General features: G+C 32.3%; 2 protein-coding genes across 4 annotated transcripts; both read right to left on the minus strand.

The window, feature by feature from the left end:
* Positions 1 to 10,606: 10,606 nt before the first annotated feature.
* On the minus strand, positions 10,607 to 27,478 carry LOC124353616 (putative 1-phosphatidylinositol 3-phosphate 5-kinase). 3 transcript variants are annotated; one of them, XM_046803537.1, is made up of 5 exons: positions 27,337 to 27,478; positions 26,949 to 27,130; positions 23,875 to 24,201; positions 17,618 to 17,779; positions 10,607 to 14,512 (listed from the first exon to the last, which is right to left on the minus strand). In XM_046803537.1, exons 2-5 carry the CDS (start codon positions 27,082 to 27,084, stop codon positions 14,316 to 14,318), a joined length of 822 nt encoding a protein of 273 aa, XP_046659493.1. In that variant the 5' UTR covers positions 27,085 to 27,130; positions 27,337 to 27,478; the 3' UTR covers positions 10,607 to 14,315. The 3 variants fall into 3 exon arrangements, 1 of the variants encoding a protein (XP_046659493.1); XR_006921612.1 differs by having other exon boundaries at positions 14,381 to 14,512; positions 17,374 to 17,779; XR_006921613.1 differs by having other exon boundaries at positions 14,448 to 14,512; positions 17,252 to 17,779.
* LOC124355549 (AP-5 complex subunit zeta-1-like) lies at positions 27,218 to 113,280 on the minus strand. Its single transcript, XM_046806713.1, has 12 exons — positions 112,916 to 113,280; positions 108,644 to 109,003; positions 105,482 to 105,702; positions 99,090 to 99,271; positions 88,051 to 88,210; positions 87,073 to 87,314; positions 85,812 to 86,017; positions 82,708 to 82,911; positions 80,720 to 80,875; positions 28,807 to 28,911; positions 27,337 to 27,487; positions 27,218 to 27,226 (listed from the first exon to the last, which is right to left on the minus strand). The coding sequence occupies exons 1-12, from the start codon at positions 112,945 to 112,947 to the stop codon at positions 27,218 to 27,220; spliced, it is 2,028 nt and encodes a 675-aa protein (XP_046662669.1). The 5' UTR covers positions 112,948 to 113,280.
* Between the last annotated feature and the right edge of the window lie 10,066 nt (positions 113,281 to 123,346).

Consider the following 123,346-nt stretch of genomic DNA (forward strand, 5'->3'; position numbering starts at 1 on the left):
GCATAAACATAAAGTTTTAACGTAGTATAAAACATAATTTTTAATATACAAAATAAAACCTTTTGTATATTTTTATTTTATTTCTAACATAATTTTTAGTTCTTAAAAATTAGAACTGAGTAGATAAAACAGTGTTTCCTGATACACTTAATCACTTTGGTTGGATTCTGAACATTTTAAAAAAATTAAGTTTATTAAATGATCTAACAAACGTTAATTATTTGCCATCATTATTATGTCTACAAAACATAAAGCACTTAGAGAAACAGAATACCCTCTTCTTCAGATACAAAACTACTTGATATGGAGGTTAAGGAAGCACAAATCAAAGTGCATAATATAGTGATGCAACTTACAAAAAATGCAGGAAAATTAAGAACAGAAAGTTTTCAGAATTCGGATAAGAAAAATGAAAATTTCTAAGATTGAAAACTCAGTCCAACAAAGAATTAATCTTCAATAACATAAGCATGCATGTTAAATGTACCAGTTAGATTTGAATTTTACAAGGTTATTTAACTCCCATAATTAAGGAGACCCATAGATGATCTTGAATATTGAGAAAGTTCTAAAATACATCCACACTCATTCTACAGAGTTTGTACCATTCCTTTACAGACAAAAGTATTAAAATTACATTAACACAAATTATTTTGCAAGATCCTTGCAAATTTCTTGGATATGGGACAGCATAACAAAATAGCAGTAGCCAAATAGGTGTTAGTCACTCAGTCAGAAGCTTATCTGTACATCAAAGACACTACGCCAAGATTTCCTAGTATTTTACGAACACTAGCAGTCAGGTGTAACTCAGGTGCAAGTACAGCTATTATTAGACTAGTAGATACTAATAAGATATTCTATAATTGATTTATATTTATGTCTGGGTTTATAAATCATTTTTAACAAATTAGCTTAGATTGAATTTGATTATTTCAGGGGGGATGAAGAGGTGCTAAATTGACATATGAAAACTTCTAGATGAATATCCTTTGTTCCTGCCTTCAGGAAGACTTGTATTGAAGAGTACAAATTGGCTCTGGGGGGGTGCAAAAGAGGCCGCCTTGGTGAAGGCAGCGACAGGAGAGGGGTGTAAGTCCATTATCATTGTTTACATCTTCCCTTTTTGAATATAATAATTTAATCATTTGGTACAATAACAAAAAGAATAATTCTCATTGCATCAATATAGTACCTATAATTCAGTAAATAAATGTTTATATCTATTTAAGTTACATTATAGGTTAGCTAGTGTTTAAAACGTATTCTGTAAGATGCCTTATGCATGTTACAAGCATTTATTTACACTTGCCTTTACAGATATGTTGATTTTCTAAAATACCTATCCTTATACACACATTAGGCAGCACGCGGCGCGCAAAGACACACACACACAAATCCTTTAATTTGGACTAAATTGTCTTTTGTCAAAAGGATATAAAATATATATTATAAAAAAAACAAAAAACAAACAAACACAATTTTTGTTTCAGCTGAATTATTCTAATTATTAATTTTAAATTAAAATTGTTTTCTGTAATGATATAACATAATCTACCTGTCTTGTAGCAAGGGATATTTTGTTCTCCCAAATCGTTCATTGTCAATAATACATTTTAAACAAATATATTTGTGTATATTACATTTTAATAGAATGTAATGTACATCTGTAATAGGCTTATTCTACAGGGAGAGTATGTGTTGAAAATCTTCTGAATTCAAATAAAAATGCCTTTGCTTTGTTTGCTCCTAAGGCATAGTCCTAGGTGACTACACCTAAACCATGCAATTACAGTGTTTAAACTGAAAAATACTTTTTAAAAATGAATGTGTGTGTGTGTGTGTGTGTGTGTGTTGCGTGCGATTAACTCTCAATATAGGATTATCTTTTTATTAGCAATTGAAATTGTAAAGGGTAAGGGCTTTGTGGTGTATTGGTAGCATGTCACCTGGCAAGTGAGAGATCCGAATTTATGTTTCGGCAGAGCAAGTTACTTTTTGTGATTCAATCATATTTATTAAAATTAAATTAGACTATTGCCTCTTATACAAAATTTATAAATTATTTATTATTAATAGAATAATGAATAGCCAAAACTTAATCAGAGTTGTTAGGCCATTAACATTTATTCATCAATGATTTTCTAAATGGAGTTGTTACAATTTATGAAATGACTTGTTTACAATTGTTAACATTCCCAGGTGGGCTTGAGGTTTGTGGATAAGTATCATGAGACGGTCTCCGACCCTGTGTGCTGTGGGAGAGTTCAGCCCCAGGTTTTGAGGACTCAAGTGTCATCTTGTTCACTACAACCGGAGTCAACTAAGGATCAGTCCATTCCAGCTGAGGAATTGTACCTGGACCCTCCAGTGGTACTCTTCCATAACATCATCTCTCAGAGTGAGGCCCAGATAATCAAGGATATGGCTAGGCCTAAGGTTAGTTGCTTAACACTTTGCCTGCAGCATACACCTTACGACAAAGAACAGTAGGGAAAGCAGTTGGTCTGGTAGTTGCATAGTGTACAACAACAGTTTATATAAACCAAATATTAATGTGGGCAGGTACAAGTTATAAAGAAACAAAACACTAAGATTTGATTTAATTATTTTTTGTTGAAGAGATTATTTTTATAAGATTTAAAGACACAATTTATTCACCAACTTCCTTTTAACTTCCTGTGATAGTATGAGACTAACTTTAAAAAAAATAACATAATTTAGATTATCAAAAATTTGGCAGTCCTTAATAAAGAAACCATACTGATTGGTTGAGCTTGTGCCAATCACAACACAGTTCTACCCTACGTAGGCGGATTGCATTACTGGTTTGTCAGCTAGGTTTTAACATCTGTTGACTAAAGATGGGCCTGAAGGGATGGATGGATGGAGGGAGGGGAGGGATGGTGAACCTTGAATGGTAATCATAATGCCGGCCATGTAAGTCTAAGAATTAAAATCTCAGCCTCAATTGGACCTGTTACCGACCAAAAATTTTGTTTTTCTTACTGTAAAAGCATTGGTTGATATACCTTTAGTAAAAGTTGTGACCATTATCTTTGACACTCATACTGACTTTCTTACTCAATTTTGTTTTCAAAATTGGTCATTGTATTATGTTCAGCCCCAGAGAGGACTCAAGTGTCATCCAAAAATACATGTACTATTTTACTGTTTAGTACCGTCGGAGCAAGACAACTAATCGCATGGGGAATGGAGTGACCAGTGAGAGACAAAGTGAAACTGCCTGGCTAGATGATTCTCCTCTGATACGTAGGCTGGAGCAGAGGTTGGAGCAGCCGTGGGTGTCGATTTGTCTTTTACGGAGAGGATACAAGCCGCAGCGTACGGGCCAGGGGGGGGTTTGTGGCTCACTATGACCACTTCTTGAAGGTGAGATAATATCATTGAAGTGAGGGAGAGATCACTCATTTCATTTACAGGGTGTTCAGTAAAAAGTCTTCCAATACTTTTAATGTTCTACCACATAAAAATGAGCAAAAAAAGTTCATATAGAAGGTACGCCCTAAAAACCTCTAGTTTTCCATCTATCTGTCGGTATGTGATTTTTATAAAAAAGAATTATATCTTTTGAATCAGTTAAGATCAATTTATGAGACTTGAGAATTGTATTAACCTTTGGTGGATCTTTTTAAAAATAAAATATTAACTAGATCCTTTTATCCGTTTTAAAATGGCGGAAGTTAAATTATTCTATCAAAATAACTCAAAAACACATACAGACAGATAGACGAAAAACTAAAGGTTTTTACAACAAACCTTCATATGATTTTTTTTTGCTCATTTTTATGTATAGAACAAAATCCCAATGTACTGGAACACTTTTACTGAACACCCTGCATATGGAATCAGAATCAAGAATTTATTCAACAAATTACAAAATGTACATTTTTGTATAGTTGAACATCAATATTACTTTTTAAGACCAAGGCGTCGATCTTTCATAAGCATATTTTCAATAGCCATATAATTTAACAAAAACAATGATTTAGCCTAGCCTATAGTTATTCAATAAAATTTAACAATAGATAATGATAAGAAATGTAATTTAACAATTAATATAGTATAACAATAAATAACAAGTACAAAACAAGGAATGTAACAAAAATATTCTCAGTCAAAATCTAAAAACTAATATCAATATCAGTCGTAAAGAATTCATTCATACTGTAAAATGGATTATTTAGTAACCAGCAAACAATTTTTGTTTTAAATAATTTTAACTCAACACGGTGGGCTTCAGCTAGTAAATGGTTAAACATTTTTAAACATTGAAAATGACTCTTGGGACCTAGTTAGCCTAACAAGAGGTAAATCTAAATTATTTCTATGTCTGGTAAAATGAGCATGTGAGTGTGACCTTAGAGGTATGGCACCAATACCTAATTTAACATTTGTTACTAAACATGAATAAATAAACAGATTGAAAACAGTGAGTATCCTTTCCTGAATGAACAAGGGTCTACAATGGGCTCTATAATATTAGAGAATGTGATAATTCTGAGTGCCTTTTTTTGCAGGAGCAAAATTCTATTTACTTCATGACCACAGCCCCACAATAAAATATAACTTATAATACTATTGAAGAATGCAAAATAGGCCACTCGTAAATATTGTCTAGGGATACATCTTTTGAGCTTACGGAGTAAGTAAATTACTCTAGAGAGCCTAATGCAAACATGGCTAATGTGCACACCCCAGCTTAGTTTGGGATCAAGGTATATGCCTACTAATTTTACATGATCACTCAATTGTGGAAAGCTTAACTCATGACTACTTAAACCAAAAATAATGGATTGAGTTTTACTGTTATTTAAGAGTAAACCATTATTTTTAAACCAATCGTTACATTCAGAAAGGCAGTTAGACATGTGAACATTTAGATAATCCAAACAACGATTACTACAGAAAAGAGTTGAGTCATCGGCAAAGATTACAGAATTACAAGTTAAATTAGACAGCAAGTCGTTAATCACTACTAAAAATAAGAAAGGGCCTGCTTATGGTTGGCTTAACAATGTTAAAAGTGCTACACTATTGTGTAAATTATAATAAATTATTGTTGAATAACTTACAGTGGTTTACTTATTCGAAAAGATGTGTACCGTACATTTACGGTACATATCCTCTGAGATACGGTTATTTGTATGTACGAACTTGAGGTTAAGAAGTAACTTTGTTTAAGTTTTGTAATCATTTTCCCCACACTGGCCTAGTAAAGACAATTTTGATAACTATACAGGGTGTTTCGTTTAAGGTATCTCAAATTGATTGCGATATATTATTGTGGATTAGCCCACAAAATCAACCTCTGAGAACAGTTTAAAAATATATTCATACATTTTTAATTACAGGGTATACCTAAATCTGAAGGTCTGGGTACAAAAACCTCAACATGATTGTATCCCTTAGCCATAGACTCTGTTATATTGTATTTTATGTTTACTGCCTGAACTATTAATTTTAATATTTAAGCATTTTTAGAATACAAATGAAGCTCCCAGTATGGTAGAGACAATATTCTACGATAACACAAGATAAACACTTAGATCCTAACACGTTCGTTTTAGGACATTTCTTGATGGAAACCAATATTAAATTGATTGACTTTGATGAGGCCTACTTAAATCATAGTAGCAACAATATTGTTGAGTTATTAGGTAGATTTAACACAATCTGCGCGTATATTAACATGCATCGTACAACCTGTGTTGTAGAAATTAACCACCTTAACCTGTAATATTTAAATTAAAGACTCTTGGAAATAATTTAAAAACTAGTAGTCAGCAATAACAACTTTACCCAATTTTTTTTTGTATGAAGTCACCTGACGAAGAAACCTTTGATTTCGAAAGACCTCGCCCAACAAAAAATAAATAATATTGGGAAAAAGTTGTTATTCTCGACTTCTCATGCTTTATGCTTCAAAAGTTTCATCGAACACTACAAACTTTTATAAAAAAACAGTGATTTTGACAGTGTATAATTTGCTACAAGACACACTAAACATCCTGACAGATGATTACAAATTTTAAAATTTTACAGGATTTCGAACCGGTTGTTGGCGTCTACACCAACAGGATGGCTACATTCATGTTTTACGTGAGTATTGTTTCAGGTTTTCTATAGAAAATCTCAAATTGAAGCTTGAAGAACTTTTAAAGGAATCAGGAGAAAAATGGTCTAGAGAAAACAAAAAGAGTTCTATTATTTTTAGAAAATCGGAGTAGCTTTTCACTAATGATAAGCAACTATAACAGCTTAGAAAAAAAGCATTTAGTTTATTCAAATGTTAATCTCTATGTCGGATTGAGAATATACATTGAAGATAAAGATGATGCAATTGGTTATATTATGTTAATTAAATTAAATTAATAATTTCATAACAATCCTCATTTAAGATATATTTTTTCAAGACAAGCAAAACATAACAACTTTTTTATTATTTCATAATGAATTGTAGACATTTGAAGGAGTCAATATTGTGTGATTTTTAAATCTGGCTTAATACAATTGGCTGAAGCTAGAGATACAAATTTATTTTTTCATCAAAGGTAAAGTATTAACAGAAAGTTTTATGATTTCATTTTTTGTAAAAGAAAGCCATGTCAATCTAGGATTATGTATAAAAATTTTCATTTTCAACTCGCTAAATATTTATTGAGAGATTATTGTGTTGATTTTTAAAACAACATACCACACCTTCAAATTTTCAGTCGGCTTCTCACTAGAGTGCACACACAAGCTCGCTCTTTCCTTGTAATGACAAAAGCCAAGTTCTCTTGCCTGGCCAGCCCTATAAAATATTCTAAGCATTGAATAATTCTGAAACAAGCTGATCTCACTTAGGCTGAAAACCTTATTAAATGTAAATAGCACACTTTTGAAATTTAGTTTCATTTTATGGTTAACTAAAAATATATGATTACCCCAGCTAATAAAATAATTGTTTATTAATCTTTCACTTTTTCCTATAAATGGAAATATAGATGATGTTGTGACACCTCTTTTCAAAGTTCTTGATAAAAAAGAATTATGAAAATATTGGGTCTTAAGTCAATAACATCGAACCATCCAATTGAATTAAGAATTTTGTCTTTGTTTAATCGGTATGCATTTTTGGGCAGATTGGTAAAAAATTGTCATTTGAAGATTTGAAAATTCCCAAATGTTCAAAAAGTAAGATGTGGAATGGGACTTTTGGAAAACCTGGTTTACACAAACACGTTTGTGCATGTGTAATTGTGTGGGCTCCTAAATTTGATTTGGTGTCCTTTATCATTCCTTCTAAATTATTTTAAATTACAACAAATTCAAGTGGTCTTGAGAGTACTCTATCTGATTCTGTGCTGTAAGGTGTCTGCCATAGTCAAAATGTTACTAAGATTTGTTAAGCTCTTCAAATATTTTAGGTTATGTATTCATCAAGAAAAGTAAATAACATTTTTAACTGGTTGAAAATAGTTGTAACCTTCTTGCTATATGACGTGCTGATAAACCAAAAACAGCTGTTATAGAAAATTTGGATTTTGAACAGCTACTTCTATTCTAGGCTGACTGCTTCAGTATAATGTACAGAATTTTGTCATGACACCAACACCCGCCACACAATACTGCTGGACAGCGTGCCAGAATATGTAGGCAGTTGACGGACTTCTTGAACTCAAAGGGCAGTTTCCTTTCTCCTGAGATTACTTGGATTGATAAATGTGCACTGAAGTGCTTTCGTATAGAGCTTCAGTAGCTCAGGAGACAACTCATATAGAAGTCTTTCACATGACCCTTTTGGGAATACACACTACTCCCAACACAATCCAATCGTGTTGCATAGTCAGGTTTTGAGTGTGAACAACTGCCTCCATTTTTTGTTCTTCTCATCTTAAGGCCCTCATCGTGCTCTGTAATTGCCTCCAGCTCAACCCTTCCCCACGCACATCGACACCTGTATGAATATCTTCAAAGGACCTGTTGGAAAGTACGTAGATCCGTATGAGATAACGTTTGGAAATTTACTCCAATCACATCAGCACTTCTGAGTTGCTATAATAAATATAAGTTTTCCTAAGTGCTGCAGTGAAATAATTAATCAGTGGTTCTTTGTATTTTAGCTGGACGATGTGGAGAAGGGAGGACACACAGGGTTCCCCTACTTGCACATCACTGTGCCTCCGACCAAGGGAGCTGCCTTGTTCTGGTTCAACAGTTACAGTGATGGAGAGTTAGACTGGAACTCTCTCCACAACGCTTGTCCAGTTGGGCTAGGCAGCAAGACAGGTGAAGTAGCTTTGGAGATTTTCTTCTTGGCCCAAATTTTCTAAATAGCAGTTTGTAATTAATTAAATAGGATTTTTACTGCTTCATTCCATAAAGCAAAGATCGTTTAAGGGCCTCTCCTTAAAAAAGGTGAAATTGGCAGAACTTCTTGCAATAGTATTGACATCAAGACTGCTAATTTTATAACTACAAGTGTCATTCAATAATTAAAGAGACAAACAGGTCTAGAGAGCAAACAATTTAATTTTACAAAACAACACTGTTACTGCTTTTAAACATAATCGCCTAGAACATTTATGTATGTGTTCCAAAAGACCACAAACTTTTTTATACCAGCTGCAAAAAAACTCTTTATCTTGGTGTTTGAGCCAATTTCCCACAAACTTCTTGACGTCCTTGTTATCCTGGAACGAATAACAGAATGTTGTTCAACTAAAGTGGAATTTTCAAGTGGACTTGCCATAATTAAATGTATTTTTGAGGATATAAAACAACAATGTTTAATAAATCAGCTGATCAGGGCTTATCCCAGTGATGCCAAATTAAAGCTATAAAAGAATCCAAATTACCCTACCAACAGTTTCTCCCCAGACCTGTTTGTCTCTTTAATTATTGAATTACCTCCTCGTACATAAGAGATAATTACTAAAATATGGATATTAAGAAATGATTAATAATGCCCATATTGCACAACACTCAAGGTGTCCAATTGTATTTTGGAAATTCCAGACAATGAGATTTGTCTAGGATATTCCTACATTGGCCAGATGCACATTACTTGTAATTTTTAAAAGTTCTTGGTCGAGAAAAAATGTCAACATATGATACGTTGAATCTCCAGGAAAATGTTTTAAAATTTAGATCACACCAAATTGTTATTTTTTATTTTTCATAACTTTGACAGCAACATTCAATTTTACAGTGTTAACCAAATGGATCACCAAAGCCGGAAATGAGTTTTTATGGCCTTGTGCGTTGACCCAAGAAACTTCCTTCAAGCACTTCTACCTCAAGAACAGTGAGTGATTGTGATAAAGTTTGTTATAAATACACGAGTTCAGCTTTATATAAATAAACGTTTGAATACTCCCCAGCCTCCAGCCACAAAATCAATACAAGCCTGAGCTTCCATACCAGTCTAACTGACTGAGCAGAATTTAGCAGACCATCACTTGCGATATTTAACAATGTTTTTACAAGAAAACTACAATTTCATTTTCTCCACATATGAAATGTATAATATACCATAGTTAATTTGGGTTTTGAATGCATAGAATGATCAATATTTTGAGATTTATAGGCATCTTAGAAAGACTTGGCCTCTCAAGCTGCAGCAATACAAAAGTCAAAGAGCCCTTGATCTGAAGCAAAGTACCTTTCCTGTTTTACTTAGGGAAACAATTCCGAAGTACAAAGTCCTGAAGCAATTTGTAAATGCATGGCTTTAATCATTGAGAGATAGTGACTGATAGTTACATTGAAAAACCTGTCTTATTGGCTGAGCGTTAGCGAAGCCTATCGCTCGAGGGGCTGGAAAAATTGTAATTATGTCTGTCTGTCCGCACGATATCTTGGAAACAAACTGACATATAGACTTGAAATTGTGCATGTCACCCATGGAATTTAGCTGAGCATTAGCCAACTTATAATAACAATACTTTTGTATTGTTATTATAAGTAACCCTGATGGCAACGAAAAAATAAATGTGTAAACAAACTCGGTACTCTTGTGAGATTTTAATATGCGACATTACAATGCATGTAGCCACACATATATCACTTCATGGTGATTTAGTGCGTAAACTTTTAAAATTTGAACGTATTTTGAGACCCAACTCAATTAACAAAAATGTGAATGTATCTTGTGGCAAAAAATCCTGAGAAAAATTTCATCTGTTGACTTGAAATTTTGAATGAAACAATTTCTACACGAACAAAAGTAAGTTCTATGATGGTGCACCTCCAACCATGGAATTTGGTTGAGCGCCGTTGAAATCTATTACTCAATAGGCTGACACAAATTCTCTTTTATTTGCGGGGAATGTTTTGTTTTCAGTATTCTGTTGTTGTGCTGTATCTGTGAACCCATGGAAGTCTGTTACACAACATGTAGTAACTTCCACATTTATTTTTTGGATTACACCAAAATGTTCTTTAGGGCAAATGTCATAATAGTGGTTTTGCTTTTCATCCTTATCTAATGCTGGTGTGAGAGCAATTACATTTGTTACAGTTATGTGTAATACATTAGGGAAATATTTTCTCTGAACCAGGAAGAATATCATGGTAAACAAAATAATACAAAATTTAATTATGTAGCTATAAAAGTATTTTAATTTGTAGACACTCCCTTATTTACATTAGCCAATACAACACAATCTTGTATGTAGGTCACATTTACAACTTTACATTCACAAAATTATTTCTATCATTATAAATAATAATACAATTTGGTGTATAATAAATTAAAACATGGCAATGATGTATTTCGGAATGGTCATTTCAACGCTATCTAACAATAACTATTTCATACTATATAAGCACCATGACAAAATAAATATACCTTCAAAAACTCTGTTAACAAAGTGTACTTATAAATTTCTTGTCTCACATTTTATTTACATGTTGATTAATATCAATTTAATAGTTGAGCTTTTGTCTGGCCACCAATGAAAATCAGTTGTCATCTTGACCAAAACTGGCATCTATATATTTTTGTAGAGGCAACGCTACTTCTGCCAATTGAATTATTTCCCAAAAATTCTTTAAAAAGAAAGTTTTTTATTCTTACTCTATAATGTTGTATACTGTTCTCTTTGCCACAAGTTTCATACCAACTACTTGAAAACAATTTTTTGTATGACTTTTTGGGAGGCTTGTTATGTGGGCGGGCAGCTCTTCGTAAGGAATGATAAATGTCAGATAGAAAACTATTCAGAGCTAGAGTAAAATATAAAATAACTGTAGATGAAAACACCACAAAATATTATTATGGTAATAAATTGTATGTATTTAATTTTTAACACAATGATATGCTCTAAAAGACTAAATAGGTTTGCTTCTATAAGTTATATAATATTTGTTTTAAAAAGTAAATCCACAAATAGTAAACAAAAAGAATAATAACAGGAAATAGGTTATAGTATTGTTAAATATCTGTGGCATTTAAATCGAGCTTTACAAACTTAAACATTTATCTTTACATAAACATTAAAAATCATGTACGTTATGAAATTTTCACAAATTATATTGCAAGCAATACAGATTTTTTTTAAAGTTTATTATTTCCTACCAGTAATTTTAATAATTGATATCACTGAATTGGTATATAATAAAGTGAATTAAAATTAAAATATTAGCATTAAATGTTTGTATAGAAAAAAGCAAAAAAATCTTGTTTAAAACCATTTGTTGCAGGTGTCTTGCCAGTTCTAGTGTTATCATGTCATATTAGATGTTCAAATCTGATTCAAAATGGTTACAGACAAAATGACAATAATATACAAAACCCGTGGTCTTCTAAGTTAACTAATTGGCACTTACAGTTTAACAAGTTAATAGTAACAAAAATGTAAATAAACTGTGAGAGAAACAAGTATTATGAACTAATCAAATTAAAACAATCTAAATATAAAGAATAACATAAAAACAATATATTTAAATGGTAACAAGAGAATAAACTACTTAAACATTAACAAAAAATATGCCATAACAATAAATTAGGTGCAAAACACTAGCCATTTCTGTCTTTAGGACTGCCATAATATTTTAGTGCTGTTAGCCGATCTATTCTCTTTGGTTTGCCTGTGCTAAGTAATATTCAATCTTTGACCGTGAATAGGTTGCCTCCTTGACATGTTTCACCACAGTAGCAGCATAATCATAATGATCATATAGGCATGTTCACTGTATTACTGAAGTAAACATGCCAGATGCAGCATGGCACAAAGATTTGTGTTGGACATAAGGATCATGAGGTGGTACTTGTGCAACATAGTGTGTTGGCATTGCTGGAATTTGAAGGTCAGTGGTCAGAAGGTGACCTATACTTTTTATCTGTTTAAGTTTTCCTCAGTGTTGTCAATGTTTTTTGCAATGTAACCCAGTTGTCGATTAAAAAAATTTTTTGATTGCTTTGGCTATTTTAAATTGTTTTAAACTTCTAAATGGGCTTTGTTTCAAAGGTTGTCGTATCCATGATTTTGCATAAGATTATATATTTCAAAAACCTTTTGTGCAGCTTTACTTGATGTTTTTATGCATTATTTTTAGATGTTTAGCTATGATTTATTCTGGATTTGGATAATGTTTTAAAAAGTTTTTAAAAATACTATACTTTCATTTCCAGAAAGAATTTTGAGGTGGACGCAAATCATATATTGCACAAAAATTATTAAAATGTTTGAATTTTAAGTTATAACTTTATTAGTCCATCGATCTAGTGGAATAAGAGGAATTGGGGTTTCTGGATGGGAGGGGACAACAAACTAAGGAGGGGTAGGTGAAGGGAAGAGGATATCAAGGTTTTCAACATTCACGTGAGATTTTGAGCTGGAAGAATAGGTCTACATTAAGAGTAATGTAAGAATTTTATACTACTTTTATGTCGTTTTTCGTCATTTTGGTCACAGTTTTTACCTCCATGGTGAAGATTATTAAATAGTTTTTCCTTCGTTATATCATTTCTATTGACTGTGCACAAATTTTTTGGGCATCTCGATGTTGCTTTTCCTGATTGGTTATATTTAGTTGTGTAGTCAGTAAAAACTCATCCCATAAAATAAAATTTCCAGATTCTCTTACAGCAATAAAAATATTAAATAATAAACAAAAAGCCAAAGCGTATTAAAGAAAACATTGAAACAAAACAAGTAATGTGCAAAACCATTGATACAACAGCCTTTTGAACTAAAAAGATTTTAGAAATACAAGCCTGTTTAATGTAGCCACAATGTTCAAAGATTTAAAAAATAAATAATCCGGCAACCGCAAATTTGACAACACTGGAGAAAACCCAAGACAGACACAGACACGCCACCCTATTTCCCTTAACCTTCACCCAGGAGTGCAGCGTCAACACCCTTGCATCATAAGACATGAGTACTGCCTCACTACTCCTTTGCCCGACCATCTTAGTATTGTGCTTAAAACATGTGACAGTGAAAATTACTATACGAGGTTATAGTTAATTATGCTGCCACCACATTCAAACATGTTATGGAGACAACCAAACAAACAAATACTTCAAAGGCAATAAAATATTAACATTTTAACAAGTCCGGACACCAGTAGCCTAATAGAACAATTTTACCTTTTTCCCATATTGAAGTGGGCTAAATTAAATTAAGTGAGTCAAATAACAATAAACAATGTGACATAACAATTTTTCCATTAAATTTTACTCTGTATACTGTTTATTTGTATGCGCCTTCAAAATATAAGATAATAATACAGTAAATAATATCAATGTGTATATAAGACTATAGTACGTTGTTTGTTTTATTTCATGATAGTATACATCCTTCGTTTAAAAAGGTCCTATTTATAACTATTTAAGGTCAAACTTGTTTCTATTATGGAGTTTATTGTTTTGTAAACTCTACAGTAGAAAATAAAATCACCCCCATTACTTTACTACTTGTCAATGAAATGGTGAAAAACAATACTTGCTTTGAAGATCTTTAAATATTCAAGTAGATCTTAACACTAATTACAAGACACTGTGTGATCAAAAAATATTTTAAACTGGTTTAAATCACAAAATACCCGTCCACATTGTCTTTACATAATTTTTTTTCAAAATTAAATAAAAATACATTCAATTTTCTGATAACATTCCGGTACATATCGTCAGAGTTTAAGTTTACATGTTAACTACTGGTTTTCAGTAACTAAACTCTTTATAAATATTCCACAACAAAAATAAAATAATAAAATAAAAATCAATCAAAATAAAGTAACTGGCCATTACTTTGAACATGACAATACTGATAAAACCAAATATGTAGGATTCATTGTACTCAGAAATCGAGCCCTTTGCCCAAACCGGTCCAGCGGTCTGGAACCGGAAGGAAGTATCGGTGCATGGCCGCGATAAACCGATCCCGGTACTCGTCAGGAGACACGATTGTGGGCAGTTTTCCCTGACCACCCAGCAGTCCACTCTTTTTCACCATGGTTTCCAGCCTCTTGTCCCATGTAAACGTTCTTATGTAGTCTGTAACATTTGTTACACAATTACGTGCTTATGTAGTCTGTATCATTTGTTACACAATTACGTTCTTATGTAGTCTGTAACATTTGTTACACAATTACGTTCTTATGTAGTCTGTAACATTTGTTACACAATTACGTTCTTATGTAGTCTGTAACATTTGTTACACAATTACGTTCTTATGTAGTCTGTAACATTTGTTACACAATTACGTTCTTATGTAGTCTGTAACATTTGTTAACACAATTACGTTCTTATGTAGTCTGTAACATTTGTTACACAATTACGTTCTTATGTAGTTTGTAATATTTGTTTCACAATTAATTATTACATCTGAATCACTTTATTAGATAGACCTAAAATTACATAAACAGAAAATATACATTGTGATTGTTAACCCCTTAACGGTTTTATTTTAGTACCTTAAAACTATGTTGTTTTGCTAAATTGTTTACTCTTTTTTACAGAAACAGGATTCTAGAGTGCAAAAAAGTTAATTTTTGGCGTTTTTAAAAAGATTTGTTATTTTTTATATATTGTCCACTGTCATTTTCACTATCTGTGTTTGTGTCATCATTACATAAACGAAGCCACTCGTCTATTTATGCGTTGGATATGTCCATGGTACAATAAGCACTAGAAATAAAACCATAAAATACTCCAGGTGGCATGCAACAACACGTGGTAGTTGTCTGCACTGTGCGACTACAGAGAACTAATCAAGATGCAAACACTCATGACAGAGGACCAAGGATGTGCTGACATCTAGTTTAAAATGCCAGAACTATTTGTGCGACACACGGTTGTCTTAGAAATGCATCTTTTGCAACATTACGGCAGATAAAAGAATAAAACAGGAACAATAATATAACGATGTGTAATATTACATCAGTGCCAAGCTTATAAGCAATCACCATAAACAGAATATTACGTCAAGAACCGTTAAGGGGTTAATTCTGTCTCTCCTAACTAAACAATTAACAGAAAAGGAATTTTGAGAATTGTGTCTAGATGAATGGGATCTACAAATTAAAAATTTTGAGCGATGTTCTCCATAGGGAAGGCTCTTAATTTAAAATTTTGAAAAAACAAACTTTCCTTTGTGATATATATATCCTGAAAGTAGATTACGTTTTGCTCTGTAGCCGCTAGAGGCGGCCATTTTAATGTCAAGGGGTTTCTCTGTTCAGTGGCTATCCAGCCGTGCTAGTGAGAGGTTACTGTCACTCCTTGTTGTTTTACAATAGCAGTTTAAAATATGTAACGCAATTTAAAAATCCTGCGAGTTGTGAAGTGCGGTCGGTAATACGGTTTTTGTTGGCTAAGCACAATAAACCAATTGAGATTTATTGACAACTCTGTGAATTTTATGGGAACGATGTGATTACTGAAGGTGGAGTGTGTCAGTGGTACATTAGGTTTAAAAATGGTCACATGACTAATGTCCATGATGACAAACAAAGTCCAGCTTTGTGACCGATGAAATTTTCTCTAAAGTCGAGGAGATTAAAGAAGACCGCCGATTCACAATAACAGAACTCTCACTTAATTTTCCTCAAATTTAAAAGGTTACACAAAACTGTTACGCAGAAGTTAGGTTACCATAAATTTTATGCAAGATGGGTACCGAAAATATGAACATAAACCATTAAAAAAATCGGACTCCAGAAGTCCAGATGCTTTTAATGGGTGGTGTTTCCACATCTGCCTTACAATCCAGACATTGGGCCCAGCAACTACCACCTGTTTCCAGCAATGAAGACCTGGCTTGTGATGCAGTGCTTTGATGACAATGTGGAACTGAAGGAGGATGTGACTACCTGGTTGAAGTCTCAGGTTCACCGCTATGATAAGTGCCTAAATTTGTACGTGACCATGTTTAAAAATAATATGTAAGTGCTTTAACATGTACTTCCTTAAATTTTTTGTACTTTGTCTTTTGTTTATATCAAAACGTAATGTACAACCAAGGATCACGTTGAGCCTAGAGCAAAGTGGTCTTTTAGTATATGTTTTGTAGGCTTGATTCTGAAAGGCCTCACAAAATTAAATTAATATTGGAATATGTGTTACAATTCACTAGTGGTATTAAATTATTATTGTCGTAGTGGTGCGAACCTTCCATACACTTCTTCTAATGAAAAAAGAAATGCTAGTCTCTGTGTGCTAAATTGGGGCTATTTTAGTGATTTTCAAATTGTTCATAAGAAAATTCCTGTAATGAGGTCTTAAATTTGTTTTGCCACATGATGTGACAGGCATTTCTATACACCAAAATATGTTTCACGATAAAAATGTTATACACTTCTTGAAATTTTAAGTTCTTACGAACTTATTATGAATATTCTGCTAAGAGTTGGTGATCACTGAGGGGCAACTAATCCTTTTCTCATCAAGAAGATTCTTTTGGCCACGATTTAAACGCCATTCCATCACTAATAATGTTTTGCCCTTACACAAAACAAAGCTGACAGTGAATTTCAAGTGTTTTCATGCCTTAAGTCCGAAGTAACAAATAACAGCATGTTCTTCACAGTTAGCGGAATTCCCAATCAACAGGGTCATTTGAAATATGCTTTTACACATGTAAAAACGATCGATGCTTGCCATAATTGCATCTGTGGCTTGATAACAGATGAAGCTAGACAGTGTATAACCGTGGAATGCCAAATTCAACGCTACAACGGCGGAGTTTCAAAACAGTAATTAATTAAAAAAAAAAACACCTTGTATAACAGTTACCTATAATACCGACCACCAGTTCCTTGTTGGTCTCGTCAAGCCCCACCAGCAGAGAGTAGTCCATGACAGCCTGAGTGGCCAGGAACATACAGTTGTAGTGTATAGTGTTATACAATAGTTACCTATAATGCCGACCACCAGTTCCTTGTTGGTCTCGTCAAGCCCCACCAGCAGAGAGTAGTCCATGACAGCCTGAGTGGCCAGGAACATACAGTTGTAGTGTATAGTGTTATACAATAGTTACCTATAATGCCGACCACCAGTTCCTTGTTGGTCTCGTCAAGCCCCACCAGCAGAGAGTAGTCCATGACAGCCTGAGTGGCCAGGAACATACAGTTGTAGTGTATAGTGTTATACAATAGTTACCTATAATGCCGACCACCAGTTCCTTGTTGGTCTCGTCAAGCCCCACCAGCAGAGAGTAGTCCATGACAGCCTGAGTGGCCAGGAACTGGGTGTCAGACTGAATTGCTTGCATCAGCACAGTCTTGGAGTGTGGGAGGATGTACAGAGGGTTGTCACAGGTCACTGGAAAATTATCCCATCATTCTTGTGTGTATTCAGTTATGGTAAAGTGTGTGCATGTATAGAGCCATACAAATTGTTTTCTCTATATCTTTTTTTGAAAAATTCTAATTTGTAATGGTTAAATATCTTTTTCTGTTATGTGTTGCAGTGTTTATTGAACATTAGGGAAATTTTTCTTTCCTGTAAAATATGGGTTTTATTGTCTCATTCATATACAAAACATAATTTGTAATTATACCTAATTACAGCAAAAATATATTGACCGTATCTGTCTTTTATAGGTTCAATGCAGCTCAAATTTCTGCAATTATAATGATCATTATTTCAATAACAGAGCTCTTTCCCCCTTTTTAACTTTTTTTTCTTACACTCTATAAAAAAAAGAGTCCCGTACTTGGATTCCCACAGCACAAAACAGCTTAGCACAACCATCTTTGTCTTACACAGAATACTGTATCCTTTTCCCCTGTGTCAACCTAGAGTTTTGACTATATCTGACACTTAAGTTTAAGTTATAAGTGATGTAATCAGTCACAAATATTATCGTATTAGCTAAGTTGATACATGATTTAAAGAATAAATAAAGGACAAAACCCCTTATAGATACAAACAATGGGCATTATTGCACATATACAATATAATATTCAGTGCCGGAGACCACTAGCCAAAAAGTCATGGATGCTTTAAAACACTTTTCAATAAAGTGCTTTTTTATTTATTTTTCGTAGTGTTTGTGATATAACTCCAATTTGAAAGACCAGGAAGTGTGCTAAAAAGAATTATGCCATTGCAAAAACAATTATTTTTCAAAAAAGTTGTAAAATTGGCAGGAATATTTACGATGCCCATATTTCTAAGACTGCACAAAAAATATTAATTTGTTCCAAATTAATAGAATATGTGGAATGTTTTATACAATATTTTACAAAGCACATTTTACTCACCCAATTAGTAGACTTTCTATTCTTAAGTTTAAACATCATTTGCCACAGATATACAGTTTTGTAATTACACTCTATAAAAACAAATAATAATATTCATATGTTATACTCATAATAAAAGATAACAAACATAAAACACAATATTAATCTGATTACAAACACAGCAGGTCTATGCAACAAAGACAACAGCTAACTGACTCATTGGCGGACACATGTATCCGCATGTAAGAAGACATGTAATAAGACATCATGTCTTATTCCAACCTTTTCAAAAATAATATAAAAAATAGTTTTAACACGACTTTTTTATCACCTCAACACATTTCAAATTTTAACACCCAATCAACATGGCTTTCTCACAGGAAAATCCACAACTACAGCCCTCATTAATCTGGTTGAGTTCCTACTTGACCAAACTGAAGAAGGAAACACCGCTACAGCAATACTACTGGACTACAGCAGAGCCGTTGACTGCCTGGATCATGAACATCTTCTTACAAAGCTTACTACCCTTGGAATTCAAGGCTCTTCCAAGACATGGTTCACAAGCTACCTGACTGAAAGGATACAAAAAGTTGCAATAAAATATGTACAAAAATGGAAGAACAAATATAGTAAATTCTGATGCAAAACCAATAACCCGAGGAGTCTCCCAAGGCTCTGTTTTAGGCCCAGTACTCTTCATTCTCTTCACCAACGACTTCCCACAATTCATTCAACAATACAGTGATACACTCATGTATGCTGATGACACTGTACTGCTACTTGGAAGACCCAGACCAGAACATTTGGATATAGACAGCTTTGTGGCCTTAAACATGGCAATACAGTACTGTCACAATAACGACCTGGTTGTTAACGAAACTAAGACACAGCAACTAATACTGGGACGACAAAAACAGGATGTGTCAGGACTACCCGACCTTGGAGAAATTTCTTCTTGTCGATACCTAGGAATTACTCTGGACGACAAGCTATCCTGGAGACCTCATGTGGATACTCTCTGCCATAGATTAAGCACAGGACTCTACGTAATACGAAGAATTAAGAACACCAGTGACATCGATACTGCAAAAATAGCTTAACACATTCACTGCGGGTGCCTCCGATCGGAGGCCTGGAGGCCTCTCGTCGGGGTGCGTCCGCCTCCGATCGGAGGCATTCGGCAATAGCATGTTTCAATAGTCATTGTTCCCTCAGAGGTTGTGTGAGCCAGTTGTTTCGTTGTTAGCTTGTAGGTTGACATGCGTATTGTTCTTTGTTTAGGCTGGTTGAGATAACTGATGATGCACAGTGTATATATTTAGTGTATTAGTTTCTGTTATTTGTGATCATGGAACGAGTAGAACGAAGTAGTGAAATAGACCGAATGCTATTAGACAGTGGTGACGATATTGACTATTCTAGTGAGTCAGAAGCTTCGGATAACTTGGACACCCCGATCCGCCATGACAGTGACCTCGACGAAGCCCAACAATATGCCGCGTCTGACCAGGAGGACGACACCATCAATGACATTGATCCCGGTGGATGTAGTATACGATCCACCAGTGGCAACCCCGAACTGCAGGTTTGAAAGATATACCTTTTACAAAGGAAAATAAAATACTAGTTCCATTTCCTGAAGATAATACACCTTTTGGTTGGTGGGATTATTTATTAGATGATGATTTTTTTACAAACAATAGTTGACAAAACAAATGCGTATGCTTGGGAAGTATTTTTTTCAGACAGTTTACAACTTAATTCCAGAATAAACAAGTGGTCAGACCTCACTATGGCTGAGTTAAAAATATTTATAGGTTTGGTTTTTCAACATGGGAACTGTCCGACTCAATAGGATAAATGACTATTGGAAAACTGATAAAATGTTCAATTTCCAATACGTAAGAGAACAAATGTCCAGAGATAGATTTTTTATTAATTTTTAGATGTCTCCATTTCTCAGACAATAAACAACAAACTGATGACAGACTATCAAAAATCCGGGTTCTAATAGATTATTTCAATAATAAAATGAAACAAGTTTATTACCCTGGCTGTGAACTTTCCCTAGACGAAGGTACTGTGCTATGGAGAGGCTGTCTACTTTTCAGACAGTATATTTCTGAAAAGCGTCATAAGTACGGCATCAAAGTGTACTCTTTATGTGAGCCTGATGGCCTTTGTTTAGCATTTACGGTCTATTCTGGGGAAAGGGGGAGAGCTTAGTGGCAAAGGGCATGCCGGAAAAGTTGTGATGCACCTTATGGAGGGAAAATTAGGGGTTGGCCACATTTTATATATGGACAACTATTATAACAGTTTTCCACTGGCTTCTGAGCTTCTTTTTCATAATACCTACTGCACAGGAACAATTATTGACAAATAGAAGACATCTCCCTGCAGAAGTAGTAGGAGCTAAACTGAAAAAAGGAGAAAAAATAGAGCGTTACGCAGACGGCGTAATGGTAGGAAAATGCGTGATAAACGCAACGTATTGTATATTTTCTACCAGATTCGAAAATGATTGGGCAATGTCTAATAATAAGGTATGGTGAACCACGACAAAAGCCATTGCCCATTGTGTATTACAATGCTCACATGAAAGGTGTTGATAGACATGACCAGCTAATGAGCTATTACCCTTGTGAGCACAAAAGCCTACGATGGTACAAGAAAATGTTTATTCATTTTCTACAAATGGTCATGATAAACAGTTTCAAATTGTATCTTGTAGCAAATCCCAGAAAAAAAAAACAAATTTGTATTCCTTCAGAATTGCAGTCATTGAAAGATTGCTGACAACAAATGTTGCTACACCACCACTTCGCCCCCGACAAGCTCTTACTGTCAGACATGTGCTATCAAAAAACTGAAAGAAGAGACACACAAGGAAACTAGGTTCTTGAGAAAGAGGTGCAGGCAGTGTGCAAAAGGACAAGAAAAAAAACAATGACTGTAATATATCTGTGCCTTAGTGTCCTGGAGAGCCAGGATTATGTGCCTTGGCTTCCTTCGATAAGTGGCATACCCGTGAAGAACTAAACCAGTTCATGAACATGTAGATATGTAAATAGTAATTTTGTATTTAGGTTAGTGACATTTTATTCTAAGATTACTTAAACAATAGTGAATATATATCGTGTTTCACGTGTCATTGGGGGTAAGCATCCTATAGGAGGCCTATGGATTTATGTACCATGTGCGGAACGCCTCCGATCGGAGGCACATGAAGAATAGTGCGATGTGCGGACGCCTCCGATAGGAGGCAAAAACTTAACGTCACCGGCGCCGCCATTTTGTTGCCGAGAATTATTTCCATGCTGTTTCTGGATTCTAATGACAACAAGGTATGATAATTTGTAACAAAATATTTTTAGCATAGTGCATGAGTTTTATATTATTTTTCAGCAGTGAATGTGTTAACATGCACTGTTTGAGTCTCATCTTTGCTATGGGATTGCAGTGTGGGGAGGAACCACAATGGGAAATTTGCAGCGAGTACTTGTGCAACAAAAACGAGCAGTTAGAAGCCTTAAAGGTTTGGAACCGAGAGCATCCTGCAGAGAAGCCTTCCGGGAACTCAAAATTATGACAGTAATCAACCTCTATATCCTAGAAGTAGTCTCCTACGCTTCACATCAAAATGCCAACAACAGTGAGAAGCGGAGTACAAATTCACCAGTACAATACAAGACATGCTACTAACTACTGCCTTCCAGTACACACCCACGCCTCAACGGAAAAGAAACCAAGCCACATCGGTGCAAAGATCTGGAATTCACTACCAGAAGCCCTCATGAGGATAGACCGACAGCGGTTTAGAAAAGATCTGCGAGCCTGGCTGCAAGACAACCCATTCTACTCCGTCACTTACTTCTTTGAATGGAGACCACAGACCAACCCTTAGTGTACAACATTTGATTCTTGTTGTCTTTGTATACGAAATGTATTATTATGTAAATTGACGCAACTACTGATCTTGAAGATCATGTAAATAAAGAGTTTTGACTTTGACATGATTGGTTTAAGTAGATTATTGTTTGTTTTTAACATAAAAAAATATATTGTGCAATACAAAAATTCAAAGTCAACTCCTTCAAGAAATAAATATAGATGTAGTACTTAGAAACAATGTCAGAGGGAACTGGAAAAGAACTACAAGATTAATAACATACGTCGGACTGAGTCCACCTGCCGAATGGAACAGCAATTAGTGATGAAGGAAATAGGATTTAGAAAGAACGTCCCTGTGTAGACTTCCAGAACCCACTGGTGTGTGTAAACGGCAAAATACAATTGGTATGTGTACAAAGGGAGAAAGTTTCTACTATTGAAGGATACAGGATTTTTCCGGACATTGGCCATCGTTCAGTGATATAAAAAACCAGTAACGCTATGTTTCGAGACCTGCAATCTGATCTCTTCTTCAGGTAAATAACTAACCAAACACCTAATTACAAACTAGATTAAAATAAACAAATCATACCAGAGTGTTGTGATACGCGTAAGTCAGGAATCACAACCACCATGTTGTGTGTTAACTTCTCTAACTCTTAAACATGCACTTAATAAAAAGCTTAACACATCACTAATTTTAATACAAAAGACATGTTTTTATTCTTTCATATTTAATTTTAAAATTTCTTTGGATTAAAACCTGATGACTTCCATCAAGAATACAAAGCATAAAATAAACAACACTAATTATTAAAACTGAACTACAGAATACAGGTCAGAATATGTCGTATGTAGTTAATTGGCGAATGCAGACCTATTGATGTGTTTAGTTTTTTATTAAGTGCATGTTTAAGATTTAGTGAAGTTGACACACAACATGGTGGTTGTGATTCCTGACTTATACATGTCACAACGCTCTGGTATGATTTGTTTATTTTAACCTAGTTTGTAATTACTTGTTATGTTAGTTATTTACCTGAAGAAGAGATCACATGGCAGATCTCGAAACATAGTGTTACTGATTTTTTTTTTTTGTATCACTGAACAATGACAATGTCAAATGTCCGGAAAAATCCTGTTTCATTCACAATCCTTCCATTGTCAAAAACAAATTTCAAACAAAGGATTTAGTGACGTTGAATATACTTCACCTAAAGAGCACAAAATGTTACTTAATATTTTGAGTGAAATGTAACGTTTTACAACACTTACTATTGATTAGGTTCTCATCAAGCAGCACGATCTCTCCACCTTGCTCCAGGGGATTGACCAGCCTGTTGCGAACAGAGCCCTTCAGGTCAAACTTGTGTCGGACTGACCGGTTGTAAAACAGGTTCTCCATGACCAGCAGATTGGAGCGGAACGTGGCGTTGGAGGTGGTGCTGCGGTAGATAACACGGTACACACCCACTATCTTGCCCAGCAGTGTCGGTGACCCGGCCGCCGCGCATCTGTCCATGTAGTCGAAGTATTGCGGCGCAGAGTCCATGAACGGGTGGGTCTCTGTGCGCGACATCTCCTTAAGTATAAATCTGTCATCTGCAATAATGATAACTTATTTAATTTCAATGATGATTTACCAATACAATATTTAACAGATAAAATCTCTAGTGAAAGTAATGAGAGAGATTTTAATAAAGTTATTTAACCCTAGAAGTGGCAATGCTAAACTTCCACAGTGGCAAGCTCTTTTTGCCCACTTTGCAGAGTATTTTTTAGAAATTCACCAAAAATATATTTTTTACTCTAACCTAGTCATGTTCCATACTGAATTCTTCAGAAAGAGTTGAATTTTCATATTATGACAAAATAAAATGATTTTCTTGAAACCTGAATTGGACTTATCATGTGAAAAACCAAAAAATGTTGATTAACCGAACTAAAATTGTAACTTTGACACTTTGTAAAAAATAATAAATACATAGTTACAGAAAATCCATTATATACCAAAGGTAGAGAAACAATAATTACCTACAAATACCAAAGGAAAAAAGTTTGAAAATTATAAAAAATAAATAAAATAAATGAAAAATAAAAAAATAATTTTTTTTGCAAAATAGCAAAAAAAGTTGTTTTGTTGAAACTGGTAAAAAAACAACCTAAATGCTGCAGAATCTTTGCATACTATATTTTATTTTGAAGAGAAAGAGTTTTTCTACAGATCTACCAGATCAGTTTATTACAGTAAATTATTAATTTTAGTTTTTTGTTTGTGATCAAACTTGAAAATTAAATTTGGTACCAGGAAACAGTGAATAAACAAACTAACACAAGATCGTAAAAACAATGCCAAATTTATTACAAACCAAAAAGATAGACAATTTTATAATAATAAAGAAAATATATAGCTATATGTACAAGCCAAGAGAAACTAAACAGTCACGTAGGCCTACTCAGCTAGTTTTGCCACAGACCGCGGGAGAAAACTTAGGATTATTTCAGTTAGTACCATTGATTATTTCATCGTGATGTTGATGATACTATATGAAATGTATTTGAAATCTAGTGGTGAACGCAACTGTGAAAAACTAGGCGTAAAAAATAATTATCGGTTGCCTAGCTATAAGCGGCAATGTGAAGCGACTTCTAAGACGTCGCTTGCCACGTCACGGCGGCGTAAATAGAACGTCTCAGACGTCGCTTGCCACTTAAGGATAGTTTTACAGAGTATTTATTTAAGTGGGCATCATGCACTAGAAAGCAACAATACTTTTCAAAGAAACATTATTCAATCATTACACTGATATGGAGAAATCCAAGCACCAACCAATCGCAAAGTTCGAGTTATCCCAGGAGGAGTGGCTGGTTTATACCTTCCAGTTGAACCTACACTGGGTACAGCAAAACTCGGTGTGTCACTTAAATCTAGACAACCTAATGAATGCCAATGAGCGGCACATCACTAAGCAAATGTCAACATTCTAAGGTGCACGGATAGATCAATACCCTAGGTCTAGTCTCTGCGGAAGACGACTTTTGGAGTTGGTGGGTTTCCCCAAGTGTTAAGGGCTGTTGCTAACCTAGACATGAGGGCACAAGGGCGTGCCGCCCCCTGCCTACTTTGAGTAGAGAGGCTGGTTTCCTCTTCTTCCAAGAAGACATGCCTGAGATTAATCCCCTAAATTCTCTCATGGATCTTGACAGGAAGCGGCCCTTAACCCCAACCTCACCCATCCAGAATATCCTGTCACCATGGAAGCAGTCCAAAGGTCCTTTTAGGACTAAGTGAAATTTTATAAGCTATTTGTCCTAAGAGAACAAAAAAAGAAAACCCACGTGCAAAACTCCAGTAGTTGTCCCCATTCATAAATACAGATTATACTTCTATATTTTTACAAATAGGGGAATTCCTCTTCTTGAAAAAGCTTTGCGACAAATAAACAAGCATATTACTATAGGAAAAACCAAAGAAATTTGTATGTATGAAGAAATTGCAAGTTTCACATAATACTGACACAATTTAAACTAAAATGCTATATATTTTATAAACGCATTTTGTGTGGGGCTATTTTCATGACCAACACTAAAATCATTAGCATACAATATAGCAAGTGGACAAAACTAATATATTGACTTTGGCCAGATTGAAAAAATCAAATTTGAAACATCTTAAATGAATGAGAGATAATGGAAAAAGTTTTGAACAGAAAACATTGCAAAATAGTTGTGATGTCAAGATGTATTTATTGACTTCTTTGTCCTGGACAGTTTTTCTTCCCTGTATTTTTTAGTATTTTTACTCTCAATACAGTTTATTTTCAGTAGTATCGGTCGTTAACTTGTCTTTTGATACCTCACATTTTTTTATTCAAATGTATTTTGGTCCGACAGGCTAGTCTAATTGTATATAGGTTATAATCAATTCACTCCCTGCTCATATTTATATAAATAATAAAATTACATTCTTTTGAAATTCTAAAAGAATCTAATTTTGACTTGAAAAAACTAGAAAAGAAGGTATAATAGAGAAAATGATAAAAACAACATATATAAAAACAACAACTGAAGGTGGAACATAAAAAAATATTTTAATTGTAAGCAAAAATATACAAACATTAAGTTTAGAGAGAAATTTTAAATGAAACATTATACTTTACTGTGTCTGTAAACTTGTAATGTATAATACTAATGTACAAAATAAAAACAAATTAAACAAAAAAGTTAAATTCTTAGCAAACTATTTAATTAAGCCAATAAACTGAGAGAAAAGTCATTAGAACTATACATATATTTTAAATATGCTAGTGCATCAGGGTTTGTATAAAATGGAACAGTGAGAAACTTACCTTTTGTTTTGGCAAAATTGGAAGCCAGATTTGCCACCTCGTGCAGCCCACTGCACACAGCGGCTGAGCGAGCGCACAAACGCGTCTTCACCTGCCGGGAATATGGTGGCACGGAGACGAGCAAACTCCTCCGCATAGTAGATCTTCACTATGAAGTTGGCCGTGGAGTCGGAGAATTGCACCTGAGATTGAACAATGGATATAACACTACATACACGAAGTGAAGAAAATTATGAAATCAGAAACCAGACAATGTAATGTAAATTTGTCTAAATATTCTGATGAAATATTACAACACTTGAACACTGTGATATTTTGGATTTCGTATATGAAAAGTAAAATGATACCTAAGGGAAAATATAATTTTCTCATCAAGCATCTCACTAACCTCCAAGTGGGGGGAAGGCTTGTCTTTGCTCGTCTTCGGTTTTGCGGGTTCTGAGTCTGTTTTGGTAACTTCCTCTGAGTCTGAGGGTGTACCAGCTGTCTCCCCCGGAGCTCCGCCCCCTTGACTCAGACTGCCACTGCTGCTGGTTGTTCTATAGCCATTAGTCTCGGTGTTAGTAACAAAATAAATAAATATGTTACTAGGCATACTCCGTTTATAACTGCAAAATTTAATGTGAATGTTGAATTTAGCTCCAGTTCACCTTCATCTTACGTAAAGCATACGAAATCTGATGCTGTTACAAACTAGACTCCTGAAATCTGGAGTCATGTTCGTCTGAAGGGTTCCAAAAATAGTCAGTGACGAAGAACGAAGATGCTGAAAAAGAACCCCCCACATCGTTTTCAGCATCAGAGACACCCAGACCACAAAAAGTAGTGCAATCATTGTAGTGATGATCAAAGTAGTGGTGAGTTATTCTCATTGTCTCATCAGGTGCACAATTTATTGTCAGATTTAAGATGATTCACGTAGAGAGAAAGGTGAACTGGAGCTAAATTCAACATTCACATCGAATCAGCAGCCCTTCCCGCCATAGCTGCTTTATGTGTGCAAAATTTAATTGTACAGCTATGATGTCGGTCACTTTGATGATGTTATCATGAGTAGCAGTTTGAATTTATCAGAATCATTTTCAGGTGACTTTTACCTGTGAAATAATCTGTCCTCTGTCTGATTACAGAGGGTAAATTTTACTAACCCTTTGACTGGTGGGCTTTTTTCTCAGCAAGAGTGCCCTAAAAGATGAGTTATTTTAGATTTTGTTTTTTTTTAGTCGATTTGGATTTACTGTAGAAGAGGTATTATGAACAATTATTCTTAAATTGACATGTTTGAAGTTTTTATTTTATGTATTGGTACAGAAATTATTGTTATTATACACAAAAGTTATTATATTTACAAAATATGAGTATAAAATGAAATAATGTCACATAATAAATATATAACTAATTGGTAACATAAAAGTGAAGTTACAACATGTATCCCAGAATTGCACACAAACATAAATAGAATCAGGTGATTACTTGCAACAATAACTAAGGTAGTTTTTGAAAATAACTAAATACAGCCAGAATTTATTCAGCCATGCATTTTACAATAAGCGCTACAGATTTTAAGAATAAATATATTAAACATGTGTCCTTGACCATAAATTAATACCTCAATAATACTAATCGAGTATCATACTTAAATTTTAATATTTATCATATTAGCGTTGAACTATTAACAAAAGTAATTCGCAGATTGTAATTTTAAGAATACCTGAGAAATGACAGGACGCCAGCTTTTCGAGAGTCAACACCAGGAGATGGTTCTAACGTTGCATCCTTTGACTCTATACTTCCGGACTTTTATCATGCGTTGAACTAATTAACAAAAGTGATTCGCAGACTGTAATTTTAAGAATACCTGAGAAATGACAGGACGCCAGCTTTTCGAGAGTCAACACCAGGAGACGGTTCTAACGTTGCATCCTTTGACTCCATACTTCCGGACTTTCTTTTTATCAGGGGACTGAAAAACAGGAATCAATTTTATACTTAACATAAAATGAGTACAAGTTATAATATTATAATACAATTGTATAAGTGGTGCTAATATTTTTAAATATGACTACAATAACGGGAGTTATATTGAAATTTAGCTTGTTTTACTTCTGCGTTTAGACATGTAAAGCAAATAATTTATAAATAAATAACTTACTTTTTATATCCTTACAATGAAAACAAGGTACCGGTTTATGGCACTTTTAAAAAAAATTGCAACTTTGAATTCATTCCTAAAATTTCTGGTCTGTTAAACATTTTTTTTTTTAAGTAACACTCATGTTCCATTTTTACTAAATTTGTGCTTGTATATGTCTATTAAATTCAATTTACTCATTGAAACACAAAGTGGAATGTCTTTATCATAATTAAGTAATTTTACAAAAAGTGTTTCTTTTGTAATTTTCCATTTTTGGAACTAGAATCACTTCACTGTTTTGTTCAAATTAAACATCTATTTGATATAACCACAAGTTAAAAATTGTATATCTAAAATTATGAAAAAAAGGTAAAACCTGGGCAGAGGCTGGTCACTGACAGAGATCCGCTTGGCTCGCAAGTCCTCCAGTCCTGTCCGGTAATCGTGGCAGCCTGAGAGCGTAGGAAATGATGGAACTGGGCTCTCTCTCATAGACCACTACGGGCACAGCGGCTCCGAGTGGTAAGGTGTGGTGTTTCCTGAGGGCTCATGGGGCACTGGACATATCACATTACGCATTAACGGACAGAGCAATACTACATAGCTGACACATTCTAACAGTTAAAATTTGTTAGTAAAATATCACTACATAATTAATCAAGCAGCTTACAGGCAGTTTTTCTCAATCAACTGCAACTCTAAACACATTACATTTTAAGGTAGTAAAATAGTTCCTGAAATATTTGAATACCACATATCTGGAGACCACATAATTCTGAAACCACCTGGAGACCAGGTGGCGATATTAAGATTAAATAAAAATGTGTACGCACACTAGGTATTTTTAACCTTTCGAATACATGACTAAACACTTAGGGAAAACTTCAAGTTTTATGTTCAGTAATATATGAGAGTTTACTTGCATCTCATTATTCACATAAAACTATAAGTAGAAAACATCACATAACAAACATTTCAAATCTAAAAATAATAAATGACTTAGCCTAGAAACTAACAGCTTTACACAAAACCAGTTGGGATTAAATCTCACTTATCAGAACTGATATATACGAGATTAGTTTACTAAGTATATGCAAAAATTAGACATATATTCACATTTTTTATATTTATTTGTGAACACTGTCTCCTTTTATACACTTATACACTTTGTCAGGTGCTGCTTCCAGTTTGTTGATTCTATCCAAGTGTAGAATTTATCAATATTCCACGAAATAGGCACTGATTTCAGTAGTTATATCCTGATTTGAATAAAATCTCTTCTTATCTGGCACTCATTTTAATATCAGGAAACATATGGTAATTTAAGTAATCAACTCTGGAGAATAGCAAGAAGTAGGATTTAGTTTGAAACCACATTTCAATCACTGATACGGCCACTACTGGGCCACACCTAAAAATACAAGCTCATTATATTCGGTAAATAATTCGAATAGGACTGATGGTGAAACTAACATTAGTGAGGTTATTGATGATGACTTTGATTTGACTCCAGTGGTTAACTCTGACAACTCTTCATGCATAAGCAGACGAAATTCTGTACCGTCAAACAGCTTTTTGAGGGAAATAACTATTCCAAAGAGGAAGGAAAAAGTTTCTAAGCCTGCAGAAGATCCAATTGAGTCGTGTTAATGGGCAAACAACTGTAAGGCTTCATGACAAAATACTCAGTCTCCCAACTCTAAGCAAGGCAGTTCTGTTTCCAGTCGCCAATTCCTATTCCACTGTTGTTTGGGGTAAACGTTCACTATCAGAACCAGGGACAGTTACGAAGATGAGTAAAGTTGAATCCGATCGTACAGATTTCAAAGTAGTTCAAGCCAAAAGAAAGCGTGGTGTAAATATTGGTTTCAATAAACTGCAAAACCGAAATCGCGCTGATTTTAATTACGGGACGTGCAACAAGTAATGACCAACTCAAAGTTGTCGAGAAGAGTAGGTTTCTGTTTGGTATCCAGGTTTGATGAGGATGTTGACTGTATGGCCGTGAAAAGATATATTAATGAAGGTGCTAACGGTAACTATGGAGTTACGAAACTTAAGAACAGGTACCCTGGTTATAGTTCTTTTAAAGGTTAGTGTTCCCGTTACCCTCTGGGAAAAAAGTGTATGATGCAGATTTCTGGCCAGTTGGGACTTATGTGGCTCGTTTTCGATATAATCAGAAGAATAATTCTCATAATGTTCCTAGTGTGTCTTTTTTGGAATCAAACCATGGTGTGAGTTTTGGTAACTTAGGCCTACCAAAGTTTGCAGTTAGGGTGAGTGATCCAATTCCTTCTCAATCTATATCTGGGTTCGAAATTGGATGTAAATTTTGTGCACATAAACACTCAGTCAATTAAAAATAAAGTTAACGAGTTGGATGTTTTCCTTGAGGATGTCAATTGTGACATACTTTGCATTAACGAACACTGGTGTGTGGACGATGAAATATTGCTTTAATCAACCAGCAAGGTTTTTCTACTAGCTGCTCGTTATTGTAGGCCTACTTCATTTGGCGGAGTGGCAATCTTTGTGAAAAACACTTTTTTACATTGCGTTTGAAGTTGTTGACATCCATTGCCTGTGTGAAATTAAGCAATTTGAAGTCCGCTGGTGATAGTTTTTCCTACTTTTAGACGATCTACAATTACCGCCGGTATCGAGTTTATTGATTCAATAATCAATTCAGTGGATAAGGGAGAACACGTGATTGGAGTATTTCTGGACTTGACCAGAGCATTTGACAGTGTGTCACATTGTAAATTAATAAGTACTCTTAAAATGTTGGGTGTTATGGGAAAGGAACTTGCATGGTTTAGTTCTTACCTTCAAAATAGGATGCAATACGTTGAAATAGAGCATGTTTCAAACAGTACTCGATATTGTTTTTTAAAAACAAATTTAATTCAAAACTAAGAACAGTAAAGCATCATGGAGTCCCACAAGGATCAATATTAGGTCCACTTCTTTTCTTTGTTATATAAATCAGTTGCCTTTATTGGTTGGAGAAAGCTCCTGCTGTCTGTTTTAATATGCTGATGACACAAATGTGGTTATCTCAGGAAAAAGTGTTGAAAGTGTTGAGATGTCCGCTTTTATAGGTCTATCAATGATAAAAGACTTCTTGATAAGTAAAACCCTTTTAATATTTAAACTCAAAACAAATCAAATTTTATCTCTTTTTCCACAAAACAAGCTCTAAAACAGGGTTCAACCCAACATTTTCATTGAGGAAGAACAATTTGCTAAATGCCTATAGCACAAAATTTTTAGGATTGAATTATAGATAAAAACTTAAGTTGGAATGAACATGTGGACTATGTTTTTAAATAAAATTTCCAGTGGTCTATATGCACTGAGACGATTGGCTAAGGTTTTGCAGTGTAGAATCTCTAAAATCAATTTATTATGCCTCTCATTAATTCCCACATTGCTTACGGTATAGCTATCTATGGAGCTACCACATCACATAATTTATACAAAATTCTAGTTAAACAAAAGCACGCTATTAGAAATTTAATAAAGAGATTAAAGAGGAGAGATTCAGTTAAGCATAATTTTTAGGGAACTTCCAAATATTTACTGTCTACAATCTATACATATTTGAAACTTATAAATTACGTTGTGCGTTTCTGCAATCTTGCTTTAACAGAGAGAAAACATCAATATAATACCAACGTTCAATATATCTAATGATTCTCATCACTTGGAATTTTATAAAAAGAAAAACCTCGTACATGGGGAAAAAGTTTTCCTAAATCATTTACCAATTGAGTTGAAAACTAACTACAACACAAATAATTTCAAAACTAAACTTAAAGAATATCTACTAAATAAGACCTATATATTCATTCCAAGGAATTTTTTGAAAGGGCTAATTGACTGGTTTAGCTCAACATGTTCTATATGTTATTTACGTGTATATGTGTCTGTGTATATGTATTTATGTATGTATGTGTCTGTTTATATGTATAAGATAACTATTTATACCATAACTTATAATGAATGAATGTTTTATTCTAGCAACTGTGGCATGAAATACACCTTAAAAATTATAATAGTAATCCTAGTACTAATGCTTATGTTGGTTAATATTTTATAAGTTGATGTTAGATTAATTTTTTTATTAACTAATGATTGACGCTATTCATTTGTACAATCTGTGCATTTGTTTTATGAATAAAGAATTTCTGAATCTGAATCTGAATCTGAATACTTTGCGCTTACTGACTGTGTCTGTATATCGTACAACACCTGATTCGTCAGTCGACATCTTTACAGAGAAGCTGGCTAATCTTATTGACTTTTGTAAATAAATTACAGAAATTTCAAGATGATAATTGCGGGCGATATAAACAATGGATCCAAAAAGTGACGACCCTAAAGTGCAAAACTTTGGTAAATATTCTACGATCTCTTGATTTTGTCTGTTTAAATTTCCAAGCCCACACCCGCCTTGCCTCCTGTCTTGATAATTTTATCACTAACCTACACCCCTCAATGCCTTACCTGTGAAATTATCCAACCTCATCTTCTGACCATTGTGCATTACTTTTAAATTATAATATGCAACACCTAACCTCATCTTCCTGAAATCTTTTCAAAATAGTCACGGTACATTTGAAAACACATAGGCCGTTGAGCAAACCTTGTCTAGATAGACTTAAGCATAGGTTAAGATCTGTAACCTGGGATAGCATCTTTTTAACAGTAACTAATGTTGAGTTAGCTTTTTCAAACTTTTCTGCAAGTTTTATCTGATTGTTTGAATGAATCATGCCCTCTAAAAAAGAAAAGTCTTGTCAACCATAGTAGCCTAGATATAAGTCAAAAAGCTTAAAGTTGAACTGGTACACACTCCTCTGCTAAGGGAAATAAAGAGGCTATTGCTAGACTTAAGTCATGAAAAAAGGAAGGACTGATCCTCAGTGCATGGCAATTCATGGTAAGGCTTAAGAAAATGTATAGGCAGGAAAATTTAATTTTGGCTAAAAAAAGAGCAAATGAAAAGTTTTATTTTTGAGTCACACAATAAATGTAAGGCTGCATGGAAAGTTATAAACGCTGAAAACAGGTCGTGTGCCTAACAAAGCCAAAGAAAAAATCCCCAATAACAGCTGATGATTTTAATAGCTTTTTTATTAATGTTGTTAATGTGTTTAAAAAAATTAGCTGTGATATTTTAGATGTAGCAAGTTCTGTTGATATGTTGAAATCGTCAGGTATTAAACCCCCTGGCCTGTGTAGTTTTAAGTGGACAGTTGTAAAATAGTAGAGATGTATATAGTTCTGTGTATAGGTTAAGTAAATTCCAGATCAGAAGATGTCCTATGGACTTTCCAACTTTGTATTAAAGGAAATATTAGATGTTATAATCTATCCTTTAACACAGCTGATAAACTGGGTGCTTACTGATGGAATATATCCACAGTGCCTTAAAATAACAATAACGGTACCTTTGCATAAGAAGGGTGACAAAATGAATTTAAACAATTATCGGCCTATTGCCCTAGTACCCGTTATATCAAAGTTAATAGAGACTATTGTGAAAAAACCAATTGGAAATATTATTTTGAGTACAATAATTTGATTTCTTCATCTCAGTATGGGGTTTAGGAAAAATCTGTCAACTGTTAAAGCTGTAGATAATATTGTCTCTTATGTATTGAATAACTTTGAAAATAAGGAAGAAACAGCTGCTGTGTTATTGGACTTAAAGTAAGGCATTTGACGTTGTACCTCATGATGAACTCATTCAAAAATTGAAATATTATGGTCTGGAGAACAATGCTTTGTCTTTGATTATGTCTTATATTTTGAGGCAATAGACTTCACTTGTCAAAGTAAGGTGACCAGAGATCAGGACTTAAGGAGGGTAGCAAGCGGGGTTCCCCCAGGGCTCAGTCTTGGGCCCCTTCTTGTTTTACTGTCTTCATTAATGATCTCCCTAAATTTGTCCCTGGTAAGGTTTGTTTTGTATGCTGATGATACTACTCCTGCGTTATCATCAGACAGAGACTCAAAATTAAATGATGTCATTATGGGCTATATGAGGGAAAGGTCCTATCTCTGGTTCTCTGCTAATAAATTAACTGTTTAATAATAACAAGAACCGAGGAAATTGTCTTTAGTTTACGTAATGCTGAAAATAAGTCTGTAAAACTACTTGGTATCAATTTAGACTCAAAGCTTAACTTGGGAATCCATACAAACCATTTATGTATTAGATTAGCAAAGAGTGATATTTCTTACTAAAAAAAACTAAAATTGTATACAAGTCTTAATCTAGTCATTAGTGCATATTACGCTTTTTTTAATGTACACCTTCTGTATCGGGGTTTTACCTGTGGGTGTGGGAGCAACTCTAGTGGAGCCCAAGACTGTGTTTAAGTGGCAAAAGAAAGCCATACGCTGTATAGTAGGAATTAGCGACAATGAGTCCTGTAGGCCATTTTTTGAAGAACTGGGTATACTTACGCTTCCATGTATATATATATTACACAGTTTAGTTTTTGTTAAGGAAAAATCTTGACTCTTTCAATCTTAGAAGCTTTAACCATGAATACAACACTAGAATTAAAAATACAATTGATGTACAATATGCTAGGTTAAGTAAAACTCAACAGAACTATGCAATAACCGGAGCTAGGCTATTCAATAAGTTACCATTAAGTGCTAGATCAATTTCTGTTTGGTAGGTTTAAGAATGTTGTTGCAGAGGTGGCTCCAAGAGAAAAACGTTTTATTCTGTAGATGAGATTTTTTAATGATAATTTTAGTGACTTACAATTTTAAACTTTTAACGTAGATATAGATTGTAATTTATTTTAGTCTGCTCTGTAGGCCTACTTAGTGATATTTTTTAATATCACACTTGACTTTGTCCAATACAATTTTGTAATTGTTGGACGACAATAAAATGATTCTGATTCTGATTCTGATTCTGATATAACTGCAGAGGATTGAGCTGGTGCCTTGTAGTGATGAAAAAATCCTTTTTGTGGACCATTTGTGCATGTTTTTCTTGTAACTAAAATTTTTTAATCATTTCAATAATAATTAATAATATACACCTGCAACCACTGTACCCCTTTTGCAATTAATCAACAAAGATTATTCCTTGGCAATCCCACCAAATAGTTCCATAACCCTTACCAGCTGAAGAAACAGTCCTTCAACTTTTTTTATTCACCCTCTCCTCTGCCAACCCAAATGTTTGGACTTTTTTTTAGTTTCAGATGTGTAAGTAGTGGATCCACGCTTCATCCACAGTAACAAAATGACAACAAAGTCACCTATATTGAATAGCTGCAGATTGTCCTTGGATTGTCTATTTTAGGTTAAAATATTAGTACAAAATGTTTTGTACCCATTCACACTCTAGAATGCCCACACAAGCACTACCAATCTTAAGTACATTTACTCTTCATATTATCTATCACCAGATGATTTGATCCCTTTTTTGGGCCCACCCCCCCCCCCCCCCACCCCCCCCCCCCCCCACCCCCCCCCCCCCCCACCCCCCCCCCCCCCCACCCCCCCCCCCCCCCACCCCCCCCCCCCCCCAACCCTAGTAAAAAATTTTTTGTTTTTTGGGTGAAAAATTTTGGGGGTACAAATTTTTTGAAAAAAAATTACTTCCCTAAGGGGAAAAATCCCTCCTTGTTAACTTTTTTTTAAAATTGTTAATTGTTTTTTTCCCCAAAAATTTTTTAAACCAATTTTAAAACCTTTTTGAGGAAATATCCCCCCCAATAAAATTTTTGAACCAAATCCAAAACCCCTTTTTAAAAAAAGACCACTAAAAATTTAAGGAAAAATTTCCAAATAAAAACGGAATAATAAAGAAATTAAAATTTTAGGGCCGGGCATTTTAAAAAATGAAACCAAACCTTTTTTTTTCTAATTATTATTAACCCCTTTAAAAAAACCCCCCAAATCCATCCCAAAACCTTCAAAAAAAAATATATTTGCCCTTGGGTTTTGGTCATTTTTTTTCCCTTTAAAAAAAACCCGGGCCCCCTTTTTCAATTAAAACCCAAAAAAACCAAACCATTGGTTGCAGAAAGGGTAAAACAAAAAATGTGAACCCCCTGTTCTTTGAACGTTTTCCCCTAAACTTTTTGGTAAAATTCCCACGGAAAAACCCCTTTTTTTGGGGGAATAATTTTTCAAAAGGGTTTTTAAACAGTTGGTTGCGGTTTTAAAAATTTCCTTTTTAATTTTTTTTTAAAATGTTTAAAAAATTTGTTACAAAAAAAACCCAGGGACAAATGGCACCAAAAAAATTTTTATCTTTCATCCCCAACACCATTAAATTTTTCCTTTGGCGAAAGGGGGCCCCTTTGGTAAAATGATTAAATGTTTTTCCCAACTAAATCCTACTTTTTTTGCTATTCTCCAATTTTTATTTAAATTTACCATATTTTCCTTTTAAAAGGGGCCGATAAAAATTTTTTATTCAAACCCAGATTAACTACTGAAATCAGGGGCCCTTTTTGGGGAAATTTGTTTAAATTCGCCCCTTTATAAATCAACAAACGGAGCAAAACCAACAAAGGTAAAAGAAAAAAAAAGGAGACAGGGGTTCAAAAAAATAAAAAAAAATAAAAAAATTTTTCAATTTTTTCTATATTTTAGTAAACTAATCTCGTATATTTTCATTTCGGGAATAAGTAGTTTTAATCCCAACGGGGTTTTGGGAAACTGTTTTTTTTCTACTGTCTTTTTATTTTTTTTAGATTTAAATGTTTTAATGTATTTTTTCTACTTAAGTTTTTGTGAAAAAAAGAATGCAAGTAAACCTCATATATTCTAACAAAAACTTAATTTTCCCCCAATTTTTTTAACCCATTTTTCAAAGGGTTTAAAAAATACCCTTTTTTTTAAGCAAAACCCCCCCATTTTTTTTTTTTTAATTTTAAAAAAATTCGGCCCCCCTTTTCTCCAAAAGAATTGGTTTTTGGGAATTTTTGGGTCTCAAATTATTGGTATTTGAAAAAAATTTATTTTTCCTAATATTTTTCCGGAACAAATTTTTTCCCCCCCTTTTTTAAAAAAGTAATGTGTTTTAAAAAGTTTTTTTCCCCCCCAGTTAAAAAGGGGGAAAGGAAAACTTCCTGTAAACCACCCCTTGTTTTTAAATTTTTTTAAAATTTTAAAATAAATTTTTAATTTGTTTAAAAATTTTTTAAAAAAAATGAAGTATTTTTTTCCCTTTTAAAAAAATAAAAAAACCGAAAATTATTAATTATTTAAAGCCCCCCTTTTTGGTTTCAAAAAATAAATTTAAAAGCTTAACCCTTTTTGGCCTTTTTATTCAAAAAAAGAACCAGCCAAAAATTTTTTTAAAAATTTAAAGTTCCAAATTTTTTTAAACCAAAAGGAACCGGGGCTTGGGGGCCAAAAAGTATTTTTTTATTTGCCCCCTCTCCCAAAAATTTTTTAAACCTTTTTTTTTCAAAATTTTTAAAAATTATACAATTTTTTAAAAAATTTTTTATAAAATTTTATGTTTTTTTTAAAAAGGGGTTTTCCCTTTTTTCCCCAAAAAATTGGGAAAAAAAACAAAAGAAACCTTTTTTTTAAAAATTATTTTTTAATTTTTTAAAAAGACACCTCACTTTTGTTTCCCAACCCCGAAAAAAAATTTAATAAAATAACAAAGAAAAAATTTTTGTTAAAAAGGGGGTTTTTATTTTTACTTTAAAAAAAAATTTTTTTAAACAAACCAAAAATTTTAAAATTTTAATTAAATTGAATTTTTTTAAAAGGCCAAAACCCCCTTTTTAAAATTTTTAAATTCAAAATTTTAAATTTAAAAATTATAAAAATTTGCTTTTTTTTAAAAAAAAATTTTTTTGGGGGAAACCAACAAGGGAAAATTTTTTAAAATTAAATTTCCCGTATTTTTAAAATTTTTAAAAAATTTTTATTAGCCCCAATTTTTTTCCAATTTATTATAATTTTTTTAAAAAACATTTGTTCCCTCTTTTAAAAAAAATGTTAATTTTAAAAAATTTGGGTTTCCTTTTTAAAAATTCCCCGAAAAAAAAAAGCCCTAAAATAAACTCAAAGGGAAACCCTTTAAAAAACCAGGGCCCCCCTCCTGGTGTTTTCCCCTTTTTAAAAAGCGGGCCGTAATTCCAGGAAAACCCCAAAAAATTTTTCAAAATTAAAAAATTATTTTAAAAAAATAATTCCAACTTTTTGGTTTTTTTTTTTTGGGAAAATGGTTGGGAAGTGTTGGTTAATTTTTTGTTTGTTGGGTTATTTTTTTTTTTATGTTTTAAAATTTGAAAAAAGGGGAAAGGAAAAAAAATTTTTGGAAAAATTTTGTTTTTTTTATTTTAGAAAAAATTGGTTTGGGTAATTTTAAAAATTTTTTTGGGGGGGGAAATTAGGGGTAAAGGGTTTTTTAAAATAATTTTGGAAATTTTTTTTGGGGGGTTGGGCCTTTTAAATTTTACATTTTTTGAATTAAAAATTTTATTTTTGTTTTTTGTTATTAAAGAAAAAGGGATAAAAAATTTTGGTTTTGGGGGGGTTTTAAAAGTGGGTTTAAAAATTAAAAAAATAGGGAAAGAAAAGGACGTATTTTTTTTAATTTTATTTTTTTAAAATTTTTTTTGGGATTTTCTATGAATTAAAAAAATTTAAGGGTTTTGGTTTTTAAAATTTTAAATATTTAAAAAATTTAAAATTTGGGGTTTTTTGGGTTTTAAAAAAATTTTTTTATTTTTGATTAAGGGTTTTAAAAAGTGAATTTGGTAAGGAACATCATAGTGAATTTTAAATGGGGGATTTTATGTGCCCCCTTTTTGGGGGTTTAAAAGAGGTTTTTTTGTTTGGGGGGTGGATAAAGGTTTTTTAAAAAAGTAAGAGTTATTTTTTGATCCCTGTTTTTAAAAATTTTTATAGTTTTAAAATGAATTTAGAAAATTTATTGGTTAATTTAAAAATTTTGGAATTTTAATTTAAAGGGGGGAAATTTGGTTTTTTGGGGGGGGTAAATAAGTTTTTTATAATTTAAAGGTTTGGGTTTAAATTTAAAAATGTTTATTTAAAATTTTTAAATTATTTTTTTTTTGTTTAAAATTAAATTTTTTTTTAAATTTATTAGTTTTTTTTTTTATTTTTTGGTTTTTAAATTTTTTATTATATTTTTTTATTTTTTTAAGGAAAAAGGGGGGAATTTTTTTGGGAAATTAAAAAGGGAAATTTATTTTTAAAAAAAATAAAAGGGGAAATGTTATGTATTAATAAAAAAAGGGTGGAAAAAAAATTAAAAAAAAAGTGGTTTAAAAAATTTAGAAATTTTACAATTTTAAAAAAAGGAAAAAAATGTGGGAAAAGAAAAAAAAAATTTTGGGGGAATTAAATTTTTGTTTTTTTTTAAAGTTTTTCCTTTTTTTAAGGATTGAATTTGGTTTTAATTTTTTAAAAAAATTTGGGAGGGTTTTTGTTTTAAAAAGGTTTTTGGGAAAAAAGGAAAAGTTTTGGGGAGGGGGGGGGAGATTGGATTTAGGTTAAAATGGAAATTTGGTTTAAAATTGGTAATTTTTCAAATTTGCAATTTAAAGACAAGTTTTGCAATTATTAAAAAAAAGTTTGAAAATAATTATTGGTTTGGTTGGTTTATAAAGAATAAATTAAATTTTTTTAAAAGGGGGGAGGAATTGCCCCCTTTGTAAATTTCCTTGTCAAGCCCAACCGCTTTTCTGGGGCGGGGAAACGAGGTCAAACCCGGTTTAAATTTTCCCCAAAACAAAAGAAAAATTTTTTTTCCCTTTTTTCCTTGGTTTTCCATTTTATATACAAACCCTTAAAATTCAAGGAAAATTAAAAATTTTTTTTTTGGATGGGGAAATTTTTATGGCCCCCCGGTTTTTGGGCCTTTCTTGTTTTTTTTTTTATATTAAATTTTTTTATTAAAATTTAATTTTTGTTTTAAAGTTTTTTAATTTTTATTTTTTTAATTATGTTTTGCCAAATTTTTTTTAAGGAAAAAAACCAAAAAAAATTAAAATTTAACTTTTTCAATTTAAAAAAAATTTCCCCTTAAAAAAAAAAATTTAATTTTTTGCTTTGCAATTTATTTTTTTTTCCATTAAATTTTTTTTTTATTTTAAAAAAATTATTTTTTTTTTTATAATTTTTTTATTTTTTAAATTTTAAAAAATTTTCCGTTTTTTGGTTAAATTTTTTCCAAAAATTTTTTGAAAAATTTTTAATTATTTTTTAAAATGAAATTTTAAATTTTAGTTTTAAATAATTTTTTTTTTTACTTTAAAAATTCGTTTCCAAAAAAAAATTTTTTTTGAATAAAAAAATTAATTTTCAAAAGAATTTAGAACATCAAATTGAAGAAAAAATTTTTTTGGGTAAATCTTTTAAAAAATCCCCGAAGGGGAAAAAAGTTCCAGGGAAAAGAATTCCAATTCCATAAATTTAACTTTTTAAATTTTTATTTTTAAATGGTTTTTTCTTTTTAAATTTTTTTTTAAACCCTCTTTAAAATTAAATGTTTCAAATTTTTGGATTTTTTCAAATTTGGCCAAAGCCCCCCAAATTTTAATATTATGGTCCCCCCCAAAAAGAAGGGGCTAAGGGATTTTAAAGTGTTTTTTGAAAAACCCCAACCCAAAATCTCTGCGGCCTTTTTAAAAAATATAAAAATTTTTAAGGTTTTAAATTTTCCCCCAAAGGAAATTTATTGTAAAAACTTCAATTTTTTAAATTACTTTTCCCCAAAATTTTCCCTTTTGGTTTTTTTCCTAAGAAAATATTCCCACTTTTTTTTGTTTTTTTTGTTTAAAATTGTGTAAAAGGTTTTTCCCAAGAAGAGGGCCCCGATTTTAAAAAAAAATAGAAATTTTTAATTTTGTATTTTTTGGAATTTAAACAAACCAAAAAACCTAGTTTTCAACCGGGTTTTCTTTTTGTTTCCTCTTAAAAAATTTTAAAGGCCTTAAAAAAAATTTTAAAAACCCTTAGCCCTTTTTAAAAAAACCTTTTGCCCTTTTCCCGGGTGCCAGTATTTTTAAAAAGGGGGTTGATTTTTTTTTTAACGGGGCCCCTTAAAGTTTTTCCCCAAAAAATTTTAAAAAATTTAAAATTAAAAAGTCTTTCCCTTTTAAAATTAAAAATAGTTTAAATTTTAAAAGGGGCAGGGAAGAGGTTGCCCCATGTGGTTTTACCAACTTTCCCTTAAAAAACTTGGGAAAAAAATTTTAAAAGTGTTTGGAGTTAACCTGGGAAAAAATCTATTCCCCCCCCCAAAAAATCTTACTTTTTTTAAGTGAATGTCCGAAAATTGAATTTAAATTAGTTTCTTTTGTACACACCTTTATTTTGCCTTTACCCCATTGGGTTTCCCTGGAAGGTTAAACCGGGGTTCCAAAATTTTTCCTTTCTTAATTTTTTCCCGAACTTGCAAAGGGTTTTAATCTTGGTTTTTCCTTCCCCTTACAAGAAATTTTAAATTTTTTTTTTAAAGGGGAAAAGTATTTTGTTTTGTATTGCCAAAATTTTTTAAAAACCCAAATAACTCTTAAAATACCCTTAAAGAAAAACCTTTTTTTAAAATTTTTTAAGTCTTTTATTTCACTTTTAACTAAAAAATTTTTAACGAAAAAAAAAATTGAAATTTGGTTTTCCCCCCCTTTTAAAAAATAGAAAAATTTTTTGCAGATGCAATTTTTTTAAAGTGTCGCCCCCCAGGGGGCCGGAAACCCTTTTGGGAACCGGTTTGTTTTTTCCGAAAAACTTGGACTAAGGAAAAGGGGTTGGGCGGCCGGGTCCCCGCATCTCCCTGGAAAGGATGTGGGGGGCTAACCCTGTATGAGGGAACCCCCAAAAAAGATTTCCCGGTTTCCAATGCGGGTCTTTAAACCTTTAAGGTCTCGCCCGTTTGGGACCGAAGGCTTTCCCTTGTTTCCCCCCAACACTGGCAACCCCCTAGCGGGGGAAACCCCGGTGCTGCCCTTAGGGAAAAATAATAAAAAATTTTTAAAAAATTTTTCCCCAAATTTAAACCCCGTTTTTGTCTAAAAAAAGGTGAAAAAAACCCCCAAACAAAAATCCCGGGGGTTTTAAATTTTTTTTATAAAGGGGAAAGATTTTTAAGGAATTGATTTTCCGACATTTCCTTTGGTTCCTTAATCAAAAAAAAAAAAAATATACACTTTGTTTAAGTGTTTTTAAAAAATTGTCCTTCCTTAAATAAAAAAAACCTAACAACTAATTCAAAGGGGGTTTTAAAAAAATTTACAAACCAAAAATTAAAACCAAAAAAACATACCCTGCTTCTCCAAAAACCCCCCAAAAAACGGATTTTTTTTCCCTTGCCTTTTGTACCGGTTCATTTTTAAAAAAAATTTTTGTGTTTATTTTTTTTTTTAAACATGTTTAAAAAATTTTGGGGGGAAGTTTTTTCCCCCAAAATTTTGGGGGTTTGTGAATTCCTGATTTAACGGGGTTAAAAATTTTTTTTTTTTGGGAGGTTTTTAAAATTTAAATCCTTTTGAAAAAATTTTAAAAAATTTTTTTGTTTAAATTTTCCTAAAAGGGAATATCAACTGAAATTCAAAAACATTTTTGTAATTTGAATTCCCAAAAAGGGGCAAAAAATGTTTTTGTGGTTTTTTTTTTTAAATTTCCCAAGTTTTTTTTAAAAATTATTATTTTTAAAGTTATTTCCTAAAATTACCCGCTGCGAACCCTATTTTTCTTTTTTTTTTTTTACCCTAACCCCGGGGCAAATGTCCGGAAAAAATTTTCCTTCATTAAAAAATTTAAAAAGCCAAAACCCCAGGGGGAAAATTTTATACTTTTTTAATTTCTTGAATTTTTCCCCCCTTTCCTAACATTTTTCCCCCCCTTTTTCCCACAACTTATTTCCCCCTTTCTAAAAAAAAGGAAGTACTAAAAAATTTTTTTTGGGTACAATTTTATTTTTTATGTTAAAAGAACAATAAAAACCCTTGCCAAAATGTTCCCCAGGTTAAAAAACTTTTTTTTTTTTGAAAAAAACTTTTGCCCGTTTTGAAAATCGTTTAATTTTTTTTTTTTTAAAATTTCAAAAATTTAAATAAAAACTTTTAATTTTGTTTTTTATTTTTAACTTTTTTATAGAATGTAATTATTTAAAATTAACTTTTCCCCAATGTGAAAAAAAACCTTAAAAAATTTTAATAAATAGGGTTTAAAATTTTTTAAATTCAATTTTTTTTAAATTTTATAAAAATTTTAACAAAATTTTTTTTAAATTTGGTAAAAAAAATATTTTAAAAAATCCCCCCAAAATAAGGGGAACCAAAAATAACTGTAATTTTTTTTCCTTTTAAAAAAAAACCCGGTTTCTTTGGTTCCCCATTGTCTTTTAAACCCCATTCCCCTCTTTAAAAATTGAGGTTTTCACTTAACGCGTTTTTTGGTTTTGTGAGGTCCAGAGGGATTGAATTTATAAAAAATTTAAAATTAAAAAAGTAAAAACTCCCTTTTTAATAAAACTTTAAAATTTCAAATTTTTCCTGAAAAAAATGATAAAAAAACAGAAACTAAACATTAAAATTTTTATTAACTTTTCATTTTAAAAGGTTAAAAAAAAAACCATAAACAAAAAAAAACGTTTTTCCCAATTAAAAAAACAAAAAACGGGCCAACACAATCAAAAAATTTTGATTTTTAAACCCCGCTTTTTTTCCAAATTGATGGGGGAAAAACCCGGGGCCCCCCATTATACCCCCATGAATTTTAACTTTTTTTGGCATTACGGAAGGGTTTTAATTTTTTCCCCTTTTTTGACCTGTAAAACCCGCGCCCCCTTCCAAAACCCCAAAATTGGTTTGTGCCAAAACACCTAACCCCCAAAAAAATTTCCTCCAAGGTTCATGGCCTACACTCCTGTTTTTTTCCCCCGGCCCAAAAAGGAATTGGGGTTTCTTTAAGTCTTTTAAAACCCCATTTTAAAATTTACAACTGTTTTTTTCCCTGGGCCCCCGGGCTTCATACCTTTTCGGGCTGGTCTTAAACGAGACCAAACATGGGAACTGTTTGGGTTAAATAAGAAAAATTTTTTAAAAAAAAATATCCTAAAACGAGCCGGGGCCCCTCGGGTTTTTTTCTTTGTTTTTCCCTTTTTGCTTTTTTTGACAGACCAACGGAATTTTTGGGTCCCCTTTTGGAACCTTTTTTTAAACCCTTTAATTCCATAAATTTGAAAGGGTTTCCGGGCCCACTAAAAGCTTCATGATATTTTTCGGGCCTTGTGGGTTTGGCGGGGAACCAAACCCAAAATGGGGGGGGATTTGGTTTTTTTCCCCTTAAAACCTTTAAAATTTTAAAATGTTTGGGATAAAAAGTGGGGAAACTATTTTTTTTTTTGGGGGCCTGACAACCCAAAAAGGAACTGGCCCCCAAATATGGGTTTTTTTCCTTTGTTAACCCTTTTTAAAAATTAAATTTTTTATTTTTACTTTTTTTTGGAATGGACTATTTTTTAGGGGGAGGGGGATGAAACAAAACGGGTTTTGGGAAAATTTTATATAAATTAAGAATAAAACTTAACTAAATGAAAAATGTTTTTTTTGGCCCCAAAAACTTAATAAACAAAAATTTTTTGTGAGGCTTAAAAAACTAAATTTTGCCATTTTAAACTTTTTTAAAAATAATTGTTTTTCCAAAAGGGCCCATAACTTTTTAAAACCCCTTTTCCTGCTTTTGGGGTTAAACCAAAAACAAAAAAAATTGGGCATTTATTAAAAGTTTTTAAAAATTTAATACTTTTGAAAGGGGCCCTCCCACTGGTTTATTAAAGCTGTCTGGAAAAAACTCTTGCTGGTGGGTTTCCCCCAAACCCAAAAAAGGGGAACGGGGGTGGGCATTGGGGGAAAATTTTTTTAAAATAACACTATACACAACAACTGTATTTCCTGGCCCCTAAAGGCTGTCGGGCCTACCCCCCTCTGGGGGCTTGACAAACCCAAAAAAGGGGAACGGGTGGCCCTTAAGAAACTATTGTATAACATTAACCCCTACAACGTATTTGGGGGCCCCCGGGGGCTGTCATGGGAAAAAAAAAACCAAAAAAAAAAAACTCTTTGGGGGGCCCTTTTTTGGGTTTTTTAAAAAGGGAAACCCAAAAAAGGAACTTGGCCCCTTTTGGGGGTAACTATTGTATAACACTATACACTACAACTGTATTTCCTGGCCCTCACTGGGGGGACTACTCTTTTGCGGGGGGGCCCCTTGAAAAAAACCCAAAAAAGGGAAAAACTGGGTGGAAAAGGGGGAAAAACTGTTAAAAAAGGGGTTTTTTTTTTTTTTTTAAAAAAAATTTAAATTTTCCCTTTTTAAACTCCGCCTTTGTATTTGTTTTTGGGTTTTTCCCAAAAGGGTTTATCCCTTTTCATTTCACCCCTGTTATCAAGCCACAGACCCAATTAGGAAACATCGATCTTTTACATGGGGTTTGTAAATCCCAAAAATTTTAAATGACCCTGTTTTGGGAAATTTTTTTAACCCTTTAAAAAAAATGGGGTTTTTTTGTTCTTCTCCTGGGAAAAAAGGGATAAAACCCCCTTAAAATTTTACTGGCCCCAAAATTTTTTTTGGGGGGGCCCAAAAAAATTTTAGGGGGGGTTAAGCGAAACGTCCAAAAGAATCTTTCGGGGGAAAAGAAAATTTGGGCCCCTTTGGATCACCCCTCTTTTCCCGAAAATTTTAAAAAAGTTTGGGGAAAAACCCCTTTAAAAATTCCCCAAAAATGAAAAAATTTTTTTTCAAAAAAAATTTTTTTGGGGGTATAAAATCCTGTCACTTTTTGGGAAAAAAAATTTTTAAAACCTCATTCCCGAATTTTTTTTTAAACAATTTAAAAAAATTTACCAAAAAAACCCCCTTTTTTGAACCAGAGACAAAAAATTTTTTTTTTCTTAGAAGAAAAAAATAAAGGGGGTTTGCACCACAAAAACAATAAAATTTTTTAATTTCCCCCTATGAATTTAACACATATTCCAAATTAATTTTTTTTTTTGTGGGGGCCTTCAAATCAACCTACAAAACAAAAACAAAAACCCCCCTTTCTAACTCAACGGTTTTTGGGTTTTTACTTTTCTTTGATATAAACAAAAAAAAAATAAAAAAAAATTTAAGGAAAAAATTTTAAAAGGGGCCCCCCTTTAAAAAATTTTTTTTTTAAAAAGGGGCACGAAAAAATTTTGGAAATTTAAAAATTTTTTGACCAAAAATTTTAACCATATCACATCCCCTTCATTCCACATTGTCACCCCAAAAACTGCATCACAACCAGGTCTTCTTTTTCCGGGGAAAGGGGGTTAAAATTGGGGGGGCCCCAAAAATGGGGGGTTTAAAAAGGGGCAGATGTAAACACCCCCCATTAAAACCCCCGGATTTTCTACCCCATTTTTTGGGGGTTTTTTTTCATTTTTTTAAAAAACCCTTTTTGCAAAAAATTTTTTTAAAAACCAACCCCTTTTTCTGCGTAACTTTTTTTTAAACCCTTTTAAATTTGGAAAAATTAATGAAGTTCTTTTGGTGAAGGGGGTTTTTTTAATCTCCTCGACTTTAGAGAAATTTCGGGGGTAAAAAAGGGGGGGAACTTTTTGTCATCATGGACATTACATTGACCATTTTTAAAAAAAATTTTGGTACCACTGACACACCCACCTTCAGTAATCACATTTTCCCATAAAACCCCACATTTTTGTCAAAAAAATAAAAATTTGGGGTTTATTGTGCTTAGCCAAAAAAAACCCTTTTTCCCCCCCCGCACTTCACAACCCCCAATTTTTTTTTTGCTTATTTTTTTAAAAACTGCTATTGAAAAAAAAAAATTTTGACAGAAACCTCTTTTTTACACGGCGGGATCCCCACTAAAACAAGAAACCCCTTACTTTAAAAGGGGGCCCGCCTCTACGCTACAAGAAAAACAAATCTACTTTAAAGATATTTTTTTCAAAAAAAAATTTTGGGGTTTTTAAAAAAATTTTTTAAAATTTAAACCCTTTCCCAAAAAGGGAAACATCGAAAAAAAATTTTTTAATTTGTAGACCCCTTAATCAAGACACAATTCTCAAATTCCTTTTCCTTTAATTGTTTAGGGGGGAAGACAAAAAAAACCCCCTTAAAAGGGGTTTTTGAATTAATTTTTCCAAAGGTTTAGGGGGATTGTTTTTTCCCTTGGAAACTGAAAAAATTATTACCATCTTATTTTTTTCCTTTTTATTTTTTATCTCCGAAAATTTTGAAAAAGTTGCTTTTCTAAGACAACCTTTTTCGCACAAATAGTTCGGCATTTTAAACTAATGTCAAAACAACCCTTGGCCCTCTGGGGGGATGTTTGCATCTTATTTTTTTTCTTAGCCCAAACAGTGCAGACAACTCCCTTTTTGGTTCATCCAGGGGGAGTATTTTATTTTTTTTTTCTAGTGCTTTTTCCCCCCGGAAAAAACCAAAACCCAAAAAAAAAAAGGGGGTGCTTCGTTTATTAAAAAACCCCCAAACACAGATAGTAAAAAAGACGGGGGCCCAATATAAAAAAAAAAAAAATTTTTTTAAAAAACCCCCCAAAAAAATTTAAAATTTTTTTGGGCACTCTAAACCTGTTTCTGTAAAAAAGAGAAAAAAAATTTTACAAAAAAATTTTTTTTAAAAAGGGCCCCCCTTTAAAAAAAAAATTTTTAAAGGGGGTTAACAATCACAATGTATAATTTCTTTTTTTTTTTTTTTAGGTCAAAAACTAATAAATTTTTTTTAATGTAAAAATTTTTAAATTTTTAAACAAATTTTCAAACTACATAAAAATAATTGTTAACAAATTTTTACGACTACAAAAAAAATTTTTTTTTAAAAAATGACAGACAAAAAATAAAACGAAATTTTGGGTAACAAATTTACAGACTACTTTTGAACGTAATTGTTAACAAATTTTTAAGACTAATAAGAACTAAATTTTTAAACAAATGTTCAGACTAAAAAAAAACTTTTGGGGAAAAAATTTTTTACAGACTACCCAAAAAGGAAATAATTGTGTAAAAAAAGTTTCAGACTCCCCAAGCACGTAATTTGTAACAAATTTTTACAGACTAAAAATAAAATTTTTTACAGGGGCAAAGGCGGAAAACCCTGGTGAAAAAGATGGACGCGGGGGCCCCCGGGAAAACTCCCCCCAATCGGGGCCCCTTTTGGGGTCCCGGGGGTGGGGTTTTTTTTTAATCGCGCCATCCCGATACCCCTTTCCCGGGGTTTCCCAAAAACCGGGGGGACCTTTTTGGGAAAGGGGTCGATTTCTGATTTTCAATAATCCTACATTTTTGGGTTTTTTGTAGTTGTCATTTCAAAGTAAGGGGCCCGTTACTTTATTTTGTTGATTTTTTTTTTTAAAAATTTTTTTTTTTTTGGGGGAAAATTTAAAAAATTTATTTTTCTAAAAAACCATATTAACAGGGAAACTTTAAAATCTGACGATATGTCCCCAAAGTTATCAAAAAATTGAATTTTTTTTATTTAATTTTAAAAAAATTTTTAAAAAAAATGGGGCTTTTTTTTATTAAACCAGTTAAAATTTTTTTTTATCCACAGTGTTTTTTAAATTTTTTTTGGGGTCTACTTTTATTTAAAGTTTTTAAAGCAATATTTTTTTTTTCCCCCATTTCTTGCAATTAAAATTTTTAAGGGGGGTTTTAATTTTTCTACTTAATTTACTTTAAAAAATAAACCCCAAAAAATTTAAAAAAATTTTCCCCCCTTTAAAAATTATAAAAAAACCTTTTTAAACAAAGTATACTTCATAAATAAAACAAACACTACTATAGTCTTAAAATACAAAATTTTTTATTTTTTTCTGTATTATTATCTTATATTTTAAAAGGGGCCCACAAATAAACATATCAGAGTAAAATTTTAAGGGGAAAAATTTTTATGTCAAAATTTTTTTTTGGGTTTTTTTTACCATTTAAATTTTTTTTAGCCCACTTCAAAGGGGGAAAAAGGGGAAAATTGTTCTATTGGGGTACGGGGGCCCGACTTTTAAATTTAATTTTTTATTGCCTTTGAATATTTGTTTTTTTTGGGGTTTCTCCATAAAAATTTTTTGAAGGGGGGAAAAATAATTAACTATAACCTCGTATAGAAAATTTTTATTTCCCCCATTTTTTTTAAACACAATAAAGATTCGGGCAAAAATAGTAGGCATACTCATTCTTTTTGAAAATTGTTAAAACTCACTCCGGGGGGGGTTTAAAAAGGGAAAAAGGGGCTTTTTTGTTTTTTGGGGGTTTTTTTCCATGTTGTAAAAATTTTTGGGCCCCCATTATTTTTTTTTTTTAAAACGTTGGGGGTTTTTAAAAAACAGCTTTTTTTCCCCAAAAAAATTTTATTCAAAACGGGGTTTTTTTAAATTTTTGGGACATACTTGTTTTTTTTTTCAATGTTTTTTTAATCCCCCTTGGGGTTTTTTTTAAAATTTTTTAAAAAATTTTTTTTTGCTTTAAGAAAATTTGGGGAAAATTTTTTTTTAATGAATTTTACTACCCAAAACCCTAAAAAAAATCAGGAAAAGCAAAATCGAGATGCCCAAAAAATTTGCACACAATAAAAATGATATAACGAAGGAAAAACTATTTTAATCTTCCCCCATAAAAAACTTTTGCCAAAATAAAAAAAAAGGGGGCATAAAAGTAAAAAAAATTTTTTCCCTTTACTTTTAATGAAACCCTTTTTCTTCCAGAAAAAAAACTCATTTAATTTGAAAACCTGAAAATCCTCTTCCCTTCCCCTACCCCCCCTTTTAATTTTTTTTCCCCCTTTTCCCATCCAAAACCCCAATTCCCTTTTTAAAATTCCACTAGATCGATGGACTAATAAATTATAACTTAAAATTCAAACTTTTTTAATAATTTTTTGCAAATATTTTCTCCAAAAAAAAAATTTTCTTTCTGAAAGGGAAATATTTTTTTTAAAAAAAAACCCCTTTTTAAAACTTTACCAAATCCAGAATAAATCATACTAAACATCTAAAAATAATGCTTATATAACATCAAGTAAAGCTGCACAAAAGGGTTTTTTGAAATATATAACCTTATGGCAAAATCATGGATACGACAACCTTTTTGAACTAAGCCCATTTAGAAAGTTTAAAACAATTTAAAATAGCCACAGCAATCAAAAAATTTTTTTAAATCGACAACTGGGTTACATTGGCAAAAAACATGACAACACTGAGGAAAACTTAAAACAGAATAAAAATATAGGTCACCTTTCTGACCACTGAACTTTCCCCAAATCCAGCAATGCCAAAAACCACACTATGTTTGCACAAGTACCCCACCTCAAGATCCTTATGTCCAACACAATCTTTGTGCCCAAAATGCTGCACTGGAATGTTTTACCCCTTTCCCAAGTAATACAGTGAACACCCAAAATGTCTATATGATCATTATGGATTATGCCCTGCTTACTGTGGTTGAAACAATGTCCAAGGAGGCAACCTATTCACGGTCAAAGAATTGAAATATTATTTTAAAAGCCACAGGGCTAACCAAAGAGAATAGATCGGGCCTAACAGCACTAAAATTAATATTGGGGGCAAGTCCCTAAAGACAGAAATGGCTAGTGGTTTTGCACCTAATTTTATTGTTATGGCATATTTTTTGTTAATGTTTAAGTAGTTTAAAATTTCTAATGTGATAAACCCAAAATTTAAATTAAATTGTTTTTATGTTATTCCCCTTTATATTTAGATTGTTTTAAAAAAATTTGATTAGTACATAATACTTGTTTCTCTCTACAGTTATTTACATTTTTTGTTTACTATTTTTAAACTTGATAAACTTTTGAAAGGCCAATTAGTTAACTAGAAGGCCAATGCCACGGGTTTTGTAAATATTATTGCATTTTGTCTGTAACCATTTTGAATCAGATTTTTGAACATCTAATATGACATGATAACACTAGAACTGGCAAGACACCTGCAACAAATGGGTTTTAACCAGAATTTTTTTGTTTTTTCTAAACAAACATTTAATGCTAATATTTTAAATATTTTAAAAATTCACAATATTATATACCAATTCATTATATCAATTTTATTAAAAATTACTGGTAGAAATAATAAACTTAAAAAAAAATCTGTATTGCTTGCAACATTGAGTAAGTGTGTAAAATTTCATAATCTACATGATTAATAATGTTTAAAATGTAAAAGATAACTGTTTAAGTTTTTGTAAGCTCGATTTAAAAGCTCACTGATATTTAACAATACTTTTTTAATAACCTTTTCCTGCTAGAATTTTTTTTGTTTTAAAACTATTTGTGGATTTAAACTTTTTAAAACAAATAATTATAACTTATAGAAGAACAAACCTATTTAAAGTCTTTTAGGAACAATTCATTTGGGTTTTAAAAAATTTAAAATACATACAATTTATTACCATAATATTTTTTTGTGTGTTTTTATCTTAACAGTTATTTTATATTTTACTCTAGCTACTGAAAGTATGTTCTATCTGACATTTATCATTCCCCCCTTTCTACAAGAGCTGGCCCGCCCATAACAAGCCCTCCCCAAAAGTAATACAACCAACTTGCAGTTTTTCCCCAAGTAGTTGTATGAGAACTATACAAAGAGAACAGTATTAACAACATTATAGAGTAACTGAATAAAAACTTTTCTTTTTAAAGAATTTTTTTTGGAAATAATTCAATTGGCAGAAGTTGTGAGGGTTGCCTCTACAAAAATATAATTAGATGCCAGTTTTTGGTCAAGATGACAACTGATTTTCATTGGTGGGCCCAGACAAAAGCTCAACTCTATTAAAAATTTGGGGATATTAAGCAACATGGTAAATAAAATGGTGAGACAAGAAATTTATAAGTACACTTTATTAACAGAGTTTTTGAAGTATCATTTATTTTGTCATGGGTGCTTATATAGTATGAAAAGTTTATTGTTAGTTAGCGTTTGAAATGACCATCTCCGAAATACATCATTGGCCATGTTTTCTAAATTTAAAATTAATACACCAAATTGTATTATTATTTATAAATGATAAGTAATAATTTTTGTGAATGTAAACTTGTAAAAAATGTAACCTACATACAAGATTTGTGTTGTATTGGGCTAATGTAAATAATGGAGTTGGTCTACAAATTAAAATTACTTTGATAGGCTACATAATTTTTAGAATTTTTGTATTATTTTTGTTTACCATGATTTTCTTCCGGGGTTTAAAAAATTTTTCCCCCAATGTTTTTTAAAAAACATAATTTTTAAAAATTTTTAAAATTTTCCCTCACCCCCCACATTAATAAGGATGAAAAAAAAACCCCCCCACATTATACATTTCCCAAAAAATTTTTTTTGGTTTTAAAAACCCAAAAAAAATAAAGGGGGAAAAGGGTTACAAAAATTTTTTAAACCCCGATTTCCCGGGGGGTTTTCACAGATACGCACAAAAAACCCCCTGAAAACAAAACTTTCTCCCCGCAAATAAAAGAAATTTTTGTGTCACCCTTTATAATAAAAAAAAAGGCCCCAAACCCAAACCCCCCTTTGAAAATGCCCCCATCAAAAACTTACTTTTTTCCCGTGAAAATTTTTCTTTTAAAAATTTAAAAAACCCCCAACTTTTTAAAATTTTTTTTTGGGGGTTTTTTCCCCCAAAACAAAAATTTTTTTAAACCAAAAAATTTCCCCAATTTTTTTTCCCTAAAAAATTTTTCCCTTAAAAAATACTTAAAAAATTTTAAAAATTTTTAGGGGTTTTTTAAATCCCCCCAAAAAAAAATTTGGAATAAAATTGGGGTTTGGGTTTAAAATTTAATTTTTAATTTTAAACCAAAATTTTTTTAAAAAAATTTCCCCCAAACCAAATTTTAACGTTTTTTTTTAAAAAAAACCTTTTTTTAATTTTTTTTTCGCCCCCAAAAGGGGGGTTATTTAAAAATTTTAAACCCCAAACAAAAGTATTAGCAAATGCTCAGCAAATTTTCCAGGGACATGCAAAATTTAAAAACCCCTATAGTCATTTTTTTCCCCAAATATCGGGGGGACAACAAAATTTAATTACAATTTTTCCCCCCCTTTTACGTAGGCACGCTAACCTCCCCCAATAAACTTTTTTTTAAAAGTAACAACACACTATCTCTAAATTTTTTTAAAAAAGCCATGCTTTTAAAAAAATTTTTTTTTCAGGATTTTAAAAATTTGGGGAATTTTTTTCCCAAAAAGTAAAAAAAAAAGGGGTTTTTTTTGGGTTTTCAAAAAAAAGGGGGCTTTTAAAAACTTTTGATTGCTGCAGAAAAAGGGGGCCAAAAATCTTTCTAAAGGCCTATAAATCTCAAAAATTATCTTTCCCTTTTTTAAAAAACCCCCCAAATTAAGGTTTATACATTTAAATTTGGGGGAAAATAAAATTTAAAAAGTTTTTTTTTTTTAAAAACTTTTTTAAAAATCGAAAAGGGGGGTCAAAAAATTCTGCCCCCAAATTTTTAAAAAGGGAAGAAAAAGCTTGTATTTTTTTGTGGCTAGGCTGGGATTTTTCCCAAAACTTTATTTATATAAAGCTAAATTTTTAAAAAATTTATAACAAATTTTTTTACAATCACTCACTTTTTGGGGAGAAAGGAAAAAGGGGTTTTTTCCCCTTGGGGGAAAAACCCCCAAAAAAGGCCATAAAAACTCATTTCCTTTTTTGGTCCCCCAAAATTTGGGGTTAACACGTAAAATTGAATGTTGCTGTCAAATTATAAAAAAAAAAAATAACAATTTGGTTGATCAAAATTTTTTAAAAAATTTTTGGGGGAAATTAAAATTATCAAAATGTTAAAAATTTTTTCTCAAAACCCAAAATTTTTTAAAAATTTTTCAAGTAATTTGCATCTGCCAATTAAAATATCCTAACAAATCTCATTTTGGGAAATTTTCCCCCAAAAAAAATTGACACCTTGATTTTTCAAAAAGGGGGAAAATTAATCATTTTTTTAAATTTTCCCCCTATTTTGAAAAATTTTCTCTTATTACGAGGAGGTAATTCAATAATTAAAGAGACAAACGGGGCGGGGGAAAAAATTTTGGGGGGGGAAATTTTTGGGTTCTTTTATAGTTTTTAAATTTTCATCACGGGGGGGAAAAACCCTATCAGTTTTATTTAAAACATTGTTTTTTTATATCCTAAAAAAAAACATTTAATTAGGCAACCCCCTTAAAAAATTTCCCCTTTATTAAAAAAAAATTCTTTTATTTTTTCCCGGGGTAAAAAAGGGCGTAAAAAAGTTTGGGGAAAAAATTTGGGGGCAAACACCAAGATAAAGATTTTTTTCAGCTTAAAAAAAATTTTTTGGTTTTTTGGGGAAAACATACAAAAAATTTTTCCCCAGGCGATTAGGGTTTTAAAACAGTAACATGTTTGTTTTGTAAAAAAAAATTTTTTTTCTCTCCAAAACCCCTTTTTTCCCCCTTTTTTTTATTGAATACACTTTTAGTTAAAAAATTTTAAAATCTTGGGTTAAAAAATTTTAAAAAATTCGGGGAATTTCACCTTTTTTAAGGAGACCCAAAAAATTTTTGTTTTAAAAGGAAAAAGAACATAAAAACCCTTTTAAAAAATTTAAATTTCAAACTCTATTTAGAAAATTTTGGGGGAAAAAAATCCCCAAAGCAAATTTTACCTGTTTTGGGGCCCCCCCTCCCCCCCCAACTGGACCCCCCGTTGGGAAAAAGTTCCCCCCCTAACTCTCCACCCGGGGGTAATTTTAACCCCCAAAAAAAGGGGCCACCCCCCTTTTGGGGGGGGGAGGCACATAGGTGAAAGGGGGGGGAACCCTTTTTTTCCCCCCCCCTTTTTTCCACCTCCAGCTAAAAAAAAAAAAACCATTGGAAAATTTCACTCAACACTTAAAAAAATTTTTTATCAACCAGAAGTGCGATTTTTTTTGGGGAAAAATTTCCAAGTTATCTAATGGATCTACTTTTTTTTCCAACATTCCTTTTTTTTTTAAAAGGTCAAATTACCAAAAGGAAATTTAGAGGGCCCCTTTAAAATTAAAAAAAAAAAATTTTTGGGGCATTTTCCCCCAAAACCAAAACCTGCTTTTCCCAACACGATTTTTTTGGGTTTTTGGGGGAGTATTGAAAAAAAAAAGGGGGTTATGTGAAAAAACTTCAAAAAATTAATTTCCCCCCCTTCTACTGAACTCTATACAAAGCACTTCATGCTTTTTTTATCAATCCAAAAATCTAAAAAAAGGAAAAACCCCCCCTTTTTTTGTTTTAAAGGGGGTCCCCCCACTCCCCCCCCTATTCTGGCAACCTGTCCACAGTTTTTTGGGGCTGTTGTGTCATTAAAACCCCCCTTTTTTAAAAATTTTTTTAAAATTTTTTTTGAGAAAATATTAACCTAAAAATTGAATTTTTTAAAAAATTTTTAAAATAACATTTTGACTATGCAACCCCCTTAAGCACAGAATCAATAGAGAAATAAAAAACCCCCATTTAAATTTTTGGGTTAAAAATTTTTAAAAAATTTTTTAAAAATGAAAAAAACCCCCAAAAAATAAATTAACCCCAAAAAAATTTTACACATGCACAAATTTTTTTTAAAAAAAGGGGGTTTTTTTCCAAAAAACCCTTTTTCCACTCTTACTTTTTAAATTTTTTGGAAAAATTTTAAAATTTAAAAAATTTTTTTTTAACCATTCTCCCAAAATGAAAAACCCGTTTAAAAAAAACAAAATTTTTTAATTTTTTTGGGGGTTTTTTCGATTTTTTTCCCCCTTTAAAAACCCCAAATTTTTTTTTAAAAATTTTTTTTATCAAGAACTTGAAAAGGGTTCACAACATAAACTTTTTTTTCCCAAATTTTTAAGGGGAAAATTTTTAAAAGATTAATAAAAAATTTTTTTATGGGGGGGGAAAAATTTTCCAAAAAATTTTTTTTTTTAAAACCCCAAAAAATTTAATTTTTAAAATTTTAAAAAAGGGGGGCTATTTTTTTTTAAAAAAGGGTTTTCCCCCCCCTAATGAATCAGTTTTTTTTAAAATTTTCAATGCTTAAATATTTTATGGGGGCCACAAGAGAACTTGGTTTTTTTCATTAAAAGGAAAGAGCGATTTTTGTTGCACTCTAGTGAAAGCCGACAAAAAATTTTTTAAGGGGTTTGGGATTTTTTTTAAAAATCAACAAAATTTTAACTCTCAATAAATTTTTATTTAAAAAAAAAATTTTTTTTTAAAATAATCCAATTAACATGTTTTTTTTTTTAAAAAAAATAAAATTTTTAAAAAAAATTTTAAAAAACCCCTTTTTATGAAAAAAAAAAATTTTTTAATCTTTACCTTAAAACCCAAATTTTTTATTAACCCTTTTTAAAAACACAAAAATTTGACTCCTTAAAAATTTTCTCTTTATGAAATAAAAAAAAATTTTTTTTTTCTTGCCCAAAAAAAAATTTTTATTTTAAAAGGGGGAATTTTTTAAAAAATTATTATTTTTAAATTTTAAATTTAAAATAATAAACCAATTGCATCATCTTTATCTTCAATGAAATTTCAATCCGAATAAAATTTTTAAAATTTTTTAAAAAAACTAAATGTTTTTTTTTTTAAGCTGTTATAGTTCTTATAAAATTTTAAAAACTACTCCCGTTTTTTCCAAAAAAAAAATAAAACTCTTTTTGTTTTCTTTTAAACCCTTTTCCCCTGTTTCCCTTTTTTAAAAATTCTTAAAATTTAAATTTTTGGGGTTTTTCCCCAAAAAAAAACCCTTTAAAAAAAAATTTTCCAAAAAAATAAGTACCACCTTTGGTGTAACGCCAACAACCGCCCCAAAATCCTGAAAAATTTTTAAAAATTTTTTTTAAAAATTTGGGTTTTTTTAAATTTTTCCCTTTTAGCAATTATACCCCTTCCCAAAAAACACTTTTTTTTTTTAAAATTTTAGTTTCGTTTTAAAATTTTGAAGCATAAAATAGAACCCCAAAAAACCCCAATTTTTTTCCCCAAAATTTTTTTTATTTTTTTTTGGGGGGAGGTCTTTCGAAATAAAAGGGGTTTTTTCGTCGGGGATTTCCCAAAAAAAAAATTTTTAAAATTTTTTTGCTGACTACAAAATTTTTAAAAATTTCCCCGGTTTTTTAATTTTTAAAAATTCCCCTTTAAAGGGTTTTAAATTTTTTTAACACAGGTTTTTCGATGCATTTTTAAAAAACGCGCAAAATTTTTTTTAAAACTACCAAATTTTAAATCAACAATATTGTTCTACTATAAAATTTAAATACCTCATCAAAGTCAATAAATTTTTTTTTGGGTTTTTCCCTCAAAAATGCCCCAAAAACCCCAACTTTTGGGTCTAATTTTATTTTTTTTTAAAAAAATTTCTCACCATGGGGGGGTTTTCCCCTTTTTTTCTAAAAATGCTTAAAAAAATTAAAAATTTTTAAAAGTTTAGCAGTAAACAAAAATACAATATAACAATCTAATGGCAAAAGGAAAACAATCATGTTGAGGTTTTTGTACCCAACCTTCAAAATTTGGGGATACCCTTTTTTAAAAATGTATAATTTTTTTTTTAAAATTTTCTCAAAATTTGATTTTGGGGGTTTTTTTCCAAAAATTTAATATATCGCCCCCCAATTTTAAAAAACCTTTTAAACAAACACCCTGTATAGTTTAAAAATTGTCTTTACGGGCCTTTGGGGGAAAAAAAAAATTTAAAAATTTTTTAAAAAAAAATTATTTTTTAAACCCCCTCAAGTTCGTACATACTTTTCCCTATCTCAGAGGATATGTACCGTAAATGTACGGACACATCTTTTCGAATAAAAAACCCCCGTAATTTTTTTCAAAAAATAATTTATTTTAATTTACACAATGGGGACTTTTTTTAAATTTTAACCAACCATAAGCCCCCCTTTCTTATTTTTTTTATGTTTAAAACTTGCTGTCAAATTTTTTAAAGGGGGAATTTTTTGAAAAAATTTTCCGATGACTCAACTCTTTCTGTATAATCGTTTTGGATTTTCTAAATTTCACATGTCTAACTCCCCCTTTTTAAAATTACGATTTTTTAAAAAAATTTTCCCCCTTAAAAAAAACAAAAAACCCCAAAACCATTTTTTTTTGGGGTTTTAAAAGCCCCTATTAAGTTTTTCCCCAATTGAGGGGCCCAAAGGGAAAATTTTTGTGGGGTAACCTTGTCCCAAACTAACGGGGGGCACAAAACCCCTTTTGAAATTTTGGCCTCTTAATAATTTTTTTTCTCCAAAACCAAAAAAAATTTTCCCTAAAAAATTTTTTCAAATGGCCTATTTTCATTTTCAATAGTATTATAAGTTAAATTTTTTTTGGGGCTGTGGCATGAATTTAAAAAGAATTTTGGGGTCCTGCAAAAAAAGGCACTCAAAATTTAAACACATTCCAAAAATTTTTTGGGGGCCCATTTTAGACCCTTGTTCATTCGGGAAAAGGGGTACTCGGGGGTTTTAAAATTTTTTTTTTATTCATTTTAGTAAATTTTTAAAATTTTTGGTTTTTTGGGCCATACCTCAAAGGGGCACACCACATGCTCTTTTTTCCCCAAAAAAAAAAAAATTTTTTGTTTTCCTCTTTTTTTGGGTAACTAGCCCCCAAAAATTTCCCTTTTCAATTTTAAAAAAAATTTTAAAAAACCCTTTTCACAAAACCCCCCGGGTTTTTTTAAAATTTAAAAAAACAAAAATTTTTGCGTTACAAAAAAACCTTTTTTTAAAAAAAATAATTCTTTCAAAAGGGGGGTTTTTGATTTTTTTTTTTTTAATTTTTTACTAAAAAATTTTTTTTTTTTACATTCCTTTTTTGTACTTGTTATTTTTTTGATACAAATTTTAAATTTAAAATTTTCATTTCTTTTCATTACTTTTTTAAATTTTATTGAATAACAACACAAAAAAATTTTTTTTTTTTAAATTATAAAGGCTTTTGAAAATATCTTATAAAAATTTAAACCCCCCTTTTTTTTTTTAAAAAAAAAAATAAATTGAAAAATTTTTCTATTTTTAAAATGGGACATTTTTTTTTAATTTTTTGGGGGAAAACTTATTCTTGATTCCCTATCAAGGGGTTTTTTTAAAATGTTCCATACATTGGGGGTTTTTTTCAAACATAAAAATGAGCAAAAAAAAAACATATGAAGGTTTTTTTTAAAAACCCTTTTTTTTTTTCGCTATCTGTCTGAATTTTTTTTGAGTTATTTTTTTTTAAAAAATTTTTTTAAAAACCCCATTTTAAAACGGGGGAAAAGGGGGTAGTTAATTTTTATTTTTTTAAAAAAAACCACCAAAGGTTAAAAAAAAATTTTCAAACTCATAAATTGATCTTAACTTATTCAAAAAAAAATAATTTTTTTTTAAAAAAATCACATAACCCCCCCAAAATTGGGGAAAACTAAAAATTTTTTTCTAACCCCTTCCCCCCTTTAAATTTTTGGCTCATTTTTATTTAAACTTAAAAAAAATTTTGGGAAAAATTTTACTAAAAACCCTGTAAATGAAATTTTTTGGGGGGTCCCCCCACTTCAAAAAATAACTAACCCCTTTTTGAATTTTTTTTTAGCCAAAAAACTCCCCACCCCCCCTAACCCCGGCTTGTATCCCCTCCGGAAAAACAAATCAAACCACCCCCGGCTTCCCCAACCCTGCTCCCCCCCAATATCAAAAAATCTCAGCCAGGGGGTTTTACTTTTTTCTTTTTCCCTTTACCCATTCCCCATCATTAGTTTTTCCTTTTTTTCCCCCGTACTAAACAAAAAAATTTTTTTCATTAAATTTTTTGGGAAAAAACTTGGGGGCCCTTTGGGGGGGGAAAAATTTTTTACCAATTTAAAACAAAAAAAGTAAAAAATCTATAGGGCAAAGTAATTCACAAAATTTTTTTTAAAAAGGGGGAAACAACCAAAAACCCCTTTTTTTGTAAAAAAACAAATTTTTGTCGGGGGAAAGGGGGAATTGGCCTTGGGGAATTTTTAAATTTTTTAAATTTTTTGGCCCAAAATTAAAAATTTCCCTTCCCCAAGGGGTTTTTCCCCCCTCCCCCCCTCCATCCATCCATCCCCCTTTTGCCCACTTTAAAAAAAAATGTTTTAAAACCCAAAAAACAAACCCTAATCAAACCCCTCCCAGGGAAACTGTGGGGTTTTGGGTTTGGGGGAAAAACCCCAACCAACAGTATGGGTTTTTTTTTTTTAAGGACTGCCAAATTTTTTTTTTAAAAACTAAATTTAAAAAGTTATTTTTTTTAAAATTAACCTCTCAAAAATCACAAATTTTTAAAAGGAATTTGGGGGAAAAATTTTTTTTTAAAATAAAAATAATCCCCTTCAACCCCAAAAAAAAATTTAAAAAAAAATCTTTTGTTTTGGTTTTTTTTAAAATTTTAAAACCCCCCATTTTAAATTTTTAAAAAAACTGTTTTGACCCTAGCAACTCCCCCCAAACCCCAAAAACTTTTTCCCCACTGTTCTTTTTAAGGGTCTCTCCAAAAAATTTAAACAACTAAACCCCTTTGGGGCCCCCCCATAACCTTATTAAACTTTCCCCACCCCTTTGAATATTTATTGGGGGAAAAACCACTGGGGGGCCCGGGGGAATTCCCCCTTTTTCCCCGAATGGGTGATCCTTTTAAAAACCCCTTTTTTGAAAAAAAATTTCACTTGATCCTCCCTGGGGCCTTTAACTCCCCACAGCAACACATCAACGTCCCCTATCCCCTTTTTCCCCAAACCTCAAGCCCCCCCGGGGGAAGGGGTTTAAAAATTTAAAAAGTCTTTTTTAAAAAATTAACAACCCTTCCCCTTTAAAAAATTTTTTGATTTTTAAAATTTTAAGGGGCCCAACAACTCTGTTTAAAATTTTGGGTTTTTCCTTTCAAAATTAATTAAAAAAAAAAAATTTAAAAAATTAATTTTAAAAAAGCAATAGTCAATTTTAAAATTTTAAAAAAAAAATTTTAATTTCCCCCCAAAAAAATACTTCTCTGCCGAAAAATAAATTCAAAACTCTCACTTCCGGGGAACAAACCAAAAACCCAAACCCCTTTCCTTTTTCCCCAAATTTAATTCTAAAAAAAGAAAAACCTTTTTTAGGATTTAAAAATCCGCACGCCCCCAAAAAACAAAAACACAAAAACACATTCTTTTTTAAAAAAATTTTTTTTCCCTTTAAACACAAAAATTTCATTTTTTTGGGGTATCACCTGGGGCTATGCCTTGGGGAACAAAAAAAGAAAAGGGGTTTTTTAAAATTTAATTCAAAAGATTTTCAACACAACCTCCCAGTAAAAAACCCCCAAATTTCAATAACATTACATTCTTTTTAAATTTAAAATACACAAATATTTTTGGGGTTTTTAAAAAAAGAAAATTTTTGCCCCAAAGAACGTTTTTGGGGGAAAAAAAAATACCCCCCTTTCACAAACGGGGGTTATTTAAATCATTACAGAACAATTTAAATTTTAAAATTTAAAAATTTAAAAAATTTTACTGAAAAAAAAAATTTTTTGGGTTTTTTTTTTTTTTTTTTAAAACTTTTTTAATTTTTTTATCCTTTTTGAAAAAACCCCAAATTTTGGCCCAAAAATTTTAAAATTGTGTTGTGTTTTTTCGTTCGCGCGCCCCCCCCCCCCCCCCCCCCCCCCGGTGGCGTGCTTTGGGGGTATAAATGGGTTTTTTTTAGAAAATCAACAATGGGGAAGGGGGCCCAAATGTAAAAAAACCCTTTGTAACATCGAAACACTTCCCAAAACTTTTTTTAAAACTACTAACCTAAAATTTAAAAATTAATTTTATAAACTTTTAACTGAATTTTTGGGGACTATATTATGCAATGAAATTTTTTTTTTTTGGGTTTTTTTGGGGAAAAAAATTTTTTAAATTTTTTTTTTAAAAAAAGGGGAAAATAAAAAAAATTGTAAGGGGCTTAAAACCCCTCCCTTTCTCTCCCCCCTTTCCCCAAAGGGGGCCCCCTTTCCCCCCCCCCCAGAGCCAATTTTTCCCTTTTAACAATCTTCTAAAGGGGAAACAAAGGATTTTTATAAAAGGGTTTTTAAAATTTAATTTCCCCGGGCCCCCCCCCCCCTTCTTTTTCCCCCTAAAAAAATAAAAATTTTAAACTAACTAATTTGTTTAAAAAAAAAAATTATAACCCGACATAAATATAAATAAATTTTTAAAAAATTTTTTTTAAAATTGGGGACACACAAAAAATAGCTGTACTTGCACCTTTTTTCACCTGACCCCCATTTCGTAAAATACTAGGAAATCCATGGGGATTCTTTGATGTACAGAATAACTTCTAAAATGATACCAAAACCCTATTTGGCTACTCAAAATTTTTTAAAAAATGTCCAATATCCAAGAATTTTCAAATTTTTTAAAAAAAAATTTTTGGGGTTTTTTTAATTTTTTTAAAAAACTTTTTTTTAAAAAAATGTAAAAAAAACCTTTTTAAAAATTGGATTTTTTTTAAAAATTTTTTAATATTCAAGATCAATTTTTTTGGGGCCTTTAAATTTTTAATTAAATAACCTTGTAAATTCAAATAACTGGTACATTAAAAACATGCTTTTTTTTTTATTGAGAATTAATTCTTTGTTGGACTGAGTTTTTAATCTTTAAAAAATTTTTTTTTTTTTAACCATTTTAAAAAATTTTTCCTTTTTTTAAATTTTTCCAAAAATTTTTTTAAATTTAACACTAAAATTTTTTAAAAAAATTAATTTTGGGGGCCTTAACCCCCATATCAAAATATTTTTGTTATCTAAGAAGATATTCTTTTTTTTAAAGCTTTATGTTTGGTTTTCACATAAAAATGGGGGGGGCCCAAAAAAATTTAAAATTTTTTTTTTTTTTTTTTTTTAAAAACATTAATTTTTAAAATGTCAAATCCAAAACCAAAGTTTAAATGTAATCAAAACCTTTTTATCTACTCATTTTTTAAATTTTTTAAAAACCCCCAAAAATTTTTTAGAAAAAAATAAAAAATACAAAAAGGTTTTTTAAATTTTTTAAAATTAAAAAAATTTTTTTTACTACTTTTAAAAATTTATTTTTTGCCAAAAAAATTTTTATAAATTCTTTAACACCCTTTTAAAAAAATTTTTTTTAAAATTTTAAAGGAGGGGGTTAATTTTTCCCCCCCTTTTACTTTCACCTTTACCCCCTTTTTCAACCTATAATTTCCCAAAAATTTTTTTAGATGAATAGTTGAAATACATTCTAAATTAAATGGAAAAAGAGTTTAAAGTTTTACCCCGACACTATCTAATTAAATTTTTTTTTTGGGGCCTCTTTTGGTATTTTTTTTTTCACCATATTTAAAAAAATTCTTTTTGGGGAAAAAAATATTTTAAATTAATAACAAAGAAAAAACTTCTATTACCAGTCCCTACACTTTGGGGAACAAGGACTCCAGCGTGAAAACCCTTTCCCCCTCATCCCCACCCTCGACTTTACCAGTCCTCGTTCATCCCGAAGGGGGTTCATGAAGGGGAGACCCTTTGATAAAGGGGGGTGCTATCATCAAACACCCCTACAAAAAAAGGGGGAAAAAGGGTTTAAAATATTCTACTTGTAAAAATTTTTTTTTATCGCAAAAAAAATTTTTTGGGGGTTTATAACCTCCCTTTTTGGCCCTTTTACGAGTCAAAACAAAACAAATTTTAAATTTAAAACAAAAAACCCCTGGTGTCCAGGAACTAAAAATTTTTAAAAAAAATTGGAAAAGGGGGAAAAATTTAAATTTGGGGGGCTATTTTTTTTTTGGGGGGAGGAGTTGGGAAAATAAGCTAAAACTTTTTTAAAAAAAATTTTAAAAACCCAAAATTGCTAAGAACCTTCTTTTTCCTTTTTTTTTTTTTCTTTTTAAAAAAAAACAAAAAAAATTTCATTTTAAACCCCCCCCCAAAAGGGGTCTTTGTGCTCTTCCAATGATGGGGTATTTTGATGGGTAAGGTTGAACAGAAGCCGCCCCCGCAAGATCCGGGGGAAAATTTTTTGGGGAAATTAAAAAACCAGCCCCAAAAACCCCCGGGGAAAAGGACCCCCTCTGTCTACCTCTCCACCCCAAACACAGGGGGAACAACCCTTATGCCCAAAAAATAAAAAACCTTTTAAAACCCAACAAAAAAAACCCCAAACCAAAAATCCAAAAACCCACCCCACATAGTTTAAAACCCTTTTTATTTTCCCCTTTTCCCCCCATTTGGGGGCCAAATTCCTTTTTTTTCCCTCAATTATAAACCTTTGGGTTTTATCCCTTGTGAAACCCAAATTTCTTTTTTAAAAAATTTTTTACATGTTTTTTTTAAAAAATTAAAAAAAACTAATTCTCAAAAAAACATTACAATTTAAAAACCCTTTTAAAATTTTTTAATATTAAAATTTTTAAAAAAAAATTTAAAAGGGGAAATTTTTCAGTTGGGGAAAAACTTTTAAAACCCTCAAAAATTTTCATATTTTTTAACTTTTGGGCCCCCGCAACATTAAACCGGGTTTTATTCTTTATATATGAAACATTCAAAGGGGGAAAATCCAAATTTTTTTAATTTTAAAAAAAAACAATATTTTTTAAATTTTTTTACCGGTAAAAAAAGCAATCCCCCTTTTGGGCCCTTTCAATATATCCATCAAAAAACTCTACCCCCCAGACTGTAAAGAACCTGCAATTTTTCCCCATGGTCTGCTGGGGAGCTTAACCATCACAAAATGGGAAAGGGTTTTCCAAAACCCCAAACCCTTTAGAAATTTTTTTAAAAACTGTAACAAATGGCACAATTAAATTTTTGGAAAATTTTTTAAAAAAAAAAAAAACTTTTTTAAAAACAAAAAATCTTTTAATGTTTTTTTTTTTTTTAAAAAAATCAATATTGGGGTTTAAATTTTTAAAATTTTTAAATTTTCGCACCTAGAATGGAAAAGGGAAAAATTTTTAAAAAAAATCAAAAGGGGGTTTTCTTCAAAAAATTTTTCAAATCTTTTGGGGTTGGGGGTAAAACTGCCGGGTTTTTCCCTAGTTTTTTTGTTTGTAACCACTACGTTTTTTGAAAAAACGCGCCCGGGGGCCTTCTTCTTAATAAAACCGGGGAAACCCAAAAAAAGCATGTTAAAAATCTTTTTATTTTCTACATGTGATTTTTAAATTTAAATTTTAAAAAAAATTTTTAAAAAAGGGGTTTTTTTTATCTGGGTATGAAAAAAAAACCCAATATTGACTACTTGTTTGTCAAAAATAAAAATAAAATTTAAAATTTTTTTTTTTTTAAAGGATAAATTTTTCAAAACTACCTGGGGGTTTTTCAGGGGGACTAAAGGGGGTTTTCCGTTCTCCCCCCCAAAGCTTGGGTTTAAAAACCCAAAATTTAGTGGGATCTCAATATTTTCCTTTTTTGATCGGAAACCATCAGTGGGGAATTTTCCCCTTTTTTTTCCCCCGAAAAAAAACTGTTCCCCTTTTTCCAAAATAGGGAAATTTTTTTCCAAAAAATTTTTAATTTTTTTTAAAACTGAAGGATCAACCGATGAGCTACACAAAAAGTATCATTTTTAAGAAATGTAAAACTACTTTTTTTCCCTTTGTTCGGGGGAATTAACAAAAACCAAAAAAAAAAAGTTGTTTATACAATAGCGTTGTTTTTTTTTTTTATTGTGGATTTTTAAAAAATGCCAATTTTTTATCTTTTTTAATTTTTTAAGGGGGGAAGGGAAAAAATTTTTTAAAAAAAGCTGAGAAAAATTTTCAAAATTTTTTCTACGTTCTTTTTTTCCTAAAAAAATTTGGGGGTTTCCTCACAATTTTAAAAAATGGGCTATTCAATCTATATGTTTTTTCCCTTTTAGATTAAAAAAATTTTCAAACAAAAAAAAAATAAAATTTTTTCATCCCTCATGATAGGTTTTTCCAAAAAACAACCCCAAAAAAAAAGTTTTTTTCAAATTTTTAAAAAAAAAAAAACTAATATTTGTAAAAAAACATATTTTAAAAAGTCCCCAAAAAAATTTTTTTTTAGTTTTTTTAAAAGCAATAATGAAAAATAAATTTTAAAATTTTTTTTTTTTTTAAAAATTTTTTTTTCCAAAAAAATTTTTTTTAAAAGGGGTTTTTTTTTTAATTTAATTACTTCTGCATGGGGGAATTTTTAAAAATATGTGGGGTACCACTACAGCCAAGCCTTTTTCCCGCAAGGGGGCCGCCCCCCCCCCCCAAAAAAATTTTTAATTTTTTTTTTTGGAAACTTTTAAATTTTTAAAATTTAAAAAATTTCCCTTTTTTACTTTTCGTAAAGATTTTTCTAAAAATTTAAAAAGGGGGAAAAAATTTCCCCCAAAGGGAACAAAAGGGGGACGGGGGGGGGGTTGGGGATCTTCCCTTTTTTTCCCCCTTTTGTTCACTACATAAAAATATCATCCTTGACCCCCCCCCCCCAAAATTTTTTTTCCGGGGGACATTCTTGCCACAGCAAATAAATTTTTTCCACTTAAAAAAAGAGAAAAAAAACTTTTTAAAAAAACAAAACTTAACAAATTTTACCAAAAAAATTTTAAAGCTTTCTGCCGAACCCCCTTACTATACGCCATTACAAAAAATTTTCCTTTTTTCCCCCAAAAAAAATTTTTTTTTAAACCATAATACCTTTCTTTTGGGTCTTTTTTTTTAAAAAAGAAAATTTTGGGGGCAGGGGTTTTTTTTAAAGGGGCAACGGGGGTTCAAACATTTTCCACCCAAAAACCTGAAAAACCTTTCTATTCCCGGGAAATTTTAACCCCGGGAAAAGAGAAATTTTAAAAAAAAATTTCCTCTATAATATGAAAATCGGGGAAAACCCAAAACCCCTTTAAAAAAAAAAAAACTTCATTGAGGGGTGTGGCCTAGGGGCACAGACTACCCCAAAAAACAGCTGTTGTTAATTTACAAAAAAAATTATAAAATACAATTTTTCTTTTGGCCCCCAATTTTTTTGAAATTTGGGGGCCGGGGACAACATCACAAATTACCTTAAAAAAGAAAAACCCCAAAAGTCCATTGGTCAAGTGGGCCCCAAAAACACCCAATGGCCTAACACCGAGCCCAGAAAACCCCCCGGGGGTTTTCCCTGTTACCGAAAATTTTCCCAAAAAGGAAAAGTCCTGCGGGTCACAGTCTTATCACCACCAAAGTTTTGGGGAAGAACCCAAAACAAGAAGAAAAAAAAAGAATTGATAAAAAGGCAAAAAAATTTGGGGGAAATCAATGAAAAGAAAGGGGTTAAAAGCCCAAAATATGTTTTGACATCCTCCTTTGCCCCCCACCCCTTTTTTATTAAGAAAAGACTCCCTTTTTTCCACAAAATTTCACATTTGAGGAATGGGGAAACCCCGCTTTTTTGGGGGGGTTTTTACAGGTAAGAGAACCAAAGGGGGAAAAATTTTTCCCGCCAAGTTCTTTCCCCCGTCTCTCAAAACCCAAAAAAGGGGGCTCAACGCAAGGAAATTGACATTTGAACCACTTAAAACCCCCCAAACGATCAACCTACATAATATTTTTTGGGGGTATTTTTAAAAGGTTTTTGATCTTTGATTGTTTCAAAAGGGGTTTTTAGGGGGAAAAACAGCCAAATTTTCACCATATGAACAAGTTTTTAAATAAAAACACAGATCTGTGAAGCCATCAAACACACACGAGAAGAAATCATCCACCCCGATATCAAACCAAGAAAAAATTTTTTTCTAGACGAAGCTCAAAAATTTTTAATTTCCCTTTTTAAAAAATTTTAAAGTTTAGCTCCGGTAAAAAAATTCCTCTTGTCACATCGGGGAAACTGATACTTTTTTACAGACTGGCTCCAAAAACCCAGCATTTTTTTCCCCAAAGACCCAAAAAAAAGGGTTTGGGGAAAAAACCCCAAAAAACTCTTTACTTTGTTTTAAAATTTAAGCCCCCCCAGACAAAAAAAAAAAAAGTAATCTAAGAAAAGGTTTTCCCCTTTTTCTCATCGGGGGCAAAAATTGGGGGTGCGCCCCAAAAAAACCCTAGACACGAAAGAACACAACTATTTTTTTAGCATCTTTAAAAATACATTCAGTTTATTTTTAAAAAAAAAAAAAAATTTTTTGATACAATTTTGCACCAATTTTACAATAGAAAAAATTCACATAGATAACACTAAAATATTTTAGCTAAGTTTTTCTATATAAAAAAATTTTTAAAGATTCTTTGTCTTTTCTTCCCTTGCCCCCATTTTTTTTTTTTCTTCAAAAGGGGAAAAAAAAAACCAGATTTTTTGGGGGAAGTCCGTAACCATCAAATTTCAGACAAAGAAAAAGGGGGGCTAGAGGGGGAAACCCCAAAAATTTATTCCCCAAAAATTTTCCACCTAGCTACTTTTTATTTAGAAAACTTTTCCAAAAAATTTAAAAATTTAATTACAAATCTTTTGGAAAAAAAAAACCTCAGTAAAAAATAATTTTTTTCTTTTTAGTGTTTCCCTTTTAAAAAAAAAATATCGTTGCTACTCTCCTTTTTCAAGGGGGTTTTTTTGTCTGGAACAAAGCTGTTTTTTTACGAAATCAACAAATTTTTGTGGGGGGAAAGAAAAAAACGTGTCCCCCCTGATGAAGCTGGGGGAAAACAAATATTCGTGGACCTATGCAAAAGTTTTTATTGGCCCCCATTTTATTTTTTTTTAAAGTACAAAACTGAAAGATTTATTGGCCAGTTTTTTTTAAAAAGTACTGATAGACAAAACCGACTTAAAATAAAAGGAAATTTTTTTTTTAAAGTACAATGTAAAATCAAAAAATTTTTATTTTTTTTATAATTTTTGTGAAACCCCAAAAACCCCAAAGGGGTTTTTTTTTTTTTTTTCCTATTAGCAACATTTCTTATTCGGGAAATGGAAAAGCGGGGAAAGGGGAAAAAAATTAAAAAATTTTTGACACTCTTTATTTTTTTATTAGGGGGAAATTTTTTTAAAATATTAAAAAAAAAAAAGGGGGGGGTCCAGCCCCCTACATCTATAAAAGTGCCCCCTTTTTTTCCCCAAAATTTTTGGAAAAAAAAGAAATATTAAAAAAGCATAAAAAATCGGGGCCCCTTGGTTTTAAAAATTTTAAAAAAAAATTTTTGGGTTTTTTTTTTCCCCCAAAACCCCCAAAAAATTTTTGAAAAAAATTTTTTAAAATTTAAATTTTTTGTTAGGGGAAAAATTTAAAAGGGGACTTTTTGGGCATGCCCAAAAGAATAAAAAAAAAAAATATATATTAAAAAAATTTAAAATAAAATAAAAATTTAAAAAAAAAAACCATTTTTTTTTTTCCAAAAAACCAAAAATATAAATTTTTATAGAAAACCAAAATTTTTATTTCTTACCCGTATATTTTTCCCCCGGACTATTATGAAAAGAAAATATACAGCTTGATCGAAAATTTTAAAGCCATAATAGAAAATTTTTTTTTTTTAGATCAAAAACCCCTTTTTCAAAAAAATTTAAAACATACTTGACAAAATCAAAAAAACCCCAAATTTTTTTAAAAAAAATTTAATTATTAGAGACAATAAAAAAAAAAAATTTTGGGGAAAAATTTAACAAAAAATTTTTATTTAAAATTTAAATTACATAATCCCATGTGGGGAAAAGATGTAGTTGATTTAAAAAAAATTTTTTTTGAAGTATTTGAATATTGAAGACAAATTTATCTTGTACACAAAAAAGCTAAAAATTTTAATTTTAGCACATTTTGGTTTTAAAGAAAAAGGGGGAAAGGGATGAGAATTTGTTAAACCCCCAAATTACACAAAGGGGCCATAGGGGTTTTGACCCAAATTTGTTAACCCCAAATTATTTATAAAATTAAAAAAAAATAGCTAACTATATAGCAAAATTTTTTTGGGGCCCCCTTCATGATAAAAAAATTTTTATCAAAAAACTGCTAATCCCCCAAAATTTTAAAATTTAAAAAGAAATCAAAAATTTTTTTTAAAATTAAATTTTTCATTCCCCCATATAATACTTTAAATTATATGTATTAAAAATACTTCAAAAAAAAAAGTAAAACTGTAAAAAAAAAAAAAAACTTTATCTTGAATTGTTTTTTAAAAACCTGAATTTTTTTTTTATAAAGAAAAAAAAAAAATAAATTTTTAAATAATTTTTTAAAATTATCTATTTACAAATAATTTTTTTTTTAAAAAACGATTTTGGGCAAAAAGAAAACAAGGGAATTTTTAAGGTTTGTTTTAAAAATTTAAAAACCCAAAAATAAAAACCCCCTTTAAACCCTAATTGTTTGACTTTTTTAAGGTTTAAAGGAAAATTTTGGGCCCCCAAAAAAAAAACTTTAAAATTTTTTGTTTTTTTATTTTTTTGGTTTTTTATTAAAATTGAAACAAAAATTTTAAAAAAAATTTACAAAAAAAAATTTTAAACTCCTTTTTTTGTTAAATTTAAAAAAAATTTTTTTTTTAAAACGAAAAAAAACCAAAAATAAAATTTAAAAAACCACCTCCTTTAAATTTACTTTTGGTTTTTCAGTATTAGGCCCCGGGTTTTTGTTTTTCAATTTTTTTTTAGACAAATTTTTAAACCAAAAAAATTTTCCTTTTTTAAATTAAAATTTTTTTTGGAAAAAAAAAAATTTTTTAAAATTTTCCCTTTTGATAAAAATTTTTTTGAGCTCCAAATTAATTCAGAAAATTTTTTTTCCAATTTTTTAGCAGAATTTCTAAATTTTTTATAAAATTTTTTTTTTAAATTTTTCCCCTTCAAAATTGAAACTTTTTTTTGAAAATTAATTTTAACGTTTTTTAAAATACTAAAGACAGTTTACTAAAAAAAGAGAATGTAACAACAAATATTAGATAGAATCTGTTTTTTGCTTTTAATTAAATTTTCTCAAACGATGGCAAACCCATTTTAAAAGGGGAAACAACTAAAGGGTATCCCACGCAATCTATGAGGGACAGTGGAACTTTTAGAAAAAAGGTTTCCCCCGTTTTTCTGCTAATAGAAGGGAAAATTTATTTTTAAATGTTTTAACTCTTTCCAAAAAATAATATAAGACGACATAACAGACAATTTAAAATATAACATAGTCAAGGTGGGAACTTTTAATTTAATAAAAAATGTAAAGTTCACCCCCATTCACCTTTTCCCCTTATTCAACCCTGAAGTCAAAAGGGTGTGACAAAATTTTTCCCCGGGGTCTGGAATCAACATCCATCCCGAAGAAATCCAAGCCCTGTGGGGACGAAGAAGCTAAAAAAAAAAACCCCTACTTTGTTTGCAAACCCAAAAACCCCGATGGAACATCATTTCATCTTGATTTCATTTTTGGGGGAAAACCTGGGTTACAAACAGATTTAAAACAAGATGAAATGGTGGGTTCCCCATTGCTCATCAGTGTCCCCCCTGATGTTCCCAAACGATGTAAAGTTTTTTTTTAAAACTTTTTCCCCTCACCGACTGGCCCGGGGGTCCTTCAGATGGATTTGATTCCAGATTCCAGGGGTCAATCTGTCACAGCGTTAGAATTCAGGCGTTGCACTAAGTGGGAAGGGGAAATTTAACAAACCCTTTAAAATTTTTTCACGTATGTCACGGAACATTTTACATAACAGACTTTAGTTTATGTAACAGGGCCCACAAAAGTGAACCCGGGGTATTTTTCTGATGGAAAGGGCCCAAAGGGACACCCTCAATTAAAATTTTTGGGTTTTTAGTGGGAAAAAGTTAAATAAAAATTAAATTTTTTTAATTTTAATTTAAGATTTTTTTTGAAATCATAATGTGGGGAAAATAAAAACTATTAAACAATTTTTGATTTGGTTTCTGACAATAAATTGGGGATTTCAAAGAAAAACTGAACCACAATCGTGTTCAAAAAAAATTTTTTGGGTCTGTGGGGTCATGATCTTTACTTTTTGTTTCCTTTATTTTAAATATTTCGGGATGTTTTTGACTTTAAAATTTTCATTTAGAAATTTACTTTTGGGATGTTCCCCCTCTATTTTTTATTCAAAATTTCCCTTTCTTCCCCTTTCTTAAGTATGAAAAGGGTTTTATTTTTATAACAAAAAAAATTTTATTGTCCTGAAATACTAAATTTTCCTTTCAAAAAAAAACCCAGAATTCTTCACCCCCAAAATTTCCCCCCTTGCGGGGATAACAACCAGAAATAATCTCCAAATACTCTCTTTCCTTTACATTTTTTAAAAATTTCTATTAAAATTTTAAAATTGAAAGGGACTTTAAATTCAAAGAGACAAACTTTTTTGGGGTATAATTTTTGGGTTAATTTACTCAAGGGGGGGGGGGAATTGCATACCCCGCGTCCCCTTTTTCCTTTTCTACATAGTTTTAAAATTTTAAAAAATACGTACATTTAAATTTTAGATATTTATGTCATGGTTAAGCTTAAACAAACCAAAAAATTCCTTTAAAAAAGTATTCCCCATCCCGTTTTTTTTTCACCCATTTAAAAAAGGGAGAGAGCATTTTTTGGGCCTATTTTGGGAAAATTTTTTCTTATACACTACCTAATTTTTAAAAAACGTGTAAAAAATTGTTTTTTAAAAGAACACCCCAAAATGATTTTAAAATTTTAAAAAATAGACACAGGCTTTCTCTCAAAAATCCTGACCCCCCCTTTTTTAAACCTCTACTATATTTTGTATTAATAAATAGATTCATTCAATAAATAATAATTTAACTATAATTTACTTTTATTCAGGAACAGAGAAACCAAATTTTCCCAAATTCAATAACAAATTTTTTTTAAAAGTAAATAAATTTTAAAAAAAAATATAACTAAATTTAAAAATTTACACATTTTTAATTTAAGATAAAATTTAAAATTTTCTAACATTTTGGGGTGTTGTGTTTACAATGATTGGGGTAAAAGGATGTTTAAAAACAATAAGAAAACTTTACATAACATACTTTTTCTGGAAGGTTTATTTGAATTGAATGTTTATTTTACTCCAGTTCACCTTTCCCAAATTTTTGGGTTTTTTAAAAATTCAAACAAAGTTGGCAACAAAAAACCAAAATGAACTCTTTACAAACGTTTTGAAAAACCTTTAGACCTTGGGCTACACAAATTTTGGGGGGTAATCATTTTAAGGGGTATTTTCATTGTATTTCAACAAAATTGATGCACTGCAAAATTTTTTAAAAAAATCTCTAAGTACAGTGAGCAACCGAGTTTTCTATTGGACTTTGACCCGGGGTTCCAGGGGTCAAATTTTTGACCGGGTCAATTTCCCAAAGTTTAAAAGGAAGGTTTAACCGACAAAATTCAAAATAAAACTTTTTTAGTTTAAAAAAGGTACACCCCCCCAACAAACCCAAGTTTTTGGGGACCTTTTTTAAACAACACAATTTAATTAAGGTTTTGGGGAAACATGAGAATAATTTTTAAAATTCTGCAACTTAAACTTTTCCTTTACAGGGACACCCCCAAAACCGAAAAAAAAAAAGAAGGGTTTTTATTTTTCCAAATAAAAAAATTAACCTTTTACCTTTTTTTTCTAAAATTCACAGAGCATTTCACAGGGTTATTTAAACAAAATTGAAAGGTTGAATTTTTAAAAATCTGAAAAATTTCCGGGGAAACCGGTCCTTTTTCAAGAGGGCCTAGAACAAAAGGTAACATGGATTTTTAGTAGGGACCCAAAAATTTGTTTCTAAAAAATTAAAAATTTTTAAAAATTTTAAAAAGGGACTTTTTTAAATTTTTTAAAAAGTTAAAAATTTTAGTAAAAAACATGCCAAAATTTTTTCTTCTTGACTTTACAAAGGGGAAACATTTTACCGATGTGAGCCCAAAAACCATTTAAATTCCCTACATTTTTTTTAATTTTCAAATTTAATTTATATCAAAAACAGTTTTTTGTTATTACATTTTTTGTTTTTCCCAAAAAACATCTTATACTTTTTATGTAAGTTTATTTTTAAAATTTTTGTTGGGCCCGCCCCTAGAATACCATGAATGTTTCAGAGTGGCCCAAAAAATTTTATCACAGGTTTTAAAATATTGATTTATAGAATATTACATAATATAAAAAAGGGTTTTCAATAAAATTATTATTTGAGTACAGCAAAAAAAATTTTAGAATCCAAAAAAGGAACCCGGACTTTTTTGATGGCAGCCATTTGCGAAACTTTTTTTCTACTGGGGGACCAAAAATTCACATTTGCGACTTTTGAAACAGAAAGAGATATCCTAAACAAAAAAAAAAAAACCAAAATTTAAAAAAAGCTGTTTACCCAAAAAGGAAATTGGAAAATTCCCTTTTCATAGTGTATAAATGGGAAAAACATAAATATTGGGGGTTTAAAAAAATTCAAATTTGGGAAACTTTTTGATTAAAATCCAAAAACCCAAAAATTATTAAATGTAAATCCAATGGCTTTTCTACAAAACTAAATACTGGGATCATTTTTCTTATGATTTTTTGGGGTCATTGGTTTTCAATTAGTTTAAAATTTAATTTTGACTTTAAAAACCCTTTGGAAAAGCCAAACCCCCCGGGGGTTATTTTGGCCCTTCAAATTTTAGGTTTAAAAACCCAAAAAGTTGAAAAGAAAATTGGAAAAAAGGCCTTTTTTAAAGGCCCAAACGTTGGGGGTTATCAAACCGTTTTTTTTTTAAAAAAATTTTTTTAAAAAGTTTTTTAACTTGAAAAAAAAAATTTTTTTAAAATTTTAAAAGTGCCAATTTTTAAGGGAAAAATAATTTGACTTTTTTATGTTTTAAAAAAATTTTGTTCAATTTGGTTAAAATTTTTGTGGGTTTTTTTAAAAAAACACAATGTTTTTAAATTTACCCGGGGCAAAATTTTAAAATTTTTTAAAAAATAAATTATTTTTGGGGGTTTAAAAAGGGTTTTTTTTTACTTTTTAAGAAAAAATTGGAGATGACTTTTTGTAGGGAAATGCTATATTTTTCTAAGTAAATATGTACAAACCCATTCCGCCTTTAAAAAAAAATTCAAATTCATTTTTTCCACACTAAATAAAAATTTTGTGAAACTATTTTCCAATTTAAAACTAAAATTTTTTAAAAATTTAAATTTTTGTTTAAATTTTTAAAAACACCGATAAAAAAAAAATATTTTTTTCTAACCTTATCGGCCAAAAAATTTTTATCCAAAGTTTTTAGGGTTTAACCAATTAAACAAATGGGGTTTATTAATAAATGGGGATTTATTAATCCTTTTCCGAAAAAACCCAATTAAAATTTTTTACAAAAAAAAAAAATAAAAAATTAATTAAAAAAAAAAACTTGGAAATACTCCCAAAAACCCGGAATGGAAAAAAACAACCAAAACAGGCTCCCTTTTGGCCTTTTGAAAATGGCAAGGGGCAAGGTGGGGGGGGAAATGGGCAGTTGGGGCCCCAAAGGGTTAAAACGGACTTCTAAATTAAAAAAACTTTTTTTAAAAACAAACCAAAAACTTTTAAAATTATTTCCCTTTTTACAAAAATTTTAAAATTTAAAAAATTAACAAAACTTTTAAAGGGGTTTAAAAAAAATTTTGGTGACATTTTTAATTTTTTTTATTACAAAAATTGGGGTTTTTAATTTTTCAGGGAAAAAAATGGTTTTATTGCAAAATTTTTAAATTTCCCCAAAAAAAAATAATTAAAATTTAAATTTGGCCCAAAAGTTCCACAAAATTTTTCCCGGAAAAAAAATGTTTTTTTCTTTTTTTTTTTTTTTTTTTTTTTTTTTTTTTCAGAAAAAATAATTTTTTTGGGAATTCCGTTTTTAAAAAATTTTTTTTCATTTTAAAAACACCTTTAAAATTTAAAAATTAATTCCCCCCCTCCTGGAAATTCCCCCCTAATAACTTTTGTTAAAAACATATTTCCCCCAATTTATTTTTTTAAAACCCGGGTTTTTTCATTTTTACCCTTTTAAAAATTTCTTTGTGTTTCCCTTTTCACCCCCGGCCAACCCCCTTTTCCCGTCCCTTTTTAAATCAACCTTATGGACCTGTTTTCTTTCCCGGTTTTGGGTTTGTTTTGGGAAACAAAAAAATCCGGAAATAAACTGAAAAAGTTTTAAAAAACAAATTTCACTTATTTTAAAAAAATCCTGGGGAAACCCCCAAAATAAACCCAACAACTTTTTTTTATTTAAATTTTAAAACTTTCCCATTTAAAGATTTTTTCTTTTTTTAGTTTAAACAGTTTAAAATAGAAACGGGGTTTAAAACCCTTCCCCCTTTTTTTAACTAAAAAAAAACTCATTACAAGGAAAATTTTTTAATCCCGGTTTTTCCCTTAAACGGAAATTAAAAAATAAGAAAAAAATTAAATAAAAATTTTTAACCAATAGGAAACGTTAACCCCGTTTTTTCTTTTTTCCTTTTAACGTTAACCTTTTTTAAATTAAAACCAAAAAAAAACACAAAATTTTACAAAAATTTTTAATTTAAAAAAAATAAAAGAGAAATAATTCGAAATTTCCGGAAAAGAATTTAAAGTGGTGTAACAACCAAAGGAAGCCCAAGTTTTAATTTTTACCCATTCCCCAAAACCCCCTGTTAAACAAATTTTTTTTAGGGGGCCAAAAAGTAAAATTTTGGGGGGCCCCGAAAATCCCCCCCAAAGCTTAAAAAGGGGAAAACAATTTTAAAAAAGCTGTTTAACAAAAAAAAATGCTGTAAAATCTGTTAAAAATTTTAATTTTTTTGGTTTTTAATAAAAGTTTTAAAATTTAAAAAATAATTTAAAAATTTTGTTTCCAAAAATTTTATTAAAAAGGGAAAATTTTTCAACCCTTTTTTTAAACCCCCCTTTTTATTTGCCAAATTTTTTCAATTTTTTGGGTTGGCCAATTTAAAAAGGGGAATAAAAAGGTCCCCCAAAAAACCCCAGTCCTTAATTTTCCAGGGAACCCCAAACGTTTTTTTAAAAAATTCATTTTTTAGGTTTTTATTTCAAATTTTCAAATTTTTTTTGAACCCAAAAAATAAAATATTATTTCGGGCCTTAGGAATTTTTATCAATTTCTTGGGCCGGCCCAAACCCCCTAAGCCTTTTAAAAAAATACTTTTTTCTTCCAAAAAACATACACAAAAAAATCAAAACTTTTTTTGGACCGTTGGGAAAAACCCGGCCCCCAAAAAGTTTGCTTTTATAAATTTAAAACTTTCAAATTCTGCCCGTTTGAAAGTTGTTTTAGCCCGGGGTTTGGTTTGGGGAGGGGATAAAAAACCTCTTTATAATTTCCTTAATATTTTTATAATTTTTAAAAAGGTTTTTATTTTTAAAAAACCCCCCTGTTGAAATAAATTTTAAAGCTTTTGGAATTAAATTTTTGAAATTTTCAAAAAAATTTTAGTTTTTAACAATAAAGAAATTTAAAATTTCTATTGTAAAATTAAAAAACAAACCCCCTTTTACCAATAAACTTTTTTGAAAACTGCCTTGGAAAAACCCCGTCAATTTAAAATGTTTAAAAAAGTTTTTATTTATTTTTTGTTTTAATTTTCAAAAATTTTAAAATTTAATTTAAATATTTTTTTAAATTATTTTTTTAAAATTTTTGAAAATTTAAATTGCTTTTATTTAACTAAATTTTTTAAATTTTTTATTTCAAAAAAAATTTTAAAAATTTTTCCAAAATATTATTTTTATTTATTTTTCCAAAATTAAATAATGAAAATTTAAAACCCCCAAAGTTAATATTAAAAACCCCCTAATTTAAAAAATCTTATTATAAACAAACCAACCCAAAACAAAAATTAAAAAAATTTTTTAAATTAAATCAATAATAACCCAAAAAAAAAAAAATTTTTAAAAACTTGTTTTTAAAGTAATTTTTAAAACTTTTTTTTTTAAAGTTTATTTATTGGTCTCACCAAAAAAATTTATTTTAACCCCTTTTGTGGCCCCAAAAAAAATTTTCCCCCAAAAAATTTCTTTAAAATTTAAAGGTTTAATTTAAATTTAAAATTTAAAAATTTTTCCTTTTTTTGCGATTTTGAAAAATTTTAAGGAAATTTGGACCAAATTTTCCATTTAAATATGGAAAAAAAAAAAAAAAACTAAAAAATTGTTCAAAATGAAAAAAATTTAAAACCCCCCCTTTTTTTTTTTAAAAAAACCTAACAAACTTTTAAGGGGGGGATTTAAACCCCAAAAAGAAAGAAACCAAGTTTTAAAATGTGGGGACCCTGGGGATTTTTAAACCCTTAAATTAAAGGTGGGGCCCTAAAAGGAAACCTTTTAAATTTTAAATTAGGCCCCTTCACCTTAATGAAAAGCTAAATGAAAAGATCAAAAGGGTAAAATAAAAAACAACCTTTTCAATTTTTTTTAAATTTATCATTAAAATAAAATGAAAAGAAAAGAGAATAAAAAAAAAAAGTATGCCCCGGGTTTCACAGCGCTTCCCTTCTCCCCTTAGCCCCATGGCTTTACAACAAAAATGTTCCAACCAACTCCAAATTTTTCTGCCAACTTTTTCCCCCACCTTTCTTTCCCTTGACCCCAAGGTTTTAACCCTATTTTTAGGGGCCCTTTTAAAGGGAAATTTTTCATTTAAAAACCCAATTTAAACTGATAATCATCTGCGTACAGGTGAGCTGCACAGCTTTGAACACAACTTGGGAAGTCAGACGTATATAAGTTGAACAATATAGGTCCAAGACAACTTCCTTGAGGAACACCTCACCTTTTGACAAGTGAAGTTGACGTCTCACTTCCCATCTTTGTAACCTGACTTCTGTCTCCTAGGTATGATTTTACCCACTCGATTGAATTTTTGCCAAAGCCATAAAAATGCATCTTAGCGTACAAAAGTTCATGGTTAAGGGAATCAAATGCTTGTGAGTAGTCCAGTATCACTAGTGAACTACACATCCCTTTATCTTTCGCATCAATTAAGTCACTGAACAGACTTACCAGGGCAGTGCATGTGCTATGATTTTTTCTAAATCCAGATTGTGTTTTTTGGCAATATGTTTACTTTGTTCATATACTGTGCTATTTGACGTGTTACTATCTTTTCCATAATCTTTGATATTGCTGGTAAAAATCGAGATGGGTCTCAGTTTTTGGACACTTTTAGGGGACGTTACTTTTGGCAATGGATGAACAACACTCATTTTCCATCTCTGCGGGAACACACCGCTCATCAATGATTTGTTAATGAGATGAGTAATTGCACCCAAAGCATACGGACTCACGGCCTTAATCATTTGGATGGATATTTCATCACTACCAACAGCTCTAGATTTTATTTCATTTAGTGCTTTTTTTACATCATCTTCAGTGACAGCAGAAAAGCTAAAATCATTCATCGATTCAATTCTCTTACTAGTTCTGAAGACATCGATTTCTTCAACTCTGGCTTCATTTCCATTCCCCATATTGACAAAATACTGATTGCTCATAGAACACGAAAATGTAATATTAATTTTTTTTAACTTCCTAGAGTTAAATTAATAATGTTTAATGATATTTTTTGTTAGAATTAGGGACAGTTACAATGACCTTGTTTTTTTTGCGATCCTTCGAAAATAGTATAAATTGTTTTACAATTTTCCAAAAAGATTAAAGCAATTATAACAAAAGTTTAAGTAACCCTTGACTTACTTTTGCAAGTTATTGCCGACGGCTGAGACGATGGTGTCGAACAGTTGAGGGCAGAGTTGGATGTTGCTTGTGACCGAGAGGAACTGGGCAACACAAGGATTTCCCAACAGCTCTGGTTGCTGACTCCACACTGTCGTCACATATTGTGACAACAGACTGCAACACACTCGAACTTGACATAACCATCAATACATAGTAACTACTAGATAACTAACTGGATGCGATAAAAAGTGTGTTTTACTTCACCACTTCAGTATATATCTGGTTAGGAGAAGTCTGTAAAGATGGTCAAATCTGTGATGAGCAATAGAACACTGTCTGGTCTGATTTCTCCAGATTAGAATATCTTAATTGGATTAAATCTCCGATTACTTAGATGAGTTGTACACTGAATTCAGGTGGACAAGCTCGACCCATTTCTTTTGCTTTAGATCTTAAAAGATATAAAGCAAGGAGTCTAGTGTGAATCATCAAATATAAATCAACTAAACTGTTGTGTAGAATCAAAAGTGATGCTTAAAAACTTTTGTAAGATAAAATATTTTCTTATATTAAATGAAACTTTACAATTTCATTGTTTTCTTAATTTTGCTATATAATAAGGCTGATATAACCGAGAATGTGTGACTGAGAAAAATGTAAATTAACTAATCAGTTAAATTTTAAGGTGTAATTTATTACAAAACTACCTAATGTCTGTGCTTAGGCTTCATGTTAACATATTAAAATTACATTAGAAACATGGAATGGAGTTCTTATATTGCTATAAAGGATATTATTACTAACATTAATACAAAAAGACCATGTGTAAATCACATATAACCCTTTATCAGGTTATATCAAGCTTATGGCATTCGTTATGGGCATTAAACTCTTGTTTTGAATGCAAATGATGACGTTAATGAATTTGAAAATCTGCAATAGTACTAACCAACAGCATACAGTACTACTGCCATTGCTTGACACCTAATTTTTTTTTTCAAGAGACTAAAAGAGCATCCTACAACAACCATAGGTTCCAGTATTAGTCAAAATTAATCACCTTCAATATTCTATATAGCTAACTTTATACGTAGTGGAATAATTGTAATATCTAACAACGCAATCAACAATTATCATCAACATTTCTTTTTTTAAACTACCTGAATTAAACACCCACTTCCAGTAAAAGTGTGGTGATATCCATTAAACAAATTGGCCTGTCTCAGCCGCCAAACCAAATTCCTACGAGCTGTGTCCGTAAGTATTTGCGTATGATAAATAGTTATTAAGCCAAGAAGTTCCCGTAAATAGAGAATAAAGCAATCTCTATTCATGATCATTGAGAATAGAATATTTGTCACAAGATAAATTAATAGTGAAAGGAATAAATTGGGTACAAATTACAATAGAATAAATTTAAACAAGAGGACAAAAATTAAAGGTCAAGGATGCAAAAGAATTCTTTCATACTGTAGATGGGCTTCTTCACCAGCCAATCATGTAGTTGTCTTTTCAGTCTCTTCGGGTTACAACTTTTAAGGTCTTCTGGAAGTTTGTTAAAAAGCTTGGCTCCAGTAAACAATGGCTTTTTGGTGTATAGAATGATTCTGTGAGCTGGTAGGTGATATGCCTGCGTTCTTCTAGTTTGATGAGTATGCAACTCCTAATTTCTCAACAAGTTTATTTTTTTGTAGCATAAATAATGAACTCTATTATCTAGATTGAGGTAATTGTAAGGATTTATAAGTCCTTAAAAGCTTATCTACAGCTGTCAAAATGAGGGAGGTCAGCCATAAATATTAACACATCGTACAGTAAATGAAAAAAGTTCAGTTTATTTCTTTTTGTTTTTGATTATTGATGCTAGTAGTACAGTTGCACGCTATTAACCCATCTGGTGAAGCATATTTTATTTCATTCATTAATGTCTCGTATTAATGGCTTGAAACTAATTAATTTTCTTTCTGTACTTCGATATAACTTACAAACTGAGAATTTGTACTCACTCAAAAACAGCCTTCTGGTACGAAGGCAAGGGACACAGTAGGGGGAGTCTGGCGAAGATGGCAGGCATGAGGGAGTTATTCGCTTCGTTGCAGTCTCTGACAGAGTCCAGGAAAGCTGACAACAACAACGGGGCAACCTGACTGCAGACCTCCACCAGCCCCTGGGACAACACAGGCTTTAGGGCCGACCAGTAGGCAGGGTACCTGCAACAACAGAAAGCTGTGCATAAAAGCTATTGTCTTCTGTGATAAGGAAAAAATCTTTAAAATATTTTATTACAAATCAGAAACCAATTATCTAGGTTAACATAATCATCTCTTCACATTTTTTAGAGAATGAAACCTCTCCAGCCGCAGTATGGTAGATCGGTTCACACTTAACAAAACCTGTTTTGGAGCAGTCTGAGCACAAAACACACACTGTGTTTTTTGTATTTCCGACACCTGTATATAGAAAACTCTTTCTTTGAATACAGGTCATATACATTGTTTCAAAGCGTGTATAAAACCAGCTTTAGTATTAAGATATCTTTGATTCAGAATATTATCAAAAATAGATTATTATGACAGAGTAAAATCTGTAATAAAGTTTATAATTAAAATTACTGCTATTTATTATGTTGGTATATTTTGGACTTAATATATTATTTTAAAAATTAGTTTTTCAATATTTAGTCCAGTTAAAATATTATAAAAAGTGAAGTAGAATATGCATTTAAAAAAGTAGAATACAGGGATGCTGAAGTCTTCAAACGGTCTAATATCTTCTGTATTCATAAACGTACAAACATAAAACTTTGTACAGTGATATAGGGGATAAAACTGAACTTTTTTATGCAATCGGCAGCTCTTCACCACCTCAGGGGAATGCCCCGTAAGAAGTCGGCGGAAAATTTTAAATGTAAGCATAGGTCGATGTGCATGCCATTTGATAGGTCTTAACTAGTAGAACATAATGCCAAAAAATTAGATCTCAAAAGATTAATCCTAAACAAAATGGCAGTGCTCAAAAGTTTCAATACTAAACTTATATGCAAGTTCCAGAATTGTACTTTTACGAGTACAGAAGGTGTAACAGATCATTTCAAGACTTCAGCAACTCTGTATGATAAACACACTGTAACATTATTCTGAGTCAAAAATAAAGTTGAAATAATTCCTATCTAGTGTGCTAGGTGTCAGGACGATATAGAGAAATATTCACATACACCCATGCATTGTGTCCATTCGTCTAAGAGAGGGTTAAATGAATTACTACTAAAATATGTATAAGAAAATATAAAACTTTCATAAAAATCAGATCTTGAAGGTTAAAGAAGGATTTGAGAAGTGTTCAAATTGGTGAATAACATGGATGTATACAAATAATTACTCATATTTTCATTGAAAAGAAAACTCATGTAAGAGCTTGTGAAGGTTAACTTTTGATATTCTATTTAGGATATGTATTTACCTTCTTATCAGAAAATTCTTTATTCGATTGTTACACATGGTGTACATGATTAAGAAAGTAAATGGTTACGTTTACTAAATATGCTTTACATTAGTATCTAATGAAATTGTATAAAATTCAGAAAAGGAGTACAACGGCAGGTCAGTCAGGTAGCTTTTAAGTTTATTTTTAAATAATTTATTATTTTCTATTAATTTATATTGCTTGGCAGCAAATTAAAAAAATTAGCTCCTATGTATATTGGTTTTTTACAGAAAAAATGTAAGTTATGTTGAGCTACTGCCATATTATTTCTATTTCTTGTATTATAATTATGGTTCTCACCACTTTTGCCTAAGCTATGAGCACGATTCCTCACTGACATAGTTTCATATATATATATGCACTATAAACCGTCATGATACCCAGTTGAGGAAAGTGATCCTTCACACTTTCATTCCATTTAAGTTTTAAAATGACACGAATTGCTTTTTTTTATCACTAAAATTGAATTTAAATTTTGTATTGATGTGGATCCATATAATGAGATACCAAATATAATATGTGAATGGATACGTGAAAAATAAATCATTTTTAGAGTTTCTTGTGAGCATAATTTTGACATTCTGCAAAGAGCATATAAACCAGAGTTAATTTTTGAAACTATTTTTTCTGAATGTTTATTCCATGTCAGCGAACTGTCTAACGTTAAACCCAAAAACTTTACTACTTCTTCCTTAACTATAGCCACTTCATCTATTTCTATATGAGGATTAATTTTATTTCTGCATTGGTTCGTACAAAATTCCATATAGCTTGTTTCTGTTGGATTTAAAATTAAGTTGTTTTCTTTGAAAAACTGATTTATTTTTTATACGCTTAGAAAAGCAAACTCCTCTATTTCCTCTTTAGATGAAGCACTAATTCTTAGTGTGGCATCATCAGCATATAAGCATAATTTATCTAGCTCTGGAATTCCTTTTAGGTAGCAGAGGAATAGAAGTGGCCCCAAAATGGATCCTTGAGGAACCCCATAAGAAGTTTGTTTTAAAATAGAATTATATTTACTAATTAAATTATTCTTGTTATTCAGATTATGTATTTCCACAAACTGCTGTCTGTTTTGTATATATGATTTTAGCTAGTTGTACTCCTTCCCATGGATACCAAACTCCGATAACTTAGTAACTTAGCATGACTAATACTGTCAAATACTTTATGGAGATCCATAAATACTCCTATTACCTTTTCCCCTCTATCCACAGAATCAATCACTGACTCAATGAAATCAGTAGCAGCTGTAACTACAGATTTACTTTGTTTAAACCCATGTTGTATGCTATGAAGTAATTTGTTTTTTTCTAAATAGTCAACCAGCTGGTTAGGCATTGCACGTTCATATATTTTGGATATAACTAGGAGCAATGCAAGTGGCCGATAATTTGCTGCATCAAACTGATCGCCTTTTTTAAATAGAGGTTTTATTTTTGTAATTTTTAGTTTTTCAGGGAATAGTCCAGAGAGGAAAGATGAATTAACTATATGAAGCAGCGGGCAATTAGAAATTCCATAGCATATATATATCACATAATAACAAGTAATAGATAGAATAATAAAATCTCGGTTATTTGTACAAGGTCTACGTGCTACGGTAGATTAAAGACCAACTCACAGTTTGACCAGAGCATCAGTCTCCCCCGCCTGAGCCTTGGATCTCATAAAATGCTTGTAGACAACCTTGAGATCAGCTGTACCATCTATTTGCTGCTTCACCGACATCAGTGAGGTCACCTTGAACCCTGCCTGGACCAGCAGACTAGTCTGGCTCACACAGATAGTAGCTGACAGCAGGGGTAGATCCAGCAGGCAGTGAAGTACCTGTAAAGCACGTAGACAACCTTGAGATCAGCTGTGCCATCTATCTCCTGCTTCAATGACATCAGTGAGGTCACCTTGAACCCTCTCCACTCTTATGGAAAGGGGGACAATGATCAATAAAGCCGCCTACTACACTACCCTGACTAAACTTCGATGTGCAATCCAGAATAACCGACGTGGTCTTTTGTTGTCTGTAGTGTTGTTGTTGCATTACAATGCCAGACTCTATACTGCAAAAGAAACGCAAAATGCAAAACTTAGCGCCAAGTGATTTCCACTTGTTCTGCTACCTACAGGAATGTTTTGGCGGCAAGCGCTTCAATGATGAAGTGAAAGAAGCAGTTAAAGACTGATTACCTTTGCAGGTGGCCGATTTCTACAACTTAGGCATTGTAAAGCTTGTTGAACGATTTTACAAATGTTTTAAATAAGTATGGAAATTATGTACAAAAATAGAGAAGATGTAAGGAATGTGAATAAAACAATTGTTTTAGAAAAAACTTAAATATTTTTTTTTTTAAATCGACTTTAATTTTGGAATAACCATCGTAGTTAGTTTCTGTTATCTCATCTGTGAGCTCAGTGTTGGCAGCGAAGTACGACACAATGTCCAGGAATCCTCCACACATCCCAACGGATAGGTGGCTACCAGCATGAGGATGCTACAGCAGTATCAAGCTAAGCTGTGAGCAAACTGCAACCCATGAGCTACAACGTAGTTAGTTTCTCTTACTTCACTCGTGATTTCTGTGTTAACAGTGAGGTACAGCGTGAGGTCTAGGAACTCCTCCACTAGTCCCGATGGATGGGTGGCTACCAGCTTGAGAAGACTAGGGCAGTATCGGGCCAAGCTGTGAGGCATGAGCCACAACTTAGTTTTGTCTTACCTCAGCTGTGAGCTGGGTGTTGACAGTGAGGTACAGCACGATTTCTAGGAACTCCTCCACTAGTCCCGATAGATGGGTGGCTACCAGCTTGAGAAGGCTAGGCCAGTATCGAGCCAAACTGTCAGCCTATTACGAGCCATGAGCCATAACATAGATAGTTTCTCTTACCTCAGCTGTGAGCTCAGTGTTGACAGTGAGGTACGGCATGAGGTCTAGGAACTCCTCCACTAGTCCCGATGGATGGGTGGCTACCAGCTTGAGAAGACTAGGGCAGTATCGAGCCAAACTCTCAGCCAACTGCGAGCCATGAGCCACAACCACGGTCGCCACTCTCTGGCTCACCAGGCCTTGGCTGAACTCTGCTTTGATCACTGCACCCAGCACCCTCTCTGTGAGTGGGCTGTCACCTCCTTCAGACATAACGCACAATTTTATTAGTAAAACCCATTTTTGGAACTATGAAATAAACAAAATTACTTTGAACCAATATGAATAAATTCTGTACTTTCTTTTTATCAGTGTTACACTAAAGTGAATTTTCAGATTAAGCGGCTTTATCAATATGGAATTAGTGACAAAAAATATATAAGGGTTTAAAATTTGTTAGATTAAAACATTACAAATCACATAGGTAACCGCAACAAATAGAACTATCAAATAAAGTTAAATATAAATTTTAAGATGTTGTTTGAATCAAATGATTTATAAGATAATGGTACCACCAAAGTAAAGGAACTAAAGATAATAATAATAATTGCAAATAATCTAATCTACTACACAACAAGGTAAAAGTATATCAGACAATTACACTGAAATAAATGTTTACATACCTCATGGAAGTCAAAAGAAAAATTGCAACAGCCTATTGAGTGATAGGCTTCACTGGCACTCAGCCAAATTCAATGAATGGACATGCACTATCATAGAACTCATTCTTGTCTATGTATGAGTGAAGTAGAAATTTCATGCAAAATTTAATGTCTACAAATCTTGGTGTATTTAAATTAATGATGAAATCTAAAACAAATTACATAACACAATCTTAATGTTTTTTAAAATTAAAAACTCTGACTATTCCTTTGAAATTTTTTAAAAGCACACAAATAAGGAGGTTCCCCAGATCCCCGACAAGCAAGTAAGACCTACCATCTACCAGGTGGTACTGCCAGACCGATATCAGAAGAGGAGTCAGCCTCAGCTGGTCAGCCAGGTGTAGGACGTTACCAACCATCAGTTGACATCTCCCTCGACAGCTGTTGTCTGCTTCTTTAACTGCCTTCATCGTCAACAGTACCTCTTCGAGCACCTTAAAACAACAAAACTGTGCTGTATAAGCTGTTCATTCCTTCAACAAATATTTAACAGGGGTAAAATTTACACTTACATGGCATTAAAAGCCAGACAATCGTTTAAATCATTTTGCCAAAATTAATAAATGCTTACAAAAATTAGCAAATAAAAGCATGTTTCTATGAATTCTTAAAAATACAACTTTGGCTAACACATTCACTGTGGGATGGATATTTTGTTTGCTACTCAAGTTTTTTTTTTTTTTTTTGAGGGGGAGGCAGGAAAAATGCAATTACGCACGCAGGTAGCCAGCCTGTAGTGTGGGACTCATCTAAAAATGGGTTTACCCACTAAAAAACCTCCTCTACTCTTTAGGATTCTAACCTGGGATTGTTTATCACATTACGTCAGGCTAGGCCTAAATTTGGTTTAAGCCTGTGGGGCTCGCTTGTTATCCAGCCGCTCGGTCAAGGGATCTGGGCCACTTTACGGTCCAGATCGGGTTTCTTTTCCAGGAGGATGCCCAGGACGAACTGTGACAAACAATCCCAGTTCCCCTCATCCAACATAATCTTTTCGCAGACCGTGTCCACTGAAAAAACGGTGCGGCTTCATAGCACCTAATCTTTTAGCACCTAATCTCATACCACCTACAGAAAAAAAGTCGTCATTTAGGTGCTGTGATATTAGGCGCTATAAGGTTAGGTACTGTGCAACGATCCACGGTTCGTTTAGGTGCCGTGAGACTGTTTCAAGTTTCAGTGTCACAGCACCTCTCGCTTTGTTCCAAAGGGGCCTTGGTGGGGACAGAGGGGATGGAGGAGAATCCAACCTTGCCCCTCACCCCGCTCCCGACGACCCGCCATTACTGTCCTCTACAGCAGGGCGAGCAGTCGACAGCACAAGGCGAGGCGACCCGAGATAGACAATTGTCTCCTCGCACAAGAGAAGGATCCGTGCGCATGGCGTGCGGCGGTTGTTGATTACAACTAATAATGGCACCAAAAATTATTTACCTTGAATTTGAATGAATGTTTAGGCCAAACCGCAAATCTTGCACATAATCCAATAATGTAAATTATTTGTTCATCTAATTTCATTGTGTTTTACATTTTTATATAAGTTTTTATCGTCATTGGAATTAAATGTGTTCAAATCGTATATTCCGTGCACTGAAACCGGTAATAATTTGCATTCAAATCTATATAAAAATAGGCAAAGCCTTAAATCATTCATCACTTATTCTGCAATTTCCCTACGTCAGACAAAGTAAATATTTTATACACGTAAGTATCATGACTTACATAAAAAGCAAATTTATTTGGATTAAAATGTAACATCCATAGGGAATTTCAACCATTAGAAGAACTATAGTTTAGCTTTTTAACCTCCCAATGTTCTATAACAGTGAAATTTGACTCACGAGTTTTATACTTTCAGCCGAAAAATCTAGCTATTTCATGCCAAACTGCTAGATAAGTGTTATAATGAATACAAGTACTATACATATGATGTTTTTGTGAACCAAATACGAGATTACTTAAAATAACCCGAACGATGTTAGAAGCATTGAAAGACTCGACAGAGTGTAACATAAGTGGTAGCGCACAGACGATTCTTCGTTAACTTAAAATCAATAGAGTTCTTATTTAGACCAATAAGAGCATATGTACCAAGTTTGAAGTCACTAGGGCCTTTATAATAAGAGTTATCGCACAGACGGACGCACAACAAACCATTTCAATAAAGCCTTTCGATTCTTCATAAAGCGTTAATAAATAGGCGGTTCTTTACATTGCATTAAAAAATATATTTATTTTATAATATTACTATATAAACTTATAAGTCAAACTGCAATTTCTATAATTCATTCCATAAAATAACGGAACTAACCTGAGCTTTTTATAGTAAAAAAATCAAACTGTACAAAAATGGATTATATTAGTTTTTAATATTTAACTCAATGGTGTTCTCCGTGTTATCAAGATGAGTGATTGTGCCGTTTGCGACGATCTTCTGCCTGATGTGAGTGCCTGTTTGTTCTCAATATAAAACAAATCTACACTTCGTTTGTGCTGATATTTTAGAAAGCACATGGAATTGCATGGGACAAGTACGTCGTGAATCATGGATGTGTAAGAACTGCTGCTCAGGTAAGAGTAAATAGCAAAAATAAACAATTACTAAGGACGTTTTGGCCAAATTGCAAGAAGAAGTTTTGTCAAAATGGAGGATACCGTTAAGGCTCAATTTAAAAATTTGATATTACTTTTAAGGAACAAATGGGTGAATTTAAGGAGCCCATACAATTTTTTTCTATTTATTATTGCTTATAAATTTGTAATGCTTATAATTACATTTTTTTGTACATATTGTTAATGCTGCTTTATTCTAAGTAATATTATAATAATCTCGTGGTATACCATTTATTAGATTTACACTGCTTTTGGCTAGTTTATGAATTTAGTTTAAGTGAAGACAATGTTATGGAAATATGAATTGGACAATGAACACTAAGATAATTGTAATTATGATTCAACTGAACTCCCGCACGCGCGGCTTGAGGTGCACTGGGAGGTAAATTTTATTTATATTATGTATTTTTAGATAATAAAAAAGATTGAACTTTAACTTGAACTTGAAAAATTGATTTAAGAATATTATTTTAATATTCTATTAAAAATTGCATATTGTTGTCTATAAATGGCATGAGTATAGGCTACATTTAAAAAAAGTGAAGATGTCTAAATTCTTTCAATCTGGCTTATGGGCTTATATGAAATAATATCCATAGTACGATTACAAATAAGACCTACATATTACACATAAAAATGAATCACAACATATTCTTATTTCGACAAATTTTTAGTAATCCGTTGAAATGTTAAGAAATTTTATAAGAAAAGGTGGATCAAAATAGTTGGCTGGAATATTTTACAATTTGAAAACTATTCTAATATTGTTTCATAATCGAATTTTAACTGAGTATTTAAAAGTTGTTGACACTCAGTTCATGTTCGTAAAACAGGCAGAAACATTTTAATACAAATTAAATTTCAGAACGGTGCTTGATCAGTAGATACGTAGACAGCAAAATTTTTATATATATACTTATATAATAAATATATATATTCTAGCAGTTACCCGCGGCTTCGCACGCAATTTTCTGTTGAAAAACTGGACAATATATATATGTATTCTTTTTCTATAACATAATAAACAGTCTAGAGATAATCGATAGTCACTCAAAGCTATTCCAATCTCCTGATCCAATTTAGATTTAAGTTTAAAGAACAGAGATTTGGGATCCTGAAGTCGTAAAGTGAAACAGTTTTTATAAGATTACTATTTCCCTCCCACATTCCATGTTAATTTATTGACGTTCTTCGATGGCTTCAGTAACAATAAGAGTTAGCCTTTTTATCCCAATGACGAAAGTGTATCGTACAACTCAAAAATTGCTGCGGTCAATATGGGTCTGTTCTGGTCGTTTAAATTCACCCCCGGTCTAATCTATTTACAGTTCCACAATTGGTTTATGCTGTTGCGCTAACCAAAACAATGGTCTCATACGTTGGTTTCGGAATCTAACTTAGGTTAAATTTTTATGATTAAGTGATTTTGACATTTTTACCGATCGCTAAATATGTATTAGGGGTATATGCTTCAAGTATTAGGGCAATATTATCTCCATTTGATTTTCAATAACTACAGTAAAAAGGCCATACACAATGTTAAAGGAACTAACCAGATTAGATTACGTTATGTGCAAACATTCACAGCTTTATACAATAAGGTAGTTGTTATAACAGCGTATAAATAGCATTTCTATTGTATTAGATGGATTATTGATCATTGGCGCAATCTAAATTTAAAATTAAATAACTTCGTATTTGCAATCTACATTACACTACTGATTAAGCACTTTACAATAATTCAATATTTACTCAAATCTAAATGTAAACACATGTTTCTGCCTCTTTGATAAACTTCAGCTGAAAGTGTTAACAGCTACTCTAAGTGTTAATTCAGACCAAAAGCTATACCGGTTCCAAATTTCAGCACAATCCGTATAGCAGTTTCAGCGTGATTCGAGGACAAACATCTTAACATCTAAACATACAAACATCCAAATATCCAAACATTCAAACTTTCGCATTTATAATATTAGTGGGATATATATCTTATTACAGATTGCGCCAGTAACGCACTTATAAGAGCGTGTCTTGTTTTGGTTGTTCAAAGAAAATAACAACTTGTTATGAGTCTTTATAAAAATTATTAATCAGCCTGCTATCTCTGAATTTTGGTGTATTGGCGCGAATATCTCTCTTAGTAACGATTGCATAACAAATTTAAATTAATTTTTAAATTACATTGTCAAAGCTGAACATTCATAGATTAAAAATGAATGTATGAGACCATGTTAAACAAGTCGTGAATCTTAAAAAGAGGATGAGGACTATTAGAACATTACTTGAAAAAACTGAGAACAAGTATACAGTAAGGCTTCAGAAGACCCATATAACATGACATACAGTGCAAGACGACAACATCAAAACGTATATTAACACTTTTGTTGCTGGTATATACTGAGTGAGATCGACTACTCTCAGTCCTCCCACTGCGTCGTAAGAAGTTTGCCGCAGTCTACTTGTAGACTGATTGTTGTTAAAATTAATCTTCCTGATTTTTGAGGATCAAAGTTATTAATTGTTTAGGACGCAATCTCAATACCTCTTAAAATGTTCCATATGATACTATTAATAACATATCCATTTCATTGTAATCTATTTATACAGGATGTATTACATAGGAAAGAAATAAAATTTTATAATATAGAACAAAAATAGGCTTTCAATCTCGGTTTTTTATTGTATATAAAAAATTATTATTATCAGAAATAAACTCTAATTAGTGCCTGGCTCACTTGCCTACATAACGGGCATTGGAGATTAACCTGGCAACCATGCAGTGTGTCTCAGCACTCAGTGCACTGGCACAAGGCACAAGGAAAGACCACATGTGTAGACCTTTGAATCAGGCACACTGCACAGTTACGAGGCACGCAGCAGGAGTGCCTCGTGAAAAATACAACAAATATTGCAATTTGTCTTCTGAGTAATTATAACATGCCTATTTTGTTTTTTGTTTAATCTGCAATGCTCAATAACAATATTATATTTATTTCTGCTATTATAATTATGCAAGTTGCTAGTCAAAATTAATGATGACATGTTTTTTGTAATATACAATACTGAGTCAAAAATATATAAATTTATAAAAGTTTCCACCAAAGCTTATTAAAAAGTGGTTCACAGTGTTCTAGTGGTTGTGATTTTGTTATTATTCTGATAGCTTTGTTTTTCAAGATAACGATTTCATTAATTTTAGCGCTATTACCCAATAATATTAGGCCATACCTTGCTATTGATTAAAAATAGGCATAGTATGCAGATTTAAAATATTTTTCAGTAACACAATTTATAATACGTCTAAGTAAGAAAATTACTCTACCAAAATATTCCTAGAAATTTAGCACAAGAAAAGAAATAATTTGGTGTGTAAATTGTAGGGGTTTGTCGTAAAATAAACAAATGTTTTGAGTTTTGACTTCATTTAGTAAAGATCCATTTGATCTAAACCACATTGAGGCTTTCTCAACTGATTCAATGACAAGAACTTGTAGTTTGTCAAAGTTTGTATGGATATTCTAAAGAGTTGTGTCGTTAGCATATAAAAGAGATTTTAACCTAACAACGGTAGGAAATTAATTTATATATAATAAAAACATAATAGGGCCCAGGACTGACCATTAGGTACAACAATCCCGATCACCAAATTGTTGGACCGATTTCCATTAATAGAAACAAACTTTTCGCCTGCGGTTAGATAAATAGTCTTTAAAGAACTCTTTAAAGCCGGATTCCCATTAATACCGTAATAGTTAAGTTTTAAGGCTCTGACCAAGTCAAAATATGTTACCTGAGCAAAGGCTTTAATCTCAAAAGTGTTTAGGACCTCCTTAATTAGTGAATAAACTGCATCAATGGTGTATTTACCTCTTCTATTGTAATAAATTTAGATTGATATTATTTTCCAGATACGCAAAAGGTTCATCATGTAAAACAGTTTCTATTATTACAGGACAGGTAAAATTTATACTGGGCAATAGCTCTCAGGGAAACTCCTAGACCCTTTCTTAAGAATCGGGCAGATATACATACAGTTAATGGGTTCAAAAACGTATGGTAAATTCGTTAAAATATATTGTTAGATTTGTTATAAATGTCTTTGCTTTCTGAGTTTTTAACTCTTTTGACAGCTTTAATGACCTCATCAATTGAGACTTCTACAAAGATAAATGTTTTTCTTTCAAAATATGGTAATTTCTTATTAAGTTCATTCTATTAACATGAGGCTTTTTGATACTACCCTTCATTTGGTGTTAACCGAATTGATAAAACAAATGGTTTAAGTTACCTGGAGTGATATTTATTGATAATGTCGATTGAGATTCTAAATGGTTGTATTTTCGTTTATCTGCACCGAAAACGCCCCAGGCCTTATATTGGTTACTGCTATTTTATATTTTTGCGACATTGTGAGTTCGCATCTTCTACGGACTTTTTATAACATTTCTAGAGATTTAAATAGTTAACACGAAGCCTGTCACTAGTAGAAAGTTTTGTCGATTTCTCCAAAAACAAAAATTTCTTTCATTTGGTCCAGTTCCCCACTATACCAATAATTTTGATTTCGACCTTTAATCTCACTAACTGTGGAACGTTGTTTTTTCACTGTAGAGTAAAATGTTTATTTATGAACTGAAATGGAGAAATATGCATGAACGAGTTTTTGGGTAGAGAATACTCTTCCATTACTAAGTACGACATTCCAATCATGTGAAAACACATGGTTTGTCAGATCATCAATAGAGGATTCTGGAAAAATTAAAATAAAATGTGTCACTTGTACTTTTGGATTTAGCAAGGTTTTAGATGTTTCAGACAAAGTATTCTTTTGAATATTTAAAATAAGCCCATTACGATCCGAGAAAGAAAAATAAAGATGTTGCATGAAATAACCTGATCTAGGCAGACTAAAAAACATTATCAAGACAATGGGCTCCCCGAGTTTACAAAGGAAGTTTACAAGGAAGTAAGGAAGGGAAGTTTACAAAGCAAAACGTAGTTTTTTATAGCGGGTACTACTTCCATGAAAACGAGTAATCTAGGTTTATCTTCTTTAACATACGTTGTATAATCAATTTATATGACGAGAACTGTGCGTGCGTGCGTGCGTGCGTGCGTGCGTGCGTGCGTGTGTGTGTGTGTGTGTGAAATTTAAACTTTTTGCGGATAGCGGGATGATGAAAAATAATAATATAATTTTTCTAGGGTTTGCAATTTTATATTTCAGTCGCTATGGTAGTTAATCTTCATAAAGACGCTATTGATTTTCTGTGAAAGTTATGAGGCATGTGTGCGCCATATTTTATGTACATAGGACATAGGGAAGGTCTTCTAAGAATTCCAAGTCCATTTCTACCCTTATGGGTGGATTATATTAATGAAAGATGTAGTTATTGCTATGTATAATACACTGTATAATTCAAAATAAATATTTAAAGCACCTGTGAGCAAAAGATATAAGGCAGAAATTACAGGATGGTTTACTAGAAAGGAGTCACTTTAGTTCAGACATGAAAAAGTTGAACTTCTAGTGACAGTCAAGCTCCACGCGATTGAACTAATATGGGCTTAAATTAATTTATATATCGCAAAAATAATAAGTCGTTCACTATTAATTCTATCACAAAATTTATAAAGAAGCTTTGGAAAAGACTACGCCTGATTGTTGGATGAAAGTTGTAGAGAATACAAAAATAGTTATTGATAACGCTTGAACCAATGAATGATTGCTGGGGGAGGCTGTAGAGAGACTACTAATATTTTGACTGAGGGACAGAAATTCGTCGGAAGACTGTGTCAGTGAACATGAGGTAAACAGTGAAAATATAACACCGATAACAAAGACGATGGTGATAGGATTATGGAAGGTATTCGGCCGCTTCGCTTTGAGGAATATTAATTTCCCTCAAATTATCTGTTAGTGAATTTACAAATATAAGTTTAATTAAATGTTTGTTTTGGGTAAATGGATAATTTAATTGCCTTTCCTTAAATTAATATATTTACCAGAATCATACAAGCCTAATTTAAACATTTTCTGTTGTGGTTTGTGTGAAAATAAAACTGTCGATATTTTATCTTGTGATTTTGGCACACGGGGCAAGTTGGTATGTGTGTTTCATTAAGCCATAATGTAGTAAGGTTCCGGCACAGTTACTGTGTACCTCGCTTGTTCTGCACCCTCACTCATAAGTAAAGACTATTAGTAATAAGCATTGCGTGATTTATAAATAAATACAAGTCTAATGAGTTTCCCAAAAAACTTGTTACGCCTTTAATTATTAACTTAGAACTCTGAATTATCAGTATGTCGTTCTTTAAGAGACATACAACAAATGATATATTATATTTTTAACTGTAATTATTTTTGAATTAGGAGGAGTTAAATTGGAGAAAGCTTAAATTTAAAAGAAAACTGTGTTTTTCTTCATATTTTTGATTATCACAATCAATAAACATATCTAAAATATCTCACTTTCGCTATAATATATAGATTAATACTACCTAAGCCGTCAAACTTTTTCAGATGTAATAAAGGGGTATATTTTAATGTGGTAGACGTTTTAAGTGAGATGTTTAGTGTGTGTGAGAGAGGTCGCCGGAATTCGGTAAAAATAATATAATAGGTCATAATATAAATTCCTAAACGAAACGTCCACCGCCTTCAATTCTTCCGGAGAGCGCGTTAATGCAACCCGCACAGCACGTGTCAATAACCAACTCAGAGCTCTCCCCTAACCTCGCGACTCAACGGACGGTCGCCCACTGGCCACGAACAGTGGTGGCGGCCTACCCCTCCGGCGATCCCCACCACTCCCTTTTAGGTGGTGTGATATTAGGTGCTATAAAACTCGAGCACGATCTTTAGGTGCCGTGCGACTCTCGGGCATTTCCTTAGGTGCTGTGAGATTAGGTACTATAATATTAGGTGCTATGAGAATCGGTGCTATTAGACGGTTAAATTTTAGGTGCTGTGAGATTAGGTGCTATTAGATTAGGTGCTGTGAACCCCCACGGAAAAAACACCAAGTTTTCTTGTGGCCTCCAGGCGGGGCCTTTCCCAACACGGACAGTGGAAGAAGGTGTGTTCCACGTCGTCAGGAATGCCCGGGCAGTAGATGGAATCCGGTGAAGTGGTCTTGCCCATCTGGTTCAGGTACGACTTGAAATAGCTGTGACCTGTCAAGAACTGCGTGAGGTAGTAGTCCACCTCGCCATGCCGCCTTTCGACCCATGGTTGAACCTGCTTGATGAATTGCGCAGTCCATCGTCCTCGGGTTTCGTGCTCCCAGCTGTGTTGCCACTGCTGGAAGTTCGGGCGCGCTCTTCGGATCTTGCTGCGTCCTTGCTGATCTCGCCTTGTCTCTGATAAATCGCCTTCCTCTCCCCTGCCAAGAGCTTGACAGGGATGACTCTGGCAACCACCAAGACGGCAGGCTCGTTGCTACCCAAGAGTGGAAAGATCCAATGTTATACCGATGTAGCCCATGCACACTATTCCAATGTTATACTATCACATACGAATTGCAATACTATCTTTATGACATACCTACCCCTTATATAACACAACTGGAATCCACTAATTTATTAAGGACCCGACTGTGCCTTTTTGGAATCACGTTGTTGTTTATCCATCTGTCTGTCCATATATGTGATAACACTTGATAGAAAGGTCTAGAGAGTTGGAATTTGGCACATAAGTTCCTCTTTGTTCAAGGAAGAATTTTATTAATTTTGAAATCCATCTGTTATATCAAAGTGCTGTCCATCTGTGTAATATCTTTTGACACAAAGGTCCAAGAGAGTTTAAACTTGGTATGTAAGTTCTACTTGGTTCATGAAAGAAGTGTCTTGATTTTGGGGTCAAAGATCAGTCTGTCTGTGCAACATCTCTTGTTAGAAAGTTTTCAGAAGCTTGAAACTTGGTACGAAGGTTCCTCTTAAATCAAGGCAGAATGCTACTCATTTTGTAGTCAAAGGGCAGTCCATTCATCTGTCTGTCCATCTGTACAATAACTATTTTGTTACATTCTTTTGGATCTTTCAATACTCTGTATCGGTTTATTGTTAATCTAGTTTTTATAGTTTTAATATAGTACCTTAGTTAAATTTTGATTACAGATTTTCATAGTAAACTTAAGCAATCTTATTTTTGTATTGTACAAATATATGTTTAACATACGCACATTGTCATCAAAGTCAGAGACACCACTCTGAATTATTCTGACTGATTTTCTCGTTGTTGTTGCAACACAAAGCCCAGCACATTTATTGCCCCACTAGAATCAACACTCAATCTACTATCTTAGTTGTAGAGAAAAAAAATAATGCGTAAGCAATGTAAATTGTGGTAAAAACCAAACTAAGACTACACCATATTACAAATACTTTTGAAAAAAATTATTAGCAGTGCCAAATTGATATATAAAAATGTGTTAGTCCAAGATACAAAGTATTTCTCCTACGTAGCAGTACATGACAGAGAAACATATAGTGCAGTACACAACAACAAAAACATTACAATCAATAGGTCAAATTTTAAATTGCACTAAAGACATTGTCAGTTGACAGCGCACAACAGAGGTAGTAATGTAGATCGAGACATGTTGAGGCAGTCAACTTTTAGCGTTAACCTTTCCGTCGAGGTGACGTGAGGAGTTCAATCGAGAGAGAGAATTCAACGTACAATGAGTTACTCACCACGGCTACGAGCTGTTTGTCATGCTGAGTGCTGGGTTTCTTGGTAGCCTGAGCCAGCAGAGTGCTGCAGTAGCTGAACACTGCTGACACCAAGCTGCTATCAGCAGGTGCACGCCGCAGGTACTGGCGTATGTTGGAGAACGTGACAACGCTCAGCATGTGTATGTCGGTCACTGTCGTAACTGGAGCAGATTATACTGTTTATGTACAATGAGCTTCTGATGACTGGTTATTATTTATATAAGCAATGATAGATTCACATGTTTGTTCCCTACACTAAAAAATAGATCTGCAATAGATGTTTTATAATTCTGAAAAACTGGTGAAATTAGATAAAATGTTATACAACTCTTTAATATATTCGAGCACAGCTCTATTTCGGGATATAGCACTCAAAAACCCAAACTTAGTTTTTTAGCCTATTATATTCATCTTGCATTATAATTACGGAATATAATTACTTATATGAAAAAAATTGTATTATATAAAAAGTACTATGACGCCACCGTAACAGAGTGGACACGTACTACACTGCCAAATATTTGTGTTGAAACTCTTATTATAATACATACAGGTGTGTATAGTAATGAAATTGCTAAATAACACAATTTTTGCAGGTTAAATATAACTTTTTATATAAAAAGTACAATGACGTAATCGTGACATCATCGGTACTAATGGTGTTGACATGACATAACCTCAAACTCACACATCTCCCAAATAATAATAGTAAAACATACGAGAAGAAAGTGGGAATCTGATTCAGCTAACAGTAATAGCAAAATGTGAGAGACTGACGGAATTTGAGTCAATTAATCAGAACAGCTTGAATGTCAGCTGATCAGCTGACACTCAAGTTGTAAACATTACACAAAATCAACACTCTGTGGACTGATTTTCCAATGTCAAGAGACCCAAAAGGTCCAAGGTCCAAGAAAACCAAGGTCAAATTGGTATTCTTAGACATGTAAATAAACATTTAATATAACTGTAATTACAATTTACTATTAAATATTAAAAATATGTGGTCTACAAATACCCCTGTGCTTAACGCAAAGCAGGTTGTGTACCAGTGGTGTGACATATCCACAGTGCCTCCGTGGTATCACCGGGATTGACAGTGTTAAAAACTAGTTTAGAAAACAATGATTCAGTAATATAATTAATACAAAATGTTTTAATACCAAATTTATAAAATTTAACACTAAATTAAATTTTGTTACAATAATGATCATAACTACTTATTGAAACACTCATTATACATAATTGAGTGGAAAGGTTGTTTTATCCAGTAAACAATTAAAATAATAAGAATAAACTATTTTCAATACCAATTATAAATTATCGTAAATGTACTACTGTTTAAAGTTGATTCTTTCAGTATAAAAACTTACAGGTAAGTAGTATTTCATGATGAATGGGTTATAAATAGAACTCTCTTATTAAAAGTTCATTGAGGTTTAAGTAAATGTTTGGAATAATTATTATATTGTTCACACAAATTAAATTTATTTATCTTTTTAACCCTTAACTGCCACATTCCAGGATTCACGGCAACACCTGTGCACTGATCTTAGTTACATACTAAGACCGCCCGCCCCCCCCAGCGCCAAGTATTTTTTCAATTTTTAGAAGTTTTTGACGCAACACTTTATTAAAAGTTTAATAGAGTAAACAATTAACAGTGTTTACAAAATTCTCAAATAATGTTAATTTGTCAAATAATTACTACATATAATTATTACCACTATCACACAACTATTTACAAATAAATATAGGAAAAAATCTCATAAAATATCAAAATAACCATTCCAGAACTTGTGTACGATACATAGAATGTGGCATCTAAATAGTTTGAGTAATGTCCACAAGATTGTACAGTAGGACCTTGATATATCGAACCTCAATATATCGAATTCCTCGATAAATCAAAGTTTTGTCATTCCCCTTGAATGACCCATTTACTTCAATGCTAATTTTACCTCTACATATCGAAGATTTCAAGTAAATAACCTCAATATATCGAATTTTCGCCAATAATTTTGCCTATTTTTTACCTCTATATATAGAAGTTTTCTTATAATTACCTCAACATATCGAAGTTTCAGTTTATCAACGAAACGAACTTTAGTACTGTATTGTCATGTTGTGCAAACGAACAACCATCAAAGTAGAGTAGGTACCGTATTTTTCATGTCGAGACTTGAAACCCCCACCACCGACACTCCTTTGTTTTCTGTAGACGCCAGTAGTGGATCACCACTCCACCCTCAGTTAAATTTGGACGTTACCGCGATTAGTGCGAGTTGAGGTTATCTTAGTGAATTATTGTGCGTGGCAGATTTTCAACTGTGACACTGTTTTGTTTAAAAGTGCGATGGCAAAACGGAAAACTTTATCTTATCAAGATAAAGTTAAACTTATAGAGACTGTGGACGCCGGGAATAAGAAAAAAAGTGACATTGCAAAGGAGTTTGGTATACCAGCAAATACTCTCTCGACCATATTGAAAAATAGAGAAAAATATGAACGCCAAGGAACTTCGTGCAAGAGAATAAAAGGACCCGAATTCAAGGACGTAGATGAAAGTGTTTATCAGTGGTTAAAACAGTGCCGTGATAAAAACCTTCCTGTAAGTGGCCCAATTTTAAAAGAAAAAGCAGCACAGTTTGCTGCGCAATTAAATAAACCTGACTTTCGAGCAAGCAACGGTTGGCTCCAAAACTTTAAAAAAAGAAATGAAGTGATTTTCAAAAAGGTGACTGGCGAAAGTGCGAGTGTCGATGACAATGTTTGCACAGAATGGTCGCAAAAACTGCCTGATCTTGTCAAGGGATACAAACCTGATGATATTTTTAATGCCGACGAAACAGGTCTTTTTTACCAGTGACTTCCTGACATAACTTTAACTTTTAAAGGTGACACTTGCCACGGAGGTAAGAATAGTAAACAAAGAGTTACATTGCTGCTTGGAACAAATCAAATTGGCACCGTGAAGCTTAAACCATTGATGATAGGAAAATCTAAAAATCCAAGGTGTTTCAAAGGGGTTCAAAGCTTTCCAATGGACTACACATCAAACAAAAAGTCATGGATGAACTCAGGGGTTTTTGAGAAATGGCTAACGGACTTGGACAGACAAATGAAGAAAAAGAAGAAGAAAAAAACAGTAGCAGTCGTGGGACTGCCGATAGAAATGAAAACGGAACTATTAAGTTGAGAGTAATTAAAACTATATGCAAAAATTATATGAAATTTTTTATGTTTTATTTATTAGTTACATATGATGGGTTAAACAAATCATGAACAAAATATAAATACAAAGTGGTTGAAAAAATAATTAATATACAATTATCTTAACAATATCTTAATAAAAAGTTCAATGCAATCATTATACTTGTTGTAATTGCTCAATATTAATAGTTAGTTAAACATAGAATACAAGTGAGTAAACACCGAGTGAACAACAGTGAGTTGAACACCGTTGTAAATAATACAGTTATTGCTACGGATAAAGTATACAATTGCAATAACAATTAAACCCAGAATATTTTTAAAACTAATAAATTAGTTAAATTAACTTGGTTCTTTCGTAAAGGTATTTTATTGCACAATAAACTAATTTATTGAGTTAATACGGTATCAGTGAGCCAATGCGCCAACTACAGTTCCGGCAGAAACGTTCACACTCATCACTTCATACGCTACTACAGGCTAAACTAAACTTCCAATAAAAAAATGATAAATTACAAAAAAAATATTCATCTATTTTCACACAACTTTCTCGCTGACAAATTTTGTCTGACCAAAAAATAAAAAAAATCCTCGCTTACTACTTTTTTCTTGTCATTTTAAACGCTATGTAAAATGTAAACAATAATCAAAATTATTTTGAAATTTTTTTAATATTTAAAAATTTAACCAATAGATTGCGAATATTAAGAGCTTTAATTTGACGCATCTTACAGAATTGTACGACATTGGCTTCACTTTTAAATCGCGAGAGGAAGCCGTAAAGGTCACTGATTTTCGCAGTCTGTTTTTATACTCCGCCGGGACAGTTTCAACACAGCGAGACTGACTTTTTCATGCAGGTTAGTAGTCCGCGGCCAAGTCTACGGTTAAAAAAAACAGCGAGACTGACTTTTTCATGCAGGTTAGTATCATTAGCATGTCGGTGACGCGAACCGAGGATTTTACCCTCTACCAAAACGCTCAACGCGCCTAAAGAAGTTTTCACTTCAAAAAATACTCTTGTTTATTGACAACGCTACTGCTCACGGTGACATCCCAAAAATGAAAAACGTAAAAATCGAGTTCTTACCTCCAAAAACCACATCCAAGCTACAGCCATTGGATCAAGGAATAATTAAGAACTTTAAAGTTCATTACCCGAAGGAAGTTGTACGCCTCTTCCTTCGTGACCTCGAGGACAAGAACCCTACAAAAATAAGCATACTTGATGCAATGTGGATGGCTTCTAAGGCGTGGAACAATGTTACCGAAAATATTATAAAGAACTGCTTCAAGAAAAGTGGCTTTAAACAGCAAGTTGACGAAGAAGAGGAAAGTGTTGTAGAAGACTGTTCAATTGTTGAAACGGATAACGGTGAACTTGCTAGTCCTGTACTGTGGAGAGAAGTGACTCAGGCCCTTACTTTGCAAGGGCTGTCTTTCGAAGACTTTGTGGCCGTCGATGACGAGCTTGCTACTTGCGGCCAATTAAGCGATGCAGACATTATTGCATCCGTTTCCAAGGACACGAGTGTAGAAGACAGTGTAGTCGAGGACGGCGAGGATGATGACGACAACGAAGTCGAAACGCCTGACCCCACCCTTCGCGATGCCCGGTGTGCCATCAACACGTTGCGAAGTTTCCTCCAAAAGAAGACGTCTATGGATGACAAAATAATCCAGTCTTTATCCATTTTAGACGACGCGTTGGACAAAGTGACTTTCACAGGTAGACAAACTACAATTTCAGATTTTTTTTAACAACAGTAAATAAGTTTTGCAAACTCTTTATAACATGTACGTAAGCCTACATTACAGTAGCATTTTAAACATTTAAAATACAGTACAGTAGAACCGTATTTCAGACTTGTGTATTTATACTGTACAACATAACTTTTTAAGATGTTACAGTATTTCATATTCATATTTATGTAATAATATTACTCTATACGTTTAGTTAAAAAATAAATAAATTAAAATTGATGTATGGTGTACTTGTTATAATTTCTTATTCACATTTCCCGATAAAGTAATGTACGATTCTTAATTGTACTGTATTATTGTAGTGGGTGTGGACCTCTATATATCGAAGTCTGTCAGAGTTAACCTTGATATAATGAATAATACAACAACAGTTGTAAACCTCTATATATCGAAGTCTGCCCCAAACAGCCTTGATATATCGAACCTCATTATATCGAAATTCTTGATATATCGAAGTTTTGTAAATCCTCTTGAGGTTCGATATATCAAGGTCCTACTGTACTACCAACTGGACAGCTATCTTCTAGACATTTCTAACATAATGGAACACCAAGTAACACAATATAACAGCTGATACAAAAAAATAAACCAGCTGATAATATGAAAACGAATAGACTTGGGTGTGGCAGTTTAAACGGTTAACTGTTTAAGTGATTCTAATATATAAAGAATGATAAGTTTTTTCAAAAAAATCTTTTTTATATAATTCCACAAAGCTTAATCTAAATATTCCATTATTATTATTTATGAAATACGTAACAAAATCAACAGCAACATTTTTGTCATTTTTAGCTTGTAAGACCGTAAGAGAATATAAGTTAGTTTTTTTATTTTCCAGATCTGAATTTGTATAACACTCCTGCTTGTTGGTCTGTTTATTTTATTTATTTGTAATGCATACCTTAATTTAGCCTAGTATATCATATTTGATGACAAATCATCTGCAATACAATTATGATATAATGTGGTGCTTTAAAATAAATAAATATATTTAGCTTTTTACCAGAATTTTAAACATTTAAAATTAATACTTCTGTTCACAGTGTGTAAAGGATAGATTTCACATTTATTTTTTAAAAAATTTCAATTTTTAAATGGATTTTCAATCAATACAGCATAGTACAAGTCCTTCTGTTGTCATTACATACTGAATTTATGAGTTTTAGTCCAGGGAACTGCAAGTATCCCTATCCATATTAGACTACCTTAGGTAACACTCAAAAGTCATTTTCCCCTCAAGTAAGAATGAAACTGCAGCATCTCTTTATTAACTTTAATATCAATACGTTTGTAAAGCTCTCAAATCAATTCCAAGTTAACATTACAAAGACCAACTTGTTTGTTCTATGATCATATAACGTTTTGTCATACTGTACTAAGACACCCGTACTGACCTAGAGTTAGTGCTGTACACAAGCCTGTGGCTGGAGACCCATCAATGTCAGTAACGTCAGCTGACCTAAACAGAGAGTTGGTCTGCGAAGAGCGAGAGTAGGAGAGCCATGAGACCAGATGTTTGGTCAACATCGGCATCAACTCGGCCGGCACTGTAGCTGAGACAAACCCTAACACCTTACATCGGTCTTCCTGAGATAGCCCAGGACTGGTGAGACCACTGAAACAGAACCGATGAGGGGTCAACATGTTCTTATGTTGTCAACTATAATGGATCAACATCAACTCAGCCGGCACTGTAGCTGAGACAAACCCTAACACCTTACATCGGTCTTCCTGAGACAGCCCAGGACTGGTGAGACCACTGAAACAGAACCGATGAAGGGTCAACAACATGTTCTTATGTCGTCAACTATAATGGATCAACATCAACTCGGCCGGCACTGTAGGTAAGACAAACCCTAACACTATCAATGTATTCAACTGTAATTTGTCAACCATGAATCTTATCAAATTGATTATTGGCTGTATATTACATACAATATGTATCGTTAAATACCACATACAGATTTGGGAGGTGTTTTGTCCTCGTAACAAGTTACAAAAAGATGCTGACACCGGAGAATATAAATCCTTTACACAGAATTTTCTTTAGACAATAATTAATTGAATTTTTATTTATTCATTTAACAGATTGGAAGATCAGATTATAAAAACAAACAAAAACATTCCTAGGAATAAACACTGATTAAATTAAAAGTAAGTAAGACAGTATTTGTAAATGAAATACATTTCAAAGAATAATAAAAAATTCATCACATTTAATGCATGACAATCACTCATTTTCAAGTAATAACAACAAAGAAAAATTACGATACAAATTTATTAAAAGTTAATAACAGTTTACTTGAATTTATTTACAAATGTAACATACAATACAATATAATTTTCATAAACACAACATGTTGTGTAATGGATGTTTATATGTGCAATAACTTAAATCTAATTAAAAAATTAAAATAATAAAAGACTAATTACAAGCTACAATAACGCTTTACAATACAAGATAATTACAATACAAGCTTTGTTGATAAAATTACCGTAATTAGCATATCTAATGAGATTTTTTTATGTTGAGTTCAGTGAGTGGATTTTTAAGTAATCAATTCATATATCATAAATAATTTTGAATTCGATGGGTATGCACTTTTCTAATAATTTATATAGTTCTATTATAATAATAGTGACCCATGACTTCATAAACTCTGAAGAATGCTCTTGGTACTAAAACAGTTTATAGCCTTCTCTAAATCAATTTAAAAGTGCAAAATTTATGAACATCGAAGGATGTCTAAGAATTACACAAGCACTTACATGCACGCATACACTCACATGCATACACAGATGTGCGTGCGCGCGCACACACACACACACACACACACACACACATCCGGTTAAGCTACAAATTATGCTGTGAAGTTGACTTATTCACATTCAATCAGGATTTTAAAATGATTAATATTGCTTCATGAGAAAAAACAATAACTAACGATCTACATGGAAAAATATGGATAAGTTATTTTGGATAAGTCAACTTCACAGACCTCTGGCGAACTTGGTCACAATTGTCACCTGAAGACACAGACTGTACTCCCGTTCTAGGAAGTAGCCACTGCTCACCTGATGTAATCACGAAAACTTTTTTTGAAATATGTGTTATGTATGGGATGGTGTAAAATTAAATTAGTATGAATCCTAATCGGTACTCTCAACCAGTACATTGATCGGTACTTTGGGATTATACCGACCACACCCAGACATGAATCGTTATTTAACATTTTGCTTCTACTGATTACTAGATTAGCGTAGAAGACTATTTCGTCAGTATAAAACAGGAATTGTCTTATCGCAAACCCCTCCCCATCCTCAGACAGAGGTCAAAGTCGAGCGTCTAGTAGATAACGTGATTGCAGAGCCTCGCCGCCCGTTCAGCTGGTGCATCGCTTTGTTGTACTTTCGTGTTTTACCTCTATATTTCTCCAAACACAAAAATTTAACAAAAACAAACATTTACCAAACTAAACTCTTTATTAAAAAAACACTCAAAACTTGTTTTTATTCTTGATCACATTCCGCCACCCAAAATGCGAGTGCCTCCGGCCATCAGCGCGGGCTTCGACAGCACCTTCGGTGCTGCCCCGCGCTGATGTCGACGAAAGAAAAACATCCCTCGAGATAGTACCTATCAGTAAAATATCAAATTCTAGAGGGGCTAATCAGAAATATAAATTGAATTGAAATGGAAAGGCAATTATGTACCGTGCAAATCACGTGATGCCGCGCGGCCTGCCGTAATCAGGATTCTCGAGAAAGATAAGATAACAGCGACAACAATACCGATCACAATACCTGGAAATGCTTGTAAGTTTGTAATTTTGTAATTGAAGAGTTTGTTTTTTTTCGTTCTATCATGTTTGTTTCTATAAATTTCTATTTTTGTGTTCTTCATACTGGTGTGGTCGGTATAATCCCAAAGTACCCATTGATCACTAATAACTGATTTTGAAGGGTTTACAAAAATCTAAATTACGCATCTAATCATTAACTTAGTATGTCTTCAATTCTTCCAGGGACATACAAGAAATGGTGTATTTAAATAAATATTTTTAGTGTCATTATTTTTTTAATAATGATAAGTTAAAATGGAGAAAGCTTAAAAAGAAAACTGTGTTTTTCTTCATATTTTTGGTTATAACAATCCATATAAACACAAAAAATATTTTTCTTTCACTCAAATACATGGGTAAATAATACACAAGTAGTAAAAATTTGTTTCTGAAGTAATACAAGGGTATATTTTAATGTGGTACACATTTAGTGAAATGTTTAGCATGTGAAAGAGGTCGCCAGGACCCGGCTCTGTCAGGGATCTTCTTTAGAAAAACAAACTTAAGTTGTTTGACTGTCCAACTTCAAGACCGATATACTGTCCTTTAAACTTAAATTATTATAAAATGGATCAGAAGATTAGAATATCTTGCAGTGACCATCGCTTAGGAAGGTTTGGTATTTAAAAGCGACATATGCCTATGGAGATATTCAGCTGAAAACCTTGTGCACTGCTCGTATTATCTAAATCTAGTTTTCAACTCGTGACTCACCTGATCAGCCTTTCATAGAAGGCAGCCTCGGGGCGGGGAGTGTCGGGGTTGATGAGGAGACAAGGCAGCAGGTCCGCCACCACGCTGGGGCTAGCAGAGAGTTGCACAGTGTCCAGAATACAGTCAGGACCAAGCCACGCACACATCTCCTCCAGGGTCCGGGAGAGCAGAGTCCGGAGCCTCCTCGTTGTCCGACTGTCAGTCAGGCACATCAACAAACTGTCCAACGCCTTCTGAACCGGTGGAGGATACACTCTGTGGTGTAGATAGAATGCCAGAATGGACATTAAAGCTTCTACCTTCACATTGTGCTGGTAAATGTTTTCCCATAGTGTTTCAACTTGTTGCGCTGGCTGTTTCCTAAAAAGTGAAGGAAGGTAATTTTTTACCTTAAATATTTACATTTTTATACAGTAAAAAAGTCCACAGCATACTTAATAACACTCTTAAGAATACTATTAGTTAAAATTGAAAAATCTTGAACAAGCCCATCTGTTAATTCTCACATATAAATACCCATTGGTGTACATTTAAGATACATGTAACATTTCCAAATCTCTATGACCAATAATCGGAATACAACAGCAGGGAAGATGTGAGTATGAAATTCCACAAAATATGGAAGCTTTCTATTTTTTGTTTTTCATTTTTATGTGTGTATATCACACAAATATATTCAATTATAATTTCCTATAATTATTTTTTGTTTTTTGTATTATTTTCCCAAACTTCCATAGCGTTTTTGCACAGCCCAAAACATTCTGTATTTCTTCACAATTTCTATTTTTTGTCCTGTCACACAAAAGCACGGAAAAAGACTTTTAATAACCTCCACCTCATTTGTATCTGTGACTACTACTTACTTGTACCCCCCTCACCACGTCATGTTTGGTGGAACTTTCCTACCCCTCCCCCCACACTAGTTAGGGGAATGGAAATAAGTGTGATCACCAGAAGGTTAATTTTAATTTACATAGCCTACAAAAACTGTTTTAAATAAAATGGTAGAAATAAATATGTTTTGTCATACCTATTTAATTTCTCTGTTAAATTCTATAACATGGCTTAAAGTTTTAAAATTCTCAAATACAAATAACAGTCTAAAACTACTGAAATTGGGCTGCAGTATAATAAGCAGACACCACCAGAATCTAATCATCATGTTGGACCATATAATATTATACGTATTTCAAATTATGGTACCAGTAAGATTAAACGCCGGGGCGGCAAATCACGAATTTGACGTTACCAACGTATTCTGCTCACCCTCCTGAACAAAAAATATATATAGTACTATGGGGTGCAAATGACAAATAACATGATTTTAGGGGGTATATTGATAAGTGGTAAAGTTTCTAATGTTTTAATGTTCAGTTTGTGTGCTGTGTCTGGATAATCTGTTTACTTGAATATTATCTGCGGCTGGGACTGATAGCAGCCTGATAGCATACCTGTTATCTGAGTTGTCCGGGGCATAGGTCAGTTCTACACAAGATATCGTGTTCAGTAGGTCGGATTGAGTCAGTGCGTTTAGAATGATGAATCAACCATCCACTAGTTCAACCAACCCTAGTGAATTGTGTGTGTCGGAGTGTTTGGTAGGGCACGTAAAGAGCTTACGTTTTAACCGAAACGAAATTATCTCTTTTTTAATTGAACATGGTATTTTTAAAAATGAGTGTATTTGTTCGTCGTGCGGTCGAGTAGTGTTTTTAAACCGGGAGACTTTGTTGTTTCGTTGTGATAGACAAATTAGGAAAAGTAGTAAAAAAAAAGTTTTAAATGTTGCAATTTTAAAAAATCTGCTCGGGCAGGTTCATTTTTCGAAAGAACGCGACTAGATTTAGAGACCTATTTTGGTTTGGTGACCACGTTGCTTCACCTCAAGCCTCCGAGACAACGATACATTTCCTTGGAGTTTGGCGTTTCTTCAAATTGTGTGGTGGACTGGTATTCTTTCTGCCGCGAAGTGTACTTTCATCACATTTCAACGACGTCGAAGAAAATTGGCGGACCTTTGACAGTCGTTGAAATTGACGAGGCAAAATTTGGAAAGAGAAAGTACAATCGCGGCAGAAATATTCAGGGACAGTGGGTTTTTGGGGGAATAGAAAGGCAGAGCAGAGAGTCCTTCCTTGTTCCTGTAGATCAACGCGATAGGGACACTCTGCTCGACATAATTCAACAATGGGTTCTGCCAGGTACCACAATTGTTAGCGACTGATGGCGGGCCTACAATTGTCTCGGTGACGAGGGATTTAGGCACTTAACGGTCAATCACTCAATAAACTTTGTCGACCCTAACACCGGCGCCCACACAAACACAATTGAGAGACACTGGAGGGAAGTCAGGGCCAACATCCCTCGGTATGGTGTCCGGACTGACCATTTTGTTGGGTACCTGGCAGAATTCCTTTTTAAGGCAAAGTACCCCCACCCACATACCAGGCTCCACCACTTTTTTGTTGCTGCTGCTCAGCTATATCCGCCAACACACTAATGGTAAGTGTTCTCTGTTAATATCCATCTATATATTTGAGTTTTTCATGATTTATTTAGTTTTTTAGGTACTTTGGGATTATACCGACCACACCCAGACATGAATCGTTATTTCACATTTCGTTTCTACTGATTACTAGATTAGCGTAGAACAATATTTCGTCAATATAAAACAGGAATTGTCTTATCGCAAACACCTCCCCATCCTCAGACAGAGGTCAAAGTCGAGCGTCTAGTAGATAACGTGATTGCAGAGTCTCGCCGCCCGTTCAGCTGGTGCATCGCTTTGTTGTACTTCCGTGTTTTACCTCTACATTTCTCCAAACACAAAAATTCAACAAAAACAAACATTTACCAAACTAAACTTTTTATTAAAAAAACACTCAAAACTTGTTTTTATTCTTGATCACATTCCGCCACCCAAAATGCGAGTGCCTCCGGCCATCAGCGCGGGCTTCGACAGCACCTTCGGTGCTGCCCCGCGCTGATGTCGACGAAAGAAAAACATCCCTCGAGATAGTACCTATCAGTAAAATATCAAATTCTAGAGGGGCTAATCAGAAATATAAATTGAATTGTAATGGAAAGGCAATGATGTACCGTGCAAATCACGTGATGCCGCGCGGCCTGCCGTAATCAGGATTCTCGAGAAAGATAAGATAACAGCGACAACAATACCGATCACAATACCTGGAAATGCTTGTAAGTTTGTAATTTTGTAATTGAAGAGTTGTTTTTTCGTTCTATCATGTTTGTTTCTATAAATTTCTATTTTTGTGTTCTTCATACTGGTGTGGTCGGTATAATCCCAAAGTACCGTTTTTTTAACTTTACATAATTGCCTTTGCATTACATTTCAATTTATATTTTTGATCAGCCCCTCTAGAATTTTATATTTTACTGATAGGTACTATCTCGAGGGATGTTTTTCTTTCCGCGCTGATGGCCGGAGGCACCGTAATTAATTTTTTTCTCGAAATTAAGAAAAACATTATTAATTTTTATCAAAATTCTGCTCATTTCTGTATTATTTCTCATTTACGTTTGCAAAGATGGCGGCGAAACCGATGACGTCATCACGAGGTTCAATCATTGGCCACAAAAGGTCACGTGACGCTAGACGTGGATGTAGAACATGGAGATATTACTGGAAAGTTATTTAATTTTTTATTTTCTAGAACTTCGTTATTTCTCATTTCCACCCCATCAAACCTTATACTTTTTTTTATATAGGACGATTCCAATAAGTTAAGAACGCAAAAGTCGTATTTTTCCGCCCCGGCCGATAATATGATAATTACCGGATAATTGTGTCTGATGACAGGTTGTGACCACTGATTATGAATTCTTCAGAAGGATCTATAATCAAGGTTGTGACACAACAAATACCACAAAGTACATCACCATTGTACTTTCAGCTATAACTCAAATACCATATAAATGATGTTACTTTATTTGAATTAATTTGGAACATTATTGTTAATTCATACATTAAAAAGAGCTGGTAATAATTAATTGTAATTATAATTAGAATGTTTTGTATTTTATATTTTAAGTATTTTTAATTGATAATTTGTTACCATGATTCGATTGTGATGGAGGCCACTTACTATACTGGAGTCATAAAGTTAAGAATGTTTACTGATATTACTTTAAAAAAAAAAAACTTAGTTCCTGTTAGTAGGCATAGCCTATTCACACAATAGAGTTAAAGACATGGGGTTCTCTTGGGACACCAATAATGTCTATGGAAATATACAAAACATAACCAACCTGGATTGAACAAGCGCTTTTCTCAAATCCATTAGAATGTAAATGTTTGAAGAGATACAACAAATGTTGGCCCATACACCTGAGACTTCAATACAATTTTCAATGTTATCTTATTGATGTCTTGCTGAAATATGTGTAATAATCACAAAACACAAGAAACATTAATAAGTTAGTAGTTTTAGTACTTGACAAGAACGTTATCATCCGTTTTGTTTATTATGGACGTGTCCGTGTGTGTGTGTGTGTGTGTAAATTAGATAAGACAAGCCCTCGCCCAATCTAACACATACAAGCAGCAGATTTGTTTGTTTTGTGATAACATACTTTATTTCATTTTAAAATATTTCACAGCTGGGTACAATGGAAGAACGGACTGAGTGAGGCAGCTGTTTATGTACTCTACGACAAAAAAATGTTAACTTACCACTGCCATAGACTTTTTTTTATCTAAATGTCTTACGGCTGACTTGGCATTACACCATGAAGTCAATTTTCACTTAAAAGAATGTTTTGCACTGGTTTCATCTGCTATTAAATTGCCTCCGATCATTATTTCACTATTATGCTATATGTTTCTTTTTATGGTTGTCAGAAATCGATTTATTTCCTTATATAATTTTTCATCAAAAATAGATAAAATTTTTTTGAGTTTTTCTGAGGTATCATTATCAGGTATTCTTCTAATTTGTTGGAAACATGAGTTTCTTGCATATTCAAATTGTGGACATTTCATTAGAAGATGCTGCGCTGTCTCATTTACTCCTGCAGTAGCCTACAATTTAAGCACATAGGAGTGAAATAAAGTTTCATTATATGAAGAGTTTTGTTAACTGTGACATGTCCAATTCTTAGTCTGATTATATTTACTATTTCCCTTCTGCTAAGTCTCATATCTTGGTACCATGGTAGTAAAGGACTGATAGGTTGTACACTCCTATACCACCTGGCCTTTGTTGTATATAGCAACAAGTTGTTTTTTTCATCAAGTATCTTCCTCTTTTAGAAAGATTTAAGGTCAGTTAATGGAAGGGCGATGTCTTGAACAGATATTCCATTTACCACTGCCTCTTTTGCGAGCTTGTCAACCATTTCATTATATTTCAAACCCACGTGGCTAGGTATCCACTGAAAGGTTATTCTTGAAAGGGTTGATGTTGATCAGTAGTTGTAGGTATAGGCATCTGTATCGATTTTGGTTATCAATATCTGTGATAGTTTTATACACAAGTCTTTCCGTTAAAACTTTTCTTCGCAGGTTTAAAGATTCTACAGCTGATTCAGATTGTAAGGCGATTATAGGAGATGATTTGAGGGCTCCTAAGGCTATCCTTAGAGCTTGGTTTTGAATTTTTTCTATTTCTAACAATTTGTGTTTTGAACAGTTCCCAAACAGAAACGAGCAGTAATCAAGTTTAGATCTAATTAAGCTTTTATAAACTGTAAGTGCGAAATGAGGATTAACACCGTTTCTTCCACCGGTAATCATCTTGATGATATTCAGATCTTTACTGCATTGGTTTATTAAGTTGTTTATGTGTTCATCAAATTTTAATTGATTATCGATCGTTATACCGAGAATTTTAACTCTTGACTCAATTGGGAGTTGTTGACCTTCAACTTTAAGATTTATAACATTGTTTATCCTCTTCTTTCTAGATACAACCATAGCTTTGCATTTACTCACACTTAAAACTAAAGCTCATTTTATTGAAAAGGTTATCAATATTTGTGAGTGCGGTCTGCATTTTAACCATTACTTGATCGATTTTCTTATTACTTGAGTACAAAGCCACATCATCAGCATATTGTAGGGATATGACTCCTTCAGGCAAACAATTATTTATTTCTGCCAAATATAATGAGAATAGCAATGGGCTCAAGGTACTTCCCTGAGGCAGACCTTTACAGGTCACTCTAGATATGATGCCTTGGTTTGAAACCAAATTAAGTGATCTACCCACAAGCCACTTTTGACAATGAATGATAAACTTTTTTGGGAACACCATAAATGTACATTTTTCTAAACAGATAGGGTAAATTTACACTATCATATGCACATGATATGTCTAGACTTGTTAATATTAATGTTTCGTTAAAAGTTCGAGCAGTTTCCATATCCAGTATTAGTTTTAGTAGATAGTCGGTGCATCCTTTGTTTCTTCTAAATCCATACTGAGTTGAGGGAATCAGATTATATTTCTCTACATACCATTCTAGTCTTTTCTTTATCAGACCATTCATCACCTTAATAAAAACAGAAATCAAAGAAATCGGGCGGTACGATTCCTCATGATCTTTCTCTTTACCTGGTTTAAGTAGAGCTATGACTTTTATATCTTTCCATTTTTGTGGTAAGCTTAGGTTGCCATTCCAAATATTATTATATATATTCAGTAGTACGTTTAAGGCCTCCTCAAGTAGGTGAGTTATCATACTATAGGAAATAAGGTCATTTCCTGGAGCAGTGTCTTTTTTCTGTGTTTTAAGAACTGCAATTAACTCAGTCATTGTGAAGTTTTCTTCAAGTATGTGATCTGTATCCTTTATTTTTGGTGTGGAGATCTCTTCAGCTTGTGGAACGTGATCTGGGACAATGTGTTTCATAAACTTGTCTGCTAGGTGCTGGTCTTCTTTGATAAGTGATATTTCATTATTGATTTTGTTTGTTTTCAGTTTTCTTATGACCTTCCACGCAAATTTGCTATTTTTTTCTCACCTATGTTTGCACATCATTTATGCCATTCATTCTTTTTTGCCCTTTCGATTGTGTCTTTAGCTTTTAACTGAGCTTCTTGATATTTTTGGTAACTAACAGGGTTCATATCCATCTTGAAATTCTTAAAACTAAACCTTCGTTGAGCAATTGCATGAGAACATTCAGCACTCCACCATGATTTTGGTGTAAAGCCTTTTTGGTTACTTAAACTAGGACTGTTCCATTCGGGTATTGATTTATCTGCTGCATTGTTCATAATTTTTTCCAACATTTCTATTTGGATGTTTAAGGACTCGTCGACAATATTTTTCACATTTTCTTCCACTAATTTTGAATATTTTTGCCAATTTGCTTTCTGAAACTTCCTTCTTGGTGTTTCTACCTTAGATGGTGAATGTTTAACTGAATTTAGAGTCATTACTATTGGAAAGTGGTTGCTCCCCATCGCATCAGATAGGACTTCCCAGTTATCAAGATGTGTGTAAAGTTCAGGGGTTAAGAATGTTAGGTCTATGGTTGACTGATTATGAAATAAGCTCGGAATGGTAGTGAAGGAATGGTCGTTAGCCAGTATAAAATTTGAGTTACTGAAATTCCTAAAGATGTCATTACCTCTTTTGTCAGGGTTTTTGCAGTTCCAGAACTGATGGTGAGATATTCTTCCACCAGGAGATATTGAATCACAGAAATTGGAAATGGAAACTCAACTGGCGGTTGCTTCGATTATAGGTCTAGAAATAGAAAATACGAACGTCGATCATGATTATGCAGAAAATGTTACAGTACAATCAGACCATAACACTACTTATGTAGGCCAACAGAAAAGAAAGTTCAGTGAAGGTGATAATTGTATTAATCCAACAGAACAAAATCCTAGACCCAACGCCTCCAGTTTGGACACAAATCATGTGGCAAAAAGACCTAACATTAGACGGTTGAGATTATACAACGAATCAAACAAAGGACCGTATGAAGTAATCATACAAAGTAGGGACGGGAAAAAAATCAACCGATTTTTGGTAGGCAAAATATTTAAAAATGGAGACTGTAAAATATTGACCATATTAAACGAGTAGGCAGAAATATAACTGTGATTTGTGAAGATGCTTTTTCGGAAAATGAGTTAGTAAATTGTGTTCATTTAAAGAATTTTAATGTTTTTATACCAGCCAGTAAGGTGGAAATCACTGGGGTTGTGTATATCGAACCTGAAATTACTGAACAAGAAGTGATAAGTGAGAGTAAGTCCCCCTATCCCATAGTTCATGCCAAAAGAATTACAAAGTATGTAAACCGACAAGTAACAGACACACATTTCATGACTTTAACATTTGAATCAGACCAGCTTCCAGATTTTGTGTATCTAAATTATGTGCGAATACCCATTGAACGGTACATGTTGCCTATCAAGCAATGCTATAACTGTTTTCAATATGGCCATGTAGCTAAGCCCCCTTGCAAATTTGAAAAGATATGCAGAGACTGCGGACTGAGGTTTCACAATGGTGAATGTACACAGTCAAAAAGATGTGTCAACTGCCATGGTAACCACAGTAGCAACAGTAAGTCGTGCAAAGAATGTGAGAAACAAAAAAACATTATGCCATAGACTTAACAAGCCTATTTACTTTCGTAAACAATTATTATGCTACTATAACTACTGGATAAAGCATTTAATTCTTTAGTTATGGACTGGAACAGTATCTAATCCTTGTGAATAGATGATGCACGTTGGTGGTTACTTCAATTATGGTGATCCAATTACTTATATGAGGTGATGTTTCCATCAGAGTGAAAACATGGACGATATTGACAAATTTGACCACATCAAACTTCAATAGTAGAAACCTTGAAGGTACTTTTTGTTTCTGTTAATCTGCTGCATTTCAAAAGATTTAAGTTTGTTTAACAAAATAATTTTACTCTTAGTTATCCTTTTCTAGAACGGTTACATTGTTCTTTTTAAACAATACCACACCTCAAATGACTTTCAAACAGAGCAGAATGGGCTGTTATCGTAGATCGACTAATAGCTGTAGTTCTCTTGATTCCATGCAGTGCTGAGTCTAGTCTAAGACATAAGCTATCGATGTGATTTTGTTATGAAATTTTGTTTTCAACAATAATACCTAGGTAATTTTTTGGGCAACAGACAAGAAATATGGTAGATTTTAAATTTAATTCCTCTTCTTTCAAACGAAATTTGCCCTTGTCTTTAATTCATTTAAAAGTAAGTCATTTTTCCTCCAGTAGTCCATAGCAAGATGAGTTTATTTCTAGATTTTCCACTAAGTCATTTACATTGGCAATTAAAAATCATCAGCGTAAAATATCAAGTTACTGTAGGAATGTAGAATATTTGGCAGATCGTTAGTATATGACATGAACAATATATAACTTAAGATCGATCTTTGTGGTACACTACGGCTCATTTATATTACATTAGGTCTTGAAATTGAAGTGACTCCTTTTAATTTCTGAGACACATAAAAAACCTGCTGTCTGGACTCCATGTAAGTATAAAACCATAAAAGAGCTGAAACTAGTATTCCCAGATTACATAGTTTCGACAAGATCATGTCATGGTTTAATTAAACAGTCAAATGTTTTTTTTTAGGGTCGAGCTGAATCTCCTCTAGCGTGTTCCCAGACTCTATGCTATCTAACATGCTTGGAAAGCTCAACTATTCTTGTTATAGTAGAATATCCTTTGCTAAAACCATGCTGTATCTCTCATATAAGGTTGTTTAATTATAAATGATTGAATTATACCAAGAATGTGTGGGTTTCTCAATGATTTTGAAATCAGATAAACGAAATCGGTCAGTAGTTTTAATCAGGTATTTACTGGATTTTTGTGTAGAGAAATAACTTAAGCTAGTTTAGTTGTAGATTGAAATGAGCCATGAAATTAAAAATAATTGTATAACAAGCAAAAGGGTATTACAACTTCATGTTTACAAAATGTTAGTATTCTTGAAGTCATTCCATCTAAACCAAAAGAGGATTTTGGTTTCAGAGATTATTTATTCTAATAATTTCTGCAATAATTGAGGTAAATGAGGTATTGATGAACATATATTGGTGAGGTTGTAATGCTGGGCTATACAATAATTGGTTCTGTTTTCAAGTTTATCCATCGATTGTCGAGAAGATGGTTAGCTAAAGTGGTTGGCAATGTGTATAGAATCTTCTATTCTTTGATCTTCGTAAGTAATGAAACTAAATCCTGAAATTACTTACTTATTACTTATTTTTGCTTGTGTGGGTTTCGTTTGTTGTTAATAATGTCCCAAACATCCTTGCTTTTGTTAGTATAATTCTTAATATAAGAAGAATTTGTTTCTTTTATTAGTTAGTGTCTTTAATTTGTAAGCCTCTTCCACACTGTATGGCAGGAGTACATCAACCTAATATTTCATAGCCAAACATTGTTTGAAGCTTGTCAAGTACTATGTGTAAATGAGTTGCCGGTTGGAAATAAAGGTGTGTTTTGTACCAATAGGAATTATAAATAACACAGTAATTGCTCAAGGTCGTCGCTTACACCAGTATTTATGACCAACACTGGTCAAGTGGTTATGTTGTACTTTACAATTTCTTTTATTTCAGTATTGGTACAAACAGTGCTAACGCAAGATCTTTTGTCTTTAAATATTCTGGCAGCTGGAGTTTTGCCATATTATTTTGGAGGATAGGAGTTTGTAATGAAATATTGTGCTAAGTTGGAAATGGAGTGGTGTGCCAGTTGTCTACAGCAGTGTGGTGATATGGAACACCTGCCCTCAGTTGTTGATGTTAGAAAAAATTAATTTTCAGTTCTCCCTGACTCTATAATATCTGATACACCAATGGATCTACCTAGATAGCACCTAAATATTTTGTGTTTTGACATTTTTTATCCAACTTGTAAGTAAAATAAATTAATTTTGAAATGCATACCTCCAGAAGTTTAATATTTTGCATAATTGTGTAACTCAGTACAATTAAGGTCCTGCCAAGTTTAATGAATTTATCTAAAACTTTTCACGAGACTCTTTTTAAAAAACACGCATAGAACATATTTTTAACTTCTAAACTAAGCTATAGATATGACATATGTTATCATGTATTATTTATTTTTGTCGTTTGTGGTGCTGAACAATGTGGAAAAGTTTGATCAAATGGTTGTGAGAAATTCTGTAAAGGCAAAGCCCCTTTACTCACTTGCTCATTATTGATTCTCACAATTCCTAATACCTCAGAAAGCAGAAATTTGGCACTAGTATATCTCAAAACAATAGTAAAAGTAAAGCATTTTCATAAATATCAAACACCAATAGAGATTGAAATGGGACTGCAACCTCTATAAAAACTATATTTGTTTTTAAACTTCTTGATGTCTTAAAAGAAGTAAATTTTACACACATCACCTATGCTCTCAATAGACAAATTAAAGGGGTTTTTATTAAAACCCATTGGTATTGAAATGGGATTGGAACCCATAGAAGAACTATAATTTAGTTTTTATCTTCCTCCTGTCCTAGAACGACGAAATTTCACAAACACGTTCTACATCAACTAAATTGTAAAACATACTCATTTTAATAAATAAGCAAAGGGGTTTGTATTCAAACCCCCCCCCCCTTATTGGGTTGCAATCCCTAAAAAATGTTACTTTGTTTTTAATTTCTCTTTCAGAAAGGTGAAATTTAACACATGTGTATTATACCCTTAAAAGGCTACTAGCTACAATCGGAAATGTTAGACCAGAATTAGATTACAATGGCTAAAAGTAGTTTTTTTTATCAAAGTAAACTTTTTGGACTAATGTATGTACAGTATATACTTTCTTGACTGGATACCAAGACAAATGCTACTATAGTGCCAGAATATCTTACACCATAAGTAGATTAATATGAATGAAAGTAGACGCCTTTGACTGAAGACTTTTCAGACATATGTATGTTTATATATATTTTCTGGTTTGGGGCTACAATGCAAATGCTACTACAGGACCGAAAATACCTTATACCGGAAGTGCTTTCACTGAGAGTACTATAAAAGGCTTAGTATTCCTCAACTCTGGCTTAAAATATTTAAAGTATTACTGGAACTGTAGGAGCTATTCATTCAAATATTATGGAATATTGTGAAGAAATATGTATATTTCATTGGTACTTGTACAAACTGTTTCACTCTCCGACTTCAGAATTCCAAACACTGCTTTTTTAAACATACAGTCAAATTATTCTCAAGTGGATTAGGTGACTGGAGTACCTCCGATTGACAATGCCTATTTTCAGAAGTGTTTGTAACAGCATTGAAAAAAGACATGCCTATGACTTACCTGTACCTGATACGAAATCATGTGCAAAGCCACAGAACTGCTAGTTATGTAATAAAAAGTGTCAGTTATGCACAGAAAATAACCACTTTTGTTCCTAGTGATGAAAACTACTATAAAAATGGCCAATAACTGCAGCAGAATACAATTGGTTTTAAAACATTGTTTTGCATCAAAAGTGCAACAGAGTGGGCATCTGATTGGACAGGAATGGGTTGAAAAGGGTAACTTACCAGGTTTCAATAATCATGTATTTAGTGAACCAAATTTTGATTGATGTATAAATATTTTTAAAACATTCAACTGCATATAAACGTTTACATTTCATGGTATAATGGTGAATTTAGTAACCCAAGTGCATTCAATCACTAAAGCTCAGCAATGATCACTAGTTGAGTGATAGATCGCCACTGCACCGATGATCACCAGAACCTGGGTGAAACTGTTAGCGTGATTTATTCACATTGACATAATTGTTCATTTTATGTATTGTAAACCACATGTTTGCTACTGTACCTTATCTTACAAACATTATTTATGAATGAAAAACCAATCCAAAACTGACCATTTTTAAGAAATGTCCAAAAGTCTAAATCTGCTGGATTAAAAGTGGTTCAGTAGGATAATTATATAAAATAAATAAATTAGAATTTTGCACCATATGGTAGATGATGGAAACTAAGATTACCTGTTTCCAGTACGCAAAGAAGGGTATACAACGCAAGAGCGTATGATAAAATTTTTAACAAACTTTTAACTCTCACTTTCCACTCAATATTTTTCATTCTGTACTCTAAGTTACAGACCTTACTTCCATAATCCCCTACCCAAAATGCGGTGCCGTTTTGTGCTGAATCATCCTCTACTCTCTAGAAGTGGCATATCTAATTGCCTTAGTGGCACAGTATTTTAGGTCTGCTGGCAATATTTTAAAATATAATTTGGTTATTTGAACCTTAACTAAAGTTCCTTAAATTTTAGTACACTAGGTATTAGATTATCCGTAATGCAGTTTTCTGAAGTATAGTGTAGGGATTATAATTCTGTTGTAATCCAGAATTAGTTATTGATATAAACCCATAAAAAAAACTGTTTATGACTTGTTTATACATTATGACAGCATGTCAATCATACTTTCTTATACAAAATACTTTTTTCTTTTTTTTTGCGTTGTGGTATTGGGGTGGATTCACAGATCCTTACACGTCAACCTGAGCTTATTGTGTGCCCCTTTGATGTTAGAGGGGTAAGCCTATCTTTGTGCCCTTAATTAGGCTAAGAAGCTTTTCCCCGATACTAGCATCTGGTTTGTCGCCTGGTTGTTTATCACCGAAAAGAGCCCTTCTCCTTGCTCCCAGTCTCTCACAGTCCAGTATTATGTGTTTTGCAGTCTCTTCAGACTTATTGCAGAGTCTACACTCTGAGTCCTCATTTCGTAAACCTAGAGTGTTTAGGTGCTTCCTGAAGTGGCCGTGTCCAGTGATCAAGGCAATCACTTGCTTAACCTGATCCCTGCCCAGCCCTATCAGCCATCTGGTGAAGCCGGAGCTAGAGTCAGTAAGCAGTCTTTTGCCGAGTGATGTCCTTGGTGACTCTACCACCGCAAGCGGTGTGTCTTCCTGGACCATTTGTTTATACTTTGGTAAGCAGCTGACTTGCTTATACCACAGCTCAGTTCTGGACCAGTGTATGGCATGCTTGCTCCGCTTTTGGCAAGCTCGTCGGCGCATTCGTTGCCACCTATGCCTGTATGGCCCGGCACCCAACCAAGACGTACAAAGTTGCGCGATCCAAGCTTGCAGAGAGTGTTGAAGCACTCCCACACAAGCTTGGATGAAATGCTGTTGGAGTCAAGAGCTTTAAGAGCTGCCTGACTGTCTGACATTATGTAGATGTTCTTTCCTTGGTACCCTCTGGTGAGGCCTAGGTTGGCACAGGCCAGGATACCATAGATTTTTTAGTGTTACAGCAAGCAAACAAGTTATGAGTGACTGCTGCAAGAAGCTGCTTTGTGTTGTTGGTTGAAGGGATATTTCCGTGAATAATCCAGCATATTTTTACATTGTGACGAATAGTTTTTTGTAAAATTTCTTACCACTAAATAACATGTATAACACATACAGCAAAATAAACTAAACTAAAATATACTGATTTCCAAATATTCTTGATTCACCAATATTCTTGATTCATTTCTGACATAAAAGAAGTAAGTTGTCAAAACCTTCCTCTTATATTTAAGTCCCAACATGTACTTGCATGATTTGTTTGCTGATAACATCAGTCTTGCATACAACTCATTATGAATAATTGCTTAATTTTTCATTGTGCCTCCAGATATCCCACTAACAATTCCTCAATTTGCTTAATTCATTGGAGCAATACAAAATCA

This window comes from Homalodisca vitripennis, chromosome 2 (assembly GCF_021130785.1).
Source record: "Homalodisca vitripennis isolate AUS2020 chromosome 2, UT_GWSS_2.1, whole genome shotgun sequence".
Lineage (NCBI taxonomy): Eukaryota > Metazoa > Arthropoda > Insecta > Hemiptera > Cicadellidae > Homalodisca > Homalodisca vitripennis.

Coding starts and splice junctions, on each gene's coding strand:
- LOC124353616 (XM_046803537.1), bottom strand. CDS start 27,084: ATGCGGAGGAGTTTGCTCGTCTCCGTGCCACCATATTCCCGGCAGGTG. Junction 17,780..23,874: donor TGATGAGAACCTAATCAATA/GTAAGTGTTGTA, acceptor ATAATTTTCCAG/TGACCTGTGACAACCCTCTG. Junction 14,513..17,617: donor ACTGGTGGTCGGCATTATAG/GTAACTATTGTA, acceptor CAAATGTTACAG/ACTACATAAGAACGTTTACA.
- LOC124355549 (XM_046806713.1), bottom strand. CDS start 112,947: ATGGATTTGAGAAAAGCGCTTGTTCAATCCAG. Junction 105,703..108,643: donor TTCTATGAAAGGCTGATCAG/GTGAGTCACGAG, acceptor GTTCTGTTTCAG/TGGTCTCACCAGTCCTGGGC. Junction 99,272..105,481: donor GTGTACAGCACTAACTCTAG/GTCAGTACGGGT, acceptor AATCTGCTCCAG/TTACGACAGTGACCGACATA.